Genomic DNA, 144,179 nt, shown 5'->3' with positions numbered 1-144,179 from the left:
ATCGTTAAAAGTGTAAAAAGGTGTAAATTGCACTTTATGGCAATTTGGATTGGTCGTGAGTCCAAATGGGGGAATGGTTGATCAAATCTTTTGTAAAATGTGTTATTGGAACATAATCACAAGTTGATTGTGATTATGAGAAGTTCGGGTGAGTTTTGACTTAGTCAAAGTTAGTGCATGTGTAAATGGTCGGAAATTGCACTTATGGTGATTTGAGTATAAGCTTAGGTGTAAAGCTTATTTGTTGTGAATCTCTTAGGTGATTTACTTTTGGGACGATTAGGAGCTCAAGCGGGATTGGCTCTTCATGTAATCGAGGTGAGTGGAATAATTATGCGTATATGTATATGGCGTGTTTATTTGTGAATGTTATGGTAAGAACCACGAACCAGTAGTGCCATAGCATGATGTGAACCACGAGCCGGTAGCATCAAGTGTGAACCACGAGCCGGTAGCACTATAAACAAGTGTGAACCACGAGCCGGTAGCACTATAAAATGAGATGTGAACCACGAGCCGGTAGCATCGAAGTGTGAACCACGAGCCGGTAGCACTATAAACAAGTGTGAAGCACGAGCCGGTAGCACTATAAACAAGTGTGAACCACGAGCCGATAGCACTATAAACGAGTGAGACTCAAATGCGTATGGTGTGAACCACGAGCCGGTAGCACCATAGTGAAAGGACCCGTCCTAATCCATCCGGACGAAGTCCGTATCGATCATAAACGATTCATAATAGTTGATTACATCGCGAGGTACATGACCTCTATATGATATATTTTACAAACATTGCATTCGTTTTTAAAAGACAAATTTGCTTTACATCGAAAGTTGACGGCATGCATATCATTTCATAATATATCCAACTATAATTGACTTAATAACAATCTCGATGAACTCAATGACTCGAATGCAACGTCTTTTGAAATATGTCATGAATGACTCCAAGTAATATATCTAATATGAGTAAATGCACAGCGGAAGATTTCTTTCGAACCTGAGAATAAACATGCTTTAAAGTGTCAACCAAAAGGTTGGTGAGTTCATTAGTTTAACATAAATAATCATTTCCATCATTTTAATAGACCAAAAGATTTCTAGTTCTCATAAATATACGTCCCATGCATAGAGACAAAAATATCATTCATATAGATTGAACACCTGGTAACCGACATTAACAATATGCATATAAGAATATCCCCATCATTCCGGGATCCTCCTTCGGACATGATATAAATTTCGAAGTACTAAAGCATCCGGTACTTTGGATGGGGCTTGTTGGGCCCGATAGATCTATCTTTAGGATTCGTGTCAATTAGGGTGTCTGTTCCCTAATTCTTAGATTACCAGACTAAAAAGGGGCATATTCGGTTTAATAATCCAGCCATAGAATGTAGTTTCGATCACTTGTGTCTATTTCGTAAAGCATTTATAAAAGCAGCGCATGTATTCTCAGTCCCAAAAATATATATATTGCAAAAGCATTTAAAAAGGGAGAAAATTAAACTCACGCAAATAAATATTGTAAAAACAGTTAATAAAGCATTTGCATGTATTCGCAGTTCAAAATATATTTCAAAATCATTTAATAAAGCAGTTGTAAAAACAGCGCATGTATTCTCAGTCCCAAAAATATAAAGAGTAAAAGGGATCAAATGAAACTCACCTAATGTATTTTGTAGTAAAAATACATATAACGATATTGAACAATGCAGGGTTGGCCTCGGATTCACGAACCTATATCATTTGTATATTTATTAATATTCATAGTTGTAATTGAACACATATATAATTGTATTAGTTATATCATTTTTATGTTAATAATATATATATGTTTTATATGTTCATTTTGTATATAAAAATATTAAATTTTGTTATGTTATATGTGTTAAATATAAATATATATATATATATATATTTATGTATGTATTTCATTTGTTTATCAAAACAGTAGTTTTATTATACTAAGTTAATATTAGTAAAAATAATGATAATAACATTATTAGTATACATATGTTAATAACAACCCTATTAGTGATAGTAACAATGATATTAATAATAGTACTTGTAAAAGTAATAATTTTATTGTTTATGATAGTTATGATATTAATGATTTACTAATAATAATAATAATAACTTAATTAAGAATGATAATATTAATAAAAATAATGATATTGTTAATAATGATACATTTGTTTAATAATAATAATAATAATAATAATAATAATACTAGTAATTACAAAAGTGATACTAATACAGAAAATAATGATTGTTCGTATTATTTTCATAATAACAATAATAATTTTAATCATAGTAATACTTATTTTAATATTAGTAATACTAATAATAACGCTAATAACACTTAATAAAGTTACTTAATAACAAAATGAATAAAATATTAATCATAGTATTTATGTTAACGTAATAATAACAATGATAATACATCTAGTAGTAGTTAATAAATAAGATACTAATAATAATAATAATAATAATAATAATAATAATAATAATAATAATAATAATAATAATAGTCATAGCAATATTTCTAGTTATAATCATAATTATAATAATAATAATGATAAATGATAATTAATACATACTAGTAATAATAATAATAATAATAATAATAACTGTAATAATTAGTACTAGTAACAATATTTAACAATAACAATCTTCATAAAAACATTAAAAATAGTAATGATACTAATAATAATAATAATAATATGTTAAAGATGGAACTACCTCTCAAAATGGCTGAAAAATAAAAGGTGTCACCAGCGGGACTCGAACCCGAGACCCCTCGCTAACCCGCAACCTCCTCAAACCGCCTGGGCTATTGCCCATTTACTGCTATATTACAACTCCTAATAAAAATAAACCGTTTTATATTTATGCTTCTTCATCTTCTTCAATGGATGGGTCAATCACAAGTAAGCCTTATAATCCACAACAAAACTTCTGTTTCTGATTTACGATTTACAACGAACCAGATTAACAAACCTAGTGTGAATTTAAATTAATTAGACGCGAAAAAAATAAAAAAAAATAAGAACAACAGCGTCGCTGTTATTAACAAAAAAAAGAAATACATCGATTATTAGATGCTTTTTGGACTAAGGTTTATACACAAAGTACCATTCAATTCTATCCTAGAAATTATTGGAATCAATAATTTAACTTGAATTGCAACCGAAAGCTCAAATTTGAATGATGAACAATGTTTGACTTTTAAAATTTAAAACTTTGACTCAGAAATTCTTGATTGATAAAACGAATTGAGGTTTAAGAATTTGCAGAGAGTTCGAGTACGAGATTACTAACAATCCTGCATTTATAGTTTTTGAAATAAAAATCAAATTCATGTTTTGGAAATAAAGTGAAGTAACAGAGGTACGAGCAGAAAAATAAAAAAAATATCTGTTTTGTTCTAGCGATGTAAGAATTGATAAATGATTAGAGATACACTGAGTAATTTGTAAAACACTGAACTGATTGATTGTCTTATAGCAAGACTTAGTCGACCAAAAATTTTTAATCAGATAGCAATATAATAAAAAAAAATTAAAAGAAGAAGCAAAAAAAAAAAAACACCCGTGATTCACTATGGTAGTACACTGTTTCCATATTTCTATATGTATTATTATATATTATATATATATATATGTGTAATTACATATAATTAATGTTTTATATATATTAATAATTATTAAATATATTAAATATAATGATGTGCTAATATTAAATAAAAAAATGTTTTCAGATAATATTGTTAGTCCTTAATCAGTAATTTATAAAATTAATAACTAATATTAATAAGTGATAATTAATATTTTAATTATCATAAAAATAAAATGATAACAATAATCTTATTAAAGGCAATAGTAATATTACTAATTATAATAATATTAGTGTTATTAATGATGGTAATAATACTAGTAATATCAATACTATAATAATTTATATATATATAACAAATTCGTATCTTTAAAATAATATAAAAAAACACTAGTATTAATATTAAGAGTAATAACAATGCAACTTTATTTAAATTTAATATATATGTATTAAATATTATTGATTATGTACTATAACTATATAATATTCATTACACTATAACTTATATTGGGCATTAAATTTTTGTACCAATTAATATATATTACATTATACATATAATAATAATTATACACAGAATTTATATATCTTTATATATGTTCATTTTAAATTGCACCCAAATACTTTGTATCTTGTTTTATATATTAATTTCTAATATTTAAATTATAGTTTATGATTTCGATTTATTATATATACATACGTTTATGAATATATATATACATATTTATTTACAAACAATTGTTCGTGAATCGTCGGAACTAGTCGAAGGTCAATGCATTCATGAAAGTAGTTCAAAAATTTTGAGACTCAACATTATAGATTTTGTTTATCGTATCAAAATCAAATGAGATTCAGGTTTAAATTTGGTCAGAAATTCCCGGGTCATCACAGTATCTACCCGTTAAAGAAATTTCGTCCAGAAATTTGAGTGAGGTCTTCATGGCTGACAATAAATATGTTTCCCTGACGAGTATGAGCTGATAAATAGAGTTTTATCATTATTGAATAATACAGATAAAATAATTCGATTATTTGAAGAGCACGAATGAAGTTATCACAAAAGATTGAAATGAGGAAAATAAGATTCGCCTTAACTTTTGACGTGGTCAGGGTTGAATTTAGAAAATAAGGTGCCTCTTAGCTTTTGACGTTTACTTGGTTGAATTCCGAAATTCAAGGGATTTAAAGAAAATCTTAGAAATCTAAAAGATTTGACCCATCGAGATTTATGGAAGTTAAGATTTCTATATTAAATGCGATTATCTGTCTCGATTGCTTTGTCGGACATTTCACTATAAATCTACCCCCTTCGTTTCTTTATTTTCCACAACTCACACCTTCTATTCTTTCTCTTCAATTCATATTCTAAAACATTTGTCAATATGCTCCATCCCATTCTGATTCTTGATATTTTCCTATCTATGTTTCTGTCATCCTTCTTTCCAATCTTCCACCCAAAAATCTGTTTACTTCTAATATTGCCTTGGGGGGGATACTATTCTTAATTATACCGTGTCTTTATATTGCTATTCGTATTAATATTCACGGTTTGTAACTCCTGTGTTGTTATTGGGTTTTATATCTTCCCTTTTATTTCAATGTCCCTGCTTCTGTCTCCTATAATTATTGTCATCCACAGTTAATGCGCTCTCTCATTTGCTGTGATTTATACTCCCTTTCTATTTCGGAGCTTCATGTTTTTTTGTTTACTTTTTGCAAGTAACGGTCCAGAACTCATAGGTATAGAGTTTCGAATTATCATAATATACAAGGTAGAAAGGAAAGGTAGTAGCACGATTTGTTTTGCCAAATTACCTGAATCACTGAGAAAAGAATTATCAAGAATATATTTTCTCGATATGTTCAGAAGTTAAGCAGAATGAAAGAGTTATGTAACATGGCACATGATGACGTTAAAATCTGTGAATCATCATGTCCCATTAGAAACTCAGCATGACTTACTGTAATATAATCACGTTGATCAAGTGTCATTATATTATACTAACTCATGCATCAATTTCCAACATTACTTCAGTAACATTCATATTTTAAGCTCGAAGTTTACAGAATATAGAAACTAACAGTTTCTATATGATGTAATACTGATAGCATGGAGAGATCAATGATTTCAAATAAGAATAATTATAAAAATATCTTCAGAAATATCAAGGATATTTATAATGAAAGATACGATAATATCTCGAAATATCTAAGATCAGAGGATGAGAGAAACTATTGTCCGCAAGGGTTTAGAGTAAGGAGCAAGATATTCACTAAAGACTTTAGCAGACATTGAATCATTTGGATTCTTTGAAGTCAAACTTATTCTTTGTGATTTGTCTACAACTTTCTTCATAGTTTCGCATAATCTGCTTTTTGGTACTAAATTTTCTATTGAATGCTTCCAATATAATGATACAGAGGAAACACGAAGAGGTATATAATTTCGGATGAGAATATTTATGAAAATATCTTCAGAAATATCGAAGATATTGATGATGATATTTTGGAATTTCTAAGTTCGATGGAGAAAGATTTTCCGCAAGATTTTAACATGACTTCGGAGCGAGATGTTCTCTAAAGATTTCAACGGATCCAAAATTACCTGAATCCCTTGAATATAGGGTTTGGTCCTTGTATTTGTCCTTGGTCTCCTTCATGGGTAGCTCAATCTGTTCTTCAATACCCAATTTTCTATCGAGCGTTCCTAACACTCCTTTTTTATCATCAAACTTTTGGCCGTTTAGACCATCTACCATTTTTCTGTTTCCTCTGCATTTAATGCTATGATATCTGAATCATCGGTTATTAATCCGAGGTGGTTTCAGGAGAATTGTGTTTTTAGATGATTAAACACTGATGGTAATATGATGGAATATAAAAGGTTCCCTGGTAACAATAAAAGAGCACGCGTATATATCAACGTTATAATAAGGTTGTTTCGTACGAAAAGTCGAAGTTGTCTTGCTGGAGCTGTGACAAAATTGGCTATTTTGAAGAAGAACTGCAAAGGTATTTTGGGTAATAATAACACTAAAGAAATTAGCACAGTCACGTGTTAAACGTTTACTCAGTTTCTGAGAGTTTTTCAAGTGCATTACTATATGCATCAATCTTTTCTTTCGTAGATGAAGTGCGGTTGGTGCATCCTATCGATTGAGGTGTTTTCAAGAATCATGAAAGGTTTAAATGCAGATTGTAATCATCAAGATACAAACGAGGTTTTAAGATGAAATCAAGTGGCAAACTTGAAGAATTGTTTAGTTTCATATATTATAGTCAATATTTTAATTCATTTTAATTGTCCAATATTATTAGTCCACAGTCGATAGTCCACAGTTGACAGTTCAATAATTCATATATAGTTTAATATATAATATTCGAATTAATTAATACATATCTTGACCCGTGTACATGTCTCAGACTCGATCACAACTCAAAGTATATATATTATTTGAGAATCAACCTCAACTCTGTATAGAGAACTCGATCATTACTGCATATAGAGTGTCTATGGTGATTCCAAATAATATATATAGATGTGTCGATATGATATGTCAAAACCTTGTATACTTGTCCCGATATTTAAAGTGCGTAAAATAAATACAGAAATTAAATGAAAATAAATAAAATTGCGAGAATGTAAATTGCGATAATTAAATTGCGATTAATAAAATGTAATCAGTTAGCTAGGAACAATTAGCTAGGAACAGTTAGCGTGGATTCTTAACACAATTTCTCATAGTTAATTAGTATGTTTCTAATAAATTTTATTTTGTCATATGTTTTCTTCATTATGCCACTTGTTGGATTCTGATAAATCGAAATCCAAATATGAAATTGGATGAATATGGTTATTCTGTGGTGAACGGATACGTATATCGGTAGTTATAAATAGAATAGTAAATGACTTGAATCAGATTCGAAGAATGTACAGTATAACTTATTAATGTGAAATCTAAATATTCCTCGGGTATTACCTACCCGTTAAAATATTTTCACCATTAACAGTTTGTACGAAAGAATTTTTAATTACAATCTTTATGAAAGCATATATACATATATATCTTCTTCAGATGTAATCATGGATTTAATGAGTCAATGTGATATTAAACTTATCAGATTTACGGCTAGAACTGGAGTACATAATTTCTAAAACATTAAAGATTACATAATCGCCATGAAGGACGAAGATAGTTTATGTAGAACGATTCGTAGAACGATGATTATGCTTGAGGTATAGACTGCGAGATTAAGACGTGTGATGATGTTGTTGTGGTTGGTACTGGTTATGCTGCTGGTGCTGCTGATGGTGGTACTGTTGTTGTCGGTGCTACAAGTGTTGTTGGTGCTGAGGTTGGTGATGATGTTGGTGTAGTAAATATAGCTTGTAGATCACGCACCATTCTTGTTAGGTTTTCTATTCTACCCTCTATCATTTCTATCCATCCACTCATCTGATTCGATAGATCTTGATTATCAATTCGAAGTTCCCTAACTTCTTCTAATATTCCCCTTCGATTGGTATTCGGAAGTAGAGGTTGAATATTTTCTGAGATTGAAGTAATGCGACATTCGAGGTGGAATATTTTAGCAAGAAGGGTGAATATAGTGTTGCGCATAGGTTCACCGGAGAGTACATCGTTTTCTCCGATGTTAGGAGGTAAGTTTGGTTCGCGGTGGGGCTCGCCTTCTTCATTTCTCCATCGAGTGAGTAAGTCTCGGACCCACCCCCATCTCCTCCAGAAAGGAAAATAATTAAATGGTTGAGGCACTTCTGGTTCATTGACTTCGGTGTCTGCTTCAATATACATCTCGAAATCGCTTCCAGAACTAATGGAATCCAAGCTAGGTGTAGGATCCATCTCTCACGATCAGATAAAGGGTTTTGATATGAAATGATTTTCGAATATCGAATGATATCCTAATTATATATAGAATATCTATACATACTTCCAAAGATCCCGTGAATTACGGAGAAAATTAAGGAAACGTGTCAGATAAAGTCTACGGTAACAGATACGCTAAGATATGAATTTTGTCTATACACTATTCATGCAGTCAATGCAGTAAAACGTGTCTAGACTAAGAATAATGAGCAGGTAATTTCCTAAGGATGATAAGCAAGTGATTTCCGACAAAAAAATGATAAGTAAAACTTTTGACATGAAGACACGGTCGAAGTCCAGACTCACTAATGCATCCTAACAACTATCAGTTAGACACACTAATTCAAGACCTGGTTCACTAAGACCACCGCTCTGATACCAACTGAAAGGACCCGTACTAATCCATCCGGAAGAAGTCCGTATCGATCATAAACGATTCATAATAGTTGATTACATCGCGAGGTGCATGACCTCTATATGATATATTTTACAAACATTGCATTTGTTTTTAAAAGACAAATTTGCTTTACATCGAAAGTTGACGGCATGCATATCATTTCATAATATATCCAACTATAATTGACTTAATAACAATCTCAATGAACTCAATGACTTGAATGCAACGTCTTTTGAAATATGTCATGAATGACTCCAAGTAATATCTCTAATATGAGTAAATGCACAGGGGAAGATTTCTTTCGTACCTGAGAATAAACATGCTTTAAAGTGTCAACTAAAAGGTTGGTGAGTTCATTAGTTTAACATAAATAATCATTTTCATCATTTTAATAGACCACAAGATTTCTAGTTCTCATAAATATACGTCCCATGCATAGAGACAAAAATATCATTCATATAGATTGAACACCTGGTAACCGACATTAACAATATGCATATAAGAATATCCCCATCATTCCGGGATCCTCCTTCGGACATGATATAAATTTCGAAGTACTAAAGCATCCGGTACTTTGGATGGGGCTTGTTGGGCCCGATAGATCTATCTTTAGGATTAGCGTCAATTAGGGTGTCTGTTCCCTAATTCTTAAATTACCAGACTAAAAAGGGGCTTATTCGGTTTAATAATCCAGCCATAGAATGTAGTTTCGATCACTTGTGTCTATTTCGTAAAGCATTTATAAAAGCAGCGCATGTATTCTCAATCCCAAAAATATATATTGCAAAAGCATTTAAAAAGGGAGCAAATGAAACTCATGCAAATAAATATTGTAAAAACAGTTAATAAAGCATTTGCATGTATTCGCAGTTCAAAATATATTTCAAAATCATTTAATAAAGCAGTTGTAAAAACAGCGCATGTATTCTCAGTCCCAAAAATATAAAGAGTAAAAGGGATCAAATGAAACTCACCTAATGTATTTTGTAGTAAAAATACATATAACGATATTGAACAATGCAGGGTTGGCCTCGGATTCACGAACCTATATCATTTGTATATTTATTAATATTCATAGTTGTAATTGAACACATATATATAATTGTATTAGTTATATCATTTTTATGTTAATAATATATATATATTTTATATGTTCATTTTGTATATAAAAATATTAAATTTTGTTATGTTATATGTGTTAATATATATATATATATATATATATATATATATATATATATATATATATATATATATATATATATATATATATATATATATATATATATATATATATATATGTATGTATTTCATTTGTTTATCAAAACAGTAGTTTTATTATACTAAGTTAATATTAGTAAAAATAATGATAATAACATTATTAGTATACATATGTTAATAACAACCCTATTAGTGATAGTAACAATGATATTAATAATAGTACTTGTAAAAGTATTAATTTTATTGTTTATGATAGTTATGATATTAATGATTTACTAATAATAATAATAACTTAATTAAGAATGATAATATTAATAAAAATAATGATATTATTAATAATGATACATTTGTTTAATAATAATAATAATACTAGTAATTACAAAAGTGACACTAATACAGAAAATAATGATTGTTCGTATTATTTTCATAATAACAATAATAATTTTAATCATAGTAACACTTATTTTAATATTACTAATACTAATAATAACGCTAATAACACTTAATAAAGTTACTTAATAACAAAATGAATAAAATATTAATCATAGTATTTATGTTAACGTAATAATAACAATGATAATACATCTAGTAGTAGTTAATAAATAAGATACTAAAAATCATAATAATAATAATAATAATAATAGTCATAGCAATATTTCTAGTTATAATCATAATTATAATAATAATAATGATGAATGATAATTAATACATACTAGTAATAATAATAATAATAATAACTATAATAATTAGTACTAGTAACAATATTTAACAATAACAATCTTCATAAAAACATTAAAAATAGTAATGATACTAATAATAATAATAATAATAATAATAATAATAATAATAATAATAATAATAATAATAATAATAATAATAATAATATGTTAAAGATGGAACTACCTCTCAAAATGGCTGAAAAATAAAAGGTGTCACCAGCGGGACTCGAACCCGAGACCCCTCGCTAACCTGCAACCTCCTCAAACCGCCTGGGCTATTGCCCATTTACTGCTATATTACAACTCCTAATAAATATAAACCGTTTTATATTTATGCTTCTTCATCTTCTTCAATGGATGGGTCAATCACAAGTAAGCCTTATAATCCAAAACAAAACTTCTGTTTCTGATTTACGATTTACAACGAACCAGATTAACAAACCTAGTGTGAATTTAAATTAATTAGAAGCGAAAAAAAATAAAAAAAATAAGAACAACATCGTCGTCGCTGTTATTAACAAAAAAAAAATACATCGATTATTAGATGCTTTTTGGACTAAGGTTTATACACAAAGTACCATTCAATTCTATCCTAGAAATTATTGGAATCAACAATTTAACTTGAATTGCAACCGAAAGCTCGAATTTGAATGATGAACAATGTTTGACTTTTAAAATTTAAAACTTTGACTCAGAAATTCTTGATTGATAAAACTAATTGAGGTTTCAGAATTTGCAGAGAGTTCGAGTACGAGATTACTAACAATCCTGCATTTATAGTTTTTGAAATAAAAATCAAATTCAAGTTTTGGAAATAAAGTGAAGTAACAGAGGTACGAGCAGAAAAATAAAAAAAATATCTGTTTTGTTCTAGCGATGTAAGAATTGATAAATGATTAGAGATACACTGAGTAATTTGTAAAACACTGAACTGATTGATTGTCTTATAGCAAGACTTAGTCGACCAAAAATTTTTAATCAGATAGCAATATAATAAAAAAAAATTAAAAGAAGAAGCAAACAAAAAAAAAAACATCCGTGATTCACTATGGTAGTACACTGTTTCCATATTTCTATATGTATTATTATATATTATATATATATGTGTAATTACATATAATTAATGTTTTATATATATTAATAATTATTAAATATATTAAATATAATGATGTGCTAATATTAAATAAAAAAATGTTTTCAGATAATATTGCTTAGTCCTTAATCAGTAATTTATAAAATTAATAACTAATATTAATAAGTGATAATTAATATTTTAATTATCATAAAAATAAAATGATAACAATAATCTTATTTAAGGTAATAGTAATATTACTAATTATAATAATATTAGTGTTATTAATGATGGTAATAATACTAGTAATATCAATACTATAATAATTTATATATATATAACAAATTCGTATCTTTAAAATAATATAAAAAAAACACTAGTATTAATATTAAGAGTAATAACAATGCAACTTTATTTAAATTTAATATATATGTATTAAATATTATTGATTATGTACTATAACTATATAATATTCATTACACTATAACTTATATTGGGCATTAAATTTTTGTACCAATTAATATATATTACATTATACATATAATAATAATTATACACAGAATTTATATATCTTTATATATGTTCATTTTAAATTGCACCCAAATACTTTGTATCTTGTTTTATATACTAATTTCTAATATTTAAAGTATAGTTTATGATTTTGATTTATTATATATATACGTTTATGAATATATATATATATATACATATTTATTTATGAAAGTAGTTCAAAAATTTTGAGACTCAACATTATAGATTTTGTTTATCGTATCGAAATCAAATAAGATTCAGGTTTAAATTTGGTCGGAAATTCCCGGGTCATCACACATAGCGTTATGGTTAACCATATTATGTTGTTGGATTTTGTTTAGCATGCTATACGTTTATATATATTGTTTTGAGTATATGCTAATGTGGCATTGTGATAGTGTATGAGTTGTTAGCATTATGAGTATGATGGCATGCTATTTGAGTTATATTTTCGTATGAGGTATTTGGTGGGTGCGATTGCAAATAGATGGGTTATATATGTGTATGTATAATATGTATAATTGTTGCACTCACTAAGCTTTTCTTACCCTCTCGTTGTTTACCTTTTTACAGGTATTGTGATTATGAAGCTAGCTAGTTGTTAGACTAGAAACTTAGGGGCGCTTGGACTCAATGGGGTAGCTTTTGGATATTTGGATGAGGATGGGGGATTTGGTAGTCCCCGGGATTATGCTCTTGGTATTGGGTTGGGTTATTGAGTCTTAACCCGTATTTGTGGTGTAAATACTTTTAATAAACGTTTGTGATGTAAAACCCGTTTCTAATGAGGAAATCTCTTAATTATAATTATTATAGTATGTTGTGAAAACCATTTCCTTTAAAAGTGTCGGGAGGCGAGTTTTCCGCCCGCGTGAATTTGTAAAACTGATCAGGAACTTTTAGTTCATTTGGACGCCGTCCAAATGGCTTGGACGCCGTCCTGGGCTTCACTGCTGGACGCCGTCCAGATAACTGGAGTCCGTTCAGATGCACTTTATAGATAAAAAAAAATTTAAGTCGTGTTTTTGGTAAAACGAAGTTGGGTCGTTACAGTTAGGAAAAGAAAACTTGTCCTTAAGTATTCTCTAGAACATAAGAAACGTCAAAACACACTCAAGAGTAGAAGAAGTGAAGAAATTGCAGATCAGAAGAATCCCCGGCTAAATCACGGATGACCGCATACTCGACCGCAGATTCCTGTTTTGTACATCTGGAAATTCCTTCACGCCTGACACCACGACCGACCGTGCTTTGACCATGCATGGTCTGATTCTGTTTTAAATTAAATAGAACCCTCACTCTTATTTCATTCAAACTCACTTCAAAACTCCCACCAGAAATGTCCCGTTCATAATAATTATAAACGTTTCATATTAATTGATTTCGTTGCGAGGTTTTGACCTCTATATGAGACGTTTTTCAAAGACTGCATTCGATTTTTGAAACAAACCATAACCTTTATTTTATCAATAAAGGTTTAAAATATTATGACGATTATCAAATAATGATAATCTAAAATATAGCGTTTTCACACGACCATTACATAATGGTTTACAATAATATTACACATCAATATAAGTCTTCGAATGCAGTTTTTAAACAATATTATACAAGCACGTAGACTTCAATCTTGTCTTTATTTAGCATGCAATAGCGGAAGCTCTTAATAACCACCTGAGAATAAACATGCTTTAAACGTCAACAAAAATGTTGGTGAGTTATAGGTTTAATCTTTATCTTAAATCATAATAATAATAATAATAATAATAATAATAATAATAATAATAATAATAATAATAATAATAATAATAATAATAATAATAATAATAGGTCACAAGATTTCAATTATAACCGCACACGTAACCCGTGTACAAAATAATACGCGTAACCCGCGAATTAAAATCATTCATATGAAGAACACCTGGTAACCGACATTAACAAAAATGCATCTAGAATATCCTTATCATTCCGGGACTCTTATCGGACATGATAAAATCGAAGTACTAAAGCATCTGTAACCCGGATGGGGTTTGTTAGGCCCAATAGATCTATCTTTAGGATTCGTGTCAATTAGGGTTTCTGTTCCCTAATTCTTAGATTACCAGACTAAAAAGGGTGATATTCGGTTTAATAATCCAACCATAGAATGTAGTTTCAAGTACTTGTGCCTATTCTGTAAAACATTTATAAAACTGCATGTATTCTCATCCCAAAAATATTCGTTAGTAAAAATGGGACTATAACTCACTTTCACAGATTACCAATTCGTCGAGATTTAGACTTGGCCACAGTTTTATTCACGAACCTAAAACAAATATATGTATATATATCAAAGTATGATCAAAATATATTCGCAACATATTTTATTACGTTTTAACGATTAAAGTTTGTTAAGTCCAACGTTAGTAATCTACAACTAGTTGTCCACAGTTAGTAGTACATAAATAAATCAATATATATTATCTCGAATCAATCCACGACCAAGTGTATACAAGTCTCAGACTCGATCACAACTCAAAGTATATATATTATTTTAGAATCAACCTCAACCCTGTATAGCGAACTCGAGCATTACAGCATATAGAGTGTCTATGGTTGTTCCAAATAATATATATAGATGACGTCGATATGATATGTCAAAACATTGTATACGTGTCTATGGTCTATCAAGATTACATAAATATACGTTAGTATACATGTACAATATAAGTTAGTTAAGTTATGGTTAGTATAGATTTGTTACAAAATTTTCGTAGTTAAAACTAGCAAAATTAACCAATTTTGTTTTACCCACCATTTCTTCGTTATAAATCCGTTTTGAGTGAATCAAGTTTCTATGGTTTCATAATGATCTGAAATTTATGAAACTAAACAGAAAAAGTATAAGTTTATAGTCGGAAATACAGGTTACAAGTCACTTTTGAAAGAGAGAGTCACTTCCGTCGAAAGAACGACATCTTGATGACCATTTTGAAAAACATACTTCCACTTTGAGTTTTACCATGATTTTTGGATATAGTTTCATGTTTATAAGAAAAATAATTTTCCCAGAAGAACAACTTTTAAATCAAATTTTATCATAGTTTTTAATTATCAAACCCAAAACAGCCCCCGGTTTACTACAACGGCGTATGTCCGGTTTTACGGTGTTCTTCGTATTTTCAGATTTTAAATCATTAAGTTAGCATATCATATAGATATAGAAAATGTGTTTAGTTGATTTTAAAAGTCAAGTTAGAAGGATTAACTTTATTTGCGAACAAGTTTAGAATTAACTAAACTATGTTCTAGTGATTACATGTTCTAATCTTCGAATAAGATAGTTTTATATATATGAATCGAATGATGTTATAAACATCATTACTACCTCAAGTTTAGTAGGTAAACCTACTGGAAGTGACAAAAATTGATCTAGATTCAAAGGATCTTGGATGGCTTGAAAGTTCTTGAAGCAGAATCATGACACGAAAACAAGTTCAAGTAAGATTATCACTCGAATTAAGATTGTTATAGTTATAGAAATTGAATCAAAGTTTGAATATGAGTATTACCTTGATTTAGAAAGATAACCTACTGTAAATAACAAAGATTTCTTGAGATTGGATGATCACTTGAAATGGATTTGCAAGATTGGAAGTAAGCTAGTAAACTTGAAAGTGTTGTTGAAGTGTTCTTCCTATGATGATTATAGCTTGATTCTTGAAGTAGTTTTTGATGAGGATGAAGATTAGTTTCTGGATATTTGAGTGTTCTTGAGTGTGTTTAGAGAGAAAGAGAATGGAACTAATGATCTTATGAATTAGACTTGAAATGCATGCATGTATGTATATAATATGGCTTTTTTTTAAAAGTCCATAAAGGAGTTTTTAGTTTTTGTTATTTAGTTAGATATTTGTTATAAGAAGTTAAATAATAAATCCTCACATGTTATTGACTCTAAGATGACTGCTAAGAGTGAATGATTAAGTGTGTATATACCAATAGTAAATACATCTAGAAGCTGGGTATTGTACGAGTACGAATACGAGTGCATACGAGTAGAATTGTTGATGAAAATGAACAAGAATGTAATTGTAAGCATTTTTGATAAGTAGAAGTACTTTGATACGGGTCTTGAAGTCTTTAAAAAGTGTATAAATACATCTTAAAATACTACATATATATACATTTTAACTGAGTCGTTAAGTCATCGTTAGTCGTTACATGTAAGTGTTGTTTTAAAACCTTTAAGTTAACGATCTCATTTAATGTTGTTAACCCATTGTTTATTATATCTAATGAGATGTTAAATTATTACATTATCATAATATTATGATGTATGAATATATCTTAATATGATATATATACATTAAAATGTCGTTACAACGATAATCGTTACATATATGTCTCGTTTAGAAATTCTTAAGTTAGTAGTCTTGTTTTACATATGTAGTTCATTGTTAACATACTTAATGATATATATAATTTTCATTTTATCATGTTAAATATAGTGTAACAATATCTTAATATGATACATATGTATTTAGTAAGACGTTGTTATAACGATAATCGTTATATATATTGTTTCGAGTTTCTTAACTTAGTAGTCTCATTTTTATGTATATAACTCATTGTTAATATACCTAATGAGATACTTACTTATCATAATATCATGTTAACTATATACATATATATATATATATATATATATATATATATATATATATATATATATATATATATATATATATATATCATCATCATCATCATCATCATATAGTTTTTACAAGTTTTAACGTTCGTGAATCGCCGGTCAATTTGGGTGGTCAATTGTCTACATGAAACCTATTTCAATTAATCAAGTCTTAACAAGTTTGATTGCTTAACATGTTGGAAACATTTAATCATGCAAAAATAGTTTTCATTTAATATATAATCATGGAAAAGTTCGGATCACTACAGTACCTACCCGGTAAATAAATTTCGTCCCGAAATTTTAAGCGGTTGGAAGTGTTGACGCATCTTCTAGAAATAGTTGCGGGTATTTCTGCTTCATCTGATCTTCACACTCCCAGGTGAACTCGGGTCCTCTACGAGCATTCCATCGAACCTTAACAATTGGTATTTTATTTTACTTAAGTCTTTTAACCTCACGATCCATTATTTCGACGGGTTCTTCAATGAATTGTAGTTTTTTCGTTAATTGTAATCTCGTCTAATGGAATTGTGAGATCTTCTTTAGCAAATCATTTCTTCAAATTCAAGACGTGGAAGGTGTTATGTACTCCCGCGAGTTGTTGAGGTAACTCCAGTCGGTAAGCTACTGGTCCGACACGGTCAATAATCTTGAATGGTCCAATGTACCTTGGATTTGGCTTCCCCTATTTACCAAATCCAACAACGCCTTTCCAAGGTGAAACCTTAAGTATGACCATCTCTCCAACTTCGAATTCTATATCTTTTATTTTAATGTCCCGTAGCTCTTTTGTCGACTTTGGGCGATTTTCAACCGTTGTTGAATTTGAATGATTTTCTCGGTAGTTTCTTGGATTATCTCTGGACCCGTAATTTTTCTATCCCCCACCTCGCTCCAAAAAATCGGAGACCTGCACTTTCTACCATAAAGTGCCTCAAACGGTGCCATCTCAATACTCGAGTGGTAACTGTTGTTGTAGGAAAACTCTGCTAACGGTAGATGTCGATCCCAACTGTTTCCAAAATAAATAACACATGCTCGTAGCATGTCTTCAAGTGTCTGTATCATCCTTTCACTCTGCCCATCAGTTTATGGGTGATAGGCAGTACTCATGTCTAGACGAGTCCCCAATGCGTGTTGCAATGTCTGCCAAAACCTTGAAACAAATCTGCCATCCCTATCAGAGATAATAGAGATTGGTATCCCATGTCTGGAGATAACTTCCTTCAAGTATAATTGCGCCAACTTCTCCATTTTATCATCTTCTCTCATTGGCAGAAAGTGTGCTAACTTGGTGAGACGATCGACTATTACCCAAATAGTATCATAACCACTTGCAGTCCTTGGCAATTTAGTAATGAAATCCATGGAAATGTTTCCCCATTTCCATTCCGGGATCTCGGGTTGTTGAAGTAGACCTGATGGTTTCTGATGTTCAGCTTTGTCCTTAAAACACGTCAAACATTCTCCTACGTATTTAGCGATATCGACTTTCATACCCGGCCACCAAAAGTGTTTCTTGAGAAATTTGTACATCTTTCCCGCTCCGGGATGTATTGAGTATCTGGTTTTATGGGCTTCCTTAAGTACCATTTCTCTCACATCTCCAAATTTGGTACCCAAATTCTTTCAGCCCTATACCGGGTTCCGTCTTCCCTAATATTAAGATGTTTCTCTGATCCTTTGGATATTTCATTCTTCAAATTTCCTTCTTTTAAAACTCCCTGTTGTGCCTCCTTTATTTGAGTAGTGAGGTTAGTATGAATAATTATATTCATAGCTTTTACCCGTATAGGTTCTCGGTCCTTTCTACTTATAGCGTCGGCTACCACGTTCGCCTTCCCCGGGTGGTAACGAATCTCAAAGTCGTAATCATTCAATAATTCAATCCACCTACGCTGCCTCATGTTCAGTTGTTTCTGATCAAATATATGTTGGAGACTTTTGTGGTCGGTATATATGATACTTTTGACCCTATATAAATAATGCCTCCAAGTCTTTAATGCAAAAACAACAGCGCCCAATTCCAAATCGTGAGTCGTATAATTTTGCTCGTGAATCTTCAATTGCCTGGACGCATAAGAAATTACCTTCGTTTGTTGCATTAATACACAACCAAGACCTTGCTTCGAAGCATCACAATAAATCACAAAATCATCATTCCCTTCAGGCAATGACAATATAGGTATCGTAGTTAGCTTTTTCTTTAATAATTGAAACGCTTTCTCTTGTTCATCCTTCCATTTAAATTTCTTCCCTTTATGCGTTAATGCAGTCAAGGGTTTTGCTATTTTGGAAAAATCTTGGATGAATCTTCTGTAGTAACCAGCCAGTCCTAAAAATTGACGTATATGTTTCGGAGTTTTCGGGGTTTCCCACTTTTTAACGGTTTTAATCTTTGCCGGATCCACCTGAATACCTTCTTTGTTCACTATGTGACCGAGGAATTGAACTTCTTCCAACCAAAATGCATACTTTGAAAACTTAGCGTACAATTTTTCTTTCCTCAATAACTCTAGTACTTTTCTCAAATGTTCTTCATGCTCTTGATCATTCTTTGAGTAAATAAGTATGTCATCGATGAAAACAATGACAAACTTGTCAAGGTATGGTCCACACACTCGGTTCATGAGGTCCATGAACACAGCTGGTGCGTTAGTCAAACCAAACGGCATAACCATAAACTCGTAATGACCGTAACGCGTCCTGAAAGCAGTCTTCAGAATATCATCCTCCTTCACCCGCATTTGATGATACCCAGAACGTAAATCAATCTTCGAATAAACTGAAGAGCCTTGTAGTTGATCAAGTAAGTCGTCGATTCTCGGTAGTGGGTAACGGTTTTTGATGGTAACTTTGTTCAACTCTCGGTAGTCGATACACAACCTGAATGTACCATCCTTCTTCTTGACAAACAAAACATGAGCTCCCCACGGTGATGTACTTGGTCGTATGAAACTACGCTCTAAAAGTTCTTGTAATTGGCTTTGAAGTTCCTTTATTTCGCTCGGTGCGAGTCTGTATGGAGTATGAGCTATTGGTGCAGCTCCCGGTACAAGATCTATTTGAAATTCAACAGATCGGTGTGGAGGTAGTCCCGGAAATTCTTTCGAAAATACATCGGGAAATTATTTTTCGACGGGAACATCATTGATGTTCTTTTCTTCGGTTTTGACTTCTTCGATGTGTGCTAGAACGGCATAGCAACCTTTTCTTATTAGCTTTTGCGCCTTCAAATTACTAATAAGATTTAACTTCGCGTTGCTCTTCTCTCCGTACACCATTAAGGGTTTTATCTTTTCGCGCATAATACGAATCTCATTCTTGTAACAGACGATCTCTGCTTTCACCTCTTTCAACCAGTCCATGCCAATTATCCCATCAAAACTTCCTAACTCTATTGGTATCAAATCAATCTTAAACGTTTCGCTAACCACTTTAATTTCTTGGTTCCGGCATATTTTATCTGCTGTAATTAATTTACCGTTTGCTAATTCGAGTAAAAATTTATTATCCAAAGGCGTTAATGGACAACTTAATTGGGCATAAAAATCTTTACTCATATAGCTTCTATCTGCACCCGAATCAAATAAAACATAAGCAGATTTTTCATCGATAAGAAACGTACCCGTAACAAGTTCTGGGTGTTCCTGCGCTTCTGCCGCATTAATATTGAAAACTCTTCCCCGGCCTTGACCATTATTATTCCCCTAGTTGGGACACCTACTTTTGTAATGGCCCTTTTTCCCGCATCCGAAACAAGTAACGTCGGTATTTTCTGTTCCATTAACCCCTGGTCCGTAAACTTCACACTTTGCCGCACTATGCCCCGTTCTTTTACACTTGGTACATAATACCGAACAGAAAGTAGTCGGATGGTACCCTTCACACCTTTTGCACGGAATTTTCTGATTTTGGTTGCCATTTTTGTTATTGAGATAGTTGTTGGAATTGTTGTTGTTGGGTCGTTTGTTGTAGTTGTTATGGGAGTTATTGTAGTTGTTTTTGGAATTGTGATTGTTGTTGAGGTTAATGTTGCGGTTGTTGTGGTTGTTATAATGATTGTTGTTGTTGTAAGATTGGTGACTCTTGTCACTGTTTTCTTCCCACTTCCTCTTGACTTGCTTCATTTTGGCCTCTTCAATCGCCTGCTTTTTAATTCTTTCCTCAATCTGATTTATGAGTTTGTGAGCCATTCGACTTGCCTTTTGTATGGAGGCGGGCTCATGTGAACTTATATCTTCTTGAATCCTTTCTGGTAACCCTTTTACAAATGCGTCGATCTTCTCTTCTTCATCTTCGAACGCTCTTGGACACAATAGGCACAACTCTGTGAATCGTCGTTCGTATGTGGTGTAGTGACCCGAACTTTTCCGAACCTTTCTATGATTATATGTTTAATGAAAACTATATTTACATGATTAAATGTTTCCAACATGTTAAGCAATCAAACTTGTTAAGACTTGGTTAATTGAAACGGAAATTTTGTAAACGTTTGATTACCCAGTTTGACCAATGATTCACGAACGCTATAAGTTGTATATGACATGATGATACATAAATGAATAAATATATATGTTTAACATGATATAATGATCATCAAGTATCTCATTAAAAATAGTAACAATAAGTTATATACTTAAAAAGGAGACTATTGACGTATGAAACTCGAAACGATACATATAACGATTATCGTTATAACCACGTCTTACTAAATATATATGAAGCATATTAATACATTGTTATATTATATATAACATGATAATATGATAATTAAATATATCATTAAGTGTATTAACAATGAACTACATAAGTAAAAACAAGACTACTAACTTAAGTATTTCGAAACGAGACATATATGTAACGATTATCGTTGTAACGACATTTAAATGTATATATCATATTAAGATATATTAATATATCATAATATAATGATAATATAATAATTTAAAATCTCATTTGATATTATAAACTTTGGGTTAACAACATTTAACAAGATCGTTAACCTAAAGGTCTCAAAACAACACTTACATGTAACGACTAACGATGATTAACGACTCAGTTAAAATGTATATACATGTAGTGTTTTAATATGTATTCATACACTTTTTAAAGACTTCAAGACACTTATCAAAATACTTCTACTTAACAAAAATGCTTACAATTACATCCTCGTTCAGTTTCATCAACAATTCTACTCGTATGCACCCGTATTCGTACTCGTACAATACACAGCTTTTAGATGTATGTACTATTGGTATATACACTCCAATTATCAGCTCTTAGCAGCCCATGTGAGTCACCTAACACATGTGGGAACCATCATTTGGCAACTAGCATGAAATATCTCATAAAATTACAAAAATATGAGTAATCATTCATGACTTATTTACATGAAAACAAAATTACATATCCTTTATATCTAATCCATACACCAACGACCAAAAACACCTACAAACACTTTCATTCTTCAATTTTCTTCATCTAATTGATCTCTCCCAATTTCTAACTTCAAGTTCTAAGTGTTCTTCATAAATTCTACAAGTTCTAGTTACATAAAATCAAGAATACTTTCAAGTTTGCTAGCTCACTTCCAATCTTGTAAGGTGATCATCCAACCTCAAGAAATATTTGTTTCTTACAGTAGGTTATCATTCTAATACAAGTTAATAATCATATTCAAACTTTAGTTCAATTTCTATAACTATAACAATCTTATTTCAAGTGATGATCTTACTTGAACTTGTTTTCGTGTCATGATTCTGCTTCAAGAACTTCGAGCCATCCAAGGATCCGTTGAAGCTAGATCCATTTTTCACTTTTCCAATAGGTTTATCCAAGGAACTTAAGGTAGTAATGATGTTCATAACATCATTCAATTCATACATAAAAAGCTATCATATTCGAAGTGGTAAACTAGTAATCACTAGAACATAGTTTAGTTAATTCTAAACTTGTTCGCAAATAAAGTTAATCCTTCTAACTATACTTTTAAAATCAACTATACACATGATCTATATCTATATGATATGCTAACTTAATGATTTAAAACCCGGAAACACGATAAACACCATAAAACCGGATTTACGCCGTTGTAGTTACAACCGGGGGCTGTTTTGGTTTGGATAATTAAAAACTATGAAAAACTTTGATTTAAAAGCTATACTTCTCTGAAAATGATTTTTCTTATGAATATGAAACCATATCCAAAAATCATGGTTAAACTCAAAGTGAAAGTATGTTTTTCAAAACAGTCATCAAGATGTCGTTCTTTCGACGGAAATGACTACCTCTTTCAAAAACTAATTGTAACTTGTATTTCTGACTATAAACCTATACCTTTTCTGTTTAGTTTCATAAAGTCAAGTTCAATACAAAACCGTGGCCGCTTAAATCACTCAAAACGGATTAGAAACGAAGAAATGGCGAGCAAAACAAAATTAGTAAAAACTACTCATTTTAGCTACGTGAAAATTGGTAACAAATCTATTCCAACCATAACTTAATCAACTTGTATTGTATATTATGTAATCTTGAGATACCATAGACACATATACAATGTTTCGACCTATCATGTCGACACATCTATATATATTTCGGAACAACCATAGACACTCTATATGTGAATGTTGGAGTTAGCTATACAGGGTTGAGGTTGATTCCAAAATATATATAGTTTGAGTTGTGTTCAATACTGAGATATGTATACACTGGGTCATGGATTGATTCAAGATAATATATATCGATTTATTTCTATACATCTAACTGTGGACAACTAGTTGTAGGTTACTAACGAGGACAGCTGACTTAATAAACTTAAAACATCAAAATGTATTAAAAGTGTTGTAATTATATTTTGAACATACTTTGATATATATGTACATATTTGTTATAAGTTCGTGAATCGACCAGTGGCCAAGTCTTACTTCCCGACGAAGTAAAAAATCTGTGAAAGTGAGTTATAGTCCCACTTTTAAAATCTAATATTTTTGGGATGAGAATACATGCAGGTTTTATAAATGATTTACAAAATAGACATAAGTATGTGAAACTACATTCTATGGTTGAATTATCGAAATCGAATATGCCCTTTTTTATTAAGTCTGGTAATCTAAGAATTAGGGAACAGACACCCTAATTGACGCTAATCCTAAAGATAGATCTATTGGGCCTAACAAACCCCATCTAAAGTACCGGATGCTTTAGTACTTCGAAATTTATATCATATCCGAAGGGTGTCCCGGAATGATGGGGATATTCTTAAATATGCATCTTGTTAATGTCGGTTACCAGGTGATCACCATATGAATGATTTTTATCTCTATGTATGGGATGTGTATTGAAATATGAAATCTTGTGGTCTATTATTATGATTTGATAATATATAGGTTAAACCTATAACTCACCAACATTTTGTTGACGTTTTAAGCATGTTTATTCTCAGGTGATTATTAAGAGCTTCCGCTGTTGCATACTTAAATAAGGACGAGATTTGGAGTCCATGCTTGTATGATATTGTGTAAAAACTGTATTCAAGAAACTTATTTCGTTGTAACATATTTGTATTGTAAACCATTATGTAATGGTCGCGTGTAAACAGGATATTTTAGATTATCATTATTTGATAATCTACGTAAAGCTTTTTAAACCTTTATTGATGAAATAAAGGTCATGGTTTGTTTTAAAATGAATGCAGTCTTTGAAAAACGTCTCATATAGAGGTCAAAACCTCGCAACGAAATCAATTAATATGGAACGTTTTTAATCAATAAGAACGGGACATTTCAGTTGGTATCCGAGCGTTGGTCTTAGAGAACCAGAATTTTGCATTAGTGTGTCTTATCGAGTTTGTTAGGATGCATTAGTGAGTATGGACTTCGACCGTGTTTACTTGAAAAATTATTGCTTAACAAATTTTGTTGGAAACTATATATTTTTAACATGTGAATATTATATGATATATTAATCTCTTAACGTGTTTGATATTATGTGATAGATGTCTACCTCTAATACAAGCACCATTGACTCACCTAATAATAATGAAGAGTCAAATGTAATTTGGAATGATTCGTGGACTGATTCACAAGTTCCTGAAGAGGAACCGGAAGAAGAATCGGAACCGGAAGAAGAATCAGAACCGGAGGAGGAGGAACCGGAAGAAGAAATAGAACCGGTGGGGGAAATAATAAAACGGTTAAGTAAAAGAAAATCCTCAACCAACCGACCAAGGTTAATTATGGTCAACGGTGTTTCCGCCAAGGAAGCAAAATATTGGGAGGATTACCAATTCTCCGATGAATCGGATCCCGACGAGGATTCCGATGATGTTATAGAAATTACCCCAACTGAGTTTAAAAAGGCAAAAGAGAACAATAAGGGAAAGGGCATAAAAATAGAGAAATCTGATTCCAACCCCAATGAACTTTATATGTATCGTCAACACCCGTATTTCTTAAGTTGTAACAATAACCCGAGAACCTCTAAACCACCTGGTTTTTCTAGACCAATGTGGAAAACGGTATTAAGGGAACATCATATATCCCTAAAAACTTAGCAAAAAGAACCAAGTTCGAAAAAGAAGAAACGAGTTAGTCGGAATAAGATAGTTGTATTTGTGCGGTGTAATACATGTAATATAGTGTGCTTATGCTTTACGATATATGTAAAAATTGATTGTATTAATAAGTATCTTTTATGAATCTAACTCTTGTCTATTTTACAGTATAAAAACACAAAATGGATAGACAACCCAATATTTTAGAAGACTTACCCGGAGACATGATTGATGAAATCTTGTCTAGAGTCGGTCAGAATTTCTCGGCACAACTATTTATGGCAAAATCAGTTTGTAAGACATTCCAAGAACGTTCCAAGAATGCCTTGGTTTATAAAAGGCTTTCGTTTGAAAGATGGGGGATATCACATTGGGAAACCCATAAGTTACGATGTGTTTACTTTGACGTATATATTGCGGGGAACCCAAATGCTATTTTACACAACGGGTTAAGAAATTATTTTGACTCAATGTATCCGAATATAGGACTTCATGATTTAGAAAAAGCGGCTAACATGCAACATAAAGAAGCATGTTATGCTTACGGTTTAGTAATGTTCGCTTCTCACCAAATTGAGAAAAAGAACATCGGGCTACAACTATTAAACAAAACGTTCCCACAAGTGACGGAGTCGGTAATTGGGGTAAGAAATGAGGTTTTTAGGTTATTACGAGACTGTTGGTCATTACGTAACCTTCGTCCTTTTGACGACGTTACAACACGTTGTCATACTATCGGTCACAACAGTTACGTTCCACAAGACCAAGGATGGGAAGTGGTATTAGTAAAACCAGAATGCATGACTTGTTTCTGGACGTATGAATTACGTGTCTTTGTTGCCTTTGCTGAACGCCTTATTTATTAACTAGAATTATCTTCGCAACTACTTTGTATCAAAGTTTTATGTGCTATATTTCATGCTATATGTAAAATAGCGGTATTGTAAGTTTGCAAGTTATTGTATAAAGGTTTGAATATGATATATATTTTTTTGTGATTAGTTTTTCATATAGAATTGTAGTAGTTGAAATGGTATGTTAGCTACTAAGTATGAACTTAACGGGTAGGTACTACCCGAATTAAAGAGTATAAAATGCTAATATGAAGAAAGAGCTTTTATAAATAAGTTCATATTACGCTACGAAATACTATTGACTACTCTTGATATTCTATATGATTAACTCGTTTCATTTGACTATTTTGAAGGAAATGGCACCGACTACTCGACACACCTTGAATATGAGTGAAGAGGAATTTCGTGCCTTTCTTGCTTCAAACATAGCCGCAGTACAGGCCGCGCTACATACCAATAATAACCTTGGATCTAGCAGTACAGGAAATCGTGTAGGATGCACCTACAAAGAATTCACTGCCTGTAAACCTTTGGAATTTGATGGAACCGAAGGACCGATCGGATTGAAACGGTGGACCGAGAAGGTCGAATCGGTGTTTGCCATAAGTAAGTGTACTGAAGAGGACAAAGTGAAGTACGCTACGTATACCTTCACAGGTTCTGCGTTAACATGGTGGAATACCTATCTAGAGCAAGTGGGACAAGATGATGCTTACGCACTACTGTGGTCAGCATTCAAGCACTTGATGAACGAGAAGTACCGTCCCAGAACCGAGGTCAATAAGCTCAAGACAGAACTTAGAGGGTTATGAACCCAAGGATTTGATACTACTACGTACGAAAGACGATTCACAGAATTATGCCTATTGTGTCCGGGAGCGTTCGAAGATGAGGAAGAGAAGATCGACGCGTTTGTGAAAGGATTACCGGAAAGAATCCAAGAAGATATAAGTTCACACGAGCCCGCCTCCATAAAACAGGTATGTAGAATGGCTCACAAACTAGTAAACCAGATTGAAGAAAGAATTAAAGAACAGACTGCTGAAGAGGCCAATGTGAAGCAAGTCAAAAGAAAGTGGGAGGAAAACTGTGATAAGAATCACCAATACAACAACAACAACAATTACAACAATAATCGCAACAACTATCCCAACAATCGCAACATCAATCGCAACTACAACAAACGGCCCAACAACAACAACAACAGCAACTACAACAATCATCCCAACAACAATAATAACTGCAACAACAACAACAATCAGAAGCAGCTATGCCAAAGGTGTGAAAAGTATCACTCGGGGTTCTGCACCAAATTTTGCAACAAGTGTAAAAGAAATGGTCATAGCGCGGCGAAGTGTGAGGTCTATGGACCAGGGGTTAACAGAACGAAAGGAACAAATGGTGTCGGAACGAGTAATGGTGGAGCAAGTAGTGTTGGAGCAAGTTATGCCAATGTAGTTTGTTATAAATGTGGAAAACCGGGCCACATTATTAGAAATTGCCCGAACCAGGAGAACACGAATGGACAAGGCCGCGGAAGAGTTTTCAATATTAATGCGGCAGAGGCACAGGAAGACCCGGAGCTTGTTACGGGTACGTTTCTTATTGACAATAAATCTGCTTACGTTTTATTTGATTCGGGTGCGGATAAAAGCTATATGAGTAGAGATTTTTGTGCTAAATTAAGTTGTCCATTGACGCCGTTGGATAGTAAATTTTTACTCGAATTAGCAAATGGTAAATTAATTTCAGCAGATAATATATGTCGGAATCGAGAAATTAAACTGGTTAGCGAAACATTTAAGATTGACTTGATACCAGTAGAGTTAGGGAGTTTTGATGTGATAATTGGTATGGACTGGTTGAAAGAAGTGAAAGCAGAGATTGTTTGTTACAAAAATGCAATTCGCATTATACGAGAAAAAGGAAAACCCTTAATGGTGTACGGAGAAAAGGGCAACACGAAGCTACATCTTATTAGTAATTTTAAGGCACAAAAACTAATAAGAAAAGGTTGCTATGCTGTTCTAGCACACGTCGAGAAAGTACAAACTGAAGAAAAGAGCATCAATGATGTTCCCGTCGCAAAAGAATTTCCCGATGTATTTTCGAAAGAATTATCGGGATTACCCCCACATCGATCCGTTGAATTTCAAATAGATCTTGTACCAGGAGCTGTACAAATAGCTCGTGCTCCTTAGAGACTCGCACCCAGCGAGATGAAAGAACTGCAAAGCCAATTACAAGAACTTTTAGAGCGTGGTTTCATTCGACCAAGCACATCACCGTGGGGAGCTCCTGTTTTGTTTGTCAAGAAGAAAGATGGTACATTTAGGTTGTCTATTGACTACAGAGAGTTGAACAAACTTACCATCAAAAACCGTTATCCACTGCCGAGAATTGACGACTTATTTGATCAACTACAAGGCTCGTCGGTTTATTCGAAGATTGATTTATGTTCTGGATATCATCAAATGCGAGTAAAGGAGGATGATATTCCAAAAACTGCTTTTAGGACGCGTTATGGTCATTACGAGTTTATGGTTATGCCGTTTGGATTGACTAACGCACCAGCTATGTTCATGGACCTTATGAACTGAGTGTGTGGGCCATATCTTGACAAGTTTGTCATTGTTTTCATGGATGACATACTTATTTACTCAAAGAATGATCAAGAGCACGAAGAACATTTAAGAAAAGTGCTAGAAGTATTGAGGAAAGAAAAACTGTACGCTAAGTTTTCAAAGTGTGCATTTTGGTTGGAAGAAGTTCAATTCCTCGGTCACATAGTGAACAAAGAAGGTATCCAGGTGGACCCGGCAAAGATCGAAACCGTTGAAAAGTGGGAAACCCCAAAAACTCCGAAGCATATACGTCAATTTTTAGGATTAGCTGGTTACTACAGAAGATTCATCCAAGATTTCTCCAAAATAGCAAAACCCTTGACTGCATTAACGCATAAAGGGAAGAAATTTGAATGGAAGGATGAACAAGAGAAGGCGTTACAGTTATTGAAGAAAAATCTAACTATGGCACCTATATTGTCATTTCCTGAAGGGAATGATGATTTTGTGATATATTGTGATGCCTCAAAGCAAGGTCTCGGTTGTGTATTAATGCAACGAACGAAGGTAATTGCTTATGCGTCTAGACAATTGAAGATTCACGAGAAAAATTATACGACGCATGATTTGGAATTAGGCGCGGTTGTTTTTACATTAAAGACTTGGAGGCACTACTTATATGGGGTCAAAAGTATTATATATACCGACCACAAAAGTCTTCAACACATATTTAATCAGAAACAACTGAACATGAGGCAGCGTAGGTGGATTGAATTGTTGAATGATTACGACTTTGAGATTTATTACCACCCGGGGAAGGCAAATGTGGTAGCCGACGCCTTGAGAAGGAAGGACAGAGAACCCATTCGAGTAAAATCTATGAATATAATGATTCACAATAACCTTACTACTCAAATAAAGGAGGCGCAACAAGGAGTTTTAAAAGAGGGAAATTTAAAGGATGAAATACCCAAAGGATCGGAGAAGCATCTTAATATTCGGGAAGATGGAACCCGGTATAGGGCTGAAAGGATTTGGGTACCAAAATTTGGAGATATGAGAGAAATGGTACTTAGAGAAGCTCATAAAACCAGATACTCAATGCATCCTGGAATGGGGAAGATGTACAAGGATCTCAAGAAACATTTTTGGTGGCCGGGTATGAAAGCCGATGTTGCTAAATACGTAGGAGAATGTTTGACGTGTTCTAATGTCAAAGCTGAGCATCAGAAACCATCAGGTCTACTTCAACAACCCGAAATCCTGGAATGGAAATGGGAAAACATTACCATGGATTTCATCACTAAATTGCCAAGGACTGCAAGTGATTTTGATACTATTTGGGTAATAGTTGATCGTCTCACCAAATCAGCACACTTCCTGCCAATAAGAGAAGATGACAAGATGGATAAGTTAGCACAACTGTATTTGAAGGAAGTCATCTCCAGACATGGAATACCAATCTCTATTATCTCTGATAGGGATGGTAGATTTATTTCAAGATTCTGGCAGACATTACAGCAAGCATTAGGAACTCGTCTAGACATGAGTACTGCCTATCATCCACAAACTGATGGCCAGATCAAAACGACGATACAAATGCTTGAAGACATGCTACGAGCATGTGTTATTGATTTCGGAAACAGTTGGGATCGACACCTACCGTTAGCAGAATTTTCCTACAACAACAGTTATCATTCTAGTATTGAGATGGCGCCGTTTGAGGCACTTTATGGTAGAAAGTGCAGGTCTCCGATTTGTTGGAATGAAGTGGGGGATAGACAGATTACGGGTCCGGAAATAATACAAGAAACTACCGAGAAAATCATCCAAATTCAACAAAGATTGAAAACCGCCCAAAGTCGACAAAAGAGCTACGCCGACATTAAAAGAAAATATATAGAATTTGAAATTGGAGAGATGGTCATGCTTAAGGTTGCACCTTGGAAAGGCGTTGTTCGATTTGGTAAATGAGGGAAATTAAATCCAAGGTATATTGGACCATTCAAGATTATTGATCGTGTCGGACCAGTAGCTTACCGACTTGAGTTACCTCAAAAACTCGCGGCTGTACATAACACTTTCCAGTCTCGAATTTGAAGAAATATTTAGCTAAAGAAGATCTCACTATTCCGTTGGATGAAATCCAAATCAATGAAAAACTTCAATTCATTGAAGAACCCGTTAAAATAATGGATCGTGAGGTTAAGAGACTTAAACAAAACAAGATACCGAGTGTTAAGGTTCGTTGGAATGCTCATAGAGGACCCGAGTTCACCTGGGAACGAGAAGATCAGATGAAGAAGAAGTACCCGCACTTATTTCCAGAAGATGAGCCAACACCTCCAATCGCTTAAAATTTCGGGACGAAATTTATTTAACGGGTAGGTACTGTAGTGACCCGAACTTTTCCGAACCTTTCTATGATTATATGTTTAATGAAAACTATATTTACATGATTAAATGTTTCCAACATGTTAAGCAATCAAACTTGTTAAGACTTGGTTAATTGAAACAGAAATTTTGTAAACGTCTGATTACCCAGTTTGACCAATGATTCACGAACGCTATAAGTTGTATATGACATGATGATACATAAATGAATAAATATATATGTTTAACATGATATAATGATCATCAAGTATCTCATTAAAAATAGTAACAATAAGTTATATACTTAAAAAGGAGACTATTGACGTATGAAACTCGAAACGATACATATAACGATTATCGTTATAACCACGTCTTACTAAATATATATGAAGAATATTAATACATTGTTATATTATATATAACATGATAATATGATAATTAAATATATCATTAAGTGTATTAACAATGAACTACATAAGTAAAAACAAGACTACTAACTTAAGTATTTCGAAACGAGACATATATGTAACGATTATCGTTGTAACGACATTTAAATGTATATATCATATTAAGATATATTAATATATCATAATATAATGATAATATAATAATTTAAAATCTCATTTGATATTATAAACTTTGGGTTAACAACATTTAACAAGATCGTTAACCTAAAGGTCTCAAAACAACACTTACATGTAACGACTAACGATGACTTAACGACTCAGTTAAAATGTATATACATGTAGTGTTTTAATATGTATTCATACACTTTTGAAAGACTTCAAGACACTTATCAAAATACTTCTACTTAACAAAAATGCTTACAATTACATCCTCGTTCAGTTTCATCAACAATTCTACTCGTATGCACCCGTATTCGTACTCGTACAATACACAGCTTTTAGATGTATGTACTATTGGTATATACACTCCAATGATTAGCTCTTAGCAGCCCATGTGAGTCACCTAACACATGTGGGAACCATCATTTGGCAACTAGCATGAAATATCTCATAAAATTACAAAAATATGAGTAATCATTCATGACTTATTTACATGAAAACAAAATTACATATCCTTTATATCTAATCCATACACCAACGACCAAAAACACCTACAAACACTTTCATTCTTCAATTTTCTTCATCTAATTGATCTCTCTCAATTTCTAACTTCAAGTTCTAAGTGTTCTTCATAAATTCTACAAGTTCTAGTTACATAAAATCAAGAATACTTTCAAGTTTGCTAGCTCACTTCCAATCTTGTAAGGTGATCATCCAACCTCAAGAAATCTTTGTTTCTTACAGTAGGTTATCATTCTAATACAAGGTAATAATCATATTCAAACTTTGGTTCAATTTCTATAACTATAACAATCTTATTTCAAGTGATGATCTTACTTGAACTTGTTTTCGTGTCATGATTCTGCTTCAAGAACTTCGAGCCATCCAAGGATCCGTTGAAGCTAGATCCATTTTTTTATTTTCCAGTAGGTTTATCCAAGGAACTTAAGGTAGTAATGATGTTCATAACATCATTCGATTCATACATAAAAAGCTATCATATTCGAAGTGGTAAACTAGTAATCACTAGAACATAGTTTAGTTAATTCTAAACTTGTTCGCAAATAAAGTTAATCCTTCTAACTACACTTTTAAAATCAACTATACAAATGATCTATATCTATATGATATGCTAACTTAATGATTTAAAACCCGGAAACACGATAAACACCATAAAACCGGATTTACGCCGTCGTAGTTACAACCGGGGGCTGTTTTGGTTTGGATAATTAAAAACTATGAAAAACTTTGATTTAAAAGCTATACTTCTCTGAAAATGATTTTTCTTATGAACATGAAACCATATCCAAAAATCATGGTTAAACTCAAAGTGAAAGTATGTTTTTCAAAACAGTCATCAAGATGTCGTTCTTTCGACGGAAATGACTACCTCTTTCAAAAACTAATTGTAACTTGTATTTCCGACTATAAACATATACCTTTTCTGTTTAGTTTCATAAAGTCAAGTTCAATACGAAATCGTGGCCGCTTAAATCACTCAAAACGGATTAGAAACGAAGAAATGGCGAGCAAAACAAAATTAGTAAAAACTACTCATTTTAGCTACGTGAAAATTGGTAACAAATCTATTCCAACCATAACTTAATCAACTTGTATTGTATATTATGTAATCTTGAGATACCATAGACACGTATACAATTTTTCGACCTATCATGTCGACACATCTATATATATTTCGGAACAACCATAGACACTCTATATGTGAATGTTGGAGTTAGCTATACAGGGTTGAGGTTGATTCCAAAATATATATAGTTTGAGTTGTGATCAATACTGAGATATGTATACACTGGGTCGTGGATTGATTCAAGATAATATATATCGATTTATTTCTGTACATCTAACTGTGGACAACTAGTTGTAGGTTACTAACGAGGACAGCTGACTTAATAAACTTAAAACATCAAAATGTATTAAAAGTGTTGTAATTATATTTTGAACATACTTTGATATATATGTACATATTTGTTATAGGTTCGTGAATCGACCAGTGGCCAAGTCTTACTTCCCGACGAAGTAAAAAATCTGTGAAAGTGAGTTATAGTCCCACTTTTAAAATTTAATATTTTTGGGATGAGAATACATGTAGGTTTTATAAATGATTTACAAAATAGACACAAGTACGTGAAACTACATTCTATGGTTTAATTATCGAAATCGAATATGCCCTTGTTTATTAAGTCTGGTAATCTAAGAATTAGGGAACAGACACCCTAATTGACGCGAATCCTAAAGATAGATCTATTGGGCCTAACAAACCCCATCCAAAGTACCGGATGCTTTAGTACTTCGAAATTTATATCATATCCGAAGGGTGTCCCGGAATGATGGGGATATTCTTAAATATGCATCTTGTTAATGTCGGTTACCAGGTGATCACCATATGAATGATTTTTATCTCTATGTATGGGATGTGTATTGAAATATGAAATCTTGTGGTCTATTATTATGATTTGATAATATATAGGTTAAACCTATAACTCACCAACATTTCTGTTGACGTTTTAAGCATGTTTATTCTCAGGTGATTATTAAGAGCTTCCGCTGTCGCATACTTAAATAAGGACGAGATTTGGAGTCCACGCTTGTATGATATTGTGTAAAAACTGCATTCAAGAAACTTATTTCGTTGTAACATATTTGTATTGTAAACCATTATGTAATGGTCGCGTGTAAACATGATAATTTAGATTATCATTATTTGATAATCTACGTAAAGCTTTTTAAACCTTTATTGATGAAATAAAGGTTATGGTTTGTTTTAAAATGAATGCAGTCTTTGAAAAACATCTCATATAGAGGTCAAAACCTCGCAACGAAATCAATTAATATGGAACGTTTTTAATCAATAAGAACGGGACATTTCATGTGGTAATATCGAATCCTTGTGTTCGTAACCCTTTAAGCTCTACCTTGAGCTTATTGACCTCGTTTATGGGATGATACTGCTCAGTCATCATGTGTTTGAATGCTGACCACGGTAGTGCGTAAGTAGCATCTTGTCCCACCTGCTCGAGATAGGTGTTCCACCATATTAACGTAGTACCTGTGAAGGTATGCGTAGCGTACTTTACTTTGTCTTCTTCAGTACATTTACTTATGGCAAACACCGATTCAACCTTTTCGGTCCACCATTTTAATCCGATTGGACCCTCGGTTTCATCGAATTCCAAAGGTTTACAGGCAGTGAATTCTTTGTAGGAGCATCCTACACGGATTCTTGTGGTATTAGTTCCACTACTAGAACCAAAGTTATTGTTGTTATTTTGCATTGCGGCCTGCACTGCGGCTATGTTCGCAGCAAGGAAAACACGGAAGTCTTCCTCACTCATGTTTAATTTCTGACGAGTCGTCGGTGCCATTTCCTTCAAAAATAGCCAAAAGAATTGAGTTAATCATATAGAATTCAAGAGTAGTCAATAGTATTTCGTTGCATAATATGAACTTATTTATAAAAGCTTTTTCTTCATATTAGCTTTTTATAGTTTTAATTCGGGTAGTACCTAGCCGTTAAGTTCATACTTAGTAGCTACTATATAATTCAACTACTACAATTCTATATGAAAAACTAAATACAATAATATTTTGCGTTCAAACTTTTATACAATATTTTTACAAATTTACAATACCGCTATTTTACATATAGCATGAAGTCTAGCACACAATAACTTTGATACAAGCAGTTGCGAAAACAATTCTACTTAATACGCAAGTCGTTCAACAAAGGCAATAAAGACACGTAATTCATAAGTCCAGAAACAAGTAATGCATTCGGGTTTTACTAGTATTATTTCCCATCCTTGGTCTTGTGGAAAATAACCATTGTGACGTTGACTAGGCAGCATGTTGTAACGTCGTCAAAAGGACGAGGGTTACGTAATACCCAACAGCCCCGTAACAATCTAAAAACCTTGTTTCTCACCCCAACTACCGAATCCGTTACTTGTGGGAATGTTTTATTTAGAAGTTGCAATCTGATGTTCTTTTTTTCAATTTGGTGAGAAGCGAACATTACTAACCCGTAAACATAACATGCTTCTTTATGTTGCATGTTTGAAGCTCTTTCTAAAGAACGAAGTCGTATGTTGGGATATGTGGAGTCAAAATAGGCTCTCAACCCGTAGCGTAAAATTGCATTTGGGTTCCCCGCACTTAATGCTTTAAAGAAAACTCGGCGTAACTTAAGGTCTCCCCAATGTGATATACCCCATCTTTCAAAGGAAAGCCTTTTATAAACTAAGGCATGCTTGGAACGTCTTTCAAATATTCGACAAACTAATTTTGCCGTAAATAATTGTGCCGATGAATTTTGACCGACTCTAGACAAGATTTCATCAATCATATCCCCTGGTAGGTCTTCTAAAATTTTCGGTTGTCTATCCTTAACGTCCATTGTGTGTTTTTATATTGTAAAATAGACGTGGATTAGATTCGTAAAAAAAAAAATTTAACAAACAATACAAGCAATTTTTACATATAACATAAAAGTACAAGCACACTTTAATACATATACTACACATCATGGTTACTACTCTTTATTCCGACTCACTTATTTCTTCCTCTTTGAACTTGGTTCGTTTCGCTAATTTCCTAGGGATATATGGTGCTCCCCTAATACGAGCTGTTATTTTCACAAATGGTCTAGAAAAACCTGGTGGCTTAGATGTTCCCGGGTTATAGCTAAAACTTAAGAAATACGGGTGTTGACGGTATTTCCCATCGGGATATTTCATGTTAACATAAAGTTCATCGGTTTTGGACTCGGGTTTTTCTATTTTGATGCCTTTTCCCTTATTGTTTTCTTTTGCTTTTTCAAATTGGGTCAGGGTAATTTCTATAACATCATCCGAATCCTCATCGGGATCCGATTCATCAGAAAATTGGTAATTTTTTCAATATTTTGCTTCCTTGGCGGAAACACCATTGACCATTATTAACTTTGGTCCATTGGTTGAGGATTTCCTTTATTTATCTGTTTTTCTGTGATTCCTAATATTTCTCCCTCCGGAACCTCCTCTTCTTCCGGTTCCTCTCCGGGAATTTGTAAATCTTCCCAATATATATTCGACTCTTCATTATTATTAGGTGAGTCGATGGGATTTGTACTAGAGGTAGACATCTATCACACAATATCAAACACGTTAAGAGATTAATATATCACATAATATTTACATGTTAACAATTTGTAGTTTCCAACAAAAAGTGTTAAGCAATCATTTTTTAAAGAAAACACGGTCGAAGTCCAGACGCACTAATGCATCCTTATAACTCGGTAAGACACACTAATGCAATTTCTGGTTCTCTAAGATCAACGCACTGATACCAACTGAAATGTCCCGTTCAAAATAATTATAAACGTTTCATATTAATTGATTTCGTTGCGAGGTTTTGATCTCTATATGAGATGTTTTTCAAAGACTGCATTCGATTTTTGAAACAAACCATAACCTTTATTTTATCGATAAAGGTTTAAAATATTATGACGATTATCAAATAATGATAATCTAAAATATAGCGTTTTCACACGACCATTACATAATGGTTTACAATAATATTACACATCAATATAAGTCTTCGAATGCAGTTTTTAAACAATATTATACAAGCATGCAGACTCCAATCTTGTCTTTATTTAGCATGCAACAGCGGAAGCTCTTAATAATCACCTGAGAATAAACATGCTTTAAACGTCAACAAAAATATTGGTGAGTTATAGGTTTAATCTTTATCTTAAATCATAATAATAATAATAATAATAATAATAATAATAATAATAATAATAATAATAATAATAATAATAGGCCACAAGATTTCAATTATAACCGCACACGTAACCCGTGTACAAAATAATATGCGTAACCTGCGAATTAAAAATCATTCATATGGAGAACACCTGGTAACCGACATTAACAAAAATGCATCTAGAATATCCCCATCATTCCGGGACTCTCATCGGACATGAGAAAATCGAAGTACTAAAGCATCCGTAACCCGGATGGGGTTTGTTAGGCCCAATAGATCTATCTTTAAGATTCTCATCAATTAGGGTTTCTGTTCCCTAATTCTTAGATTACCAGACTAAAAAGGGTGATATTCGGTTTAATGATCTAACCATAGAATGTAGTTTCAAGTACTTGTGCCTATTCTGTAAAACATTTATAAAACTGCATGTATTCTCATCCCAAAAATATTTGTTAGTAAAAATGGGGCTATAACTCACTTTCACAGATTACCAATTCGTCGAGATTTAGACTTGGCCACGGTTTGATTCACGAACCTAAAACATATTTTATTACGTTTTAACGATTTAAGTTTGTTAAGTCCAACGTTAGTAATCTACAACTAGTTGTCCACAGTTAGTAGTACATAAATAAATCAATTTATATTATCTCGAATCAATCCATGACCCAGTATATACAAGTCTCAGACTCGATCACAACTCAAAGTATATATATTATTTTGGAATCAACATCAACCCTGTATAGCGAACTCGAGCATTACAGCATATAGAGTGTCTATGGTTGTTCCAAATAATATATATAGATGACGTCGATATGATATGTCAAAACATTGTATACGTGTCTATGGTCTATCAAGATTACATAAATATACGTTAGTATACATGTATAATATAAGTTAGTTAAGTTATGGTTAGTATAAAATTGTTATAAAATTTTCGTAGTTAAAACTAGCAAAATTAACCAATTTTGTTTTACCCACCATTTCTTCGTTATAAATCCGTTTTGAGTGAATCAAGTTGCTATGGTTTCATAATGATCTGAAATTTATGAAACTAAACAGAAAAAGTTTTAGTCAAAAATACAGGTTACAAGTCACTTTTGAAAGAGGTAGTCATTTTCGTCGAAAGAACGACATCTTGATGACCATTTTAAAAAAACATACTTCCACTTTGAGTTTAACTATAATTTTTGGATATAGTTTCATGTTCATAAGAAAAATAATTTTCCCAGAAGAACAACTTTTAAATCAAAGTTTATCATAGTTTTTAATTATCAAACCCAAAACAGCCCCCGGTTTACTACAACAACGTATGTCCGATTTTACGGTGTTCTTCGTGTTTCCAGATTTTAAATCATTAAGTTAGCATATCATATAGATATATAACATGTGTTTAGTTGATTATAAAAGTCAAGTTAGAAGGATTAACTTTGTTTGCGAACAAGTTTAGAATTAACTAAACTATGTTCTAGTGATTACATGTTTTAATCTTCGAATAAGATAGTTTTATATATATGAATCAAATGATGTTATGAACATCATTACTACCTCAAGTTTAGTAGGTAAACCTACTAGAAGTGACAAAAATTGATCTAGCTTCAAAAGATCTTGGATGGCTTGAAAGTTCTTGAAGCAGAATCATGACACGAAAACAAGTTCAAGTAAGATTATCACTCGAATTAAGATTATTATAGTTATAGAAATTGAATCAAAGTTTGAATATGAGTATTACTTTGATTTAGAAAGATAACCTACTATAAATAACAAAGATTTCTTGAGATTGGATAATCACTTGAAATGGATTTGCAAGATTGAAAGTAAGCTAGTAAACTTGAAAGTGTTGTTGAAGTGTTCTTCCTATGATGATTATAGCTTGATTCTTGAAGTAGTTTTTGATGAGGATGAAGATTAGTTTGCTGGATATTTGAGTGTTCTTGAGTGTGTTTAGAGAGAAAGAGAATGAAACTAATGATCTTGTGAATTAGACTTGAAATGCATGCATGTATGTATATAATATGGCGTTTTTTTTAAAAAGTCCATAAAGGAGTTTTTATTTTTTGTTATTTAGTTAGATATTTGTTATAAGAAGTTAAATGATAAATCCCCACATATTATTGACTCTAAGATGGCTGCTAAGAGTGAATGATTATGTGTGTATATACCAATAGTAAATACATCTAGAAGCTGGGTATTGTACGAGTACGAATACGAGTGCATAGGAGTAGAATTGTTGATGAAAATGAACGAGAATGTAATTGTAAGAATTTTTGATAAGTAGAAGTACTTTGATACGGGTCTTGAAGTCTTTCAAAAGTGTATGAATACATCTTAAAATACTACATGTATATACATTTTAACTGAGTCGTTAAGTCATCGTTAGTCATTACATGTAAGTGTTGTTTTAAAACCTTTAATTTAACGATCTCATTTAATGTTGTTAACCCATTGTTTATTATATCTAATGAGATGTTAAATTATTACATTATCATAATATTATGATGTATGAATATATCTTAATATGATATATATACATTAAAATGTCGTTACAACGATAATCGTTACATATATGTCTCGTTTCGAAATTCTTAAGTTAGTAGTCTTGTTTTACATATGTAGTTCATTGTTAACATACTTAATGATATATATAATTATCATTTTATCATGTTAAATATAGTGTAACAATATCTTAATATGATACATATGTATTTAGTAAGACGTTGTTATAACGATAATCGTTATATATATTGTTTCGAGTTTCTTAACTTAGTAGTCTCATTTTTATGTATATAACTCATTGTTAATATACCTAATGCGATACTTACTTATCATAATATCATGTTAACTATATATATATATATATATATATATATATATATATATATATATATATATATATATATATATATATATATATATCCATATATATATCATCATATAGTTTTTACAAGTTTTAACGTTCGTGAATCGCCGGTCAATTTGGGTGGTCAATTGTCTACATGAAATCTATTTCAATTAATCAAGTCTTAACAAGTTTGATTGCTTAACATGTTGGAAACATTTAATCATGCAAAAATAGTTTTCATTTAATATATAATCATGGAAAAGTTCGGGTCACTACAACACCTTCCACACGGCTGAGGAGATCGACCGCACGAAGAAGAACACGCATTCCTTCAATCTCAATTCCTACGTTCGGTATGATTAATCCTTACTTTCTTAGTATTCAATTGTGTTTGTATGATGAATTAGGGTTATGAAGAAACCCTAACTAGAATAAATCAAAACTTAAATTGATGCAAACAATCAAAATTGTTCTTGAAGAACAACTTGGAAATGATTGTAGTAATGCCTATCTATGCATTAATTTAACTTTGAACAATTATAGGGTTCATTATACATCTAGGTTAGATTTTCATAGAATCATTGTTCATATGATATAAATGACATTGTTGCAAATTGAGTGTAATAATGTTAGATGTCAAAACATGTGTTGATGATGATCTCAAAAAGTCTAGATCACATATGAACTTTGTGAAAATCTTAATCTAGTTGCAAACTCATTAACACTAATGAAGAGTGAAAATGTGAAGAACATTAACATCAAAACATCTAAGTATTGTTGATAATTAAAGTTTGCAAAACTTGTTGCCAACAATTGAACTATACATACACTTTGAATTAATTTGAAGTGTGAATGTGCAGAAAATGGCCAATCAAGGAGAAAGCTCATCCAACTTTCGTCCACACCAATCGATACTCAACAAAGAAAAAGTGAGAAATCGTAAAATAGCAAAAGGAAGAAGAATTGAAGAGGAAGATTTTCCTGAAATGGTAGCAGCTTTCTCAGATTTAAACTGGGATGTATTTCTTGATTTAAACAGACCAATTTATCCATCACTCGTTCAAGACTTTTACTCTAGCTTCGTCTATACCAACGGATTAGTTACCTTTAGGTTGAAATAAATAAGAACAACTGTAAGCCTTCAAGAATTCGGAAAACTCCTAGGAGTTCCAGCAAGTGGACAAAAGTTCTTCCATATAGGACACAGTCTGACTTATCTTCCAGAATTCATTAATAAAGACACTGCTATTCGAACACTGTGTGAAGATAACGCTCCAAGAGAAGAAATTCCCTAAGTCCTAATTAAGCTAATTAACAATTTCACAATCAATACATCCCAATTAAACAATTAGGTAGGGGTCTATAGTTCTATGCATATACGTACATATATTTATACGTATATATAATCAAACATACCGGAAACTTGGCTTTACTATCATCAAGTAAAGCTTTAAACCTATCCAAAAGAACCCTAACCATCTCCCACCAGTTCAAAATCAAGCAACAAGAAAAAACCTGGCATAAAATCTCAATTCCTTAAACCTAAGTCCACGATCTTTCAAATCCTTAAAACTCGATCCTTCAAAATAACCTCGATTCAATATCTCTTCATAAAAAATATACGATTCAAGTAAAAATCGAGCTTCACTCGTTCTCATGTACTAAACGAAGTATAACTGACCTATTCGTGAAGCGATCTCACCGATTTCCCATCATTGAAGACCAGATTCAACGAGCTTCGATCGATTTTTCTGCTGATATTCCCATAATTTCATGTATGATTTAAATACTTTGGGGAAATAATGGTTTGGAGTGCGTCTGTAACATGGCGCTTCGCGAACTTTGGCGAATTTTCATTCGGCTGTTTCAACTAGGGTTCTGAACGTCGACGGAACGTCGAGGTATGCTGCAGCTGCCATTACCGGAGATTTTCGTTCATTTGACACCAAGATACATATCGGGGATGGTAAGTGTATCTATCTGGATCCAACTGTGTATGTGTGTGAAAGAAGTATGTGTGATTGTGGTTAGTTGAGGTTGGACTTTTTCCGTGTATTTTAGTCAGAAAGTTGCTGGCAAATCTGTTGTTTATTAATCCAATTATATTTAACAACTAGCTTTTTTTTAAAGATAAACTAGTGAAATGATTCATGAAACCACGGTTTGGTTAAATGAATCAGTTTAATTATATGTTTTAGGAATTAAGTGAATATAAATGCTAAAGTCGTTTAGTTTAATGACTCGTTAAATCACGAATTCTGACTAAGAAACTTGCCGTTGTTTTTACAAACATATAAAGACATGTATTTTTGCATACATATGTAACGTAATTAATCTGGTAAAGAGATTACATATTTGAATATTAATATTATACTATTAATTATTATAGCTAAATATAAAAACTCAATAAATTGGAGATACTAAACGGAACTTTAAATGCTAACCATGAACACAAACATCTTACTATACAGTCAGTGTTCTACTATTGCACATACATGTGATATTATGCGAGGGGTATATGAAATAGTATTATTTTTACAACGAAGTACTATTAAATACGATACAATTTTACACAAGATATTTATTTATTTATAGAATGGATATACCTAAACCTTGCTACAACACTTATAGGCAGTGTACCTAATCGTACAGTAGTGTAGTTTTTAGTAAGTCCGGTTCGTTCCACAGGGATCTTTTAAACAAGCTTAACGCTATATTTTTAACTTATAATTGTAAAAATACAAAAATATATATAAGTAGTATTATTATTATTATAAAAGGGGGTTTTTACCGTTTAATGACCGGTTTTTCGATTTTAAAAACTATAGTCGCAGTTAAAACCTAATGTAAAATATTAAAAATAAATATAACTTAAATTAAAGCGTAAAGTAAATAACGATAATGAAATTGCGATAAATAAAAGTGCGATAAAATAAAATTGCGATAATTAAAGAGTACGATAATTAAAAGTACAATTAAATATAATGACAGTAAATAAAAGTGCGATAATTAAAAGTGCAATTAAATATGAAATATATAAATTAAGCATATTTAAACTTCCGTAATCATGATGTTTGATGTGTTGATTTTAGTTTTATTACCATGGGTTAATTGTCCTTTGTCCTAGATTATTTAATATGTCCATATGGATTTGTCCATAATAGTCCATCAGTCATAAATATAAAGTGCGAAAGTCTTCGTCAAATTATTCTTACGATAATCCTTTTTCAAGGAATTTCTTTCGTTTTTGGTACGATAATCCTTTTTCTAGTTGTATAATTCATTTGTGCTCCTTGTAAAGTCTAACTAGCATAATATATAGGTTGAAATTGTTTTTCAATCATTTGTCCTAAAACGGCTCCCATTGCAAAATCACTTGCATTGCACATTAGTTCAAACGGTAGATTCCAATTTGGAGTTATCATGATCGGCGCATTAGTGAGTTTTTCTTTAAGAATATTAAAAGATTTGATGCACTCATCTGAAAAGATGAATGGAGCATCTTTTTCTAGGAGTTTATTCATAGGAGTGGCAATTTTAGAAAAATCTTTTATAAAACGTCGGTAAAAACCGGCATGCCCTAGAAAACTCCTAACTCCTCTAACATTGGTGGGATGTGGAAGTTTAGCAATTACATCTACTTTAGCTCTATCCACTTCAATTCCTTCCTTTGAAATTTTATGACCAAGAACGATGCCTTCTTTAACCATGAAATGGCATTTCTCCCAATTAAGTACTAGATTTGATTGTTCGCATCTAATAAGCATTTGTTCAAGATTAACTAGACATGATTCAAAAGTATCACAGAAGAATGAAAAGTCATCCATGAAAACTTCCATGCATTCTTCTATCATGTCGTGAAAAATTGCCATCATGCACCTTTGAAAGGTTGCAGGGGCGTTGCAAAGTCCAAATGGCATGCGTTTGTAAGCAAAAGTACCATAAGGGCATGTGAATGTGGTTTTCTCTTGGTCCTCGGGTGCTATTGGAATTTGAAAATATCCAAAAAAACCATCAAGAAAACAATAGTAACTATTTCCGGCTAATCTTTCCAACATTTGATCAATGAAAGGTAAGGGAAAGTGATCTTTTCTGGTGGCGTCATTTAATTTTCTATAATCAATACAAACACGCCATCCTGTTACAGTCCTAGTAGGAATAAGCTCATTTTTATCATTTGTGATGACAGTCATGCCACCCTTCTTAGGTACGCATTGAACTGGGCTTACCCATGGACTATCAGAAATTAGATAAATTAAACCTGCATCAAGCAGTTTAATAATTTCTTTCTTAATAACATCTTGCATATTAGGATTTAGTCTTCGTTGGCGTTGCACATATGTTTTATGACCTTCTTCCATAAGGATTTTATGTGTGCAATACGAAGGACTTATTCCTTTAATATCATGAATTTTCCATGCAATAGCTGGTTTATGAGCTTTTAGCACAGAAATGAGTTGAGATTTTTCATTTTCAGTAAGAGAAGACGATATTATTACAGGTAATTCAGATTCACCATGTAAATAAGCATATTCCAAATGGTTTGGAAGTGGCTTTAACTCTAATGTCGGTGGTTCTTCTATCGATGATTTGTATCGATATCTGTCTTCTTCTTTTAGCATTTGAATTTCTTCTGTTGTTGGTTCATATCCATTAGCCATAAGTGTAGCTAACATTTCAGTTTCATCAATTGGTTCAATTCCTTCTCCTAAAGAACATTCTCCTGTTCCTTGTAATTCTGGAAATTCTTCTAACAATTCTGCATGTGAATCTATAGTTTGAATATAATAACATGTATCATCTGCAGATTGAGGTTGTTGCATTGCTCTATCAATAGAAAAGGTAACACTCTCGTCCTCTATACTTAGGGTCAGTTTCTTACCAAACACGTCTATTATTGCTTTAGCCGTGTTTAAGAATGGTCTTCCTAATATGAGAGGAACTCGAGAATCTTCTTCCATGTCCAGAATAACAAAATCTACTGGAAATACTAAAGTACCTACTTTAACTAGCATGTTCTCCATTATCCCTCTAGGATATTTTACATATCGATCGGCTAGTTGTATACTTATTCATGTTGGTTTCAATTCTCCAAGGTCTAGTTTAGCGTATAGTGAATACGGCATTAGATTTATACTAGCACCTAAGTCTGCCAATGCTTCTATTGAACTAAGACTACCCAGAAAACATGAAATTGTGAAACTTCCTGGATCAGATAATTTTTCTGGTATCTTATACAACAGCACTGCAAAACAATTAGCATTCATTATAACAGCCGAGAGTTCTTCCATTTTCTTTCTATTTGTGATTAAATCTTTCAAGAATTTAGCATATCTAGGCATTCCTGAAATTACATCAATGAAAGGAAGATTTACATTTATTTGTTTAAACATATCCAAGAATTTGGATTGCTCAGCTTCAAGTCTCTCTTTTCTCATTTTACTCGGGTAAGGAGGTGGTGGTTGGTATGGTTTAAAATAAGGTTTAGCCTTAACTATGTTATCTTCATTAACCTTTTCAACTACCAGTTCTTTTTCCTTATCTTGATCAGGTTGTGGTTCTTGTGGAGTAGGAATAGCTTCATCAGAAATTACAGGTATTTCAGGTGGTTTAAGTGTAATACCACTTCTTGTGGTAATGGCTTTAGCTGTTTCATTCCGGGGGTTAGCATTTGTATCACTAGGTAGACTTCCCGATTTTTTTTCACCTATTAACCTTGCTAGGTTGCTCACTTCTTGTTCCAGATTTTGAATAGAAGCTTGTTGATTTCTAAATGCTTGCGCATTTTGTTCATTGGTTTGTTTCTGAGATGTAAAAAACTGCGTTTGAGATTCAACTAGCTTTGACATCATATCTTCTAAATTTGGCTTTTTATCATCGGTTTGTGGTGGTTTGTTTTGAAAAATAGGTCTTTGCTGATTGTAAGTATTATTGGATACTTGTTGATTACTAGGACCTTGTTGGTTGTTGTATGGAACATTTCAGTTATAATTCTGATTTTGATTGTAGATTGGTCTTGGCGGTTGATAATTATTCTGATAATTATTTCCAGGCGTTTGGTTTATGTATGAAACATTCTCTCTTTGTTCCATTGTTAGTTCAATATTGAGACAATCTTTTGTCAAATGTGGTCCTCCACACTGCTCACAACTAATTCGTATTGAGTGTATATCTTTAGTCATCTTTTCCATTCGTCTCTCGACAACATCTATCTTTACGGAAATGGAATCTAAGTCATGGCTAGAATCGGCTCTAGCTGCTTTAGATGATCTAACGATATCTTTTTCTTGGTGCCACTCATGTGAGTGGGAAGCAGTGTTATCAATAATTTTGTAAGCATCAGTTGCTGTTTTCTTCATAATGGAACCACCAGCTGCTATATCGATGTCTTTTCTTGTAGTGATGTTGCATCCTTGGTAGAATATTTGTACTATTTGACAAGTGTCTAAACCATGTTGCGGACATCCTCTTAATAAATTTTCAAATCTTGTCCAAGCTTCATATAAAGTTTCATTTGGCTTTTGTGTGAACGTAACAATTTCTCCTTGAAGTCTTATGGCTTTAGATGCCGGAAAGAATTGTTTAAGAAATTTTTCAACTAAAACATCCCATGTATCAATCGCCCCTTCAGGTAACGATTCTAACCAATCTTTGGCTTCTCCCTTTAAAGTCCAGGGAAATAACATGAGATATATCTGTTCATCCTCAACTTCTCGAATTTTAAATAGAGTGCAGATCCTATTAAATGTGCGAAGATGTTCATTTGGATCTTCCTTTGGTGCACCACTAAATTGGCATTAATTAGTTACCATGTGTAGGATTTGTCCTTTGATTTTATAATCTGGCGCATTAATGTCTGGTTGAGTAATTGCGTGACCTTGGCCAGTGCGTTTAGCTCTCATTCGGTCTTCCATACTTAGAGGTTCCAGATTTTCCATGATTGAATATGTTGAATCTGAATCACTAGAGTATTCTGATTTAATGGTTGGTTCCTCGACAATCTCTGTTTGAATGATTGGTGGTTCCAGATGAAAGATTAGTGGTTCAGGATCTCTGAATTGTCCCTGAATATCCTCCGGATTCTCAATTGTGAGGTCGGGTTCAAAAAATGGATTATCGGAAATTTGAATTGGAGTACTTGGTCGACTGGATGAAGATTCTAAAGAAAAATCAACGGCGACAATATTTGCTAGATGTCTTGATCGAGTTACAGGTGGTGAACATACAAAAGGTGGTGAACATTTTGCTCGGTGCATTCACTGAATATCCTATTAGTTATAAAAATAAAAATTATATAAGTTATCCAATTAATAGACTTTTCTGCTTTTACCCACGTTTCGAATAGCCAATAGATGCAGCAGGGAGTCGGAACCCTTTAAATCGGAAGCTCACAACTCAGCCACTAACAAATCCAACTATTACTACGAAGCAGAAAATTTGGATGTCTATCAATTCAACCGCTTAAAATAATTTTTCGTTGAAATTTAAAGAAATTTTAGAGAAGAAATAGAAAAAATCTAAGTCCTAAAAACTAGAGCGGCGAAAAATAAGAAAGAAAAAAAAAAGAGTGCGTCGAAAAACGTCAAAAATTAGTAGGCGTCGAAACTTAAAAAGGAACTAAAAAACTAATAATTAAAAGTTGCGTCTAAAAATATTAAAGCTTAAAAGAAAAACTATATCCAAAATGGCAATAACTTAAAAAGGTACTAAAATATTAAAAAAAAACGGCGTCGCAAAATTCTAAAGCACCTAAATCTTAGTCTAAAGAAAAAGCACTTAAGGGATTTTACGGCAAAGCCTAAAAATCTAGAAATAAAAAATAACTATGGAAAAATACTAAGTTTAAAACTAAATACGAGCGAAAAATATAAATATTACGCTAAAATGAATAAAGAGAAACAAAATATAAAAATAAACTTAAAGTTGTAAAAAGTACGATTTTTATAAAAATATTATTTTTATATTATTTATTTTATAAAACTATTAATTTTTATATAATTTATAAAACTAAATAATACAAATAATACAAATTAAATAATAAAACTAAAACTTAAATAATAAATAAATAAAAACCTAATTAGGGTTTTAATTAGTTATAATTAATAATAATACTCCGTAATGATTGCTGTTTTAGGTCAAGTCTGGCGTGTCTGACAGGGCCATGCGATCGCATGGTCCTCACGTTAAAAATCCATGCGATCGCATGGATAAGGATTTCGGGCCAGGGTTGGGATGCTACAGTACCGGGCCTCGAGTGTTTTTTTTTTCTTTTTCTGTTTTAATTTTTTGTATTAAAAAATTTATAAAAAGTATTTAAATAAAACTAATATTTTTACAAAATAAAAATAGAAATAGAAATATTTTATAATTTTATATGTTTTTGAACAACTCTTAAATATATATATATATATTTTTTTCTTTTTATATTTTTTTGTATTAAAACGTATTTTTACAAAAGCGTATTTTTTATAAAAATAAACTAAAAATTAATAAAAATCTTTTTTTATAGCGTTTAGCTTCCGGCGTTTTGACTTTCCCCGGCAGCGGCGCCAAAAATACTTGATGTTATGCGAGGGGTATATGAAATAGTATTATTTTTACAACGAAATACTATTAAATACGATACAATTTTACACAAGATATTTATTTATTTATAGAATGGATATACCCAAACCTTTCTACAACACTTATAGGCAGTGTACCTAATCGTACAGTAGTGTAGTTTTTAGTAAGTCCGGTTCGTTCCACAGGGATCTTTTAAACAAGCTTAACGCTATATTTTTAACTTATAATTGTAAAAATACAAAAATATATATAAGTAGTATTATTATTATAAAGGGGGTTTTTACCGTTTAATGACCGGTTTGTCGATTTTAAAAACTTTAGTCGCAGTTAAAACCTAATGTAAAATATTAAAAATAAATATAACTTAAACTAAAGCGTAAAGTAAATAACGATAATGAAATTGCGATAAATAAAAGTGCGATAAAATAAAATTGCGATAATTAAAGAGTACGATAATTAAAAGTGCAAATAAATATAATGACAGTAAATAAAAGTGCGATAATTAAAAGTACAATTAAATATGAAATATATAAATTATGCTTATTTAAACTTCCGTAATCATGATGTTTGACGTGTTGATTTTAGTTTTATTACCATGGGTTAATTGTCCTTTGTCCTGGATTATTCAATATGTCCATACGGATTTGTCCATAATAGTCCATCAGTCATAAATATAAAGTGCGAAAGTCTTCGTCAAATTATTCTTATTCCCGAAGTTAAATATTCCAACTAATTGGGGATTCGAATTGTAACAAGGTCTTAATACTTTGTTTAATGAATACACCAGATTATCGACTGCGTGTAAACCAAGGTTTTTACTACTTTGTTAACAATTACACCAATTACCCTTGAATGTAATCTACCCCTGTTTCAACAAGTCTATTAACTATTAATCCAGTTCCGTGTCCGGTAAAATGAACAACTATTGGTATTTATAGATATCCCGCCCACCGTACCCAGTCAAGCGTATGTGGTTATATATAAATACGTCAAATTATAAGTCTATATATTAAATTAACGAGGTATCATTTAGTTAATATAAAGCCCATTAATAGCCCATAGTCTAATTTCCACAAGTGTCGTTCTTTTATCCAAACCCCAATTATGGTCCAAAGCCCAATTAACCAATTTTAATATTTAGCCCAACATCATGATTACTTCGGCATTAAATAAGCATAATAATAACTTAGCTACGAGACATTAAATTAAAAACAACATTAACCATAACTTACAGTGATTAAAAATAGCGTAGCGTTACACGGACAGAATTTCGACTTACACCCTTACAACATTCGCTAACATACCCTTATTATTAGAATTTAAAATTAAAATTAAAATTAAAATATAATATATATATATATATATATATATATATATATATATATATATATATATATATATATATATATATATATATATATATATATATATATCTATCTTTATATATGAGAGAAAGAAGAAAAAGATGTGTAAAACTGAGCCAAAACACGCGAAATTTATAGATGTGGCCTGCTACCTACTGCCATGCGATCGCATGAATTTTTGCCTTCAGGCCATGCGATCGCATGGCCACTTTTTCCAGCTCACATGATTTGTTTCCTAGCTTTGCCGACGGTTTAATAAATAAATATAATATATAAATAATTTTAAGAATTATTTAAATATTATATTATATTTATGTGCATAGTTGACTTGTAATTTTTAGTCCGTTGCGTCGAGCGTTGAGAGTTGACTTTGGTCCCGGTTCCGAATTTTCAAACGTCCTTGCGTATAATTTAATATCTTGTACTTTGCATTTCGCATCTTGTACTCTTGTAATTTTGAGACGTTTCTTATCAATAATTGGAACCACTTTAATTGTACTTTGTACTTTTGAGCTTTTTGGTCGTTTGCGTCTTCAATTTGTCGAATCTGTCTTTTGTCTTCACCTTTTATTATTTAAACGAATATTACTTGTAAATAGAACAATTGCAACTAAAAGCTTGTCTTTCTTGTGGGATAATGCTATGAAATATATGTTCATTTTTAGCATTATCAACATGTATATTCTGGATTCATAACCTTACGAAGAGAAACTCATGTTAACAAAAATCAAATTCATTCCTGTCATTTTATGGAACATGTGGTATGCATTCAATAAATTAAAATAAGTAAAAAACTATAAAATTTTTTTATAATAAAATACATTTATCTAAATTCAAAAATATCATGAACCAATAAATGATATGAGCCCTAAACTCATAACCAAGAATTAAACAAAGATAATCTAATTGATAAACTCTTTAATCAAAAGATTGATTCACCTGAAAAGACTTGTGATGAAGCTTAGAGTAGATGAAAAGATCCATTAAAAGATGGTGTAGAAGATGAATGCAACTATTTTTTGAGGAGATAAATTTGAATTCTTTGTAAAAGAGAGTAAGTGAAGGCATGCAATTCGTTTGAGTTTTATAGGGTTTTAATTTGATTTGGGAAAAAAGGTAGATATTTTAAGGACGGCGATTTGTATCCGTATATGCTTTTTGATTTAGCGAATATATTGCGGAGCACAGGGTTAATTTTATTTACCATATAAAAAAACAAATACCCCGTAAATTACAAAAGGAATAAAGGCAGCATCTTTTGTTAATTTATATCTTAATCATAATTAATTGTAAAGATTAAATTTTAATTGTAAATTAAATTTATTTATGATGTCATCCAAGTGAGTTAGATTTTTTTCTATTTTCTTTTTAATTTTTTTCAATGAAGGAAAATAACTATTTATGATGTTATCATTATAGCATTTTAATATTAACTATAGATTAATTGAAATTGTATGTAAAACATAAAATAAAAGTTTAAAACGAAAACTTAAAATCAAAACATAAAATGTAAAATGTATATACAAACATAAACTATAAAATTAAAAGTAAATCGTCAATATATAATGTATACATAAATGTAAAACGTAGACGTAAACGTATAACGTAAACACAAAATATTAGCGAAAAATGCACAACGCAAACAGGAAATGGTAAACAAAGCGCAAACCTATTTCAACCTAAACCTATTTCGACCCGTGACCAGGGGCGAAAATATGTGGGGCCAGGGTGGGGCGCCCACTCCTAGTGGATTTGTAATTTTCAGTGTAAACATTTCTGATTTTTCGATTTTGCTCCGGTGAATTTTGTTTTTCACCCAAAAATCTCCATATTTTTCCCAATAAAATTTGCTAAGCTTCTAAAAAAAGATTCGCCCCCGATAAAAAAAATTAATGCTTTCGCCACTGCCCGTGACCCAACATATTTAACCCCGGCAACCTGTTTGCCATGTACTGCCATCTTGTTTGATTCACGGAGATTCTACATTTAAATACTAATGTCAGCTCATAGATAGAAGTTTTCCTTCAAAATAAAATGTATTTTGAATACTAATTGGAGAAAGAACAACGCAAACCTATTTCGACCCAAACCTATTTCGACCCATGACCTAACATATTTAACCCCAGCAACCCATTTGATATTTATTATCATCTTGATTGATTTATAGAGGTTGTGCATTTAAATACTAATGTCAACTCAAAGAGTATGAGTTTCTCTTCGGAATAAAATGTATTTTATATGCTAATTGGAGAAAAAAATGTTGTTATTTTAAATTATTTTATCATAAAATAACAGTTATAAAGTGTATTTTATTTACATATCATGGTGTATGTTAATGATTAAAACTACTGTTATCTTAATCTGTTTTATATAAACATACTAAAATTTAAAATATATTAATTAACTTGATACTTATTATTATATTAAAAATATAAAACAATAATAAATACACTTCCTTATATTTAAAGAACTAAATCTCGGTCATGACGAAAACAATTAAAAAGTTGAATTATTATGAATTAAAAGTTAACTAGTGAAATGACCCGTGAAAATACGGGTTTGTTTAAATGAAACAGTATAATGATATCTTTTAGGTATTAAGTGAACGTAAATGCTAAAGTCATTTAGTTTAATAACCCGTGGAACCACAACGTTTGACTCAGAAACTCGTCAGCTGAAAATTTCATCAAACACCTAAAATGCATATTAAAAGATCTACATCAGTATTGATTGTCATTTTATTTTATAAGTGTAAATTAAAATATAAATTTAGAATTGATTTCCTTCTGCCTAGCTTTTATACTTTCTCGTATTCAATTCAAAATAATTAAATAAAATTATTTAAAATTATATAATTTTAATAATTAAAATAATTATTAATAAGATTTAATTTTAATTTAAAATTAATTAGATTAATAAAATCACCTAACATGCTTAGATTTTTTTCTTTTATTTTTTGATTCTTTTAATAAAAGAATTAACCTAATAATGACATCATCATTATAGGATTTTAATAGAAACTATAGATTCCACGTATCTAGCATGTCGATATCAAATAAAAAAATAAATGAAATTTTTTCTATTAATTAATATTAATATGATAAATAATCTAAAACTTTAATTAGTTCTTAAATTAAATCGTCCTTAAATAGAATTAACTAAAATTTTTCCATATAAGCTAATTTAATAAAATAATGACACATAAGCATTAATTTTTTTTTTATATAATGTATAGATAGATAAATAGAAGATAGATAGATAGACAGAGAGATAGGTAGAGAGATATTATTTATAATAGTAAGTCAAATTAAATGATAAAAGATAATTTACATTTAGAGATGGCGGTAAAATAAGGTAAAATAATTAAATTTTAGCTGCGAGCAACGTACGTGTAAAAAACTTGTATTTATTGAAGGGATGCGAGCGGTTCGCGGTTTATACTATCCGTCGTGGGTAAAACCAATATCCGCTAATCTATGGGACTTTTTTTAAACATTTCTGAGAGTTTACATATATAATTATTAAATTTTAAAGTGATTTTACTTGTAATTGAGTAATGATTAAGTATATAATATTACATATAAGCAAAAAAGACCTAATTTTAACGTCATTTTACATGTAACTTGCACATGTGATTTATAATTAATAAAAAAATTTATTTTTTTAAATGTTTTATTAGTTTTATATTTATATTGCTCGCGGATCACGCTTATTCGCGGGTCATGGGCATTAGCGAAATGTTTTTACCCGCGGGCGGCTAACGAATCCTAATGAGCAAAAAAAAGTTTGATGAGCGGGTCATCGGTATATAAAATCCGCGCCCGTCACTCGCGGGCGATGTTTATATTTACTTTACTTCCTCTGTAAACTTATGTTTGATTGCTTGTACTGATTTAGCTCGATTACGTACATTTTAAGGACGTTTCTTTTTTCGATGAACTTCACTTTGGTTATATAATTTTTTGTTTTTACGCTAAATAAATTTTTTACATAATTAACTATTTAGAGCTAATAGTTCATGGTAGCACACTCCAAACACTAATGGCCAGCTTACACCTTAGCTGGTTATACATAATTAACCTCGGATGGCCGTGAACAACTTAGTGCTGTTGGTGGTTTTGACATAATTAAATCATTAATTTTGTAGATGACTCAACAATCTCCCCTATTTGATGAAGTAAAAACCACATCATGAAAAGGCAGCACTAAAGCTCAGCAGAAAAAGGTCTCGGGGAATAATCAATATAAAGTTGTCCCTTAGGTTAATTTTTCTGGGATCTTTTTTAGAGTTATCTATATCTTATAGTCTGATATACTTTTAGAGATTAATTCATAATTAATATACATTCATATAAACATTATAGACGATTTCATACTATTACATGATAAAATTCCAGAAATTAATTAATTTATTAGAACCATTCCTCTTCTTCTTTTACTTTTACATCTGTGAATAGTTCTCGAAGATCTTCCATTCTTAGCTTTCGTATTTATGGTGGCAGTATGATTGGTGCTCTTCTGTTGAATATGGAGCCACTCTAGCTTTCTTCTTTTTCTTCTCAAAGTCTTCTTCAGTCAGCGTTAGTGCTTCAACATACAAGGTGGCTTTTGTGAGAAATTCCTTCAGTATTTTGATGACATTATCCTTTAGCTCACCACTTTTCTCTCTAAAGATTTCTATCAGCTCAATCCATTCAGAATAACTATAGTCTAATAAACGAATTAGTTCAACTCTTTCAATCACATTGTTTTTTCTTCTGAGGTTGAAAGTTCTGTTAGTGCACTTTTGACACTTGGAGATTTTTGCTTGATTATGTCTCCTTGTCATCACATCATCATACTTCTTCCTCAATAATTTATCCCAAGTTGCTTGAGCTACAGGAGTTAATTAATGAATTTCATAACTAGGTTGAACTTTTGGTGCATTCTTTTTGGCTGCTGGTTTTTACTGTTCAAGCATCTCTTCTTGTTCAGCAACATTTAATTCTCTAGCAAACACACTATCATATTGCAACCTTTGTTCAATTTGAACTGACAGTATGTATAGTCTTCATAAGTCATGTCCAGATCTTTGGTTGTGGCTGCAATGATTCTTCCTTCTTCTGTACTTTGAAGAATGATATATTCTTCCATACCCATGCCCAGCTGATGAGCTTGAGCAAATAGAGCTTGATCTTCAGGAGTGCTTAGTCTTAGCTCATTTACTTCAAGCTATGCATCTATTGTCATTCCCAGATTCGCAACATACATGTAGTGTTATTGGTCGAGTGGATGATGTAGAACTCTCATTCTTCTTTCTCTATCTTCCTTCACCATCTCATCTATGTGATGCCATTCTTCAACAGATATATTCAACCATTGGGCTTCTCTTTCTTCAAATGACAAAGATGGAAGTACAATAATGTTTGTTGGCATACTTTCGACTATACTGGATGGACCTGCTTCTCATTTTTTGAGAGATTCCATCAATTTATCAAGCTCAGCTTCTAGTTGTGGATTCATAGTTGAAGATCCTGCTGGTTGGTCAGTAATAACTAGGGCTTATCTAGAACTGGTTGTATGAGTACCCAGCTCAGCTGACATTGTTGGGTCTTCCGTTTCTTCTTTACCCAGCCACACACTTCATGCTGGGTCTTCTATCTCAACATCTTCGGTCGAGTCTTCAGTCCTTGGCACATCACCTTCATAAACTGACTCAAATAAGGGCTTAGATCTCAAGGGTACATTATCCCTGGATCTTGTTGTGACCCTTTGTTTATCAATGGATTCGGATTTAGCTAATGGTTCTTGTGTTGGTGCTGGAGTTTCCTCCTCATCAATAGCAGACTTATTTGTCTCCATTAGGTCTTCTTGTTCTTTCATACCAGCAGAGGACTGATTAGCCTCTACTGATTGTTGTTGTTGTTGTTGTTGTTGTTGTTGTTGTGCTAGTTGTGCTTATTGAGTGGTGGATGCTGGTTCTCTTTCAACATATATCTTTTCCTTAGTTTTCTCCAGTCTGATCTGGAAGCGAGCCTCATTCTTTCTCATATCTTTATTGTTCTTTCGTTTTTCAGCCCGGGCATCCTTCCTTTACAATTGATCAATAGTAAGATTTACTCATTCAATAATCTTGGCATTTCTCCTTTGATAGTATTCATTGATCCGAGCATTAAAGTCAGCATCAAGTTGTTGTTGTTGTTGTTGTTGTTGTTGTTGTTGTTGTTGTTGTTGTTGTTGTTGTTGTTGTTGTTGTTGTTGTTGTTGTTGTTGTTGTTGTTGTTGTTGTTGTTGTTATTTCCTCTGATTTCTCTATGTTTTCCTTTTTAATGATTTTTCAATTGTTTCAGAGACAGCAGGGATCCGAGCTTTAGCAGCTGCTTCGGCTTGAGCTTTGCTGGTTATAACGCTAGTATAATCATCACCTCCATCATCTTTCTTATGCTTCTTGGGAGCTTTTTCTGTTTCATGCTCCCCCAGTTGTTTTCCTCTTCTTTTCGTGCTTAGGCTTCTCCCCCTTTTTAACATCATCAGAGTTTGAAGTAAAAGTGGGGGGAACAACGAGCTCACTGTCATTGTCATTGTCACGAGATAGTACATGGCGATTCCATTCAGCATCGACACGAGATAAATTTGCATTTGGATCACTTTGTAAATTGTTGGTTGCATAGGTTGACTAACCTGTCTTCATATCTGGATGAGATCATGGATAGATGTTTAATATCTGGTCATGAGGCATCAGTTAGCTCAACTAGTTGTTTGAGAGTTTCCAGGTGCTTGAGGTATGAGTAGCTGGTATACGAGCAACAACCTCCTATTTGAGCCAGATAACTATTGATTCAACGTTGATGAGCCAAATCTTCCTCAAGAGCCTCAATTTTGACCAAGTACTCTTCATGTGTAAGAATTCAAGTACCCGAATCAGCAGTAGATAGTTGGTTTTGTTGGAGACCTTGTGCTACTCAGTTGTAGAAATTAGCAATTTATTTCAGATAGCTCTCGAAAGCTTGAACATCTATTGTAGGAAGGGCATTATCTGTGACAATTTGAAATGCCTTCCTCATTGCCTCACAAATAGTGTTGCAAATAGAGGGCAACAGATGTGAAGTGGCATGTTGGACAACCAGATATGTAAGACCTTCCATCTCCTCCACCTTGAGTGAGCTGGGTGGAGGTGAGGGAAGTCTGCTGGAAGTATGTAGTGACCCGAACTTTTCCATGTTTATATATATTAATTGAGATTGATATTTACATGATTAAATGTTTCCAACATGTTAAGCAATCAAACTTGTTAAGACTTGATTAATTGAAATATGTTTCATATAGACAATTGACCACCCAAGTTGACCGGTGATTCACGAACGTTAAAACTTGTAAAAACTATATGATGACATATATATGGATATATATATAGTTAACATGATACTATGATAAGTAAACATATCATTAAGTATATTAACAATGAACTACATATGTAAAAACAAGACTACTAACTTAATGATTTTTAAACGAGACATATATGTAACGATTATCGTTGTAAAGACATTTAATGTATATATATCATATTAAGAGATATTCATACATGATAATATCATGATAATATAATAATTTAAAATCTCATTTGATATTATAAACATTGGGTTAACAACATTTAACAAGATCGTTAACCTAAAGGTTTCAAAACAACACTTACATGTAACGACTAACGATGACTTAACGACTCAGTTAAAATGTATATACATGTAGTGTTTTAATATGTATTTATACACTTTTGAAAGACTTCAATACACTTATCAAAATACTTCTACTTAACAAAAATGCTTACAATTACATCCTCGTTCAGTTTCATCAACAATTCTACTCGTATGCACCCGTATTCGTACTCGTACAATACACAGCTTTTAGATGTATGTACTATTGGTATATACACTCCAATGATCAGCTCTTAGCAGCTCATGTGAGTCACCTAACACATGTGGGAACCATCATTTGGCAACTAGCATGAAATATCTCATAAAATTACAAAAATATGAGTAATCATTCATGACTTATTTACATGAAAATAAAATTACATATCCTTTATATCTAATCCATACACCAACGACCAAAAACACCTACAAACACTTTCATTCTTCAATTTTCTTCATCTAATTGATCTCTCTCAAGTTCTATCTTCAAGTTCTAAGTGTTCTTCATAAATTCCAAAAGTTCTAGTTTCATAAAATCAAGAATACTTTCAAGTTTGCTAGCTCACTTCCAATCTTGTAAGGTGATCATCCAACCTCAAGAAATCTTTGTTTCTTACAGTAGGTTATCATTCTAATACAAGGTAATAATCATATTCAAACTTTGGTTCAATTTCTATAACTATAACAATCTTATTTCAAGTGATGATCTTACTTGAACTTGTTTTCGTGTCATGATTCTGCTTCAAGAACTTCGAGCCATCCAAGGATCCATTGAAGCTAGATCCATTTTTCTCTTTTCCAGTAGGTTTATCCAAGGAACTTAAGGTAGTAATGATGTTCATAACATCATTCGATTCATACATATAAAGCTATCTTATTCGAAGGTTTAAACTTGTAATCACTAGAACATAGTTTAGTTAATTCTAAACTTGTTCGCAAACAAAAGTTAATCCTTCTAACTTGACTTTTAAAATCAACTAAACACATGTTCTATATCTATATGATATGCTAACTTAATGATTTAAAACCTGAAAACACGAAAAACACCGTAAAACCGGATTTACGCCGTCGTAGTAACACCGCGGGCTGTTTTGGGTTAGTTAATTAAAAACTATGATAAACTTTGATTTTAAAGTTGTTATTCTGAGAAAATGATTTTTATTATGAACATGAAACTATATCCAAAAATTATGATTAAACTCAAAGTGGAAGTATGTTTTCTAAAATGGTCATCTAGACGTCGTTCTTTCGACTGAAATGACTACCTTTACAAAAACTACTTGTAACTTATTTTTCCGACTATAAACCTATACTTTTCTGTTTAGATTCATAAAATAGAGTTCAATATGAAACCATAGCAATTTGATTCACTCAAAACGGATTTAAAATGAAGAAGTTATGGGTAAAACAAGATTGGATAATTTTTCTCATTTTAGCTACGTGAAAATTGGTAACAAATCTATTCCAACCATAACTTAATCAACTTGTATTGTATATTATGTAATCTTGAGATACCATAGACACGTATACAATGTTTCGACCTATCATGTCGACACATCTATATATATTTCGGAACAACCATAGACACTCTATATGTGAATGTTGGAGTTAGCTATACAGGGTTGAGGTTGATTCCAAAATATATATAGTTTGAGTTGTGATCAATACTGAGATACGTATACACTGGGTCGTGGATTGATTCAAGATAATATTTATCGATTTATTTCTGTACATCTAACTGTGGACAACTAGTTGTAGGTTACTAACGAGGACAGCTGACTTAATAAACTTAAAACATCAAAATATATTAAAAGTGTTGTAAATATATTTTGAACATACTTTGATATATATGTATATATTGTTATAGGTTCGTGAATCAACCAGTGGCCAAGTCTTACTTCCCGACGAAGTAAAAATCTGTGAAAGTGAGTTATAGTCCCACTTTTAAAATCTAATATTTTTGGGATGAGAATACATGCAGGTTTTATAAATGATTTACAAAATAGACACAAGTACGTAAAACTACATTCTATGGTTGAATTATCGAAATCGAATATGCCCCTTTTTATTAAGTCTGGTAATCTAAGAATTAGGGAACAGACACCCTAATTGACGCGAATCCTAAAGATAGATCTATTGGGCCTAACAAACCCCATCCAAAGTACCGGATGCTTTAGTACTTCGAAATTTATATCATATCCGAAGGGTGTCCCGGAATGATGGGGATATTCTTATATATGCATCTTGTTAATGTCGGTTACCAGGTGTTCACCATATGAATGATTTTTACCTCTATGTATGGGATGTGTATTGAAATATGAAATCTTGTGGTCTATTGTTACGATTTGATATATATAGGTTAAACCTATAACTCACCAACATTTTTGTTGACGTTTAAAGCATGTTTATTCTCAGGTGAATATTAAGAGCTTCCGCTGTTGCATACTAAAATAAGGACACGATTTGGAGTCCATGTTTGTATGATATTGTGTAAAAACTGCATTCAAGAAACTGATTTCGATGTAACATATTTGTATTGTAAACCATTATGTAATGGTCGTGTGTAAACAGGATATTTTAGATTATCATTATTTGATAATCTACGTAAAACTTTTTAAACCTTTATTTATGAAATAAAGGTTATGGTTTGTTTTAAAAATGAATGCAGTCTTTGAAAAACGTCTCATATAGAGGTCAATACCTCGCAACGAAATCAATTAATATGGAACGTTTTTAATCAATAAGAACGGGACATTTCAGTTGGTATCCGAGCGTTGGTCTTAGAGAACCAGAATTTTTCATTAGTGTGTCTTATCGAGTTTGTTAGGATGCATTAGTGAGTCTGGACTTCGACCGTGTTTACTTGAAAAATGATTGCTTAACAAATTTTGTTGGAAACTATATATTTTTAACATGTGAATATTATGTGATATATTAATCTCTTAACGCGTTTGATATTATGTGATAGATGTCTACCTCTAGAACAAGTCCCATTGACTCACCTAATAATAATGAAGAGTCAAATGTAAATTGGAATGATTCGTGGACTGATTCACAAGTTCCCGAAGAGGAACCGGAAGAAGAGTCGGAACCGGAAGAAGAATCGGAACCGGAAGAAGAATCGGAACCGGATGAAGAAATAGAACCGGTGGGGGAAATAATAAAACGATTAAGTAAAAGAAAATCCTCAACCAACCGACCAAGGTTAATTATGGTCAATGGTGTTTCCGCCAAGGAAGCAAAATATTGGGAGGATTACCAATTCTCCGATGAATCGGATTCTGACGAGAATTCCGATGATGTTATAGAAATTACCCCAACTGAATTTAAAAAGGCAAAAGAAAATAATAAGGGAAAGGGCATAAAAATAGAGAAATCTAATTCCAACCCCGATGAACTTTATATGTATTGTCAACGCCCGAAGTCCTTCAGTTGTAACAATGACCCGGGAACCTCTAAACCACCAGGTTTTTCTAAACCAATGTGGACAACGACGGCTCGTATTAGGGGAACATCATATATCCCTAGAAACTTGGCAAAACGAACCAAAACCGAAGAAGAAGAAACGAGCGAGTCGGAATAAGATAGTTGTATTCGTGTGGTGTAATATATGTAATATAGTGTTCGTATGCTTTATGATATATGTAAAAATTGCTTGTATTAATAAGTATTTTTGTTATGAATCTAACTCTTGTCTATTTTACAGTTTAAAAACACAAAATGGATAGACAACCCAATATTTTAAGAGACCTACCCGGAGACATGATTGATGAAATCTTGTCTAGAGTCGGCCAGAATTCCTCGGCACAACTATTTAAGGCGAGATCAGTTTGTAAGACATTCGAAGAACGTTCCAAGAATGTCTTGGTTTATAAGAGACTTTCGTTTGAAAGATGGGGGATATCACATTGGGAAACCCATAAGTTACGATGTGTTTACTTTGACGCATATATTGCAGGGAACCCAAATGCTATTTTACGCAACGGGTTAAGAAATTATTTTGACTCAATATATCCGAATATTGGACTTCGTGATTTAGAAAAAGCGGCTAACATGCAACATAAAGAAGCATGTTATGCTTACGGATTAGTAATGTTCGCTTCTCACCAAAGTGAGAACAAGAACATCGGGCTACAACTATTAAACAAAACGTTTCCACAAGTGACGGAGTCGGTAATTGGGGTAAGAAATGAGGTTTTTAGATTATTACGGGACTGTTGGACATTACGTAACCCTCGTCCCTTTGACGACGTTACAACACGCTGTCTTATCAACGGCCATAACGGTTATGTTGCACAAGACCAAGGATGGGAAGTAGTCCTAGTAAAACCAGAATGCATGACTTGTTTCTGGACGTATGAATTACGTGTCTTTATTGCCTTTGCTGAACGACTTGTGTACTAGCTAGAATTATCTTCACAACTATCTTGTATCAAAGTTATTGTGTGCTATATTTCATGCTTTATGTAAAATAAGCGGTATTGTAAGTTTGTAAAATATTGTATAAAAGTTTGAACGCGAAATATTATTATAATCAGTTTTTCATATAGAATTGTAGTAGTTGAATTGTATATTAGCTACTAAGTATGAACTTAACGGGTAGGTACTACCCGAATTTAAACTTATAAAACGCTAATATGAAGAAAAAGCTTTTATAAATGAGTTCATATTATGCTACGAAATACTATTAACTACTCTTAATATTCTGTATGATTAACTTGTTCCATTTAACTATTTTGAAGGAAATGGCACCGACTACTCGACACACCGTGAATATGAATGAAGAGGAATTCCGTACTTTTCTAGCTTCAAACATAGCCGCAGTACAGGCTGCGCTACATACCAACAATAACCTTGGATCTAGCAGTACAGGAAATCGTGTAGGATGCACCTACAAAGAATTCACTGCCTGCAAACCTTTGGAATTTGATGGAACCGAAGGACCGATCGGATTGAAACGGTGGACCGAGAAGGTTGAATCGGTGTTTGCCATAAGTAAGTGTACTGAAGAGAACAAAGTGAAGTACGCTACGCATACCTTCACAGGTTCTGCGTTAACATGGTGGAATACCTATCTAGAGCAAGTGGGACAAGACGATGCGTACGCACTACCGTGGTCAGCATTCAAGCACTTGATGAACGAGAAGTACCGTCCCAGAACCGAGGTCAATAAGCTCAAGACAGAACTTAGAGGGTTACGAACCCAAGGATTTGATATTACCACGTACGAAAGACGACTCACAGAATTGTGCCTATTGTGTCCGGGAGCATTCGAAGATGAGGAAGAGAAGATCGACGCGTTTGTGAAAGGATTACCGGAAAGAATCCAAGAAGATATAAGTTCACACGAGCCCGCTTCCATACAACAGGCATGTAGAATGGCTCACAAACTCGTGAACCAAATTGAAGAAAGAATTAAAGAACAGACTGCTGAAGAGGCCAATGTGAAGCAAGTCAAAAGAAAGTGGGAGGAAAACGGTGATAAGAATCACCAATACAACAACAACAGCAATTACAACAATAATCGCAACAATTATCCCAACAATCGCAACATCAATCGCAACTACAGCAAACGGCCCAACAACAACAACAACAACAACAACAACAACAACAACAACAGCAACTACAACAATCATCCCAACAACAATAATAACCGCAACAACAACAACAATCAGAAGCAGCTATGCCAAAGGTGTGAAAAGAATCACTCGGGGTTCTGCACCAAATTTTGCAACAAGTGTAAAAGAAATGGTCATAGCGCGGCGAAGTGTGAGGTCTACGGACCAGGGGTTAATAGAACGAAAGGAACAAATGGTGTCGGAACGAGTAATGGCGGAGCAAGTAGTGTCGGAGCAAGTTATGCCAATGTAGTTTGTTATAAATGTGGAAAACCGGGCCACATTATTAGAAATTGCCCGAACCAGGAGAACACGAATGGACAAGGCCGCGGAAGAGTTTTCAATATTAATGCGGCAGAGGCACAGGAAGACCCGGAGCTTGTTACGGGTACGTTTCTTATTGACAATAAATCTGCTTACGTTTTATTTGATTCGGGTGCGGATAGAAGCTATATGAGTAGAGATTTTTGTGCTAAATTAAGTTGTCCATTGACGCCTTTGGATAGTAAATTTTTACTCGAATTAGCAAATGGTAAATTAATTTCAGCAGATAATATATGTCGGAATCGAGAAATTAAACTGGTTAGCGAAACATTTAAGATTGATTTGATACCAGTAGAGTTAGGGAGTTTTGATGTGATAATCGGTATGGACTGGTTGAAAGAAGTGAAAGCGGAGATCGTTTGTTACAAAAATGCAATTCGCATTATACGAGAAAAAGGAAAACCCTTAATGGTGTACGGAGAAAAGGGCAACACGAAGCTACATCTTATTAGTAATTTGAAGGCACAAAAACTAATAAGAAAAGGTTGCTATGCTGTTCTAGCACACGTCGAGAAAGTACAAACTGAAGAAAAGAGCATCAATGATGTTCCCGTCGCAAAAGAATTTCCTGATGTATTTCCGAAAGAATTACCGGGATTACCCCCACATCGATCCGTTGAATTTCAAATAGATCTTGTACCAGGAGCTGCACCAATAGCTCGTGCTCCTTACAGACTCGCACCCAGCGAGATGAAAGAACTACAAAGCCAATTACAAGAACTTTTAGAGCGTGGTTTCATTCGACCAAGCACATCACCGTGGGGAGCTCCTGTTTTGTTTGTCAAGAAGAAAGATGGTACATTCAGGTTGTGTATCGACTACCGAGAGTTGAACAAACTTACCATCAAGAACCGCTACCCACTACCGAGAATCGATGACTTATTTGATCAACTACAAGGCTCGTCTGTTTATTCAAAGATTGACTTACGTTCCGGGTATCATCAAATGCGGGTGAAAGAAGATGATATTCCAAAGACTGCTTTCAGAACACGTTACGGTCATTACGAGTTTATGGTCATGCCGTTTGGTTTAACTAATGCACCATCTGTGTTCATGGACCTTATGAACCGAGTGTGTGGACCATACCTTGACAAGTTTGTCATTGTTTTCATTGATGACATACTTATTTACTCAAAGAATGACCAAGAACACGGTGAACATTTGAGAAAGGTGTTAGAAGTATTGAGGAAGGAAGAATTATACGCTAAGTTTTCAAAGTGTGCATTTTGGTTGGAAGAAGTTCAATTCCTCGGTCACATAGTGAACAAAGAAGGTATTAAGGTGGATCCGGCAAAGATAGAAACTGTTGAAAAGTGGGAAACCCCGAAAACTCCGAAACACATACGCCAGTTTTTAGGACTAGCTGGTTACTACAGAAGGTTCATCCAAGACTTTTCCAGAATAGTAAAACCCTTGACTGCATTAACGCATAAAGGGAAGAAATTTGAATGGAAGGATGAACAAGAGAAAGCGTTTCAGTTATTGAAGAAAAAGCTAACTACGGCACCTATATTGTCATTGCCTGAAGGGAATGATGATTTTGTGATTTATTGTGACGCATCAAAGCAAGGTCTCGGTTATGTATTAATGCAACGAACGAAAGTGATTGCTTATGCATCTAGACAATTGAAGATTCACGAGCAAAATTATACGACGCATGATTTGGAATTAGGCGCGGTTGTTTTTGCATTAAAGACTTGGAGGCACTACTTATATGGGGTCAAAAGTATTATATATACTGACCACAAAAGTCTTCAACACATATTTAATCAGAAACAACTGAATATGAGGCAGCGTAGGTGGATTGAATTGTTGAATGATTACGACTTTGAGATTCGTTACCACCCGGGGAAGGCAAATGTGGTAGCCGATGCCTTGAGCAGGAAGGACAGAGAACCCATTCGAGTAAAATCTATGAATATAATGATTCATAATAACCTTACTACTCAAATAAAGGAGGCGCAACAAGGAGTTTTAAAAGAGGGAAATTTAAAGGATGAAATACCCAAAGGATCGGAGAAGCATCTTAATATTCGGGAAGACGGAACCCGGTATAGGGCTGAAAGGATTTGGGTACCAAAATTTGGAGATATGAGAGAAATGGTACTTAGAGAAGCTCATAAAACCAGATACTCAATACATCCTGGAACGGGGAAGATGTACAAGGATCTCAAGAAACATTTTTGGTGGCCGGGTATGAAAGCCGATGTTGCTAAATACGTAGGAGGATGTTTGACGTGTTCTAAGGTCAAAGCTGAGCATCAGAAACCATCAGGTCTACTTCAACAACCCGAAATCCCGGAATGGAAATGGGAAAACATTACCATGGATTTCATCACTAAATTGCCAAGGACTGCAAGTGGTTTTGATACTATTTGGGTAATAGTTGATCGTCTCACCAAATCCGCACACTTCCTACCAATAAGAGAAGATGACAAGATGGAGAAGTTAGCACGACTGTATTTGAAGGAAGTCGTCTCCAGACATGGAATACCAATCTCTATTATCTCTGATAGGGATGGCAGATTTATTTCAAGATTCTGGCAGACATTACAGCAAGCATTAGGAACTCGTCTAGACATGAGTACTGCCTATCATCCACAAACTGATGGGCAGAGCGAAAGGACGATACAAACGCTTGAAGACATGCTACGAGCATGTGTTATTGATTTCGGAAACAGTTGGGATCGACATCTACCGTTAGCAGAATTTTCCTACAACAACAGCTACCATTCAAGCATTGAGATGGCGCCGTTTGAAGCACTTTATGGTAGAAAGTGCAGGTCTCCGATTTGTTGGAGTGAAGTGGGGGATAGACAGATTACGGGTCCGGAGATTATACAAGAAACTACCGAGAAGATCATCCAAATTCAACAACGGTTGAAAACCGCCCAAAGTCGACAAAAGAGCTACGCTGACATTAAAAGAAAAGATATAGAATTTGAAATTGGAGAGATGGTCATGCTTAAAGTTGCACCTTGGAAAGGCGTTGTTCGATTTGGTAAACGAGGGAAATTAAATCCAAGGTATGTTGGACCATTTAAGATTATTGATCGTGTCGGACCAGTAGCTTACCGACTTGAGTTACCTCAACAACTCGCGGCTGTACATAACACTTTCCATGTCTCGAATTTGAAGAAATGTTTTGCTAAAGAAGATCTCACTATTCCGTTAGATGAAATCCAAATCAACGAAAAACTTCAATTCATCGAAGAACCCGTCGAAATAATGGATCGTGAGGTTAAAAGACTTAAGCAAAACAAGATACCAATTGTTAAGGTTCGATGGAATGCTCGTAGAGGACCCGAGTTCACCTGGGAGCATGAAGATCAGATGAAGAAGAAATACCCGCATCTATTTCCAGAAGATTCGTCAACACCTTCAACAGCTTAAAATTTCGGGACGAAATTTATTTAACGGGTAGGTACTGTAGTGACCCGAACTTTTCCATGTTTATATATATTAATTGAGATTGATATTTACATGATTAAATGTTTCCAACATGTTAAGCAATCAAACTTGTTAAGACTTGATTAATTGAAATATGTTTCATATAGACAATTGACCACCCAAGTTGACCGGTGATTCACGAACGTTAAAACTTGTAAAAACTATATGATGACATATATATGGATATATATATAGTTAACATGATACTATGATAAGTAAACATATCATTAAGTATATTAACAATGAACTACATATGTAAAAACAAGACTACTAACTTAATGATTTTTAAACGAGACATATATGTAACGATTATCGTTGTAAAGACATTTAATGTATATATATCATATTAAGAGATATTCATACATGATAATATCATGATAATATAATAATTTAAAATCTCATTTGATATTATAAACATTGGGTTAACAACATTTAACAAGATCGTTAACCTAAAGGTTTCAAAACAACACTTACATGTAACGACTAACGATGACTTAACGACTCAGTTAAAATGTATATACATGTAGTGTTTTAATATGTATTTATACACTTTTGAAAGACTTCAATACACTTATCAAAATACTTCTACTTAACAAAAATGCTTACAATTACATCCTCGTTCAGTTTCATCAACAATTCTACTCGTATGCACCCGTATTCGTACTCGTACAATACACAGCTTTTAGATGTATGTACTATTGGTATATACACTCCAATGATCAGCTCTTAGCAGCCCATGTGAGTCACCTAACACATGTGGGAACCATCATTTGGCAACTAGCATGAAATATCTCATAAAATTACAAAAATATGAGTAATCATTCATGACTTATTTACATGAAAATAAAATTACATATCCTTTATATCTAATCCATATACCAACGACCAAAAACACCTACAAACACTTTCATTCTTCAATTTTCTTCATCTAATTGATCTCTCTCAAGTTCTATCTTCAAGTTCTAAGTGTTCTTCATAAATTCCAAAAGTTCTAGTTTCATAAAATCAAGAATACTTTCAAGTTTGCTAGCTCACTTCCAATCTTGTAAGGTGATCATCCAACCTCAAGAAATCTTTGTTTATTACAGTAGGTTATCATTCTAATACAAGGTAATAATCATATTCAAACTTTGGTTCAATTTCTATAACTATAACAATCTTATTTCAAGTGATGATCTTACTTGAACTTGTTTTCGTGTCATGATTCTGCTTCAAGAACTTCGAGCCATCCAAGGATCCATTGAAGCTAGATCCATTTTTCTCTTTTCCAGTAGGTTTATCCAAGGAACTTAAGGTAGTAATGATGTTCATAACATCATTCGATTCATACATATAAAGCTATCTTATTCGAAGGTTTAAACTTGTAATCACTAGAACATAGTTTAGTTAATTCTAAACTTGTTCGCAAACAAAAGTTAATCCTTCTAACTTGACTTTTAAAATCAACTAAACACATGTTCTATATCTATATGATATGCTAACTTAATGATTTAAAACCTGGAAACACGAAAAACACCGTAAAACCGGATTTACGCCGTCGTAGTAACACCGCGGGCTGTTTTGGGTTAGTTAATTAAAAACTATGATAAACTTTGATTTTAAAGTTGTTATTCTGAGAAAATGATTTTTATTATGAACATGAAACTATATCCAAAAATTATGATTAAACTCAAAGTGGAAGTATGTTTTCTAAAATGGTCATCTAGACGTCGTTCTTTCGACTGAAATGACTACCTTTACAAAAACGACTTGTAACTTATTTTTCCGACTATAAACCTATACTTTTCTGTTTAGATTCATAAAATAGAGTTCAATATGAAACCATAGCAATTTGATTCACTCAAAACGGATTTAAAATGAAGAAGTTATGGGTAAAACAAGATTGGATAATTTTTCTCATTTTAGCTACGTGAAAATTGGTAACAAATCTATTCCAACCATAACTTAATCAACTTGTATTGTATATTATGTAATCTTGAGATACCATAGACACGTATACAATGTTTCGACCTATCATGTCGACACATCTATATATATTTCGGAACAACCATAGACACTCTATATGTGAATGTTGGAGTTAGCTATACAGGGTTGAGGTTGATTCCAAAATATATATAGTTTGAGTTGTGATCAATACTGAGATACGTATACACTGGGTCGTGGAATGATTCAAGATAATATTTATCGATTTATTTCTGTACATCTAACTGTGGACAACTAGTTGTAGGTTACTAACGAGGACAGCTGACTTAATAAACTTAAAACATCAAAATATATTAAAAGTGTTGTAAATATATTTTGAACATACTTTGATATATATGTATATATTGTTATAGGTTCGTGAATCAACCAGTGGCCAAGTCTTACTTCCCGACGAAGTAAAAATCTGTGAAAGTGAGTTATAGTTCCACTTTTAAAATCTAATATTTTTGGGATGAGAATACATGCAGGTTTTATAAATGATTTACAAAATAGACACAAGTACGTAAAACTACATTCTATGGTTGAATTATCGAAATCGAATATGCCCCTTTTTATTAAGTCTGGTAATCTAAGAATTAGGGAACAGACACCCTAATTGACGCGAATCCTAAAGATAGATCTATTGGGCCTAACAAACCCCATCCAAAGTACCGGATGCTTTAGTACTTCGAAATTTATATCATATCCGAAGGGTGTTCCGGAATGATGGGGATATTCTTATATATGCATCTTGTTAATGTCGGTTACCAGGTGTTCACCATATGAATGATTTTTATCTCTATGTATGGGATGTGTATTGAAATATGAAATCTTGTGGTCTATTGTTACGATTTGATATATATAGGTTAAACCTATAACTCACCAACATTTTTGTTGACGTTTAAAGCATGTTTATTCTCAGGTGAATATTAAGAGCTTCCGCTGTTGCATACTAAAATAAGGACAAGATTTGTAGTCCATGTTTGTATGATATTGTGTAAAAACTGCATTCAAGAAACTGATTTCGATGTAACATATTTGTATTGTAAACCATTATGTAATGGTCGTGTGTAAACAGGATATTTTAGATTATCATTATTTGATAATCTACGTAAAGCTTTTTAAACCTTTATTTATGAAATAAAGGTTATGGTTTGTTTTAAAAATGAATGCAGTCTTTGAAAAACGTCTCATATAGAGGTCAAAACCTCGCAACGAAATCAATTAATATGGAACGTTTTTAATCAATAAGAACGGGACATTTCAAAGTAGGCTGTGATGGACCAACTGAGCTGGCTAGAATCTTTGTTGGAGATAGTGGTGGAAGATCATTAGTATTAGCATCATTATCACCCTTTTTACGATTACTCTTATCAGTAGGTTTGGAACCATCCTTGTCATCATCATTAGGGTCAGGAGAGCTGGACATCAGATCAGCAGTGGTAGGAGCCGAGTCCATTTCCAGAGCTTCATCAACCTATTCATCAATGGGAAAGAGAGAATCAAAAATGCTCAAAAATTGATCAGCAGGATCATCTTCAGTAAGAACCACACCAAATTCTGGTGCCACATACATGAGAGTGCTATCCAAAGCCATGTCAACGAAATCAGAAGGTAGCTTAGGCACTAGACAAGTTAAGTTTGCAGCCATTAGACCAAATAAATTTGCAGCCATTGGACAAGTTAAGTTTATAATCAGCAGATATCAAATAAATTTGCAGCCATTGGATAAGTTAAGTTTGCAACCATTGGACCAAATAATTTGGACTCAAAAATTGCCTCTGATGTTGGTATCTGGGGTATGGCGTGTGTTTTAGCCAGCCTTTTGATTGAGATGGAATTTGGTGTCCGTAAGCATTGATATGACTTTGCTGACTCACTGGCAACACGTTTTGACCCTATTTATGTAAGAGATTTGTCAGGTTTAGATGTAGTGCGACTCTCTATCATTGTTAAGTCATTGGCTATTTGTGCAGTAGTTTTAGTTGGCTCAACACGATGAAGAGATGGCTCAAGTCTACTTTGAGGGTGAGGTATGATCCCTGTTGGTTGTACTGTCAGCAGAGGATATCTTTCAAAGTACCTTTTATAAAAGTGGGATGGTGCTTGGTTAGAGGAACATGGGTTTCTGCTCCTTTTTACACATGTTTTAAAACCAGTTGAAGTATCAGTAGGATAGGACAAAAATTTACCTTTGACTCCAGTTTTATCTTTTGAAGCAGCAAAATCAGATGTTAAAGATTTTGACGTTTCTGATGATTGGTCGAGAGGAGCATCAAATTCCATAACAGTAGCCTTAGAAGAATCAACATTTGAACCATGTACTCTCGATATGAGGAGATTTGGATTCCATAGCAACATCTACAGAAATCACATGCATGACTTCATGTTGTTCAACATTTGAGAGTGATGATGTCTATTCAGTGACATGTTGAGGCTCAACAGTAAGACTCCAATTGCACTTTTATCAAGAACTAGTTGTGCAACAGATTCCATAACCAATTGAGTAATATCAGTAGATAAGCATAGTGTTGTCTCTAAAGGAGGAGCACCATATAACGACCCGTCCTAATCCATCCGGACGAATACATTACATTTGGTTACATCGCGAGGTACTTGACCTCTATATGATACATTTTACAAACATTGCATTCGTTTTTAAAAGACAAACTTTCAACACATCGAAAGTTGACAGCATGCATTACTTTTCATAATATATCCAACTATAATTGACTTAATAATAATTTTGATGAACTCAACGACTCAAATGCAACGTCTTTTGAAATATGTCATGAATGACTCCAAGTAATATCTCTAAAATGAGCAAATGCACAGTGGAAGATTTCTTTCATACCTGAGAATAAACATGCTTTAAAGTGTCAACCAAAAGGTTGGTGAGTTCATTAGTTTAACATAAATAATCATCTCCATCATTTTAATAGACTACAAGAATTTCATTTCCAGTTATCAAAAATATACGTCCCATGCATAGAGACAAAAATCATTCATATGGTGAACACCTGGTAACCGACATTAACAAGATGCATATAAGAATATCCCCTATCATTCCAGGAAATCCTTCGGACATGATAAAAACAACATCGAAGTACTAAAGCATCCGGTAATTTGGATGGGGTTCGTTAGGCCCAATAGATCTATCATTAGGATTCGCATCAATTAGTAGATCGGTTTACTAATTCTTAGGTTACCAAGTAAAAGGGGCATATTCGGCTTCAATCATTCACCCATATAATGTAGTTTCAATTACTTGTGTCTATTTCATAAAACATTTATAAAAATTGGGCATGTATTCTCAGCCCAAAAATATAAAGGGTAAAAAGGCAAATGAAACTCACAATACTGTATTTTGTAGTAAAAATACATATGACGACATTAAACAATGCAGGATTGGCCTCGGATTCACGAACTTCACTAAATAGGCTTGTTAAAAAAAATGCCACCAGCAGGAATCGAACCTGAGACCTCTCGATAACCCGTAAGCCTCCTTAACCATTCGGCTGTGTGTGTTTTTCTGTTTCAATACCATTACCATATTTTTTTAACCTGTAAATTCTTCTGTTTAATTCATCTTCTTCCCCAAAAATATAAATCAGTCAACCAGGGTTTTGAAACCAGTAATAACCAAATTATTAGGATCTAAAACGTATACATAAACATTTATTCAATGATCCAATTATTTTAAAACAGAAAAACGAAATAAAGAAGCTGTAACAGGTTTTTTAAAAAAAATATGTATAGACTTTAAAATCAAACTCGAATTTGCAGAGTGTTTTAGCCCAAGATCACAACATGGAATATGTTTCAAATACCCCCTAGAAACTATCTGGATCACAAATTGGACTTATAACATCACAATATACTCGAATTTAACGATGAACAAAATTATTTGACTTTTGGAAAGAATCTTTGACCTCAAAATTAAACTTTGTTAAGAATAATTTGAAATGTCCCGTTCTTATTGATTAAAAACGTTCCATATTAATTGATTTCGTTGCGAGGTTTTGACCTCTATATGAGACGTTTTTCAAAGACTGCATTCATTTTAAAACAAACCATAACCTTTATTTCATCAATAAAGGTTTAAAAAGCTTTACGTAGATTATCAAATAATGATAATCTAAAATATCCTGTTTACACACGACCATTACATAATGGTTTACAATACAAATATGTTACAACAAAATAAGTTTCTTGAATGCAGTTTTTACACAATATCATACAAGCATGGACTCCAAATCTCGTCCTTATTTAAGTATGCGACAGCGGAAGCTCTTAATAATCACCTGAGAATAAACATGCTTAAAACGTCAACAAAAATGTTGGTGAGTTATAGGTTTAACCTATATATATCAAATCATAATAATAGACCACAAGACTTCATATTTCAATACACATCCCATACATAGAGATAAAAATCATTCATATGGTGAACACCTGGTAACCGACATTAACAAGATGCATATATAAGAATATCCCCATCATTTCGGGACACCCTTCGGATATGATATAAATTTCGAAGTACTAAAGCATCCGGTACTTTGGATGGGGTTTGTTAGGTCCAATAGATCTATCTTTAGGATTCGCGTCAATTAGGGTGTCTGTTCCCTAATTCTTAGATTACCAGACTTAATAAAAAGGGGCATATTCGATTTCGATAATTCAACCATAGAATGTAGTTTTACGTACTTGTGTCTATTTTGTAAATCATTTATAAAACCTGCATGTATTCTCATCCCAAAAATATTAGATTTTAAAAGTGGGACTATAACTCACTTTCACAGATTTTTACTTCGTCGGGAAGTAAGACTTGGCCACTGGTTGATTCACGAACCTATAACAATATATACATATATATCAAAGTATGTTTAAAATATATTTACAACACTTTTAATATATTTTGATGTTTTAAGTTTATTAAGTCAGCTGTCCTTGTTAGTAACCTACAACTAGTTGTGCACAGTTAGATGTACAGAAATAAATCGATAAATATTATCTTGAATCAATCCACGACCCAGTGTATACGTATCTCAGTATTGATCACAACTCAAACTATATATATTTTGGAATCAACCTCAACCCTGTATAGCTAACTCCAACATTCACATATAGAGTGTCTATAGTTGTTCCGAAATATATATAGATGTGTCGACATGATAGGTCGAAATATTGTATACGTGTCTATGGTATCTCAAGATTACATAATATACAATACAAGTTGATTAAGTTATGGTTGGAATAGATTTGTTACCAATTTTCACGTAGCTAAAATGAGAAAAATTATCCAATCTTGTTTTACCCATAACTTCTTCATTTTAAATCCGTTTTAAGTAAATCAAATTGCTATGGTTTCATATTGAACTCTATTTTATGAATCTAAACAGAAAAAGTATAGGTTTATAGTCGGAAAAATAAGTTACAAGTCGTTTTTGTAAAGGTAGTCATTTCAGTCGAAAGAACGACGTCTAGATGACCATTTTAGAAAACATACTTCCACTTTGAGTTTAACCATATTTTTTGGATATAGTTTCATGTTCATAATAAAAATCATTTTCTCAGAATAACAACTTTTAAATCAAAATTTATCATAGTTTTTAATTAACTAACCCAAAACAGCCCGCGGTGTTACTACGACGGCGTAAATTCGGTTTTACGGTGTTTTTCGTGTTTCCAGGTTTTAAATCATTAAGTTAGCATATCATATAGATATAGAACATGTGTTTAGTTGATTTTAAAAGTCAAGTTAGAAGGATTAACTTTTGTTTGCGAACAAGTTTAGAATTAACTAAACTATATTCTAGTGATTACAAGTTTAAACCTTCGAATAAGATAGCTTTATATGTATGAATCGAATGATGTTATGAACATCATTACTACCTTAAGTTCCTTGGATAAACCTACTGGAAAAGAGAAAAATGGATCTAGCTTCAACGGATCCTTGGATGGCTCGAAGTTCTTGAAGCAGAATCATGACACGAAAACAAGTTCAAGTAAGATCATCACTTGAAATAAGATTTTTATAGTTATAGAAATTGAACCAAAGTTTGAATATGATTATTACCTTGTATTAGGATGATAACCTACTTAAGAAACAAAGATTTCTTGAGGTTGGATGATCACCTTACAAGATTGGAAGTGAGCTAGCAAACTTGAAAGTATTCTTGATTTTATGTAACTAGAACTTGTAGAATATATGAAGAACACTTAGAACTTGAAGATAGAACTTGAGAGAGATCAATTAGATGAAGAAAAGTGAAGAATGAAAGTGTTTGTAGGTGTTTTTGGTCGTTGGTGTATGGATTAGATATAAAGGATATGTAATTTTGTTTTCATGTAAATAAGTCATGAATGATTACTCATATTTTTGTAATTTTATGAGATATTTCTTGCTAGTTGCCAAATGATGGTTCCCACATGTGTTAGGTGACTCACATGGGCTGCTAAGAGCTGATCATTTTAGTGTATATACCAATAGTACATACATCTAAAAGTTGTGTATTGTACGAGTACGAATACGGGTGCATACGAGTAGAAATGTTGATGAAACTGAACGAGGATGTAATTGTAAGCATTTTTGTTAAGTAGAAGTATTTTGATAAGTGTATTGAAGTCTTTCAAAAGTGTATAAATACATATTAAAACACTACATGTATATACATTTTAACTGAGTCGTTAAGTCATCGTTAGTCGTTACATGTAAGTGTTGTTTTGAAACCTTTAGGTTAACGATCTTGTTAAATGTTGTTAACCCAATGTTTATAATATCAAATAAGATTTTAAATTATTATATTATCATGATATTATCATGTATGAATATCTCTTAATATGATATATATACATTAAATGTCTTTACAACGATAATCGTTACATATATGTCTCGTTTAAAAATCATTAAGTTAGTAGTCTTGTTTTTACATATGTAGTTCATTGTTAATATACTTAATGATATGTTTACTTATCATAGTATCATGTTAACTATATATATATCCATATATATGTCATCATATAGTTTTTACAAGTTTTAACGTTCGTGAATCACCGGTTAACTTGGGTGGTCAATTGTCTATATGAAACATATTTCAATTAATCAAGTCTTAACAAGTTTGATTGATTAACATGTTGGAAACATTTAATCATGTAAATATCAATCTCAATTAATATATATAAACATGGAAAAGTTCGGGTCACTACAGTACCTACCCGTTAAATAAATTTCGTCCCGAAATTTTAAGCTGTTGAAGGTGTTGACGAATCTTCTGGAAATAGATGCGGGTATTTCTTCTTCATCTGATCTTCATGCTCCCAGGTGAACTCGGGTCCTCTACGAGCATTCCATCGAACCTTAACAATTGGTATCTTGTTTTGCTTAAGTCTTTTAACCTCACGATCCATTATTTCTACGGGTTCTTCGATGAATTGAAGTTTTTCGTTGATTTGGATTTCATCTAACGGAATAGTGAGATCTTCTTTAGCAAAACATTTCTTCAAATTCGAGATGTGGAAAGTGTTATGTATAGCCGCGAGTTGTTGAGGTAACTCAAGTCGGTAAGCTACTGGTCCGACACGATCAATAATCTTGAATGGTCCAATATACCTTGGATTTAATTTCCCTCGTTTACCAAATCGAATAACGCCTTTCCAAGGTGCAACTTTAAGCATGACCATCTCTCCAATTTCAAATTCAATATCTTTTCTTTTAATGTTAGCGTAGCTCTTTTGTCGACTTTGGGCGGTTTTCAACCGTTGTTGAATTTGGATGATCTTCTCGGTAGTTTCTTGTATAATCTCCGGACCCGTAATCTGTCTATCCCCCACTTCACTCCAAAAAATCGGAGACCTGCACTTTCTACCATAAAGTGCTTCAAACGGCGCCATCTCAATGCTTGAATGGTAGCTGTTGTTGTAGGAAAATTCTGCTAACGGTAGATGTCGATCCCAACTGTTTTTGAAATCAATAACACATGCTCGTAGCATGTCTTCAAGCGTTTGTATCGTCCTTTCACTCTGCCCATCAGTTTGTGGATGATAGGCAGTACTCATGTCTAGACGAGTTCCTAATGCTTGCTGTAATGTCTGCCAGAATCTTGAAATAAATCTGCCATCCCTATCAGAGATAATAGAGATTGGTATTCCATGTCTGGAGACGACTTCCTTCAAATACAGTCGTGCTAACTTCTCCATCTTGTCATCTTCTCTTATTGGCAGGAAGTGTGCTGATTTGGTGAGACGATCAACTATTACCCAAATAGTATCAAAATCACTTGCAGTCCTTGGCAATTTAGTGATGAAATCCATGGTAATATTTTCCCATTTCCATTCCGGGATTTCGGGTTGTTGAAGTAGACCTGATGGTTTCTGATGCTCAGCTTTGACCTTAGAACACGTCAAACATTCCCCTACGTATTTAGCAACATCGGCTTTCATACCTGGCCACCAAAAATGTTTCTTGAGATCCTTGTACATCTTCCCCGTTCCAGGATGTATTGAGTATCTGGTTTTATGAGCTTCTCTAAGTACCATTTCTCTCATATCTCCAAATTTTGGTACCCAAATCCTTTCAGCCCTATACCGGGTTCCGTCTTCCCGAATATTAAGATGCTTCTCCGATCCTTTGGGTATTTCATCCTTTAAATTTCCCTCTTTTAAAACTCCTTGTTGCGCCTCCTTTATTTGAGTAGTAAGGTTATTATGAATCATTATATTCATAGATTTTACTCGAATGGGTTCTCTGACCTTCCTGCTCAAGGCATCGGCTACCACATTTGCCTTCCCTGGGTGGTAACGAATCTCAAAGTCGTAATCATTCAATAATTCAATCCACCTATGCTGCCTCATATTCAGTTGTTTCTGATTAAATATATGTTGAAGACTTTTGTGGTCGGTATATATAATACTTTTGACCCCATATAAGTAGTGCCTCCAAGTCTTTAATGCAAAAACAACCGCGTCTAATTCCAAATCATGCGTCGTATAATTTTGTTCGTGAATCTTCAATTGTCTAGACGCATAAGCAATCACCTTCGTTCGTTGCATTAATACACAATCGAGACCTTGCTTTGATGCATCATAATAAATCACAAAATCATCATTCCCTTCAGGCAATGACAATATAGGTGCCGTAGTTAGCTTTTTCTTCAATAACTGAAACGCTTTCTCTTGTTCATCATTCCATTCAAATTTCTTCCCTTTATGCGTTAATGCAGTCAAGGGTTTTGCTATTCTGGAAAAGTCTTGGATGAACCTTCTGTAGTAACCAGCTAGTCCTAAAAACTGGCGTATGTGTTTCGGAGTTTTCGGGGTTTCCCACTTTTCAACAGTTTCTATCTTTGCCGGATCCACCTTAATACCTTCTTTGTTCACTATGTGACCGAGGAATTGAACTTCTTCCAACCAAAATGCACACTTTGAAAACTTAGCGTACAATTCTTCCTTCCTCAATACTTCTAACACCTTTCTCAAAAGTTCACCGTGTTCTTGGTCATTCTTTGAGTAAATAAGTATGTCATCAATGAAAACAATGACAAACTTGTCAAGGTATGGTCCACACACTCGGTTTATAAGGTCCATGAACACAGCTGGTGCATTAGTTAAAACAAACGGCATGACCATAAACTCGTAATGACCGTAACGTGTTCTGAAAGCAGTCTTTGGAATATCATCTTCTTTCACCCGCATTTGATGATACCCGGAACGTAAGTCAATCTTTGAATAAACAGACGAGCCTTGTAGTTGATCAAATAAGTCGTCGATTCTCGGTATTGGTAGCGGTTCTTGATGGTAAGTTTGTTCAACTCTCGGTAGTCGATACACAACCTGAATGTACCATCTTTCTTCTTGACAAACAAAACAGGAGCTCCCCACGGTGATGTGCTTGGTCGAATGAAACCATGCTCTAAAAGTTCTTGTAATTGGCTTTGCAGTTCTTTCATCTCGCTGGGTGCGAGTCTGTAAGGAGCACGAGCTATTGGTGCAGCTCCTGGTACAAGATCTATTTGAAATTCAACGGATCGATGTGGGGGTAATCCCGGTAATTCTTTCGGAAATACATCAGGAAATTCTTTTGCAATGGGAACATCATTGATGCTCTTTTCTTCAGTTTGTACTTTCTCGACGTGTGCTAGAACAGCATAGCAACCTTTTCTTATTAGTTTTTGTGCCTTCAAATTACTAATAAGATGTAGCTTCGTGTTGCCCTTTTCTCCGTACACCATTAAGGGTTTTCCTTTTTCTCGTATAATGCGAATTGCATTTTTGTAACAAACGATCTCTGCTTTCACTTCTTTCAACCAGTCCATACCGATTATCACATCAAAACTCCCTAACTCTACTGGTATCAAATCAATCTTAAATATTTCGCTACCGGGTTTAATTTCTCGATTCCGGCATATATTATCTGCTGAAATTAATTTACCGTTTGCTAATTCGAGTAAAAATTTACTATCTGATGTGTGCGATCGAGACCTTTATTTATGAACGGATTTGAGTTGTTTTGTTACACGAATTGATTTATTGTATATGTGGTATTTTATTGATTTTAGGTTGATTTCACACATATATATAGGCAACTAGTCCTATCCGTGTAGTTTAGTTTGTTGGTAAATCCGATTCGTTCCACAGGGAGATGGAGTGTTTAATGGTTTTTAATAGTCTTTGATGTCAAACTTAATTAAAGAGGGTTTTGGATTAGGCAATTTATGGTAACAGTAAAAGAAAATAACTTAACTAATTTACTAAATAAAATTACAAGATTACAATAATTAACTTAAAAAGAAACTAAATGAAATTATGCTAATTATGATGCGATAATTATATTACTAGATGGTAATTAGTAAAATAGTAATTTTCAATAAAACTATATATTTAGAATTTTGTTTTAAGTAATTATTATATAAACTTATTTAACTTAACTAAATGACATTTTTAATTAAACTAATACAAATTAAAAGGAAATTAATTAATTTACTAATTATAAACTAGTTACAATTTATAAACTTATAATTAATACTAATTTTTAGAATTAAAACATGTATTTAAGTATTTTATAATAATTAAAACTAATTATATAAAAAAAATAACCTAAGTATAATAATTAAAATAACTAAAAACCTAAATATATAATATTAAATAATTAAAAACCCTAAATTTAACCTACAGGTACTGTAGCCGTATTCAAGGCCTACACGATTCGTGTGATGATACACGATTCGTGTATGAGTAAAAAGATGTGACAAATAACTGTTACGAAAATTAACTATTTTTATGTATTTTTTTTATATTTTAAAATAATACTTCGTAAATTATAAACTTAATACTTTTATAAGAAATATAAATGAGATAAATGAGAGTGTTTACTTAATTGTATCACCCCTAGGTCCATGGATTGTTTTAAGTTTTACGCCCTATTTAAAATGTTCTAGTATCAAACTTTACATTTTTCTCTCGAATAAATATAAAGTTACAACTTAACTAAATAAAATCTAATTTTCATTGGATTCTTTTTAGAAAGCTACTATTCCCTAAGTATTTAAATTGAGACCTAGCCTAGTTTTGACCTTCGCCAATACCTAAATTATAACGGTTTCCCTTTTTATAATTTCACCTTCATATAACTTATTGATATCACCCAAACCACCGAAGTTTATTTCTAAATTGGTGTCAATAACTTATCCATAAATTCGTCTAGATCATTTTTAATGTTGAAGCTCAATTTATGTAAATAAAAACAACTTTCGTTATTTAAATTTAATAAATTAAGTGGCAAGGGTTAAATACCTAATTACATAAAAATGGTTCTTTTAACTAGGCTCAATATTAAAAATACTAAAGTTACATTTTAACTTTTACTAATGGTAACAATCCATTTCACTAGGGGCTCTACATTTAAGCAAACACTAGGGAAATTTAGCTATTCATTACACTAAGGTAGACATAAAAATATAGATATGCAAACATAATAACAATGCTAATTTTAACAGAGTAAACTTACTAAAATATCTTCACTTGCATTAACTTCAAACGGTAGAAAAATTACAATAATAACACCCCTTTCACGCGTACAATAACACCCTTTATCACGAACAATACCCCCTTAATAATTGATACTTGAAACTAATTACAATAGGTACAAGTAAAAATAACAATAGTAATTTGATATAGTAATTTTGTGTGTATATTCTCTCCAACTCTGAACGTACTCCATATTTATAATTGAAGTAGTAGTTGGTGAATGTTTTGTTGAATTCCTGCTGTATCTCCATTGAGTTAAAGAATTGTTTTAAAATTAAAAAGCCAGCCGCCCCATTTCACGTTCTGGAAAGTCTTGTGGCCTAACATTACACGATTCGTGTATGCTCACACGATTCGTGTAAGACCAGATATCTACACGTTTCGTGTAGACATACATGATTCGTGTAAGATCAAATAACAGTTTTCTTCATTTTTCTTCTTCAGTTGTTCTTTGTTGATCCCGTGTTGACGTGTACTGATTTGGCACTTCTCATTTGAACTCTTTTCTTCTTTCATCTTGTACTTTCATTCGGATAAATGTTTCTTGATATAAATCTAGTTAAAACTATCGTTTTATCGTCGTTTCTTCTAACTTCACTCTTTTGTCGTTTTTCTCGTGAAATGCGCATTGAATGTCTTTGTAGATGATAAAAACCTATGAAATATAAGTGATATTGCGTTGAATAATATGTATGTTTAGAGCAATATCAAAATACCCCACACTAGAACGTTGCTTGTCCTCAAGCAATTACATCTTTTAACAGAGTTAGAACATTATATATCTTTATTATCGAACATTAGATCACACAACACACACTACACGAAATGAAACACACGCTATATGAAATATATTACACAACACAGTATTTATTGGATCACACGCACATGAAACGAAATTCTGACAACAGAAACAAACATGAAACTCGTGATTAGGGTTTAAAAATTTGGATCCTTAGGGAAAATTGGACCTTGTGAAAACGTTTTATGATTTTATAAAATGTCAGGCTAGTTTTTAAACTAGACACGTTTTCCGGTTTTAACCTCAAATTCCGGTTGAGGGTAACTGAAAACCGAAGTCTCAGTCGGCGATTAGCAAGCTATTCGCCCCCATGATTGTAGTATCATGGAACTTGAAGCCGAATGTCCAAAAAATGGTTTTACACAAATATAATTCATAAAATAGCATAAGTTTTAGAACAAAATTATATCGTGTCCAAATATCATCGGTGAACCATGAGTTTGCACACCTCAATTTGTTATGGCATATGTATGTTGACCGCGGTCAAACATAGATGCGGTTAATCTTTACGGAGATCATCCATCTGGGGATTAGATTCATTAGTCTTAAAAGCTAATTTGCATTGTGCCCCCCCCATTGTACGAGACAGATCCATCTCATGGTTAGGATAAGTCTGACCACCAAAAACCCTGTTTGATGCTGAGGTTAGGTGGATTTCCAGCCGATTTTAGGGATGACTTTTCAAGATTTTTCGTCAACCTACAGCTGTTCTGGACTACATCTTCTAACAAAAGTTAGCAAGTGTGTCAATTTGGAAGACCTTACTTCCTTACGGGATGGACTTGATTCATCCTCTATTACTCGTAATAGTGGAATATTCAGGTTTATACGTTCCAAAGCAATGATATCTGCAATAACTTCATAGAAACATGTGATATATGGTTCTCAACATAAGGTTTTATAAATTCTTGTTATACTTGGTTTCCTTTTATAGGTTTTAAACAAATAACTTATGCGTTTTTAATGTATTGAGACGATAATTTCGGTTTTTGACACCTATGCTTTAATCGCTCGTAGTTACCCTAAAAATTCATTTGATATATTTGTTTAAAATTTTTATAAATCTTGATAAAAATCACCAAATTATAAGTTCTCGAGAATTTATATATTCCCACCCCACACTTAAGATTATGTAATGCCCTCATTACATAAAAATCAGATAATAATGCATAAATTTGAGAGGACAAAAAGTGTGAAGTATTTGGAACTTCCTTTGTTAACCGATTTGGATTTTCAAATTGTTTTACCTATGATCATATCCAATGTTTGTATCACAATGTAATTTGATGTTTCGTTTCGTCTAATTGCATTTTCGTCTGTACCTGTCAAAACCATGTTAAAAACACACAAAAATATGGGGTTTTAATTCAATCGTACAACACATTTTTTTACCCCACACTATATTTTCTTGCTAATATAAAAAATAAAAATATAATAAGTTTCAATACACACCAAAAAATTATGTTATTACAAACTAACATAATTATGTTATTACATTTTTTTTTTTTTTTTTTGTATAACTTATAATTAATTAAATTTAAAATCTCTTTTATAGATTTATATTTGTAACGGAAATTCAGTTTTTATACCTGTTCTTTATCCGTTTATAAATCTTAAAAATAAATTTATAAAATTCAATTCATTAATAGTTAAAGTTTTTATAGTTTTTCTGAAAACAAATTCAAAAATAAAATAAAAACACTCTATTTTTGTGTTAAAAATATTAACATTTTTAATTTTAGAACAAGTTCATAAAAAATTAAAATTACATAATGTAAAATACACTCTATTTTTATTTAACTTAAAATCAATTGAATTCAAAATATCTTTTATAAATTTATATTTGTAACGGAAATTCGGTTTTTTACACCTGATCTTAATCCGTTTATAAATTTTTAATTTCAATTTATAAAATTCAATTAATTAAAAGTTTAAAGTTTTTATAGTTTTATCGAAAATAAATAAAATAAAAACAAGTACATGAAAAATAAAAATTAAATAAATAAAAATTCACTCTATTTTTGTTATATACCCTTAAATCAACTAATTTTCAAACTTAAAACTTTGTTTCCTATCGTCTAGGTAGAGATTAATTTCGGTTGTCAAACCTATCATTATCCACGACAAAGATTTACAAGTTATATATTTTTACGGTTATTGATAAAAGAGTATATTTTTGCAATCTACTATAGACTTTTAGAATTTAACAAATATTCTGTACAATTTTTGAAAAATAAAAATTCAGTTGTGACACCTAACATTTTCATTTTCAAAGAAACAAGTTAAACTCAAGGCGTTTCCCCGGCAGCGGCGCCAAAAAGTTGATGTGTGCGATCGAGACCTTTATTTATGAACGGATTTGAGTTGTTTTGTTACACGAATTGATTTATTGTATATGTGGTATTTTATTGATTTTAGGTTGATTTCACACATATATATAGGCAACTAGTCCTATCCGTGTAGTTTAGTTTGTTGGTAAATCCGATTCGTTCCACAGGGAGATGGAGTGTTTAATGGTTTTTAATAGTCTTTGATGTCAAACTTAATTAAAGAGGGTTTTGGATTAGGCAATTTATGGTAACAGTAAAAGAAAATAACTTAACTAATTTACTAAATAAAATTACAAGATTACAATAATTAACTTAAAAAGAAACTAAATGAAATTATGCTAATTATGATGCGATAATTATATTACTAGATGGTAATTAGTAAAATAGTAATTTTCAATAAAACTATATATTTAGAATTTTGTTTTAAGTAATTATTATATAAACTTATTTAACTTAACTAAATGACATTTTTAATTAAACTAATACAAATTAAAAGGAAATTAATTAATTTACTAATTATAAACTAGTTACAATTTATAAACTTATAATTAATACTAATTTTTAGAATTAAAACATGTATTTAAGTATTTTATAATAATTAAAACTAATTATATAAAAAAAATAACCTAAGTATAATAATTAAAATAACTAAAAACCTAAATATATAATATTAAATAATTAAAAACCCTAAATTTAACCTACGGGTACTGTAGCCGTATTCAAGGCCTACACGATTCGTGTGATGATACACGATTCGTGTATGAGTAAAAAGATGTGACAAATAACTGTTACGAAAATTAACTATTTTTATGTATTTTTTTTTATATTTTAAAATAATACTTCGTAAATAATAAACTTAATACTTTTATAAGAAATATAAATGAGATAAATGAGAGTGTTTACTTAATTGTGTCACCCCTAGGTCCATGGATTGTTTTAAGTTTTACGCCCTATTTAAAATGTTCTAGTATCAAACTTTACATTTTTCTCTCGAATAAATATAAAGTTACAACTTAACTAAATAAAATCTAATTTTCATTGGATTCTTTTTAGAAAGATACTATTCCCTAAGTATTTAAATTGAGACCTAGCCTAGTTTTGACCTTCGCCAATACCTAAATTATAACGGTTTCCCTTTTTATAATTTCACCTTCATATAACTTATTGATATCACCCAAACCACCGAAGTTTATTTCTAAATTGGTGTCAATAACTTATCCATAAATTCGTCTAGATCATTTTTAATGTTGAAGCTCAATTTATGTAAATAAAAACAACTTTCGTTATTTAAATTTAATAAATTAAGTGGCAAGGGTTAAATACCTAATTACATAAAAATGGTTCTTTTAACTAGGCTCAATATTAAAAATACTAAAGTTACATTTTAACTTTTACTAATGGTAACAATCCATTTCACTAGGGGCTCTACATTTAAGCAAACACTAGGGAAATTTAGCTATTCATTACACTAAGGTAGACATAAAAATATAGATATGCAAACATAATAACAATGCTAATTTTAACAGAGTAAACTTACTAAAATATCTTCACTTGCATTAACTTCAAACGGTAGAAAAATTACAATAATAACACCCCTTTCACGCGTACAATAACACCCTTTATCACGAACAATACCCCCTTAATAATTGATACTTGAAACTAATTACAATAGGTACAAGTAAAAATAACAATAGTAATTTGATATAGTAATTTTGTGTGTATATTCTCTCCAACTCTGAACGTACTCCATATTTATAATTGAAGTAGTAGTTGGTGAATGTTTTGTTGAATTCCTGCTGTATCTCCATTGAGTTAAAGAATTGTTTTAAAATTAAAAAGCCAGCCGCCCCATTTCACGTTCTGGAAAGTCTTGTGGCCTAACATTACACGATTCGTGTATGCTCACACGATTCGTGTAAGACCAGATATCTACACGTTTCGTGTAGACATACATGATTCGTGTAAGATCAAATAACAGTTTTCTTCATTTTTCTTCTTCAGTTGTTCTTTGTTGATCCCGTGTTGACGTGTACTGATTTGGCACTTCTCATTTGAACTCTTTTCTTCTTTCATCTTGTACTTTCATTCGGATAAACGTTTCTTGATATAAATCTAGTTAAAACTATCGTTTTATCGTCGTTTCTTCTAACTTCACTCTTTTGTCGTTTTTCTCGTGAAATGCGCATTGAATGTCTTTGTAGATGATAAAAACCTATGAAATATAAGTGATATTGCGTTGAATAATATGTATGTTTAGAGCAATATCACTATCCAAAGGCGTCAATGGATAACTTAATTTAGCACAAAAATCTCTACTCATATAGCTTCTATCCACACCCGAATCAAATAAAACGTAAGCAGATTTATTGTCAATAAGAAACGTACCCGTAACAAGCTCCGGGTCTTCCTGTGCCTCTGCCGCATTAATATTGAAAACTCTTCCGCGGCCTTGTCCATTCGTGTTCTCCTGGTTCGGGCAATTTCTAATAATGTGGCCCGGTTTTCCACATTTATAACAAACTACATTGGCATAACTTGCTCCGACACTACTTGCTCCGCCATTACTCGTTCCAACACCATTTGTTCCTTTCGTTCTATTAACCCCTGGTCCGTAGACCTCACACTTCGCCGTGCTATGACCATTTCTTTTACACTTGTTGCAAAATTTGGTGCAGAACCCCGAGTGATACTTTTCACACCTTTGGCATAGCTGCTTCTGATTGTTGTTGTTGTTGTTGCGGTTATTATTGTTGTTGGGATGATTGTTGTAGTTGCTGTTGTTGTTGTTGTTGTTGTTGTTGGGCCGTTTGTTGTAGTTGCGATTGATGTTGCGATTGTTGGGATAATTGTTGCGATCATAGTTGTACTTGCTGTTGTTGTTGTATTGGTGATTCTTATCACCGTTTTCCTCCCACTTTCTTTTGACTTGCTTCACATTGGCCTCTTCAGCAGTCTGTTCTTTAATTCTTTCTTCAATCTGGTTCACTAGTTTGTGAGCCATTCTACATGCCTGTTGTATGGAGGCGGGCTCGTGTGAACTTATATCTTCTTGGATTCTTTCCGGTAATCCTTTCACAAACGCGTCGATCTTCTCTTCCTCATCTTCGAACGCTCCCAGACACAATAGGCACAATTCTGTGAATCATCTTTCGTATGTGGTAATATCAAATCCTTGGGTTCGTAACCCTCTAAGTTCTGTCTTGAGCTTATTGACCTCGGTTCTGGGACGGTACTTCTCGTTCATCAAGTGCTTGAATGCTGACCACGGTAGTGCGTACGCATCATCTTGTCCCACTTGCTCTAGATAGGTATTCCACCATGTTAACGCAGAACCTGTGAAGGTATGCGTAGCGTACTTCACTTTGTCCTCTTCAGTACACTTACTTATGGCAAACACCGATTCGACCTTCTCGGTCCACCGTTTCAATCCGATCGGTCCTTCGGTTCCATCAAATTCCAAAGGTTTGCAGGCAGTGAATTCTTTGTAGGTGCATCTTACACGATTTCCTGTACTGCAAGATCCAATGTTATTATTGGTATGTAGCGCAGCCTGTACTGCGGCTATGTTTGAAGCTAGAAAAGTACGGAATTCCTCTTCATTCATATTCACGGTGTGTCGAGTAGTCGGTGCCATTTCCTTCAAAATAGTCAAATGGAACAAGTTAATCATACAGAATATTAAGAGTAGTTAATAGTATTTCGTAGCATAATATGAACTCATTTATAAAAGCTTTTTCTTCATATTAGCGTTTTATAAGTTTAAATTCGGGTAGTACCTACCCGTTAAGTTCATACTTAGTAGCTAATATACAATTCAACTACTACAATTCTATATGAAAAACTGATTATAATAATATTTCGCGTTCAAACTTTTATACAATATTTTACAAACTTACAATACCGGTTATTTTACATAAAGCATGAAATATAGCACACAATAACTTTGATACAAGATAGTTGTGAAGATAATTCTAGCTAGTACACAAGTCGTTCAGCAAAGGCAATAAATACACCTAATTCATACGTCCAGAAACAAGTCATGCATTCTGGTTTTACTAGGATTACTTCCCATCCTTGGTCTTGTGGAACATAACCGTTATGGCTGTTGATAAGACAGCGTGTTGTAACGTCGTCAAAGGGACGAGGGTTACGTAATGTCCAACAGTCCTGTAACAATCTAAAAACCTCATTTCTTACCCCAATTACCGACTCTGTCACTTGTGGGAACGTTTTGTTTAATAGTTGTAGCCCGATGTTCTTGTTCTCACTTTGGTGAGAAGCGAACATTACTAATCTGTAAGCATAACATGCTTCTTTATGTTGCATGTTAGCCGCTTTTTCTAAATCACGAAGTCCAATATTCGGATATATTGAGTCAAAATAATTTCTTAACCCATTGCGTAAAATAGCATTTGGGTTCCCCGCAATATATGCGTCAAAGTAAACACATCGTAACTTATGGATTTCCCAATGTGATATCCCCCATCTTTCGAACGAAAGTCTTTTATAAATCAAGGCATTCTTGGAACGTTCTTCGAATGTCTTACAAACTGATCTCACCTTAAATAGTTGTGCCGAGGAATTCTGACCGACTCTAGACAAGATTTCATCAATCATGTCTCCGGGTAGGTCTCTTAAAATATTGGGTTGTCTATCCATTTTGTGTTTTTATACTGTAAAATAGACAAGAGTTAGATTCATAAAAAAAATACTTATTAATACAAGCAATTTTTACATATATCATAAAGCATAAGCACACTATATTACATATATTACACCACACGAATACAACTATCTTATTCCGACTCGCTCGTTTCTTCTTCTTCGGTTTTGGTTCATTTTGCCAAGTTTCTAGGGATATATGATGTTCCCCTAATACTAGCTGTCGTTTTCCACAACGGTTTAGAAAAACCTGGTGGTTTAGAGGTTCCCGGGTCATTGTTACAACTTAAGGACTTCGGGGGTTGATGATACATATAAAGTTCATCGGGGTTGGAATTAGATTTCTCTATTTTTATGCCCTTTCCCTTATTATTTTCTTTCGCCTTTTTAAATTCAGTTGGGGTAATTTCTATAACATCATCGGAATTCTCGTCGGAATCCGATTCATCGGAGAATTGGTAATCCTCCCAATATTTTGCTTCCTTGGCGGAAACACCATTGACCATAATTAACCTTGGTCGGTTGGTTGAGGATTTTCTTTTATTTAACCGTTTTATTATTTCCCCCACCGGTTCTATTTCTTCATCCGGTTCCGATTCTTCTTCCGGTTCCGATTCTTCTTCCGGTTCCGACTCTTCTTCCGATTCCTCTTCGGGAACTTGTGAATCAGTCCACGAATCATTCCAATTTACATTTGACTCTTCATTATTATTAGGTGAGTCAATGGGACTTGTTCTAGAGATAGACATCTATCACATAATATCAAACGCGTTAAGAGATTAATATATCACATAATATTCACATGTTAAAAATATATAGTTTCCAACAAAATTTGTTAAGCAATCATTTTTCAAGTAAACACGGTCGAAGTCCAGACTCACTAATGCATCCTAACAAACTCGATAAGACACACTAATGCAAAATTCTGGTTCTCTAAGACCAACGCTCGGATACCAACTGAAATGTCCCGTTCTTATTGATTAAAAACGTTCCATATTAATTGATTTCATTGCGAGGTTTTGACCTCTATATGAGACGTTTTTCAAAGACTGCATTCATTTTAAAACAAACCATAACCTTTATTTCATCAATAAAGGTTTAAAAAGCTTTACGTAGATTATCAAATAATGATAATCTAAAATATCTTGTTTACACACGACCATTACATAATGGTTTACAATACAAATATGTTACAACAAAATAAGTTTCTTGAATGCAGTTTTTACACAATATCATACAAGCATGGACTCCAAATCTCGTCCTTATTTAAGTATGCGACAGCGAAAGCTCTTAATAATCACCTGAGAATAAACATGCTTAAAACGTCAACAAAAATGTTGGTGAGTTATAGGTTTAACCTATATATATCAAATCATAATAATAGACCATAAGACTTCATATTTCAATACACATCCCATACATAGAGATAAAAATCATTCATATGGTGAACATCTGGTAACCGACATTAACAAGATGCATATATAAGAATATCCCCATCATTCCGGGACACCCTTCGGATATGATATAAATTTCGAAGTACTAAAGCATACGGTACTTTGGATGGGGTTTGTTAGGCCCAATAGATCTATCTTTAGGATTCGCGTCAATTAGGGTGTCTGTTCCCTAATTCTTAGATTACCAGACTTAATAAAAAGGGGCATATTCGATTTCGATAATTCAACCATAGAATGTAGTTTCACGTACTTGTGTCTATTTTGTAAATCATTTATAAAACCTGCATGTATTCTCATCCCAAAAATATTAGATTTTAAAAGTGGGACTATAACTCACTTTCACAGATTTTTACTTCGTCGGGAAGTAAGACTTGGCCACTGGTTGATTCACGAACCTATAACAATATATACATATATATCAAAGTATGTTCAAAATATATTTACAACACTTTTAATATATTTTGATGTTTTAAGTTTATTAAGTCAGCTGTCCTTGTTAGTAACCTACAACTAGTTGTCCACAGTTAGATGTACAGAAATAAATCGATAAATATTATCTTGAATCAATCCACAACCCAGTGTATACGTATCTCAGTATTGATCACAACTCAAACTATATATATTTTGGAATCAACCTCAACCCTGTATAGCTAACTCCAACATTCACATATAGAGTGTCTATGGTTGTTCCAAAATATATATAGATGTGTCGACATGATAGGTCGAAACATTGTATACGTTTCTATGGTATCTCAAGATTACATAATATACAATACAAGTTGATTAAGTTATGGTTGGAATAGATTTGTTACCAATTTTCACGTAGCTAAAATGAGAAAAATTATCCAATCTTGTTTTACCCATAACTTCTTCATTTTAAATCCGTTTTGAGTGAATCAAATTGCTATGGTTTCATATTGAACTCTATTTTATGAATCTAAACAGAAAAAGTATAGGTTTATAGTCGGAAAAATAAGTTACAAGTCATTTTTGTAAAGGTAGTCATTTCAGTCGAAAGAACGACGTCTAGATGACCATTTTAGAAAACATGCTTCCACTTTGAGTTTAACCATATTTTTTGGATATAGTTTCATGTTCATAATAAAAATCATTTTCTCAGAATAACAACTTTTAAATCAAAGTTTATCATAGTTTTTAATTAACTAACCCAAAACAGCCCGCGGTGTTACTACGACGGCGTAAATCCGGTTTTACGGTGTTTTTCGTGTTTCCAGGTTTTAAATCATTAAGTTAGCATATCATATAGATATAGAACATGTGTTTAGTTTATTTTAAAAGTCAAGTTAGAAGGATTAACTTTTGTTTGCGAACAAGTTTAGAATTAACTAAACTATGTTCTAGTGATTACAAGTTTAAACCTTCGAATAAGATAGCTTTATATGTATGAATCGAATGATGTTATGAACATCATTACTACCTTAAGTTCCTTGGATAAACCTACTGGAAAAGAGAAAAATGGATCTAGCTTCAACGGATCCTTGGATGGCTCGAAGTTCTTGAAGCAGAATCATGACACGAAAACAAGTTCAAGTAAGATCATCACTTGAAATAAGATTGTTATAGTTATAGAAATTGAACCAAAGTTTGAATATGATTATTACCTTGTATTAGGATGATAACCTACTGTAAGAAACAAAGATTTCTTGAGGTTGGATGATCACCTTACAAGATTGGAAGTGAGCTAGCAAACTTGAAAGTATTCTTGATTTTATGTAACTAGAACTTGTAGAATATATGAAGAACACTTAGAACTTGAAGATAGAACTTGAGAGAGATCAATTAGATGAAGAAAATTGAAGAATGAAAGTGTTTGTAGGTGTTTTTGGTCGTTGGTGTATGGATTAGATATAAAGGATATGTAATTTTGTTTTCATGTAAATAAGTCATGAATGATTACTCATATTTTTGTAATTTTATGAGATATTTCTTGCTAGTTGCCAAATGATGGTTCCCACATGTGTTAGGTGACTCACATGGGCTGCTAAGAGCTGATCATTAGAGTGTATATACCAATAGTACATACATCTAAAAGCTATGTATTGTACGAGTACGAATACGGGTGCATACGAGTAGAATTGTTGATGAAACTGAACGAGGATGTAATTGTAAGCATTTTTGTTAAGTAGAAGTATTTTGATAAGTGTATTGAAGTCTTTCAAAAGTGTATAAATACATATTAAAACACTACATGTATATACATTTTAACTGAGTCGTTAAGTCATCGTTAGTCGTTACATGTAAGTGTTGTTTTGAAACCTTTAGGTTAACGATCTTGTTAAATGTTGTTAACCCAATGTTTATAATATCAAATGAGATTTTAAATTATTATATTATCATGATATTATCATGCATGAATATCTCTTAATATGATATATATACATTAAATGTCTTTACAACGATAATCGTTACATATATGTCTCGTTTAAAAATCATTAAGTTAGTAGTCTTGTTTTTACATATGTAGTTCATTGTTAATATACTTAATGATATGTTTACTTATCATAGTATCATGTTAACTATATATATATATCCATATATATGTCATCATATAGTTTTTACAAGTTTTAACGTTCGTGAATCACCGGTTAACTTGGGTGGTCAATTGTCTATATGAAACATATTTCAATTAATCAAGTCTTAACAAGTTTGATTGATTAACATGTTGGAAACATTTAATCATGTAAATATCAATCTCAATTAATATATATAAACATGGAAAAGTTCGGGTCACTACATAATTGGACCTTGATATTTTCCAGATAGTTTGAATTAAAGTTTCCCAACAAAACGGCATTAAGACATTTTGAAATCAATTTCGAATTCAAGGTTTTTGGATATTGATATAAGAACAGGGCAGGAAGCTGAGTTCATACCCAATTTTTATTGAATTCGACAGTTTAAGCTTGTAAAAATTGATAATTGATAGTGACAGAGTATAGACGAAAGGCTTAATCCATATTAGTGTGGAATTTGTTTTGATTAAATAGCCAATTGGCTTGACAGTTGTTTTAATTCGGAAAAAAATAAATAAAAATAAAGCTGGTTACAGATTCCTCCAATAATTTGTACTATAGATTACGATGTGTAACTGATTGGGGACAGAAACAAAAACTGAAAACAGTTGGATTGTGATACAAAATCAAATTCGATCCTGAAATCGTACGTATGAATAAATAAATATGATTATGTAAAGACCCGTCCTTATCCACCTGGACGAAGTCATCAACATTTGGTCCCATTGCGATGATCGACTCCAAGTAATGTCCTTAAATTGAACAAATGCACAGCGAAAGACTTAATTCGTACCTGAGAATAAACATGCTTTAAAGTGTCAACCAAAAGGTTGGTGAGTTCATAGGTTTATCATAACAATCATTTCAATATTTTAATAGACCACAAGATTTCATAATCATAAACATAATACACTCGCAAGTGTATGTAAAGCATTCTAAGTGGTTGAGCACTTGGTAACCATACTTAACATTTAATCAGCGTCGCATATTCCCTTTATTATGAAATCTCCCTACATTGTACCAAGTGTAGTAACAAAACGAAGTACTGTGCAACCGTTGAATACTGGTCGTCCAGTCCGGTTGGGGTTGTCAGTCCCGATAGATCTATCAACAGGATTCGCGTTTACAATACCCATGTAAATGGTAGTTACCAAGCTACAGGGAAATATGCCAGTGGTACAACTCAACGTAGAATATATTTTTAAGTAATTATGTCTATTTCGTAAATATTTATAAAAGCAGCGCATGTATTCTCAGCCCAAAAATATATATTGCAAACGCAATTAAAAAGGCAGCAAATGAAACTCACGATACTGTATTTCGTAGCAATTATGCATATGACGGCACTGAACAAGTGCAGGGTTGACCTCGGATTCATGAACCTATATCATTTATATATACATTAACACATATAATGAACATATAATGGTATTCAACTCAGTTTATTATATAATATATTACTTATTCAAAATAGTAATATATTTATTATTTCAAATGTTATATATATCTATATATGTTATTTTTATATTAAAATAGTAAATTAGATATACTTATAATATATGTAATCACTATATTTTTATATAAATATCTTTTATTTGTTAAAATAATAATTATGGTAATATAAACTAATGATAGTAATACTAATAATTAACTTAACAATAATAATAATAATAATAATAATAATAATAATAATAATAATAATAATAATAATAATAATAATAATAATAATAATAATAATAATAATAATAATAATAATAATTGTAACTATAATGATAATAATAATAATAATAAATGATAATTAATACTTATATTAGTAATAATAATAATAATAATAATAATAATAATAATAATAATAATAATAATAATAATAATAATAATAATAATAATAATAATAATAATAATAATAATAATAAAAGTAATTATAGAATATAACCTTTGAAGAAACAAGCATTTAAAAAGAAACACCACAGCCCGGACTAGAACCCGCGACCTCTCATTCCACACAAACATCCCCACCTTCTTATCTAACACGTTTTTCTATTTCAAATCCATTCCCATAATATATAACTCGTATTAACTGTGTTTCTTTTTCTTCTACTTAAATTTAAAACTAAACTTTATCACCATCATTCCTAACTTCTATTATCATCATCATTTCAGTCCATAGCCATACATGAATCGAAATTTAGCCTAATAACATAAACAAATTCACGTTCCAACAAGCTCGCTGCCCAAAAGCTAAATCAAAGTCTCAGTCCAATAAACTTTCGGCCCAAAGGAAAAGATTGGGTTTCGGCCCAATACTACAAACATGTTAACGGACCAACAATCAATCAATCCAAAACAATTATACTCCAAATCGCTTTTATATCCAGTAATGTCCCGTTCTTCAAATGAAAACCGGTTTATATCCGTAAAGTTTGAGAACTTCTTTTACTAAAAAAAAAAAAACCAAACTGATCCCTTGCATTACATACGCATGCTATCATATTCTTTGAACTGGACCCCTTTACTTTAAATTAAAACTTATTTAAACAAGTGGGAATCTCAATAATGAGATTGTAGGCCATTACGTTCCAACAACAAATAAACCAAAGTGGCTTCTTTTTAATTCGTTGTATTGCAATAGAAAAAGAAAAAAAAATGCTGCAATAATAGTAGTGGGTGGCGGTTTTGGTGATATGATTGTAACAAAAAGGAGCAAGGAGAAATTATATGGGTTTAAGGTGTTGCAGCAAACTGAAGTGGTTTTGTGCTTGGGGTTCGATATGGGTGGGTTTCAAAAAAGATTGGGAAACAGAAAATGGACTGCAGCTTCAATAACCGTAGCAAAAAGGGTTGATAATTTGCTGTTTGGCTTCAGTTTCAAAACAGAAGAAAATTACGGTGAGAGAGAGAGATAGTTAGAGAGAGATTTGAGAGAGACAAAGGTGGTGATTAAATTCAAAGGTGCTCGGGTGTGGTGGTCGATCAAGAAACGAGGGTAGTGTTCGATGATGGTTATAGTGAACAGTGGAGAAGATAACGGTTGATGGTGACTAACGAGTTTAAGTGGTGAAGTTTGGACGTTGGTTTCCAGTTGTTAATCACGAAAAGGAATTTAATCCATACGATACAGAAATTGTTCGGTTTTTATGTTCTTGGGGATAATGAACCTCATAATGGGTTGTTGATCGATCAAGATAACAAACTTAATCAACAATGAACAGAAACAAATCGGTGGTTTGTGCATGGTGTTGTGGAGATGATGAATGATGATGGTTAAACATGGCGACAGTTTGAGTATGATGAGTTGGTTTCAGTTGTACAGAAGTAAGACAGTCCAAATTAGCAACAACAAGAAAAATAGAGGTGTTTTAGTGGGTTGTTTAATCATCGGTTAGAAATCGAAAGAAAAGAAGGAGAAGAAGATAATAGGTGTTAATCTAATAAGAATTATGTATATGTATTATATAGATATAAGTAATATAGAAAATAGACAATCAAAGTAGCACTTAATTGATTCAATTATGTACAGTACGCATAGTAATCTGAAAGAAACTCCTTCATAATTTCAATGATATAATAATTATAATATATTATAAAAGAAAAACGTGTGAAAATATTTGTAAGAGTTTAAAATTTTCTGCCGACAGTTTTCCCCGAATGACTATATCATGTCCATTGATAAACAGTTATGGAAAAAAAAGTGTTCCTAAAAATCCCAAATTTTTAGATTAAATATATTTAATTATTTCACTCTTTACCTGTTTGAAACCTGCTCAAAAAGGTTCGAAAATTATTTATTTTCTGTTTCGATTTTTATGTACGGAGTACTAATATTTAAACTTAAAAATGTAAAAATATTTCTAACAAACCTAAAATCTTCGTAATCAATTTACAGTCCAACTTTTATCTTAATTATTCATGAACTCATTTTATATCTATATTAAAACTAACAAAACATCAACCGAGTGTTACCGACGTTTGCCAATTAAGCTCGAAATCATTTATTTTCCATTTAATACAACAACAACAACAATACCCAATCCCACACTTGTAGGGTATGGGGGAGGTGAGACGTAGACAATCCTACCTCTACCCTAGGACAAAGAGAAGTCATTTCACCACCCCGAGTGAAACACTCACAAGGGTAGAGAAAGTCCTTCCTCTCTATGTTCGACGGATAAAGAGATTGCTTGCAACGGACCTCCAGCCAAAAAAAAAAAAAAAAAAAAAAAAAAAATGCCAACGCCATGAAAATGGTGGAACGAATTTCCATGGGTTTTAAAATGTTGCCTGGGATTCGATTTAGGCTCTAAGCGACAGTCAAGTCGCCAATAATTAGACGCTTGCTGATGGCTCCCGAAACAGCGCCGTAAAAAAGAAAAAAGAAAAACGTACCTTCGAGTGTACTGCGGAGCACAGGACGAATAAAGTAAAGCTGCATTAAATGAGAAATAAACATATATGTCCACATACAGATAAAAACACAACATAGCAAGCCATTCTATAAGAATTAACATACAAACATACATAAAACAGTATCTACCCAACAAGCATACATACGGGAAAACCAACATACGCATACATAGATATAAAACATACAAACATACGAATATACATACCAACATACGGATATACATACAAACATACGAATATACATACAACCAAACATATAACTATACATACATATAAACATACAACCATACATAAATACAAACATACATAAATACATAAATACAATCAAAGACAAGCAGAAAAGCAAAACAAGCGAACATACAAACAAACAAACATAAACCTGCGAACAAAGTTAAATACATACATACAAACACGAACATCCATACATACACATAGAAACCCACATGTCCAAACTTACACCATCGATGCATGGGTCTAGAGAAAAAAAAAAAAAAAAAAAAAAAAAAAAACAACAAACCAGCAAAGAGCAAAGAGCAGAGTGAAAGAAGATACCCACACAGACCCACAAAACCACAAACACACAAACAAAACCAAAAAACCTACTCGTCTATTCTAATTCTAGTCCTCCACGCAACCCTATCAGAGGTCATGTCCTCGGTCAATAAGAGCTCCTTCAAGTCTAGCTTTATCCTATCTTCCCACCTACGCGTAGGTCTACCCCTTCTTCTTACGCCGTCAACCGTAAGTGTCTCGACCCTCCTAACAGGGGCAGTAGGAGGTCGTCTTCTCACATGCCCAAACCATCGAAGTCGTTCTTCTCTAAGCTTGTCGATGATGCTTCTAACTTTCAGGTTCTCCCTAAAAACACTATTAGGAATCATATCTAACATGGTTTTACCACATGTCCACCTAAGCATCCTCATCTCTGCCACCTCCATCCTCCTCTCTTGTGCTTTCGTCATAGGCCAACACTCTGATCCGTATAACATGGCAGGTCTAATTGCCACCTTGAAGAATTTCCCTTTCAGCTTAAGGGGGATCTTCTTGTCGCATAAGACTCCAGTCGCTGCTCTCCACTTCACCCACCCTACCTTAATTCGGTGCGACACGTCTTCATCTATCCTCCCCGATTTGTGTAACACCGAGCCCAGGTATCTAAACGAAGTTTGTGGATGCAAGATCTGGTCTCCAATACAGATGTTCACTCCATCACTTTGTTCATCAACATTCCTATCAAAATCGCAACTAAGATATTCTGTCTTTTGTCTACTAATGTATAGACCGTTACTTTCTAAGGCCACCCTCCATTGCTCCAGCCTTCTATTAAGCTCCTCCTTAGAATCCGAAACGAGCACAATATCATCGGTAAAAATCAGGCACCAAGGGATGCATTCTTGTATCCCTCGAGAAAGTTCATCAATGATCAAAGCGAAAAGGAAAGGGCTAAGGGCCGATCCCTGGTGCAGGCCTACTTCTATTGGGAAAACTTCAGTATTTCCCACCGGTGTTCGAACACAAGACTTCGCCCCTTCGTACATATCTCTAATAACATTAATATACCTACTCGAGATACTTCTGCCCTTAAGGGTCTTCCAAATCAAGTTTCGTGGCACGCAATCGTAGGCCTTCTCTAAGTCTAAGAAGACCATCTCTAGGTTCTTTTGCTTTTCTCTATACTTCTCCATAAGGTTCCTAATAATATGGATTGCCTCTATCGAAGAGCGCTTTGGCATAAAACCAAATTGGTTCTCCGAAACATCGATTTCGCGTCGAAGTCTAGTCTCAATCACTTTCTCCCAAAGCTTCATAGTATGACTAAGTAATTTTATGCCTCTATAGTTACCGCAACATTGAGCATCCCCCTTGTTCTTATAGATGGGAATAGTCTCACTCAGTCTCCATTCCATAGGCATTTTAGAGCTTCGAAACGTCTTGTTAAAAAGGCAAGTCAACCATCTAACACCAGTGTCGCCCAGGCACCGCCACGCCTCAATAGGGATCTGATCCGGTCCCACTGATTTATTTCTCCCCATCTTTCGTAGTGCCAATCTTACTTCCTCTTCGCTAATCCTCTCGCAATCTATACTGTTATGGGATTGTTCTATATCAGCGTCTTGTAAGTCCTCGTGGCGCTCTGGTCTTCCCACTACGAAGAGAGATGAGAAATACTCTTCCCATCTTTTCCTAATTTCGTCTTCCTTAACTAAAGTTTGACCATCTTCATTTTTGATAAACTTGATGTTATCAAGATCCATGCGTCTTCGCTCCCTAGCTTTGGCTATCTTGTAAATATCATTAGCTCCCTCTTTGGAGTCAAGTTTCTTATACAGATCTTCATATGCATTTTCTTTTGCTAGGGCTACAGCCTTCTTAGCTTCTCTTTTGGCTTCTTTATATCTCTCTACAGCCCTAATTCTATCCGTCGGAGTCCCCTCCCCACCAGCGATGAGCTCCCTAAACCTTAGTTGCTTAAGCGCAACTTTGCTTTGAACCTCTTCACTGAACCACCATGATTCTCTAACAGCCCTATGGCCTCTACATGTACCTAGAGCCACACCTAGGGTTTCCTTGGCTACCTCTCTAATGGAGGACGCCAGACAATTCCACATCTGATCCGTGTCATCATTGGATATCATTTCTAATTCAGCATCCACTCTACCTATAACCGTAGTTTTAAAGGTCTCTGCCTTCTCTCCGTTCAACTTCTTCCACAAGATCTTAGGTTGGGCTTGTCTCACACTCTTGGTGGCCCGTCTCTGGAGAACCAAATCCATGACCAACAGTCTGTGCTGGGAGGAGCATGTCCAGGCAGTCAGGACCTTACAGTCTCCACTAGTCCTAAGATCCCCTTTGCGAATTAACAGGTAGTCAATCTGGGTACTATGACCTCCGCTATGAAAAGTTGCTAACTGAGCATCCCTCTTCTTGAAAAACGAATTCACAACTGCCAAGTCGTGGGCAACAGCAAATTCAAGAATAGAGAGTCCTTCCTCATTTCTAGCTCCGTACCCAAAACCCCCGTGGACTCCCGCATATCCCTCAACATCAGATCCTATATGGCCATTGAGATCTCCACCAATAAGTAAACTATGGTCCGAAGGGCACATCCTCACAACCGCGTCTAACGATTCCCAGAAGTGTCTCTTTTCAGCATCTCCACGGCCCGCATGGGGTGCGTAAGCGCAAATTACCGTGAAAGTCACCTCCTGAATAACCAACCTAACCGACATAATCCTGTCGCTCCGTCTACCTACATCCACAACATACTCGTTGTAGGGTGGGCCAATAATGATTCCAACCCCATTCCTAGCTACTCTCGATCCCGAGAACCACAACTTGTAGTCATTGATCCTAGCCGCCCCTCGACCTTTCTGATATGTTATTTATATTTTAACTGACAATTTCAAATAATATATTAATTTTACACTTTATTACATATGTAACACTTATTCTATAAAATTACATATTTGAACATTTTATATTTACATAAATATATATTATATATTTTTAAACAAATAGATTTAATATTATTTTATATATTTCCAAGTATTATTTATATACACATTTATATACACACATATATATGTATCTATTTATAAATAGTTGTTCATGAATCGTCGAGAACAGTCGAAGGTCAATTGTATATTTGAAACAGTTCAAAATTTTTGAGACTCAACCTATCAGACTTAGCTTACCGTGTCAGAATTATGAAATCATATCATGAGTTTGGTTCAAAATTAGTCAAAATTTTCCGGGTCATTACAGTACCTACCCGTTAAAGAAATTTCGTCCCGAAATTTGAATGCGATCGTCATGGCTAACAATAAAAATATTTTCATGATGAATATGAGTTGTTAGATAGAGTTTTATCACTGGTGAGTAATATGAATAAGACAATTCGATTACTCGAAGAGTGCGAATGAAGCTATCACAAAAGAGTGAAAGGTTTCGTCTTAACTTTTGACGTAATCATGGTCGATTTTCGGGATTCAAGGAATTTAAGGAAATCTTCTAACCAGAAAGAAAATATAATAACACGATTTATTAGCAAACTGTTAGAATTACAAAAGAACAGAAATATCAAGGAAATATGTCCATGATATGTTTAAAGATTAAGTAGAATAAAAGAGTCATGTAACATGACACATGATGAGGATAAGGTCTGTGAATCATCATCACGTTACATTATAAATTTAGCATGACTTACTGTAATATAATTACGTTGGCCTGACGTCATTATATTATACTAACTCATGCTTCAATTCCCAACACTTCTCTAGGAAATCATTCATAATTTAAACTCGATTGTTACAGAATATAGAAACTAGAACAGTTTCTTTTATGATGTAATATAGATAGCACGAAGAGATAGATAATTCCGGACAAGAATATTTATGAATATATCTTCAGAAATATCGAATATATTTATGACGATATTTTGGAATTTCTAAGATCGAAGGTTGATGAAGAAAATCCTTCCGCATGGATTTAGAATAAGTAGGAGCAAGATATTCGTTTAAAGGTTTCAGCAGATACTGAATCATCTGGATTCGTTAAGTACATGTTAACTCTTTGTGATTTTTCCACAGTCTCCTTCATAGTTTGCTCAATTCGTTTTCCAGTACCATTTTTTTTTTCTATTGAGTGTTTCCAACACTCCATTCTTTATCATCAAACTTTTAGCCATTAATATTATCTACAACTCTTGCTGCTTCATCAGCATTTTCAAAACTCAGAGATCTGATTCGTAAGCTAGAGTGCTTTTCAGGAATTCAGAGATTCCGAATTGAAATTCATCGGTCCAGAAGATATACGTTATATATAGATATATAACTGTTGACGTAGGAACACTGCGAAATTCGAGAATTAATGATTAATGCTTCCTGGTATTTGGTATGGCAACCATCGCTACAAAAATTCGATTACTACATGATAAGACTTCAATAGATAAATATTGTGATTTGTCGGAGAGATTTAAGTCGAGGAACAACGAGGTTACTGGTACGTCTGTGGGTAATATTGTAGAATATAACAGGTTTCCTGGTAACAATAACAATGTCAAACATATATATCCAAGTTATAATAAGGTTGATTCGAACGAAAAGTCAAAGTTGACTTGCCGAAGCTGTGACAAAACTGGCTAATTTGAAAAGGGATTGCAAAGTGATTTTCGGTAGTAATATCGCCAAAGGAGCTAGCGCAGATACATGTTAAACCTTTACTCAGGTTCCAAGAGTTTTTCAGGTGTATAACTATATGCATAAAAATTTTTTTTTTCCGTAGATGAAGTGCGGCTGGTTCATCCTCTCGATCGTGGTGTTTTCAAGAATCATGAAAGATTTGAACATGGATTGGAATCGTCAAGATTCAAATGAGGTTTAAGATGAAATCAAGTGGCAAACTTGAAGAATTGTTTAGTTTCATATGTTATAATCAATATTTTAATTCATTTTAATTGTCCAATGTTGGTAGTCCTCAGTTGATAGTCCACAGTTAGCAATTCAATAATTCACATATGGTTTAATATATAATATTCGAATTAATTAGTACGTATCGTGACCCGTGTACATGTCTCAGACTCGATCACAACTCAAAGTATATATATTATTGTAGAATCAACCTCAACCCTGTATAGAGAACTCGATCATTACTGCATATAGAGTGTCTATGGTTATTCCAAATAATATATATAAATGCGTCAATATGATATGTCAAAACCTTGTATACGTGTCCCGATATTTAAAGTGCGTAAAATAAATAACAGAAATTAAATAATGATAAATAAAGTGAGTAAAGTAAATAACAGAAATTAAATGACGATAAATAAAATTGCGAGAATGTAAATTGCGATAATTAAATTGCGATAAATAAAATGTAATCAGTTAGCTAGGAACAGTTAGCTAGGAACTGTTAGCATGGATTCTTAACAAAATTCCTCATAGTTAATTTGTTTGTTTCTAACAAATTTTCTTTTGTCAAATGTTTTTCTTCATTATGCCACTTGTTGGATTCTGATAAATCAAAATCCAAATATGAAATTGGATGAATATGGTTATTCTATGGTGAACGAATTTGTATAACGGTGGATGTAAGTAGGATAGTAAACGACTGTTGAATCAGCTTCGAAGAATGTACATTGTAACTTATTAATGTGAAATCTGAATATTCCGCGGGTATTACCTACCCGTTAAAATATTTTCACAATTAACACTTTGTACGAAAGAATTTTTAATTACAATCTTTATGAAAACAAATATACATATATATTTTCTTCAGATGTAATCATGTATTCATTGATTTAATATGATATTAAACTCATTTGGTTTACCGTTAGAACTAGAATACCTAATCTCTAAAACATTTAGAGATTACTTAATCACCATGAATAACGAAGATAATTGATGTAGAACGATACGTAGAACGATGATTATACTCGAGGTACAGAATGAGATGTTGAGGCATGCGATGTTGAAACTTGTGTTGTTGGTGGTACTGGTGTTGTTACTGATGGTACTGTTGGTGACGGTGATGCTGTTGAAGCTGGTACATTTTGCACCATCTTTTCCAAGGCTACAACTCGGGCGCGAAGTTTGTTGACTTCTTCTATTATTCCGGGATGGTTGTCGGTCGGAACGAGCGGATGAATAAGGTTTAGAATTTTAGATAGAAGATAATTATGACGAGCTACCCTGGAGATGAGGCTAAAAATGGTGTTTCGGATAGGTTCACCGGAAATTGCTTTAGGTTCTTCGCCAAGGGTGCAGGTTGGTGGGTGGAGAGGATCGCTTTCTTCTTATCTCCATTGGTTAAGTCAACTACGAACCCATCAGATGAATTGGGGATGGCTGATTGGTTGATTCATTCTGGTCACACTGCTTTCGGAGCTTAGGTGAATATCCATGTCGGTATAGCTGTCGGAATCCGAGGAACTGGAACTGGTTGAGGGATTCATCTTGTACGGCCAGATGAAGGATTTTCGATAAGAAATAGATTATAGGATTTAGTTTGGTATGCTTCAATACATAATTTACTTATGTATATACAATACCAATATCCCATAAGTCACGGAGGAATCTTCGGAAGCTGTCGGACAAAGTTTATAGTAACTGATACGCTATGATATGAATTTATCTATACACTATCTATCAAATAAGTGCAGGAAATCGTGTCTAGACTTAGGAATAATAAGCAGGTAATTTTCCACTAGAAATGATAAACAATACTTATAATATGCAGCTAAGGTCGAAGTCCAGACTCGCTAATGCATCCTAACGACTATCAGTTAGACACACTAATGCAAGACCTGGTTCGCTAAGACCACCGCTCTAATACCACCTGTAAAGACCCGTCCTTATCCACCTGGACGAAGTCATCAACATTTGGTCCCATTGCGATGATCAACTCCAAGTAATGTCCTTAAATTGAACAAATGCACAGCGGAAGACTTAATTCGTACCTGAGAATAAACATGCTTTAAAGTGTCAACCAAACGTTGGTGAGTTCATAGGTTTATCATAACAATCATTTCAATATTTTAATAGACCACAAGATTTCATAATCATAAACATAATACACTCGCAAGTGTATGTAAAGCATTCTAAGTGGTTGAGCACTTGGTAACCATACTTAACATTTAATCAGCGTCGCATATTCCCTTTATTATGAAATCTCCCTACACTGTACCAAGTGTAGTAACAAAACGAAGTACTGTGCAACCATTGAATACTGGTCGTCCAGTCCGGTTGGGGTTGTCAGGACCGATAGATCTATCAACAGGATTCGCGTTTACAATACCCATGTAAATAGTAGTTACCAAGCTACAGGGAAATATGCCAGTGGTACAACTCAACGTAGAATATATTTTTAAGTAATTGTGTCTATTTCGTAAATATTTATAAAAGCAGCGCATGTATTCTCAGCCCAAAAATATATATTGCAAAACCAATTAAAAAGGGAGCAAATGAAACTCAAGATACTGTATTTCGTAGCAATTATGCATATGACGGCACTGAACAAGTGCAGGGTTGACCTCGGATTCATGAACCTATATCATTTATATATACATTAACACATATAATGAACATATAATGGTATTCAACTCAGTTTATTATATAATATATTACTTATTCAAAATAGTAATATATTTATTATTTCAAATGTTATATATATCTATATATGTTATTTTTATATTAAAATAGTAAATTAGATATACTTATAATATATGTAATCACTATATTTTTATATAAATCTCTTTTATTTGTTAAAATAATAATTATGGTAATATAAACTAATGATAGTAATACTAATAATTAACTTAACAATAATAATAATAATAATAATAATAATAATAATAATAATAATAATAATAATAATAATAATAATAGTAATAATAATAATTGTAACTATAATGATAATGATAATAATAATAATAATAAATGATAATTAATACTTATATTAGTAATAATAATAATAATAATAATAATAATAATAATAATAATAATAATAATAATAATAATAATAATAATAATAATAATAATAATAATACTAATAAAAGTAATTATAGAATATAACCTTTGAAGAAACAAGCATTTAAAAAGAAACACCACAGCCCGGACTAGAACCCGCGACCTCTCATTCCACACAAACATCCCCACCTTCTTATCTAACACGTTTTTCTATTTCAAATCCATTCCCATAATATATAACTCGTATTAACTGTGTTTCTTTTTCTTCTACTTAAATTTAAAACTAAACTTTATCACCATCATTCCTAACTTCTATTATCATCATCATTTCAGTCCATAGCCATACATGAATCGAAATTTAGCCTAATAACATAAACAAATTCACGGTCCAACAAGCTCGCGACCCAAAAGCTAAATCAAAGTCTCAGTCCAATAAACTTTCGGCCCAAAGGAAAAGATTGGGTTTCGGCCCAATACTACAAACATGTTAACGGCCCAACAATCAATCAATCCAAAACAATTATACTCCAAATCGCTTTTATATCCAGTAATGTCCCGTTCTTCAAATGAAAACCGGTTTATATCCGTAAAGTTTGAGAACTTCTTTTACTAAAAAAAAATAACCAAATTGATCCCTTGCATTACATACGCATGCTATCATATTCTTTGAACTGGACCCCTTTACTTTAAATTAAAACTTATTTAAACAAGTGGGAATCTCAATAATGCGATTGTAGGCCATTACGTTCCAACAAAAAATAAACCAAAGTGGCTTCTTTTTAATTCGTTGTATTGCAATAGAAAAAGAAAAAAAAAATGCTGCAATAATAGTAGTGGGTGGCGGTTTTGGTGATATGATTGTAACAAAAAGGAGCAAGGAGAAATTATATGGGTTTAAGGTGTTGCAGCAAACTGAAGTGGTTTTGTGCTTGGGGTTCGATATGGGTGTGTTTTCAAAAAGATTGGGAAACAGAAAATGGACTGCAGCTTCAATAACCGTAGCAAAAAGGGTTGATAATATGCTGTTTGGCTTCGGTTTCAAAACAGAAGAAAATTACGATGAGAGAGAGATAGTTAGAGAGAGATTTGAGAGAGGCAAAGGTGGTGATTAAATTCAAAGGTGCTCGGGTGTGGTGGTCGATCAAGAAATGAGGGTAGTGTTCGATGATGGTTATAGTGGACAGTGGAGAAGATAACGGTTGATGGTGACTAACGAGTTTAAGTGGTGAAGTTTGGACGTTGGTTTCCAGTTGTTAATCACGAAAAGGAATTTAATCCATACGATACAGAAATTGTTCGGTTTTTATGTTCTTGGGGATAATGAACCTCATAATGGGTTGTTGATCGATCAAGATAACAAACTTAATCAACAATGAACAAAAACAAATCGGTGGTTTGTGCATGGTGTTGTGGAGATGATGAATGATGATGGTTAAACATGGCGACAGTTTGAGTATGATGATTTGGTTTCGGTTGTACAGAAGTAAGACAGTCCAAATTAGCAACAACAAGAAAAATAGAGGTGTTTTAGTGGGTTGTTTAATCATCGGTTAGAAATCGAAAGAAAAGAAGGAGAAGAAGATAATAGGTGTTAATCTAATAAGAATTATGTATATGTATTATATAGATATAAGTAATATAGAAAATAGACAATCACAGTAGCACTTAATTGATTCAATTATGTACAGTACGCATAGTAATCTGAAAGAAACTCCTTCATAATTTCAATGATATAATAATTATAATATATTATAAAAGAAAAACGTGTGAAAATATTTGTAAGAGTTTAAAATTTTCTGCCGACAGTTTTCCCCGAATGACTATATCGTGTCCATTGCTAAACAGTTACGGAAAAAAAAGTGTTCCTAAAAATCCCAAATTTTTAGATTAAATATATTTAATTATTTCACTCATTACCTGTTTGAAACCTGCTCAAAAAGGTTCGAAAATTATTTATTTTCTGTTCTGATTTTTATGTACGGAGTACTAATATTTAAACTTAAAAATGTAAAAATATTTCTAACAAACCTAAAATATTCGTAATCAATTTACAGTCCAACTTTTATCTTAATTATTCATGAACTCATTTTATATCTATATTAAAACTAACAAAACATCAACCGAGTGTTACCGACGTTTGCCAATTAAGCTCGAAATCATTTATTTTCCATTTAATCTCTCTCTATATATAATCAGTTTTAAATAACAAGTTTTATCACATAAATATATATTATATGTTTTTAAACAAATAGATTTAATATTATTTTATATATTTCCAAGTATTATTTATATACACATTTATATACACACATATATATGTATCTATTTACAAATAGTTATTCATGAATCGTCGAGAACAGTCGAAGGTCGATTGTATATTTGAAACAGTTCAAAATTTTTGAGACTCAACCTATCAGACTTAGCTTACCGTGTCAGAATTATGAAATCGTATCATGAGTTTGGTTCAAAATTAGTCGAAATTTTCTGGGTCATTACAGATTATTTATAATTTAATAATAATATTAATAATAAAGTTTATATTAATCATATTAATGTTATCAAATAATAATAAAAATAATTTTTATAATATTATTAATGATAACTATGATAAATTGTAATATTTTCTAATAACAATAATAATATCATTAATATATCAAATTACATGTATTAAATTTTATTTATATATACATAATATTCTTAATAGATTTTGATATTAATATTAATATTTATTTTGAGGAAAAAGATAATAACCACAATGATAATTTTTAATAAGTTTAATGATAATAAATGATACAAATAATAAATTGTATTATTTTACTAAAAATATTTAGAACAATAGTGATGATTTTAATGATAATGGTAAATAATTATCTATATACAAATTTTATTACTCAATATAATTGTGGTATTAATAATGATAACAATAATGATAACTATAATGTTCATAATTCTTAATAATAATTATACTAACAATATTTATAATACTAATACTTAATAACAATAATATCTGATAATATTTAAATTACAACTAATATTGATATTGATTTTAGCTTTAATAATGAAAGTGATAATAAGATTATTATGACAACTATATTCTTAAATTGTATTTACATTTAATATATCCTAATTATGTAATATTTAGTAAACATATATAGTAACTTATATTGAGTGTTAAATTCTTATATATATATTTACAATATACATATTATAGAAATCATATTTTTATATGTAAATTTATTTTAAATACAACTTATTGATTTAATTTTGCATCTTTAATTTTAAATATTTAATTTATATTTTATATTCTTACTTTATCATATATACATACATATACATATACACATACATATATATATATATATATATATATATATATATATATATATATATATATATATATATATATATATATATATATATATATATATATATATATATATATATATATATATATATATATATATATATATATATATATATATATATATATATATATATTTATATTTATATATATATATATACACACATATATATTTATTTACAACAGTTGTTCGTGAATCGTCAGGAATGGCCAAGGGTTAATTCTATGTATGACAACAGTTCAAAATTTCTGAGACTCAACTGTACATGCTTTGCTTATCGTGTTGAAATCATATTAAGATTAAGTTTAAATTTGGTATGAAATTTCCGGGTCGTCACACACCAGATTCTATAACCAATTTAACTCTACCATTATTTGAGACCATGGTTGTACCTCGGTTGAGTTCTGGAATAGTAAGAAGTTCTTCTACTGGCTCTTCTTATTGAGGTTCCTCCGCAATAGGTGCCTCAACCATCTGAGATCCCTCCCCCCTCAGCAAGTGCAATGTCAGTGTTAAGGTCCAGGGCTTCTACAATGTGTGCTGGTATCATTTCCGGCATTTCAGGTGTTAACCCTGGAAAAGGTTTAACACAAGGATCCTTGAACAATCCACCTTGTAGGGTCCCGATGGGCTCCCTTCAATCTAGTAATGCCTCAAAATCATCCCCAAGTAGATTGTAAAAAATCAATGTTAGGAATCTGGGGATGGGGACAGTGATATTTTTGTTCCTCTTTTCAATAATCTCTTTCAGCTTGATGAAAAATGTGATCGGCAAAGTCAATGTTTCGTCCAATTAAGGCATGACCCATTTGAAGCTCAAAATCACTTGATTGATTGAAGCTGCCACATTTGGAGCTCATGCACCGATTTAGGGCTCCAAAGAAATATGCCTAAAGTCAAGGCATATTTTTCTAAGAGGGCTGTTGTTAGTTCGATCACCATCATAGTGAATGTAGTTGAGGACATGTTCCCTTGTGGTGTGGTAGTCGGTAAAATCATCAAAAGTTCTAGATTTGGGAAGTTGAAGAGCATCACGAATAGCATCCACCGTGATGGAGACTTGCAAGTTGTTTCTAACGTTTCCCCGGATGTAGGTAGTACATTGTCATTGGTTTATCAATCGACATGTATACCCGATTCACCCTAATGCTGCCAAATTAATGGCGAGGGGGTTAGGCGTTAGAGCATAGTAGATGGGAGAGTTAAAAAATAAGTACACTACATTTTCGTAGCTAGTGGTGGCATGAGCTAGGGCCAATTGCAACATGATATCGCCCAAAAATTCGACTTTGTTTGTAGTGTAACAAGGTTGACAGAACAATTCTCAATAGAGGGGGCAGATGATTTATTTTTATAGTAGCGGGGCCTCTACTTTTTACTTCCTAAGGTAGCAAGCGTAAGTTGACCTAGGGTCGGTCTTTTTGATGGTTTAACAAATTGAAATATCAAGGGTATAATTGTCTTTGGTTGAATTGCCTGGATAGAGAATTAGTAGTGGTTTTGATAAAATTAAAGTCCTAATTATGGAAAAGTAAAGGTAGTGGATGGATATCCGGAGTATGCAGATCAAGAAAATGTTGAACAAGATATAGGTTTGGGCTAGGGAAGGGTAATTATGTCTAGATTAATGATATGATTAGAATAAAGTAGACCCGGTTGGATGAGCTAGTTAAACAAGCCTACCTATCTCTAGACTCTCGAAGGTCTATTTGAGCAATACAAGTATGTCACTAAGGTTGCACTAAACCTCGGTGGTTATCCTCAGTAAAGCACTAAGCTTTTTTCAGGGAGTTAGGTTCTAATCTTGACCCTAATTATCAGTTAAGAAACTAAATAATTGATATGACCGAAATAGACGGTTTTATTTATGAGGTGTTGTTAGGTCGCAAGACGTCAGAATCAACTACCAGGAGGTGGACAATAGTTTTAAATTTGTATTTAGCGGGGCCTAAATCGTACTACTCCTTATTATGGTGAGTAAGGGAAGTATGACCTAGGGTCGAATTTTTAAGAGATAGAATCAAACCTATATTTATAACTTAAGATAATCCTAAATTGAAGGAGTATTTGTATATTACCTAATTTGAGTTTTCTAGTTTATAAGATAAAATAAAATAAAAACGATAAATTTTTTGATTCAGATAAGGTTAAAGCAATTGCATACTATGATTTCGTTAGTTACTTTGCCGAGATTATGAAATGCTGGCTCATGAATAGGTAGTGACCTTGTATTCACTACACTGGTCCTACCACCCCTGTCATAAGACATGTCACTGGGTAATGCGTTAGGCTAGAAGATTATGAATAGACAGAAACTTCCCGTACCCCGACTCCCGTGCAGTCTGACTACAGGCATACACGTTCAAATGGCTCATCCAATTGAACGACTCGGTTAGGTAACGTATTAACATTCCACAAAAGTCTAAACTTTTTAATCACAATGAAGTACAAGGTATGCCATATCCGAGAGACATGATGTGTTTCGATGCTTTCGTTAATGATTGGGTTTAAAAAGGTAGTTAGGCCCTTGAAAAGAGTTTAACCATAAAGAACACCATGGCCAAGTCAGTTTGACTTCCATGAACACGTTAGGTTATCCTAACAGGCCAATCCTTTATGTGTTTAAACAAACAGTTCATTAATTAACTAAGAATCCCTCAAGCAAGGTGCAATTTTGGAGACCGCGTTATGGTGCAGTGTACTAATCAGCACTGACAAGGTTCCATGGCCTTACTTAGTAAAGGTACAACTTACAACAACCATTGTGCTTCAGCGTGCACGTACGAAATGTATATGCTTGGTGACTACACTAGCATGGTCTAAGACCGACAATGTACTATGGGCCTAGTTAGATGTTTCACTATGAAAGAGTCTTCGGTCAGAATCCAAGGCTCGGTGGACTTACTACAACTGGTGTGCATCAGTGAAACTTGCGTTGTATCCAATAGACTTCTCTTACCAAGGGGTGACACAGATATTGTACTCTGAATCAGGATTCTTGAATTCCCAATAACAGAGTCGATAACTACATTCTATTAGGTGGAAAAGCGATTGAGTTTAAAGCATAATCGGAAAGCATCTCAACAACATACACAAACCATAACATTATTTTGGCATTATAACTAACTACATCATAGCATACACTAAAGATAACTACTCGCTAATCATGGTAACAATATCATAAATCATAGTAATGGAAGACATTATGTAAAGACAAAGGATAGAAGTACCAGTAGATTAAACGAGTTCTGAATACAAAAGTGACAACTTCAAACTCCAAACCGCTCCTAATACAATCTTTGGTGTTCTTATCCGGGTACTAAATTTCCCTCACGGAGTCGAAGACCTTTGATAATGCTAAAAACGAACATATATTTCATAGCATTATCCCTCAAGAAAGACAAGCTTTTAGTTGCAATAGTTCTATTTACAAGTGATATTCGTTTAAATAATAAAAGGTGAAGACAAAAGACAGATTCGACAAATTGAAGACGCAAATGACCAAAACGCTAAAACGTGCAAAGTACAATCAAAGTGGTTCAATTTATTGATGAGAAACATCTCAAAATTACAAGAGTACAAGCCGCAAAACGTAAAGTACAAGATATTAAATCGTACAAAAGGACGTTCGAAAATCCGAAACGGGACATGAACCAACTATCAATGCGCAACTCAACGGAGCTAAAATTACAAGTCAACGATGCACAAGAATACAATATAATATATAATTAATTATATAAAACTATATATATTTTATATATTAAATAATCGAGCAGCCCACGTTTTAAAAGCAAAATATCTAAGTACAGCTGGCCATGCGATCGCATGGCCAGGAAGAAGGATTCTCATGCGATCGCATGAGCCCAGGATTCAGGCCACATCTATAAATTGAAGCGTTTTTCGGACGAATGATGTACACAAATATATGCATAAATTATCATCACTCTCTCATTATATATATTTATATTTATTTTATAATTATAATTTTAATATTAAGTTAATAATAATAAGGTTATAGTGGCGAATGTTTTAAGTTTGTAAGTCAAAATTCTGTCCGTGTAACGCTACGCTATTAATAATCATTGTAAGTTATGTTCAACCTTTTTAAATTAATGTCTCGTAGCTAAGTTATTATTATGCTTATTTAAATCGAAGTAATCGTGATGTTGGGCTAAATATTAAAGACGGGGTTATTGGGCTTTGTACCATAATTGGGGTTTGGACAAAAGAGCGACACTTGTGGAAATTAGACTATGGGCTATTAATGGGCTTTATATTTGTTTAATTGAATGATAGTTCGTTAATTTAATATAAAGATTTACAATTAGACGTACCTATAAATAACCACATACACTCGATCGGACACGATGGGCCGGGTATTTATAAGTACTAATAATCGTTCATTTAACCGGACACGGAGATGGATTAATAGTAAATGGACTTATTAAAACATGAGTGGATTACGTACAAGGACACTTGGCGTAATTGTTAACAAAGTATTAAAACCTTGGGTTACACGCAGTCGATATTCTGGTGTAATTATTAAACAAAGTATTAAGACCTTGTTACAGTTTAAGTCCCCAATTAGTTGAAATATTCAACTTTGGGTATAAGGATAATTTGACGAGGACACTCGCACTTTATATTTATGACTGATGGACTATTATGGACAAAAACCAGATGGACATATCGAATAATCCAGGACAAAGAACAATTAACCCATGGTAATAAATTAAAATTAACACGTCGAACATCATGATTACGGAAGTTTAAATAAGCATAATTCCTTTATTTTATATCTCATCTCACTTTTATTTACTGTCATTTTATTTATCGTACTTTAAATTATTGCACTTTTAATTATCGCATTTTTATTTATCATCATTTACTTTACGCTTTAAATTAAGCTGTATTTATTTTTAATATTTTACATTAGGTTTTAATTGTGACTTAAGACATAAAATCGACAAATCGGTCATTAAACGGTAAAACCCCCCTTTTTATAATAATAATACTGCTTATATATGTATATATATATATATATATATATATATATATATATATATATATATATATATACAAATATAGTTTTTAAAAATATAACGTTAAACTTGGCTAGCTCCCTGCGGAACGAACCGAACTTACTAAAAACTACACTACTGTACAATTAGGTACACTGCCTATAGTGTTGTAGCAAGGTTTAGATATATCCACTCTATAAATAAATAAATAACTTGTGTAAAATTGTATCGTATTTAATAGTATTTCGTAGTAAAAATATAACTATTTCGTATACACCTCGCATAACATCAAGTATTTTTTGCGCCGCTGTCGGGGAGCACTTAACACCGAAGCGAAACGCTATTAAAAAAAATTAATTAAAAGAGTATACGGGCTCAACTGTAGCAGCCCAACTATCCGGCCTGGTAACCAACACCATGTGAACGCATGGAATTTGTTCACAAACGTCATGCGACCGCATGAGGTGATTTGACAGGTCTGGTACCTCAGCTGGTACGAATTAGGGTTAGGTTAAATATAATTTTAATTAATTAATTAGTAATTAGGGTTAACATTTAATATTAATTAGTTTTAGTTTATTTAATTTTGTATTTTTAAGTTTTATTTAGTTTTATTAATTATATAAAATTAATACTTTTATAAAATAATAATATAAAAATAATATTTTTATAAAGATTGTATTTTTATAACTTTAGTTTTATTTTTATATTTTGTATCCTTTTATTAGTTTAATTCGTAATTTGTATATTTATCGTTCGTAATTAGTTTTAAGACTAGTATTTTGCCGTAGTAATTTTTATACTTCTAGATTTTTAGGCTTTGCCGTAAAATCCCTTAAGTGCTTTTTCTTTAGATTAAGATTTAGGTGCTTTAGAATTTTGCGACGCTGTTTATAAAATTTCGTACCTTTTAAGTTTCGACGCGCTACTTTCTTATTATTATTTTTCGACATTTGTTTTTCGACGCTTATTTTTTGACCTTTTATTTTCCGACGCACTCTTTTTCCTTCTTATTTCTCGACGCTCTAGTTTTTAGGACATATAATTCTCTTTATTTTCTTTAAAGCTCGACGAAAAAATTATTTTAAGTGGTTAAATTGATAGACATCCAAAATTTTCTGATTCGTAGTAATAGTTGGATTTGTTAGTGGCGAGTTGTGGGCTTCCGATTTAAAGGGTCCTGGCTACCTGCTGCATCTATTGGCTATTCGAAACGTGGGCAAAATTAAAAAAGTCTATTAATTTGATAACTTATATAATTTTCATCTTTATAACTAATAGGATATTCTGTGAATGCAACGAGCAAAACGTTCACCACCTTTCATACGTTCACCATCTGTAACTCGATCTAGACATCTAGCCAATATTGTCGCCGTTGATTTTTCTTTAGAATCGTCATCTAGTCAACCAAGTACTCCAATTCAAATTTCCGATAATCCATTTTTTGAACCCGACCTCACAATTGAGAATCCGGAGGATATTCAGGGACAATTCAGAGATCCTGAACCACTAATCATTCCCCCTAAACCATAAATCACTCATCCAGAGATTGTTGAGGAAGAAACCATTAAGTCAGAATCCTCTAGTGATTCAGATTCAACAAATTCAATCATGGAAAATCCAGAACCTCTAAGTATGAAAGACAGAATGAGGGCTAAACGCACTGGCCAAGGTCATGCAATTACTCAACCATACATTAACGCACTAGATTATGAAATCAAAGGACAAATCCTACACATGGTAACTAATCAATGCAAATTTAGTGGTGCGCCGAAGGAAGATCCAAACGAACATCTTCGAACCTTTAATAGGATCTGTACTCTATTTAAAATCCGAGAAGTGGAGGATGAACAGATATATCTCATGTTATTTCCCTGGACTTTAAAGGGAGAAGCCAAAGATTGGTTAGAATCATTACCTGAAGGGGCGATTGATACATGGGATGTCTTAGTTGAAAAATTTCTTAAACAATTCTTTCCAGCATCTAAAGCCGTGAGACTTCAAGGAGAAATTGTTACGTTCACACAGAAGCCAAATGAAACATTATATGAGGCATGGACAAGATTTGGAAAGTTGTTAAGAGGATATCCGTAACATGGTTTAGATACTTATCAAATAGTACAAATATTCTACCAAGGATGCGATATTACTACACGAAAAGGCATCGACATAGCAGCTGGTGGTTCCATTATGAAGAAAACCGCAACTGAAGCTTATAAAATTTTTGATAACACTGCTTCCCACTCACATGAGTGGCATCAAGAAAAAGATATCGTTAGATCATCTAAAGCGGCTAGAGCCGATTCTAGCCATGACTTTGATTCCATTTCCGCAAAGTTAGATGCTTTCGAAAGACGAATGGAAAAGGTGACTAAAGATATTCACGCAATTCGAATTAGTTGTGAGCAGTGTGGAGGACCACATTTGACAAAATATTGTCTCAGTATTGAGCAAACAATGGAACAAAGAGAGAATGTTTCATACATGAACCAAAGGCCTGGAAATAATTATCAAAATAATTATCAACCGCCAAGACCAAACTACAATCAAAATCAGAATTATAACCGAAATGTTCCATACAACAACTAACAAGGTCCTAACAATCAACAAGTATCTAACAATACTTACAACCAGCAAAGACCTATTTTTCAAAATAAACCACCACAAACCGATGATAAAAAGCCAAAATCTAGAAGACATGATGTCAAAGCTAGTTGAATCTCAAACTCAATTTTTAACATCTCAGAAACAAACCAATGAACAAAATGCTCAAGCATTTAGAAATCAACAAGATTTTATTCAAAATCTGGAACAAGAAGTAAGTAACCTAGCAAGGTTGATAGGTGAAAGAAAACCAGAGAGTCTACCCAGCGATACAAATGCTAACCCCCGAAATGAAACAGCTAAAGCCTTTACCACGAGAAGTGGTATTACACTTAAACCACCTGAAATGCCTGTAAATTCTGATGACTCTATCCCTACTCCACAAGAACCACAATCTGATCAAGAAAAGGAAAAAGAACCGGTAGTTGAAAAGGTTAATGAAGATAACACAGTTAAGGATAAACCTTATGTTAAACCATACCAACCACCACTTCCTTACCCGAGTAAAATGAGAAAAGAAAGACTTGAAGCCGAGCAATCCAAATTCTTAGATATGTTTAAACAAATAAATGTCAATCCTCCTTTCATTGATGTGATTTCAGGAATGCCAAGATATGCTAAATTCTTGAAAGATCTAATCACAAATAGAAAGAAAATGGAAGAACTTTAGGCTGTTACTATAAATGCTAATTGTTCTGCAGTGTTGTTGAATAAGATACCAGAAAAACTCTCTGATCCAGGAAGTTTCACAATTCCATATTTTCTGGGTAGTCTTAGTTCAATAGAAGCATTGGCAGACTTAGGTGCTAGTATAAATTTAATGCCGTATTCACTATACGCTAAACTAGACCTCGGAGAATTGAAACCAACACGAATAAGCATACAACTAGCATATCGATCAGTAAAATATCTTAGAAGGATAATGGAAAACATGCTAGTTAAAGTTGGTACTTTAGTATTTCCAGTAGATTTTGTTATTCTGGACATGGAAGAAGATTCTCGAGTTCCTCTCATATTAGAAAGACCATTCTTAAACACGGCTAAAGCAATAATAGATGTGTTCGGTAAGAAACTGACCCTAAGTATAGAGGATGAGAGTGTTACCTTTTCATTTGATAGAGCCATGCAACAACCACAATCTGCAGATGATACATGTTATTATATTCAAACTATAGATTCACATGAAGAATTGTTAGAAGAATTTCCAGAATTACAAGGAACAGGAGAATGTTCTTTAAGAGAAGGAACTGAACCAATTGATGAAGCTGAAATGTTAGCCGCACTCATGGCTAATGAATATGAACCAACAATAGAAGAACTTCAAATGCTAAAAGAGGAAGACAGATATCGATATAAATCATCGATAGAAGAACCACCAATATTAGAATTAAAGCCACTTCCAACCCATTTGTAATACGCTTATTTACATGGTGAATCTGAATTACCTGTAATAATATCGTCTTCTCTTACTGAAAATGAAAAATCTCAACTCATTTCTGTGCTAAAAGCTCATAAACCAGCTATTGCATGGAAGATTCATGACATTAAAGGTATAAGTCCTTAGTATTGCACACATAAAATCCTTATGGAAGAAGGCCATAAAACGTATGTGCAACGCCAACGAAGACTAAATCCTAATATGCAAGATGTTGTTAAGAAAGAAATTATTAAACTGCTAGATGCAGGTTTAATTTATCCAATCTCTGATAGTCCATGGGTAAGCCCAGTTCAATGCGTACCTAAGAAGGATGGCATGACTGTCATCACAAATGAAAAAAATGAGCTTATTCCTACTAGGACTGTAACAGGATGGCGTGTTTGTATTGATTATAGAAAATTAAATGACGCCACCAGAAAAGATCACTTTCCTTTACCTTTCATTGATCAAATGTTGGAAAGGTTAGACGGAAATAGTTACTATTGTTTTCTTGACGATTTCTTCGGATATTTTCAAATTCCAATCGCACCCGAGGACCAAGCGGAAACCACATTCACATGCCCTTATGGTACTTTTGCTTACAAACGCATGCCATTTGGACTTTGCAACGCCCCTGCAACCTTTCAAAGGTGCATGATGGCAATTTTTCATGACATGATAGAAGAATGCATGGAAGTTTTCATGGATGACTTTTTCGTCTTCGGTGATACTTTTGAATCATGTCTAGTTAATCTTGAACGAATTCTTATTAGATGCGAGCAATCAAATCTAGCACTTAATTGGGAGAAATGTCATTTCATGGTTAGAGAAGGCATCGTTCTTGGTCACAAAATTTCAAAGGAAGGAATTGAAGTGGATAGAGCTAAAGTAGATGTAATTGCTAAACTTCCACATCCCACCAATGTTAGAGTTAGGAGTTTTCTAGGGCATGCCAGTTTTTACCGACGTTTCATAAAAGATTTTTCTAAAATTGCCACTCCTATGAATAAACTCCTTGAAAAAGATGCTCAATTCATCTTTTCAGATGAATGTATCAAATCTTTTAATATTCTTAAAAAAAACTCACTAATGCGCCGATCATGATAACTCCAAATTGGAATTTACCATTTGAACTTATGTGCGATGCAAGTGATTTTGCAATGGGAGCCGTTTTAGGACAAAGGATTGAAAAACGATTTCAACCTATTTATTACACTATTAAGACGTTACAAGGAGCACAAACGAATTACACAAATACTGAAAAAGAACTCCTTGCTATTGTCTTTACTTTTGACAAATTTCGTTCATATCTCGTTCTATCAAAAATGGTGGTCTATACCGACCATTCTGCTCGTAGATACCTATTTTCGAAACAAGATGCCAAACCACGATTAATCCGTTAGATCTTACTCTTACAAGAGTTCGATATTGAAATCCGAGACAAAAAGGGAGCAGAAAATCTCGCCGCTGATCATCTTTCTCGTCTTGAAAATCCCGAATTAGAAGTTCTAAATGAATTGGCCATACAAGATAACTTTCCTGATGAATATCTATTGAAGATCGATTATAATGAAATTCTATGGTTTGCAGACTATGCAAACTACTTAGTATGTGGATTCCTTGAAAAAAGGTTGTCATACCAAAAACGAAAGAAATTCTTTAGTTATATAAAACACTATTTTTGGGAAGATCCACATTTGTTTAAAAGTTGTCCCGATAGAATAATCCGCCGATGTGTATTCGGGGATGAAGCTAGTCAAATCTTAAACCATTGTCACACAAGACCAACAGGAGGGCATTTTGGGCCTCAACTTACGGCAAGAAAAGTCTACGATGCTGGATTTTATTGGCCTACAATTTTCAAAGACGCACACCTTCTTTGTAATTCCTGTGATGCTTGTCAAAGGGCCAAAAAAATAAGTCAACGTGATGAAATGCCATAAAATGTCATTCAAGTATGTGAAGTATTTGACGTTTGGGGTATTGACTTTATGGGTCCATTTCCAAAATCTCATAATAATCTCTATATTCTCGTTGCCATTGATTATGTATCTAAATGGGCAGAAGCACAAGCTCTCCCAACTAACGATGCACGAGTTGTAGTCAACTTTTTAAAACGTCTTTTTGCAAGGTTTGGAACACCGAAAGCTTTAATAAGTGATCGGGGTACTCATTTTTGTAATAATCAACTTGAGAAAGTTCTCAAAAGATATGGACTAACTCATAAAATCTCAACCGCTTATCATCCACAAACAAGTGGACAAGTTAAAAATACCATCCGAGCTTTAAAACGTATTATAGAGAAAACCGTAGGATCAAATCCGAAGGAATGGTCCATGAAATTGGAGGATGCACTCTGAGCTTTTAGAACAGCCTACAAAACTCCAATTGGAACCACACCTTTTAAACTCGTTTATGGAAAAGCATGTCACCTACCAATAGAAATTGAGCACAAAGCATTTTGGGCTTTGAAGACATGTAATCTTGATTTACATGAAGCTGAACATCTACGGTTAAGTCAACTAAACGAATTAGAAGAATTAAGACATGAAGCATATGAAAATTCCTTAATCTATAAGGAAAGAACGAAGAAATGGCATGATAAAAGAATCAGAAGTTCAAAAGAATTTAAAGAAGGAGACAGAGTTCTTCTTTTCAATTCACGATTCAAGCTATTTCCTGGAAAATTGAAATCAAGATGGTCTGGACCATTCATAGTCAAAAGAGTTTTCCCATATGGAACAATAGAGTTGATAAATTCAAATGGGATTGAATTTAAGGTTAATGGTCAAAGAGTTAAACATTACATAGATAATCCAATGGAAGTTGAAGTTGAAGTTAATCACAATTTCGACACCACAGCTAACTAAGTGTGGGAAGATTCGAATCTTTTTAGGGTAATATGAATTTCTGTTAGAGTTAGATATTCTGTTTTTGTGTAGTTTTTGAAAATGGAATCTGCATGGTCTTTCCCTAGCAGACCCTAAAGAACTAGTCTTCCCCCTCCATTCTGAATTTTTATTTTTTTAGGTTTTACGAGATGAAGAATTCCTTTGATCTGAACCATGGTCTACTACTACACGCTATGATTACTAAACGTAATAATAACACTTTTCCGAGTGAACTGGTATCATTCATAAGAGGAAAAATGGACGAAGTAAGGAAAGAACTCAGGAACAATCATAATAAGATACATTTTGGTAAAGGAAAATCAAAATCCGCAACAAAAAGAAGAGCACGACACCTTGAAAGATGTCATAAATGCGGAAAATGGTCACACGAAGGTAAATGTTCGAACAATCAAACATATTCAAATACCGAGTTCGTTACTTTATGCAGAGAAGGATCGTTCATATGTTTAGAAGAAAAGTTATTGAAAAATCGAGGTTACACTTATGTAGCTATGGAAAACCAAATCACACGACTCTCCTATGAGTCGGCTAAAGCAGGTCTCTGAGAATTCTATCTCACAGGTAAGTATGTACAGTTTTTATTTTTATTTTATTGTTTTTAACCTTTTGATAATAAACGCTGAATTGTTCGCTATAAAGTATTAAATTGATATTCAATAAAATTAGGTATGTGAAACCGAAATTATTGATATCATACAAAAATTTAATTCATCACTGCGAAATTTACCGTTTATTCTTAAGGTATAAATATCTTTAATAAATCAACCTAAAATATTTCAAAAATTCGCCAGGAGTAAAACTAGGTAAAATAGCCGAAATTACTTTACCCAAAAGAGGGGCGTATATTTTTGATAATATTTGATTGATTAAAGTGGGATAAAAGACCAAAAAGATTTTTTATTTTAATTTTTACCTTGTTTTTAAATTAATATTAAATTATTATTGTAAATTTTTAAAACTAATATATTTAAGTTTTTAAACATTTTAAAAAATTAATATTGTCAACATAAGTTTGTAAAATTAATGTATAAAAATATTAACGATATTTATATGAATTTTTAATTTTATCCATTTTAAATTTAAGTTTGGTGTGAATTTAAAAACAAAAATGTACTTTATTTCATTAAGTTAAAAATTAATTTCTAAAATTCGTCGTAAGTTGAAGACTATGTTATGGAACCGAAATTGCTTTACCCGAGGGTGGGACGAGAAATTTTATTATCATTATTTTTAATCTTTTTGAATTAAAGTATGCCAAAAATATTTAAAAAACCCAAAAATCTTTTCTTTTAAAATAATCGCTTTAAAATGACAAATTTTAAATTTTGTCGAGGGACGGACTAGGTAAACGTACCGAAACGACCTCTTCCTAAATAAAAAGGAAAACAAAATTTTAAATAAATCACTTATTTGTTTTAAGAAGTTAAAGGTTTTATATATATATATATATATATATATATATATATATATATATATATATATATATATATATATATATATATATATATATAAGGGATCAGACCCCATGCGATCGCATGGGGTTTCCTCTTCAAAGTCATGCGGTCGCATGACCCCATAAAACTGGACAGAAAAAAAAACCCCACGAGCTGTTCTGTCTTCACAATACACACACACACATACACGAAAACTCACACAAAACACCCCTAAAATCTTCATTTTTCAACCAAAATTCACCAAATTTCTTGCAATAATCCACTATAGTCATGCCTATATTCAGATGGGGAGGCAGGAAGGTAAATATTTCATCCCTAAACTCATAAATTTCCTACTTTTTGTGATAATTTTAATTAATTGCAATAATTTGATTTTGTTAATTTCTAGTGTAATTAGAGTTAAATTGTTAGTATATTATGCATGTATAACCTAGATTGATGCTATTTAACATGATTTGAAGCCTTAAACTTCAAAATTTTTAGGAATCTAGGGTTTGTGTTCTTGAGCAATTTGGGACTTTTTGATATAAACAGGTTATGGTCGATTTTTGTTATGAATTAGTGCTAAATTAAGTAGTGTAACATGTTTAGGTAGCTAAATGATCCAAACTTTGATCCTAAACATGATTTTTGAGAATTAAAGTGGGCTTTTTAAGTCTAAAATTTATGAACTTGATTAATTTGATATAAATGCCATTTGAAACTTGTTTAATTACTAGTAATGATTATTTTGACATGTTATTTGAGTTGAATGCTTATGAACTTTGTAAACATTTTCATATATTCTTATTTGAAAGGGTGTAGAATTGATAAAAATATGAAAATGAGTATAAGTTTAATATGGATTAAACATGTCATTGCAATTGTTTCAAGTTGTTATTTTGCTAACACTAATGCATATTTGGATGCACAAATTTTGTGTTTAATGTGTTTTGCAGAGAAATACAGATACAGACGGTGCATCATCGTCTAGGAAACCTGATCTGGAACCACAGCCAGAGATGCAATATCACGAACTGGAACAACAACCTGAACAACAACAACATTATGATCAACACGTGCCATACTATGAACCAGAACCACAATTTTTTATTACCTATGTAGTATTTCCCGTTCACCATATAATAGAACACCCAACAATTCATGAAGAACAGTTGCATCCCAATTTAAAATTTGATAGAAGTTGGAGAGATTACCCGACGTACCAAAGTAACAAATTTAAGCTTTGGACCAAAAATGTAGAAGTACCAAGGGTAATAGATTGGGAGCCTTTAGAAAGGGTCCACCTAGCTAACCCAGTTAGGCGGCATCTAATCCAAAGGTATGGCAGCTCTTCTTTTTCTGATTGGGAATGTTTATTTACCACTCGTAGGCCTGTATATAAAGAGTGGTATGTTGAGCTAATGAGTACTATAGCTTTTAATAAGGATGTAGATAGGTTAGACGATAAGAGTTTTCTTAGGTTTTTACTTGGTCGTAGGATGTACAGGATGTCCATGCTGGACATGGCAAGGGCTTTACATATTTACACTCTCGCTGAATTACTATCACCTGATTGTACAAATTTGATTTATCATGGTGAGAGGGTAGATAGAAATTTTGACGCTAACGCCATCTGGAGGTGTATGTCAAATTTTAATGTGTTTACGCGGGGAGGAAGACACTCCTATTTAGATATTAATAAAGCCAAGCTTCGTATAATACATAGATTCTTAGCAAACTCGATTACACAAAGAGGTAACAACAATGAGAAAATGACCTTACACGATCTATTTTACCTTAAGTGCATTCGAGACACTAGAAGCTTTGTTAATATCCCCTAATGTGTTGGTTTTTATCTATCCAAAATGGTGGAAGGAATACAGGACGGGGGAATAATAGGTGGAGGCATTTTTGTTACTCTCATTGGAGAGTATTTAGGTGTAGATAGGGAACAAGGGGGTCCAATGATGGTGGTTAGGGAACAAGACGAGACTTTAGGTTTGCAAGTCTATCAAGGTACAAAGGTATTGACTAGGAGATGCAATCAGGCAATACCATATCAGGGCCGCCATCCACAGGTAGAGAGGGGTTTGGATGAGGAGATAGAGGAAGCGGATGACATTAGGGATGTCATTAGGGATAGTGCTACTGATGTTTTCCAACGTATAGATGAGGTAGAAATGACTAATGAGGATAGGCATCATCGGTATGAGCAGTGGAAAGCCGCGAATGAGTATGAGACTTCTAGGCGACGCCAACACGATAGCTGGCAAGTTCATCAGCACCAAATCATGAGCCAGCTATCATATTAGGTACCAAATAACTACATCCCGACTCGACTTGCTTACTATCCACCACATCAGCCCGACATGCGACCACCCTTTAAACTGTACGACCCAAATCAAGCCTACCAGGACACCTATCACTAACCATGGAACCCGAACGATGATATGAATTAGAATCCCTATCCAAATCAATAGTGTTCCATTGGTGATGTCTTATCTTTTATTATTTTTATCTATTTATATTAAACATTTAACATTTTGATACTTTTATGTAATGTTTAATATTTTTATTATTGTATACTAATATTTCATTTTTATAATTTGAAAGTGGGATATTAAGTCCCATTTCAAATTACCTTGCATCTTTATATTTGTATTGTATGTATTTTATCTCATGTACACAACAGGGTAAAACAGCGCATTTTCAAAGACTGACATTAAATTCAGCAAAAGCTATTAATTTTGACGATAAAACGAAAAACAAGTGTGATGTAACAACAGACAAAATGAACAAATGAAGTGCACCATTTATCATTCAAAACAAACGCCAATATGTTTGAAAACTTTGGTAAAATTTAATCATTTTCCTACGTTAATCACCCTCAATAATTTAAATTGCTATTGATTTCTTGCAAATGAGGGCATTGCAAGATCTTAAGTGTGGGAAGGGGTTAAATTATTTCGGGTTTTAAAATTTTAATTTAAACACTTGGTTACCATTAAAGATACTAGTAACACAGTAGTTGTATTAGAATCTAGTGCTCTCTGATAATAAAGAACAACCCTAGTCTTATATAGTGACTACCCAATTCTAGTAAAATTTTTTAAAATTTTCAAATAAATGAATTTAAAATCATGTTTATACATATTTATGAACGATAAAACTAGGTGTTAACACCGAAATTATTGTACCTCGAAAAGGACATAAATTGAGAAACAACCCAAAATGCTTGAATTCATTTAAAATGGAATAAGAGGAGAATTAAAAGGCAAAGAAAGGAAAATAAAAGCCAAGTGTGGGAAAAATTTACCAAGTTATTTAGAACATATATCACATATTTTTGTACAAATAATTGAAGATACTTTTGTTTTGGACAATATGAATGAGTTTTACCGAGTTTATTGTAATATAAATAGAATTTATAAGGAAGTACAGTCTTCTGAGAAAAAGACACGCACTTCTTGATTTAGGTCAGGAAGTTGTCGTCCAGACCAGTTGTAGAGTATACGAAAAACCTTGAAAAGTTTTCTCGAAAATCAGCTGGAAATCCACGGACCTCAGCATCAAACAGGGTCGCCAAGTGGTCAGACTTATCCTAACCATGAGAGAATCTATCTCGTACAATGTGGGGGCACCGTGCAAATTAGCTTATAAGACTAATGAATCAGATCTCCAGAAAGGATAATCTCCTTAAAGATCAAAAAATCAACTTTTAAGCCTGATATTACTCAATTCTTGGGATTGACCTTAAAGATTGAGAATTACAAACTCATGAAATTCGATGATATCTAAACTTGAGCTTGAACGAGAAAATATTTTGATCAAATTACAAACCGATTTGTTTTCTGAAAACCCTATTTTCAATGCGTTCATTACCATTGAACGTAAAATTCTAAGAATTCACCTGGAATTCATTAGGTCACCTGAACCAAATCGGGTGTCAACCGTAAGAACGGTGGTTGCATAGCATGGTTGAAGACAGGATCTTGTGCCATACTGAAAAACTATAGGGTGATCTTTACTATTTCTCCTACAAAGGATAGTAATTGCATCCGACACGATATAGACCATAATCAAAAGCATGTCACGGGACATTGCCTTAACAGTTGCTTGTTCAACGCTTTCCTTTACAACCGGACGGTAGTTTACCGAAAGGTAATATACGGAGCAAGTAAACTGGACATGTTGCTTTCCTAATACAAGGTTAGAAAGTGGGTGACACAAAACCATAAGTTTTGAGCTAAAATTTTTAAATCTGAAACCCACAAAACCCACAAAAACAATTTGCAAACACCGATGAAGGGTTATTCTGGAAAACTTATCTAGGGTAAAAGCTAGATTGAATTTTCAAAAAGATTAAATGTTTTCATAAAGATCCAATTTCCTTAAAGGATCTAAATTTTTATAGTCATGGGAGACTGTAAACCACATCATTACTACCATTGTTCATACCGCCGTATTAAAATCACTGATGTATAAAGTGTGAAGAATAAAGAAGTGATTCTAGTAATGTTATATTCAAGTTCTATAATGCTTGAGGACAATCAACGCTCAAGTGTGAGAATATTTGATAATACTAAAAACGAACATATATTTCATAGCATTATCCCTCAAGAAAGACAAGCTTTTAGTTGCAATAGTTCTATTTACAAGTGATATTCGTTTAAATAATAAAAGGTGAAGACAAAAGACAGATTCGACAAATTGAAGATGCAAATGACCAAAACGCTAAAACGTGCAAAGTACAATCAAAGTGGTTCAATTTATTGATGAGAAACGTCTCAAAATTACAAGAGTACAAGCCGCAAAACGCAAAGTACAAGATATTAAATCGTACGAAAGGACGTTCGAAAATCTGGAACCGGGACATGAACCAACTATCAACGCACAACTCAACAGAGCTAAAATTACAAGTCAACGATGCACAATAATATAATATAATATATAATTAATTATATAAAATTATATATATTATACTATATACATTAAATAATCGAGCAGCCCACGTTTTAAAAGCAAAATATCTGAGTACAGCTAGCCATACGATCGCATGGCCAGGAAGAAGGATTCTCATGCGATCGCATGAGCCCAGGAGTAAGGCCACATCTATAAATTGAAGCGTTTTTTGGACGAATGATGTACACAAATATATCCATCAATTATCATCACTCTCTTATTATATATATTTATATTTATTTTATAATTATAATTTTAATATTAAGTTAATAATAATAAGGTTATAGTGGCGAATGTTTTAAGTTTGTAAGTCGAAATTATGTCCGTGTAACGCTACGCTATTAATAATCATTGTAAGTTATGTTCAACCTTTTTAAATTAATGTCTCGTAGCTAAGTTATTATTATGCTTATTTAAATCGAAGTAATCATGATGTTGGGCTAAATATTAAAGACGGGGTTATTGGGCTTTGTACCATAATTGGTGTTTGGACAAAAGACACACACTTGTGGAAATTAGACTATGGGCTTTATATTTGTTTAATTGAATGATAGTTCGTTAATTTAATATAAAGATTTACAATTGGACGTACCTATAAATAACCACATATACTCGATCGGACACGATGGGTGGGGTATTTATAAGTACTAATAATCGTTCATTTAACCGGACACGGGGATGGATTAATAGTAAATGGACTTATTAAAACAGGAGTAGATTACGTACAAGGACACTTGGCGTAATTTTTAACAAAGTATTAAAACCTTGGGTTACACGCAGTCGATATCCTGGTGTAATTATTAAACAAAGTATGAAGACCTTGTTACAGTTTAAGTCCCCAATTAGTTGGAACATTTGACTTTGGGTATAAGGATAATTTGACGAGGACACTCGCACTTTATATTTATGACTGATGGACTATTATGGACAAAAACCAGATGGACATATAGAATAATCCAGGACAAAGGACAATTAACCCATGGTAATAAATTAAAATCAACACGTCAAACATCATGATTACAGATGTTTAAATAAGCATAATTCCTTTATTTTATATCTCATCCCACTTTTATTTACTGTCATTTTATTTATCGTACTTTAAATTATTGCACTTTTAATTATTGCATTTTTATTTATCGTCATTTACTTTACGCTTTAAATTAAGTTGTATTTATTTTTAATATTTTACATTAGGTTTTAATTGTGACTTAAGACATAAAATTGACAAATCGGTCATTAAACGGTAAAACCCCCTTTTTATAATAATAATAATAATAATACTACTTATATATATATATATATATATATATATATATATATATATATATATATATATATATATATATATATATATATATATATATAGTTTTTAAAAATATAGCGTTAAACTTGGCTAGCTCCCTGCGGAACGAACCGGACTTACTAAAAACTACACTACTGTACGATTAGGTACACTGCCTATAGTGTTGTATCAAGGTTTAGGTATATCCACTCTATAAATAAATAAATAACTTGTGTAAAATTGTATCGTATTTAATAGTATTTCGTAGTAAAAATATAACTATTTCGTATACACCTCGCATAACATCAACCTTGTAAGTATGACTAAATATTGTAGAAAGAGAGATAAAGAAGTAAATTGAAGTGTGTGGAAAATGGATGACAAATGACCTCCTTAAATAGTGAAATTTTGGCTGGGGGCCGGATGGCAAGCCGTTTTGTGTGGCCGGTGCCAAAGGCAAGCCGTTTTTGGTAGCCAGTGCCAAGGAAAACCATTTTTGATGTGCAAAGCCGGTGGGTAGGCCGGTTCTAGCCCCGGGTCTTGCTGTTTGCTTGGATCGTTTTGCTCGTTCCCAGGATCGTAACTTGGTTTCCAAGGTTATAACTTGTCTTTCACCGTTTTCGCTCTAGAATCTTCGTTTTAGCTCCAATTCTCTTAATTCTTTTTGCACCGTCTTCGTAATTACTTGATCTTCATTTTTAACCGAAAAAGCGAGTATTTTGGCCATAAATCTTGGAACTTTATTGTTTTTTGGCCTCAATACCGTGGTGAATATGTAACCTTTTAGCCGATATCAGATATTCCACACTTAGACTTTGCTTGTCCTCAAGCAAACTTCTAATTTTTAACTTCAAGAAATCTTTTCAGAGTTGCCTTTCTATTGGCCTAAGAGGTTTGCTTTTTATTATAGAGCAAAAAATAAGGTAAGTCATCTATGTTAGGGTTAAAAATATCTCTGCAAGCATGTGGGGAGGTTACATGACTTAGGCTAGCTTTCACGGGTCACTCAAATCACACAAGTGTCAGGGTTCCCTATAGATCTAAGAAATGAATTCACTCATAGCCAGTCATGTTGTACCCATCGTCATAGGCTTGATAAAGACTAAAATCCTTGCTAATAATGCGAAAAAGGTAATAACCATAGCTTCTAGGTCATTTGTCAATCTGAAAAGGAATTTTGGAGTCGTGGTCAAGTTGTTTTAAAGGGTGTGAAAGAGGTGAAATATTCTTTTTAAAGACTTTTATTCTAAATTTCGGAAGTAAAAGATATATAGGAGTGCTGATATTTTTTAGAAGAACTTATGAAATTTTCTCCTTTTGGGGTGATAGGAAATATTCGACAGAATTATGTTGTGATAGAGAAATAAGGGTGAAAACTCATAACGAGAGAGAGAGAGAGAGCTATGAGTTTTCTGAATGAAGAAATGAGCATCTGAAGGCCTCTATTTATAGTAGAGGTGAGTCGTCAGTTCTGATCCCGGGTCGCCAGTTGCTTAACCATGGGTTGCCAGTTGTTAACCACGAGTCACCAGTTTCAAGCTCCGAGTCACCAGTTATCTAACATGGGTCACCAGTTGCTTACCTGGGTCGCCAGTTTCCAAATCTGGGTCACCTGTTTTGGAATCTGGGTAGTCAGTTTCCATTCCTGGGTCGCCAGTTTCCATTTCCGGGTTGCCAGTTTTCTTTTTCGAGTCGCCAATTTAAAATCCTGAGTCGCCACTTATAAAAATGAGTGGCCAGTTATCAAAATGAGTCACAAGTTTATGTAATTAGGTCACCATTTTTGGTAACTGTGTCACCAGTTTCACTAATTGGGTCACCAGTTGGTGTAACTGGTTGGCCAGTTGTGCATTTAAACTCCGTGATTATCGTATACGAATTCCTGATAGTTCGTCGTTTAAGTAGTGGTATACGTTTTGGCTTGAAAGTTAGCAAATGCACTTTCTCGGGGTTCCTTAGACTCATATTAGTCACACACAATCCCCTGAATTACCTTTGGATGTTCCTTGTGGATGTATTTGAAGTATTGTGTAAGCAGGGTTTCGTGTGTGTTTTCATGTGTGTAAGTCTTGAAACCTCTTAATCTTTGTATATGAATTAGATGGGCTTCTAGGTTCTTTATAAATCGTCATATGCATGTCTTGAATAAGTGCAGGTATCTCTGGTTAGTGATCTTGAGCTCTTGTGATGGTCTTCTAGGTCGGTTCTCTGAAATTAGGGTTAGAAAACCCTAATTTAGGCTCTTTTTACAGCTTTTCCGCAAAGTGATCTTTTAAAGTCATTTTTTAAAAAACATAGTGGATTAGTACGTTTAATGAACTGTTTTACTTGAAAACATATAGAATATGAGTAGATATCGTTAGTAAAAACATGACTTTTTACGCGATATCAATACCCCTGAAATTATCTCCATAAGTAACCATTGGACCATCCTTTTCTTGATAGTCCATCAGCAGGGACTTACAGCTGGTCATATTTCTTGAACCACCACTGTCAATATACCAGATTTGCTCATTTTAAATGCCTTGTACAATAACAGATAGATCAGTTGTTGTTGGTGAAATGTCTCGTTCTTATTGATTAAAAACGTTCCATATTAATTGATTTCGTTGCGAGGTTTTGACCTCTATATGAGACGTTTTTCAAAGACTGCATTCATTTTTAAAATAAACCATAACCTTTATTTCATAAATAAAGGTTTAAAAAGCTTTACGTAGATTATCAAATAATGATAATCTAAAATATCCTGTTTACACACGACCATTACATAATGGTTTACAATACAAATATGTTACATCGAAATCAGTTTCTTGAATGTAGTTTTTACACAATATCATACAAACATGGACTTCAAATCTTGTTCTTATTTTAGTATGCAACAGCGGAAGCTTTTAGTATTCACCTGAGAATAAACATGCTTTAAACGTCAACAAAAATGTTGGTGAGTTATAGGTTTAACCTATATATATCAAATCGTAACAATAGACCACAAGATTTCATATTTCAATACACATCCCATACATAGAGATAAAAATCATTCATATGGTGAACACCTGGTAACCGACATTAACAAGATGCATATATAAGAATATCCCCATCATTCTGGGACACCCTTCGGATATGATATAAATTTCGAAGTACTAAAGCATCCGGTACTTTGGATGGGGTTTGTTAGGCCCAATAGATCTATCTTTAGGATTCGCGTCAATTAGGGTGTCTGTTCTCTAATTCTTAGATTACCAGACTTAATAAAAAGGGGCATATTCGATTTCGATAATTCAACCATAGAATATAGTTTCACGTACTTGTGTCTACTTTGTAAATCATTTATAAAACCTGCATGTATTCTCATCCCAAAAATATGAGATTTTAAAAGTGGGACTATAACTCACTTTCACAGATTTTTACTTCGTCGGGAAGTAAGACTTGGCCACTGGTTGATTCACGAACGTATAACAATATATACATATATATCAAAGTATGTTCAAAATATATTTACAACACTTTTAATATATTTTGATGTTTTAAGTTTATTAAGTCAGCTGTCCTCGTTAGTAACCTACAACTAGTTGTCCACAGTTAGATGTACAGAAATAAATCGATAAATATTATCTTGAATCAATCCACGACCCAGTGTATACGTATCTCAGTATTGATCACAACTCAAACTATATATATTTTGGAATCAACCTCAACCCTGTATAGCTAACTCCAACATTCACATATAGAGTGTCTATGGTTGTTCCGAAATATATATAGATGTGTCGACATGATAGGTCAAAACATTGTATACGTGTCTATGGTATCTCAAGATTACATAATATACAATACAAGTTGATTAAGTTATGGTTGGAATAGATTTGTTACTAATTTTCACGTAGCTAAAATGAGAAAAATTATCCAATCTTGTTTTACCCATAACTTCTTCATTTTAAATTCGTTTTGAGTGAATCAAATTGCTATGGTTTCATATTGAACTCTATTTTTTGAATCTAAACATAAAAATTATAGGTTTATAGTCGGAAAAATAAGTTACAAGTCATTTTTGTAAAGGCAGTCATTTCAGTCGAAAGAACGACGTCTAGATGACCATTTTAGAAAACATACTTCCACTTTGAGTTTAACCATAATTTTTGGATATAGTTTCATGTTCATAATAAAAATCATTTTCCCAGAATAACAACTTTTAAATCAAAGTTTATCATAGTTTTTAATTAACTAACCCAAAACAGCCCGCGGTGTTACTACGACGGCGTAAATCCGGTTTTACGGTGTTTTTCGTGTTTCCAGGTTTTAAATCATTAAGTTAGCATATCATATAGATATAGAACATGTGTTTAGTTGATTTTAAAAGTCAATTTAGAAGGATTAACTTTTATTTGCGAACAAGTTTAGAATTAACTAAACTATGTTCTAGTGATTACAAGTTTAAACCTTCGAATAAGATAGCTTTATATGTATGAATCGAATGATGTTATGAACATCATTACTACCTCAAGTTCCTTGGATAAACCTACTGGAAATGAGAAAAATAGATCTAGCTTCAAAGGATCCTTGGATGGCTTGAAAGTTCTTGAAGCAGAATCATGACACGAAAACAATTTCAAGTAAGATTTCCACTCGAAATAAGATTGTTATAGTTATAGAAATTGAATTAAAGTTTGAATATGATTATTACCTTGTATTAGAAAGATAACCTACTGTAAGTAACAAAGGTTTCTTGATCTTGGATGATTACTTGGAATGGATTTAGAAAACTTGGAAGTAAACTTGCAATCTTGGAAGTATTCTTGATTTTATGAAACTAGAACTTTTGGAATTTATGAAGAACACTTAGAACTTGAAGATAGAACTTGAGAGAGATCAATTAGATGAAGAAAATTGAAGAATGAAAGTGTTTGTAGGTGTTTTTGGTCATTGGTGTATGGATTAGATATAAAGGATATGTAATTTTGTTTTCATGTAAATAAGTCATGAATGATTACTCATATTTTTGTTATTTTATGAGATATTTCATGCTAGTTGCCAAATGATGGTTCCCACATGTGTTAGGTGACTCACATGGGCTGCTAAGAGCTGATCATTGGAGTGTATATACCAATAGTACATACATCTAAAATCTGTGTATTGTACGAGTACGAATACGGGTGCATACGAGTAGAATTGTTGATGAAACTGAACGAGGATGTAATTGTAAGCATTTTTGTTAAGTAGAAGTATTTTGATAAGTGTCTTGAAGTCTTTCAAAAGTGTATGAATACATATTAAAACACTACATGTATATACATTTTAACTGAGTCGTTAAGTCATCGTTAGTCGTTACATGTAAATGTTGTTTTGAAACCTTTAGGTTAACGATCTTGTTGAATGTTGTTAACCCATTGTTTATTATAATAAATGAGATGTTAAATTGTTATATTATCATGATATTATGATATATAATATATCTTAGTATGATATATATACAGTTAAATGTCGTTACAACGATAATCGTTACATATATGTCTCGTTTCAAAATCATTAAGTTAGTTGTCTTATTTTTACATATGTATTTCATTGTTAATACACTTAATAATATATTTGCTTATCATTTAACATAATTAACCAAGTGTATCAATATCTTAATATGATTCATATGTACCTAGTAAGACGTTGTTATAACGATAATCGTTATATATCTCGTTTTCGAGTTTCTTAAATTAATAGTCTCATTTTTATGTATATAACTCATTGTTAAAATACCTAATGAGATACATACTTATAATAAAATCATGTTAACTATATATATAACCATATATATGTCATCGTATAGTTTTTACAAGTTTTAACGTTCGTGAATCACCGGTCAACTTGGGTGGTCAATTGTCTATATGAAACCTATTTCAATTAATCAAGTCTTAACAAGTTTGATTGCTTAACATGTTGGAAACACTTAATCATGTAAATAACAATTTCATTTAATATATATATAAACATGGAAAAGTTCGGGTCACTACAGTTGAGAACCCATCCAATGATGGGTTCTGGAAGATTCATCTTTGATGATTTCATCTTCCTGGCAGCTAGCTTGTTAGACGAAGCAACACTAATAATAGGGGTTATTGATATGGGGGAAAACAAAAGTATATAATCTAGGTCTAGGAACAGGTTTAAAGGCAACTTGGTTGGTAAATTCTTGAAAAAATGAATGTGATATATAATATATGTTTCCACATGTAAAATATTTGATCTTCTTTCCTTGATGTGGTTGATTATGCTATCTAGAAGTAGATGGGTTAGAGTTCTGACTCATCTGCTGGTTGTTATTAACAACAGCAGGAGTGTTTCCAGCTTTTCACGCAATACATGAGTCATTGAAGACTCAACAGACTCTACTCCCTTTGATATTTGCATTTTGCTCTTATGAGCAGACTTCCTTTGAGATACAACATCAATTGCTACTGCCTTATATTTATATTTTGATTTGATGATACTTGATAGTTCAGTAGACCTGGCAAATTCAATTCTTTTGCTGGTTCTTTAATGACCAACAAACCAACAGAGTTTTTTGTTTTTGACACAACAGGCGAAGAAGAAGAAGTACTTGGAGAATTTTAAGAGTCTTTCAATTTAGATTTTGATCTTTTGTTGAGTGCATCCCTCTTTATCTCAACTTCTTTGGGAGACATGTAGAAATCACTACTAGGATCAGCAGACTCATAGTTTTAGATGCTGGTTTCCTTAGACACCGTTTCATTCTTCATTATCTCCTTCATGGACGGTGGTGGGGTGACGATAGTTCTCAAAAAAATGTATTAAGACCTTTTACCATTAACTACCTTGACAAATGTTTCGGGAAAATAGTTCCAGGATTTGTTACAAGAACTGGGTCCATGATTGATACATTAGATAAGGCAGCTCCAACGGCATAGTCACCATCAAAAAATGCTTGTACTTTGGCTGGTACTTGCTCATTAACGCATTTAGCAGTGCATTGAGCAGAAGTGCACTAAGAGGTGACCACTTTCTTTAAGTTAGTTAGCTGTTCCTTACATCTGATACTTCTACATGAAGAGTTTGTAGAGCAAAGTTTTGGTTTTTAGGATTTCAAATTTCATGATTTAAAGTTTCAATTTCATCATATTTGTATTTAACATTTTCTTTTAAAACTTTAATGTTTTTTAACTCTTCTTCACGTTTACTCCCCTTGCTGAGGTCTATTATAAGATAATCAAACATTTCGACTTTTTCATCATCTGTATATGTTCAAAATTTCCTACCTTATACAACATGTGAGATTTCTATTGAGGGGAGTCCACCTGGGAGTTAACTTCCCTCACGCAAGCCATGAATGTACTACCTTTATTATCCTCATCAACTTCTTTGGCCATCAAACAAACCTTTGACCATAACAAGTTTGATTCTCTTCAGTATCACTGTCTGAAGATGAAGATGATCAACTAGTCTCATCCCAGTCATGATGCTTAGCTACCAAAACCTTTTCTGGTTACTTGTCTTTCTTATCTTCCTTTGCTGCTTCTTTCATTTGGGCCTTCATAGCTTTGTACTCATTCTTGTACTTTTATGCTTTAGTGAATGAATTCGCTTGAGTGGATTGCCTTTTGGACATGCACTTAGATGCAAAGTGTTCAAGCTTCCCACAATTGTAATACTCTGATTTAGGAGTTGCATAATACTTGCTAGAATAACCCTTTTATAGCCTCTTACTGAATTTGTATGATCTGATGGTTTTGCTGCGATTAAAAGATTTAAAACGCATAGCAAACAGAGCCATTCTGTTATAGAGTAGAACCCCCGTCCATTATTATTCATTATTGAATCGCTATTTATAGAGTTCATAGAACCCTAATGACTAACTAAACTCTAATGGACCCAAGCCCACATATTGGACTTGGGCCTAACCTATTATCTAACATGGTATCAGGCTGGGTTTGATTCCGAAAGATAGTCGGCCGCCACGAGCCGCTATCACTATACTGCCGGTCAAACTATCCACCATCTTCTCTATCACCATCCTCTCTATCGTTATTTTTTTTTTCTTATTCGATTCTGTACGTTACCTTTTGTTTTTCAATAAAATCACATGCGGAATAGCCGTGTTTAATCTATATATTCACCTATCGAATCCTTTGTTTTATTCACAACATCATACCATTCACTGATGCACGTGTATTCTTTGAAACCACCGCCGCACAAAAGTCACCTTCTCCAACCTTAGATCCATTCCTAAAATTTGTTTCCATATTTCTCAATTTCTTAATATATTAAACCGAAAAAGATGATTAAAAAAAAAAAATTCCGGCAAAACCTCACAATATTCCGTGCAGCACATGAGACTTATCTTCTCAAATAAAATCCTATTTATTTTATTTTTATCTTTTACGCTTGTTTATTTTTTTTTTTCTTTTAATATTTTTGGTTTCTTCCTATCCTAAAATTAAATAAACTTCTCTCGGTGTAGTTTGTTCAATCACTACATCTAAACCTTTTCCTTTCTGTTTTTTTTCTTTCTTTTTCTATTAGCCAACCTTCTAGAATCATAACCAAATAATCGGCGTGAGGCTGAGCCGCCTAGCTTGACTAGGTTCCAAACCCCGAAAAAAATAGGAATACAAAAAAAAAAATTTCTTTTGCAGCGTTGAAGATGAATGTTATCGTGGACAAAAGTTCTATGCCCAAGTTCTGCTCCATCCTTAGGCAAAGCAAGTCACGGCGTAAAAGAAAGAAAAAACGCTACGGAAAAGGAATACGCAGTCAAGTAATTGCAACCACATCCGCGTGTATCATTCTATTCGGTGCAACAAAGAAGAAAAAAATGTTACTTTTATTTATTTGTTAGTTTTTATTATGTTTGTAACTCCAGTCCGAACTTTCGAGATTTCGCCGTTCGAACTGCGAGGGAGTGTTAGATAATAGGTTAGGCCGAAGTCCAATATGTGGACTTGGGTCCATTAGAGTTTAGTTAGTCATTAGGGTTCTATGAACTCTATAAATAGCGATTCAATAATGAATAATAATGGACGGGGGTTCTACTCTATAACATATTCCTTCAGCAATGTTTTCCATATCATCACTGTCAGTGCTTCAGCAATGTTTTCTTTCTCATAGGTAGCTAGAGAGCGTCATTCTTTTATTCATAGTAATGTTGCATGTTTAACAATTTGTAGTTTAATTAACTAAAATGTCACAATTTCATTTAACTCCAAAAGGTCGCAATTTCCGATCTGAGTTTTTAATTTCCGTTCACGTTTGGGGGGATTCATGTATGTCTTTATTATTTTATTATTATTATTATTATTATTATTATTATTATTATTTTTTCGTGGGACTTTACGTATTGGCTGGACATGTTTTATGGATATATAATATATCTATACTTATTGTAGCATATTCACATGCTTTATTGCACTATATGGTTACATGTTTGTATTACATTATATAGCAATTAATTTATACGTACTTACATATCACATGTTTTATGTTACATAGTATACTTATTTGTCTATGCCTACATAGTATACCATCTATTTTATACTACATATTATACCTACATGCTTCTTACCAACATGTTTACGTATACTTATTGTACTTACATGACTTGTTATACTTGCATATTTGACACTCACATATTTTCGTATATGTTATATTACATTATATTGTTATATGCTTTATTTACCTATATATATCGTATTGGAGTATACATTATTCATGGTAAAGTTTCTATTTTATCAACTTTACTTGTATATTTTTACTTCACATATCGGATTTCATGGTTCTTTCTGGTCGGAGGTCCCTAGAAAGCAGCCTCTCTGCTCTACAGAATAGGGAGGGACGACTTCCTCTACCTGGGGACCGATAGGTATCCTGGGTAGAAGAATGACTTCCCTTTTACTTTAGGGTAGAGGAAAGGACTGTCTACATCTAACCTCCCCCATACTCCACTTTAGTGGAATTGGGTAATGTTGTTGTTGTTGTTGTTTGGGGGGATTCATGGGTGGGAGTTCTCGCTATTGTAAGAATGAAGACGGTTGGTATTTCAAGGTACGTAATGGGAGTAACACTGTGCGACGACCGATTCAAAATCCATTTGACAAGGAGAAGAAGATGAACGCCACGAGGTTTTTCATCACTAATCTTCCTGAGAGGTTTGATCATCAGGGATTGAAGTTGTTGTGCCAACCTTATGGGATGATCATGGACGCATATGTAGCTCGCAAGCGATCGAAGTCTGGTCAACGATTTGGTTTTGTATGGGTTTCAGATTTAAAAGATCCGGAAAACTTTGCGCAATTGTTATCATCCCTTTAGTAAGACAAAGTACGGCTTTATGCTAAGGTGTCTTGGTTTGAGAAAGGCAGTCACAACCCTTATGGGAATTTGTACAATCCTGGGCCGAAAAAGGAACAAAAAGCTCCTTCGCACATGGAGTTTCCTACACCTATAGAATCGTATGTAAAAGGGGGTAATAGTCACGGTAATGCTTCTAACATGAAGAACAGTTCAAAGTCAGGTGTCATTGGAGATTCCATTAAGAAACTGGTGTTACTGGAGTATGACTTCATCCAAATTCCAGACGCACTAGACTCAATGTTATCAATGGTGTTCGACGTTTGGTAGTATAAAGATGGTGCTTAAAGAGGAAGGATTTCTGGATGTGGATGTTCAACATGTGGGTGAATTATGGATTTGGTGTAAATTTACTTCATCGGATTCGTGTATGTCTTTCAAGGGTAAGGAATACTTTAAGTCTATTTTTTCGATTATTAGACCCATTACTATGGATTTCGTATTGGAAGAGAGATTGGCTTGGGTCGAAATTGTGGGAATTCCATTATGTGCTTGGAAGAGTTCGGCTTTTAAAAAGTGGCTAGTTTGTTAGGGAGATTTATTTCTATAGATAGTCACGAAACGAACGATGTTAGTTTGCAAAGTGTGTATTGCCACCCGTCAAAATAATTTGATTTCTGAAGATGTGTGGTGATCATTAATGGGGTTGATTATATATTACATGTATATGAAGTAGTTTATAAACTCATTTTTGTTGAAGGGGAATTCGTTGATAAGATGAATAATGATGACATTTCAATCTTTCCATCTAACTTTGTTGCATCAAGAGGAGGACTTAGTTGTATAGCAGTATAGGATACCCCTTCGACTAATAAAGAAAAACCTATTGAAGTGGAAAGTCCTACTGTTTTGAAACCAAGTAATGAAAAGGTGGATGTTGAGTTAAATGGAAAACCATTTTTCAAGGTTGGTGACAAAGTAGAAAAGGAATGTAGCTCCCTTCATTCCAAAAAGGGTGGGTATGTTGAGTTATTTAAAGAGAGATAAATTGTATGGCAAAAACTGGAGTAAAAGCTGGATTTAATGAGACTAAACTCATAGATTTATATACTCAAATGATTGATCAAATTAGGGTGTTAATGAACTCATGAATTTGTTGTCCGTGAATATAAGAGGGAATAAGAAAAGGAGGAAGCGGGTTTGGGCTAAGGAGATGTGTTACGTGATGTACACTTTCTAGGGGTGCAAGAATCAAAGATGTCTCGACTTGAACTTTTCGGTTTAGATCGGGTGGCATTATTTCTATTTCTATTTAGGATCCTAATTTTTTGTAAAGGAATGATTTAGTGTGATCCAAATTATGTCATTGTCAAGGGTAAGTGGGTCAATTCTATTGTTCCGTTTTTATGATAAACGTTTATGGGTCACAAAATAGTCAAGAGAAATGTGAGCTATGGATTAGATCGGAAAATTTCATGAATGATAATGTTGGAGAGTTTGTATTGTTTGGGGATTTTAATGAAGCTAAGGAAGAAGGTGAAAGGTTCGGGTCGATATTCAATAGAGATAAGGCAAGTGTATTCAATTCTTTTATTGGTAATACCGGTCTTTTGGATGCGCTTATAGGAGGAAGGAGATTCACTTGGGTAATTAAAGCCGCAAGCCCGCAACCAAGATGAATAGAATGGATAGAGTGTTGGATTCGTCTAATGTTTTGACAATTTTTGTTGACATGAAATATATTGCTCTACAAAGAGGTTTGTCAGAACATCTCCCTCTTTTTTTCATAATAAAAAAGTAGTCTGACTTTGGACCGACCCCGTTTAAATTTTTCCACTCGTGGAATAATCAATAACGATTTCCATGATATGATTACAGAAGGTTTCAGTAAGCCGGATTATGCTCTTTTTAAATACTTTTTATGATAAGTTAAAGTTTCTAAAGGGCATATTGAAACCATGGGTTATGAATAAAAGAAGTCTGACTATTTTAGGGAAACATGAGATTTTGGAAAGGTTAAATACTATTAATTTGTTGATAGATAATATGTCTGTGACGTCAACAATAGTGGAGGAAAAGAACAATCTTACATCAGAGTTAGATCATATATATATATATATATATATATATATATATATATATATATATATATATATATATATATATATATATATATATATATATAAGTGAGGACGCATAGATGCTTCAAAAAGCTCGTATCAAATAGGACGTTGAGGGTGATGAAAACTTTAAATTCTTCCACAGCATGTTAAAGCAAAGAAGGGTTGGTGAAACCATTAATGGTATTAATTCGAATGGAGATTGGATATCGGACCCGTTGGAAGTAAAAGCGGAGTTCTTGGCCTTCTATCAAACTTTTCTAATACCGATAATGCTTCGTTTATGCCTTTTTTGCAGCCTGAAAAGGTGTTATCGAGTGCAGATTATGACGACTTGGTGAAGGATATTACGGAAAAAGAAATAAAATTGGCAGTGTGGGATTACGGTAGTGATAAATCCCCGGGCCTGGACAGTTTTTCATTCGAATTTGTTAAGTTGTACTGGGACGTTTTACGAACATATTTAATTAATTCTATTTCGAAGGCTTTCACAGAGTATTGAATTCCAAAAGGCGCCGGATCAGCATTTTTTACGTTGATTCCGAAGGTGGCTAACCCGTCAGTCATTAGTGACTATCGTGCGATTTCGTTAATTGGTATTCAATAAAAAATTATTACTAAAATCTTGGCGAACTGGTTAGCTAAGGTTATTAATTCGGTGATTAGTCTACAGCAATCTGCCTTCATTGCGGGTCGTCAGATTCTTGACGGACCGTTAATCTTGTCTAAAACAATGGATTGGTACAGAAAGTTGAAGCGGAAGTTATTTATTATAAAGGTGGATTTCAAAAAAGCGTACAATAAGGTGTCTTGGCGATTCTTTGTGACAACTGAAATTTAGATTTTCGATTATAGTAGGGTGGAGCGTCGCACGCCCATTTGGCGCACCGCGCCATCGGGTTGGCAGGTCTGTTGTACTTCATTTTATGACTTAAGGGTAAATGGGTCTTTATCACTTATGTCAACCTACTGGTAACAAAAAGGAGTTTTCAGCCTCATTTTCATTTTTTACATATTTTCTACAGACATTAGAGAGAGAGAGAAAGAAGAGTGTTCTTGAGTTCTAGAGTGAGAAAGCTCATGTTTAAGGAAGAAGAAATTAATCCATCCCCAAATTGAGGTTCAATCTTTGTGTAGCTGCTATCTAACTTAGTTTTACACTTGTGGTAAGCACTAATTCCGAAGTAATTTGTTTAATTTCGTGTAAGGGTTAGGGTTTGGGGTGGTATGATGTTCAAGACCCATTTCCTTGTGAAATTAGGGTTCTTGATATGCTAATTGGGTTTGTGAACCCTATTTGGCGACCTAGGGTTTTGATGGATAAAAATTGCAAGATTTAGGTCTTGCATGTGTTTAATTTCTCATTAGAACAAGTGTAAAGTTGTGTTGATGGTACATCTATGGAGTTGATTTGGGTGTAAACCCTAAATTGGATCAAATGGGTTTAGTTTTAAAATGGGTCTAATAGTGTTTAGAGTACTAGACAAGAGTAAATGGGTGGATTTTGGGTACTAGGTCACTAACCATTAGTGATTTAGGGTATTAAATCATGGCCTTGAATTGGTTGGGTGACCAAATACAAAATGGGTTGAAACTTGCACTTGGGGTGTTTTGGGTTGCAAAGGTTATGGTGATTATAGCTTGCTATGTGTAACAACTCGACTTTTTACGTTAACTTTCGTTTACTTTAGGTTAAATACTTAATGACTGTTAGTTAAATTCTATGAATTTATACGCCAAAACCCTTTTTTTTAAATACTATTTTTTATATATGCTACATATTATTTGATTTCATACTTTGGTTTAGAAGTATGCGAGAGACTTAGAAAACGCAAGAAAAACGTACGGTTAATGAAAATCGGAAAAACGTCTTTTAAGGCAACGAAACGAAAGATAATTCACTTTTAATAATTATTTATATAATCATAAAGTTTTTACGATACTTTTAATTTGTTAGAAGTTTTATAAATTTAAAACGCGTAGAATTCGCTAAAACGCTCGGTTAACGTTTCAGCTTTCGAGTTCGGTTAACCGACACATAGCAACAGAATAAATAATTATTAAGTAAAATAATTATTCTATATAATTAATGAAAATTAGAATTCTTTTATTAATTATAAGAAATTAAATTAGTTTAAGAATCTGGTAGAATTAACATTTAGCGATTCGGTTTCCGTTTTCGGCTAACGACACTTAAAGGCTCTTAACGTGATCCCATAGAAAATCATCTAGCAACATTTTAAAGTCTATAGACTCCCTTTTGGACCCTCTTGGCCGAATTTTCCCATATATGGGCATTCCTTACTTAATTTTGGCCTGTTTGCTTGACTAGCCTAACCTACCAGCACAAATAAGCCCTTAAATCAAGTTAATCCCTAATTATACAAGGCATAAACATATTGCAGCTGAAAACCACGAATTATTCATCCTCCTTCATCATATAGTTGCCTTTTTCCTTCCAAGCTCAAGAACACCTTCGATTGCTTGCTCGTTTGCTTGATCGTTTATATATTCGTGACCCTCTCA

General features: G+C 32.9%; 1 protein-coding gene and 1 non-coding gene across 2 annotated transcripts; one reads left to right on the top strand and one right to left on the bottom strand.

Moving 5' to 3' along the window:
* The first annotated feature begins 47,078 nt into the window (after positions 1–47,078).
* Positions 47,079–47,185, top strand: LOC139851078 (small nucleolar RNA R71). The gene has a single exon (XR_011760440.1). It is a non-coding gene; the product is annotated as a small nucleolar RNA R71 (small nucleolar RNA).
* A 24,091-nt stretch (positions 47,186–71,276) lies between these two features.
* LOC139849427 (uncharacterized) lies at positions 71,277–130,910 on the bottom strand. The gene is made up of 8 exons (XM_071839086.1): positions 130,829–130,910; positions 99,629–101,035; positions 98,877–99,187; positions 98,243–98,259; positions 97,846–97,873; positions 72,033–72,149; positions 71,774–71,942; positions 71,277–71,479 (listed from the first exon to the last, which is right to left on the bottom strand). Exons 1-8 carry the CDS (start codon positions 130,908–130,910, stop codon positions 71,277–71,279), a joined length of 2,334 nt encoding a protein of 777 aa, XP_071695187.1.
* Positions 130,911–144,179: the final 13,269 nt, after the last annotated feature.

Source organism: Rutidosis leptorrhynchoides, chromosome 5, assembly GCF_046630445.1.
Source record: "Rutidosis leptorrhynchoides isolate AG116_Rl617_1_P2 chromosome 5, CSIRO_AGI_Rlap_v1, whole genome shotgun sequence".
Classification (NCBI taxonomy): domain Eukaryota; kingdom Viridiplantae; phylum Streptophyta; class Magnoliopsida; order Asterales; family Asteraceae; genus Rutidosis; species Rutidosis leptorrhynchoides.
The sequence above is the reverse complement of the archived record's forward strand: the minus strand, read 5'-3'. Positions and strand labels throughout refer to the sequence as shown.

What these genes read in the sequence shown, in the direction of transcription:
- LOC139849427 (XM_071839086.1), bottom strand. Translation starts at nt 130,910, where the DNA reads ATGGAAACTGGCGACCCAGGAATGGAAACTGACTACCCAGATTCCAAA. An exon ending in GGGGGATGCTCAATGTTGCG is followed by an intron (nt 99,188 to 99,628) that starts GTAACTATAGAG and finishes AACTTTCTCGAG; the next exon opens with GGATACAAGAATGCATCCCT. An exon ending in GCTATGTTGTGTTTTTATCT is followed by an intron (nt 72,150 to 97,845) that starts GTATGTGGACAT and finishes CGGATGGATTAG; the next exon opens with GACGGGTCGTTATATGGTGC.